The sequence below is a fragment of the Moschus berezovskii genome, chromosome 15 (genome assembly GCF_049115385.1).
Source record: "Moschus berezovskii isolate FMDL1 chromosome 15, NW_MosBer_1.0, whole genome shotgun sequence".
Lineage (NCBI taxonomy): Eukaryota > Metazoa > Chordata > Mammalia > Artiodactyla > Moschidae > Moschus > Moschus berezovskii.
In genome coordinates this window covers 77,585,209-77,729,387 of record NC_142474.1, presented here as the reverse complement: position 1 = coordinate 77,729,387, position 144,179 = coordinate 77,585,209, and the positions used below count along the sequence as shown (strand labels likewise).

Sequence of the window (144,179 nt, the reverse complement as noted above, 5' to 3'; positions counted from 1 at the left end):
TAGCATATGCATACTTTTTAGTCTGTACAATAACTAACTTTAAAATAATTTAAGTTGGAGTGAGTGAGTGAGTGAAGTCGCTCAGTCATGTCCAACTCTTTGCGACCCCGTGGACTGTAGCCCACCAGGCTCCTGCATCCATGGGATTCTCCAGGCAAGAATACTGAAGTGGGTTGCCATTTCCTTCTCCAGGAATTTAAGTTTAGATGATGTTATATTTCAACACAGCAGGAAAATCCTGGAGGGGTTGTTGAGATGATCATATGGATTTGGGGAACTGATGGTCTTCTACTTGATTCTGCTGATTCCTCCACCATCCTAGGAACTTCCTTGACTTCAGTGATGCTGCAGTTCCTGGTAATTCTCAATATCCTTTGTCAGTCTTTTCTTTTAGTATTAGAACTTTTAATGTAATAGAAAGAAATAAATTGACTTCAGATTAGATCTGTTTTGGAGAAGGGAATGGCAAACCACTTCAGAATTCTTGCTTTGAGAACCCCATGAACAGTATGAAAAGGCAAAAGTATAGGACACTGAAAAATGAACTCACCAGGTTGGTAGGTGCCCAATATGCTACTGGAGATCAGAGGAGAAATAACTCAAGAAAGAATGAAGGGATGGAGCCAAAATAAGTTTTGCCAAGAGACCACACTGGTCTTGGCAAATACCCTCTTCCAACAACACAAGAGAAGACTCTAGATACGGACATCACCAGATGGTCAATACTGAAATCAGAATGATGATATTCTCTGCAGCCAAAGATAGAGAAGCTCTATACAGTCAGCAAAAACAAGACCGGGAGCTGACTGTGGCTCAGATCATGAACTCCTTATTGCCAAATCCAGACTGAAATTGAAGAAAGTAGGGAAAATCGCTAGACCACTCAGTTCAGTTCAGTCCCTCAGTCGTGTCCAACTCTTTGAGACCCCATGGACTGCAGCACACCAGGCCTTCTTGTCCATCACCAACTCCTGGAGTTTACTCAAACTCATGTCCATTGAGTCGGTGATGCCATCCAACCATCTCATCCTCTGTCATCCCGTTATTCTCCTGCCATCAGTCTTTCCCAGCATCAACATCTTTTCAAATGAGTCTGCTCTTCACATCAGGTATGACCTAAATCAGGCACAGACCATTCAGGTATGACCTAAATAAAATCCTTTATGATTATACAATGGAAATGACAAATAGATTCAAGGGACTAGACCTGTTAGACAGAATGCCTGATGAACCATGGACGGAGGTTCGTGACATTGTACAGGAGCAGGAATCAAGACTCTCCCCAAGAAAAAGAAATGCAAAAAAGCAAAATGGCTGACTGAGGAGGCCTTACAAATAGCTGTGAAAAGAAGAGAAGCCAAAAGCAAAGGAGAAAAGGAAAGATATACCCACTTGAATGCAGAGTTACAAAGAATAGCAAGGAGAGATAAGAAAGCCTTCCTCAGGGATCAATGCAAAGAAATAGAGGAAAATAACAGAATAGGAAGGACTAGAGATCTCTTCAAGAAAATTAGAGATACCAAGGGAATATTTCATGCAAAGATGGGTTCGATAAAGGACAGAAATGGTATGGACCTAACGGAAGCAGAAGATATTAAGATAAGGTGACAAGAATACACAGAAGAACTGTACAAAAAAGATCTTCACGACCCAGATAATCATGATGGTGTGATCACTCACCTAGAGCCAGACAAACTGGAATGTGAAGTCAAGTGGCCCTGAGGAAGCACCACTATGAACAAAGCTAGTGGAGGTGATGGAATTCCAGTTGAGCTATTTCAAATCCTGAAAGATGATGCTGTGAAAGTGCTGCACTCAATATGCCAGCATATTTGGAAAGCCCTGCCATGGCCACAGGACTGGAAAAGGTCAGTCTTCATTCCAATCCCAAAGAAAGGCAATGCCAAAGAATGCTCAAACTACCACACAATTGCTCTCATCTCACACGCTAGTAAAATAATGCTCAAAATTCTCCAAGCCAGGCTTCAACAATACATGAACTGTGAATTTCCAGATGTTCAAACTGGTTTTAGAAAAGGCAGAGGAACCAGATATCAAATTGCCCACATCCGCTGGATCATGGAAAAAGCAAGAAAGTTCCAGAAAAACATCTATTTCTGCTTTATTGACTATGCCAAAGCCTTTGACTGTGTGGATCATAATAAACTGTAGAGCAGTCTGAAAGAGATGGGAATACCAGACCATCTGACCTGCCTCTTGAGAAATCTGTATGCAGGTCAAGAAGCAACAGTTAGAACTGTACATGGAACAACAGGCTGGTTCCAAATTAAGAGAGGAGTACATCGAGGCTGTATATTGTCACCCTGCTTATTTAACTTATATGCAGAGTACATCATGAGAAATGCTGGCCTGAAGAAGCACAAGCTGAAATCAAGATTGTAGAGAGAAATATCAATAACCTCAGGTATGCAGATGACACCACCCTTACGGCAGAAAGTGAAGAAGAACTGAAGAGCCTCTTGATGAAAGTGAAAGAGGAGAGTGAAAAAGTTGGCTTAAAGCTCAACATTCATAAAACTAAGATCATGGCATCTGGTCCCATCACTTCATGGCAAATAGATGGGGAAACAGTGGAAACAGTGGTAGACTTTATTTTTTTGGGCTCCAAAATGACTGCAGATGATGATTGCAGCCATGAAATTTAAAAACACTCCTTGGAAGAAAAGTTATGACCAACCTAGACAGCATTTTAAAAAGTAGAGACATTACTTTGCCAACAAAGGTCCATCTAGTCAATGCTTTGGTTTTTCCAGTAGTCATGTATGGATGTGAGAGTTGGACTATAAAGAAAGCTGAATGCAGAAGAATTGATGCTTTTGAACTGTGGATAAGACTCTTGAGAGTCAGTTGGACTGCAAGGAGATCCAACCAATTCATCCTAAAGGAAATCAGTCCTGAATATTCATTGGAAGAATTGATGCTGAAGCTGAAACTCCAATACTTTGGCCACCTGATGGGAAAATCTGACTCATTTGAAAAGACTCTAGTGCTGGGAAAGATTGACTGACTCAATGGACATGAGTTTGTGTAAAGTCCCAGAGTTGGTGATGGACAGTGAGGCCTGGTGTGCTGCAGTCCATGGGGTCGCAAAGAGTCAGACATGACTGAGAAGCTGAACTGAACAGACTAGATCTGCCATTCCCTTCTCCAGGGGATCTTCCTGACCCAGGGATCGAACCCAGGTCTCCCTCATTACAGGCAGATTCTACCATCTGAGCCACCAGGGAAGCCCTTTGTTGCTTTAACGTTTGTATTCTGCTGCTTTTGCTACAAGTCAAGAATGTTTCCTGTAGCCTGAAACATACAGTATAGCCCATTCTTGAGGCTCTGACCTTTAAAGGTATAGCATTTTCCCATCCAAACAGAGATTTAAAAGTTGCAGAAGAGAATAACATTTGTCTTGCTGGAGGTTTATAGGAACATTGTAACCTGACCTAGGTGGATAGCTACAAGAACAAAGAATTCCTACAAGAACAAAGGATTCCTACACCAAGAAGTCTGCAATAATCAACCATCACTCACCTTGACTTTAAAAAGGGCTTGCTGAAACCCTTTGGGAAATTTGGGGCTTTTGGAGGTCATGAGCCACCTGTTCTCCTTGCGTGGCCCTACAATAAAGCTTCCTCTGCTCTAAACTCCAATATTCTTGTATTGTTTGGCCTTACTGTGCATCAGTCACAGCACCTTGTATTCATTAACAGTAACAAAAACCAATTTAATAAAATTAGAATGTGTTGACTCCGAAAGCTTAGAATTTCAGGAGGTGGACTGAGCAAAATTCGATCTGAGACAGAACTATTCTCTCTGCTGTGCATGCTGGTGTTCTCCTCCAGCTCCTTGCTCTCTCAGCTCTGCTGTCATTTGTGTGAGCTCCAACCTCAGCTGGAGTGTCCCCATAAGGTAGCAAAACTGTCCACCAGCAGCTCCAGTCTTACATCCTGCTGAAATCCCAAACAAAGAGTGAATCTCTTCTCCGATTGGTCCAGTAAGAACCCTACTAGAACTCTCAGTGGACCTAGCTTTGACCTCTTCCCCTGCCAAAATTTCTATTTAATGTTTTAATCACACTGCCTTTTTTCCATTTGTTGGATTGGATCTTTCCTGCAAAATGCTGTTCTTTCCACCAGACTCTTCCCTTCCATCAGGGCCAATTTAGTTTCTTCCTCATCCTTCAGATCTCTGCTAAAATGCTATTTCATTTCCCTGATTCTGGAGCACACAATGTAAGTTTACATGTTGTGTAAGGAAAGGGTTAATCTTGCAGCTATACAGGGTAACTCTGTACTTATCTCCTACTATGTCTACAAGTCTGGTCAAGGGAAGAATGAAATATACTAGCTACAACTTTCTAATGTGCTGTTTAAAGTTTGAAATTCCCCTAGAGGCAACCCGTATTAGTTTGTCTATACTTTTTAGGGATGCACAGATTGACAGTTTGTGTCTGGTTTAGTAGGTAATCCAGCCTGGGTTTTTACAGAGCCAGTGCTATAAAATAGCCCTCAATTAATATGCAACTGGGCTGAGAGTTATCTTGCTGGTGTATAATCTGAAGATGAAGTGTGCCCTGTTCTGAGAAACTAAGCAATGACCTCGGGGAGTTATACCTAGATGTCTTAGACCCAAATATACCCTCTGTCCTACAGTATCATTTACTTGTATTAGAGACTTCCTTAAGTATATCCTGTGGAATCTTTTGAATCTTGTGATAATCTTCAATTATCTAAATGTGTGATAGTCACATATGTATTTTGTAATTATTCTATCAATCATTATTTATAAAGGATGAGATTATTGGATGGCATCACCAATCCAATGGACATGAACTTGGGCAAATTGTGGGAGATAGTGAGGGACAGGGAAGCCTGGCACGCTGCAGTCTATGGGGTCAGGAAGAGTTGGACATGACTTGGCAAGTGAACAACAACAAAATCAGGGTCCAACCAGGAAAGCAAAAACCACTCTGAATTCTTTAGAAGGGAAGTTAATGAAAGGATTTGGTGCACAGATGATAGAAGAGTTTGAGGAGTCAATCAGGGCATGGTGAGGTGGACCAGACATTAACAAAAACAAAGGAAGTTGGTATATCCCCCAGGCTAAAGTGACAGAGGGAGGAGGTGGTGCCACCAGGGCAGAGAGGCCAGGGTCAGACAATGGGAGCTGGAACCAGGGCAGGATGGTCAGTTGGCAACTGGACCCATGGGGGAGACAGACATAGCAATCACCTGGGATGCTGTCAAGGCAAAGAGGGAAAAGGAGAACTAGCCTGGTTTCTCCTCCTCTTACTATGAACAAAGCTGGTGGAGGTGATAGAATTCCAGGTGAGCTATTTCAAAACCTAAAAGATGATGCTGTTAAAGTGCTGCACTCAACATGTCAGTAAATATGGAAAACTCAGCAGTGGCCACAAGGCTGGAAAAGTCAGTTTTCATTCCAATCCCAAAGAAGGGTAGTGCCAAAGAATGTTCAAACTACCGCACAATTGTACTCATTTTGCTTGCTAGCAAGGTAATGCTCAAAATCCTTCAAGTTAGGCTTCAACAGCGTGTGAACCAAGAACTTCCAGATGTTCAAGTTGGATTTAGAAAAGGCAGAGGAACCTGAGATCAAATTGCCAACATTTATTGGATCACAGAAAAAACAGAGGAATTCTAGGGAAACATCTACTTCTGCTTCATTGACTGCACTAAAGCCTTTGTGTGGATCACAACAAACTGGAAAATTATTAAAGACATGGGAATACCAGACTACCTTACTTGCCTCCTGAGAAACGTGTATGCAGGTCAAGAAGCAACAATTAGAACTGGACATGGAATAACGAACTGGTTCAAAATTGGGAAAGGAGTATGTCAAGGCTGTATATTGTCACCCTGCTTATTTAACTTTTATGCAGAGAACATCATGTGAAATGCTGGGCTGGATGAAGTTCAAACTGGAATCAAGATTGCTGGGAGGAATATCAACAACCTCAGATAGGCAGATTACAACATCCTATGGCAAAAAGTAAAGAACTGAAGTGCCTCTTGATGAAAGTGAAAGAAGAGAATGAAAAAAAGCTGGCTTAAAACTCAACACACAAAAAAATAAGATCATGGCATCTGGTCCCATCACTTCATGGCAAATAGATGGGGAAAAATGGAAATAGTGAGAGACTTTATCTTCTTGCACTCCAAAATCACTGCAGATGGTGACTGTAGCCATGAAATTAAAAGACACTTGCTTCTTGGAAGAAAAGCTATGACAAACCTGCTGCTACTGCTAAGTCACTTCAGTCGTGTCTGACTCTGTGCGACCCCATAGACGGCAGCTGACCAGGCTCCGCCGTCCCTGGGATTCTCCAGGCAAGAACACTGGAGTGGGTTGCCATTTCCTTCTCCAATGTGTGAAAGTGAAAAGTGAAAGTGAAGTCGCTCAGTCGTGTTCGACTAGTAGTGACCCCACGGACTGCAGCCCACCAGGCTCCTCTGTCCACGCGATTTTCTAGGCAAGAGTACTGGAGTGGCTTGCCATTGCCTTCTCCGATGACAAACCTAGACAGCATATTAAAAAGCAGACACATTACTTTGCTGACAAAGGTCTATCTAGTCAAAGCTATGGTTTTTCCAGTTGTCATGTATGGATGTGAGAGTTGGACCATAAAGAAGGCTAAACACTGAAGAATCGATGCTTTCAAACTGTGGTGCTGGAGCATATTCTTCAGCATCCCTTGGACTGCAAGGAGATCAACCAGTCAATCCTAAAGGAAATCAACCTTGAATATTCATTGAAAGGACTGATGAAGCTGAACCCCAATACTCTGGCCACCTGAAGTGAAGAACTGACTCATTGGAAAAGACCCTGATGCTGGGAAAGATTGAGGGCAAGAGGAGAAGGGGATGACAGAAGATGAGATAGTTGGATGACATCATCTACTCAATGAACATGAGTTTGAGGAGACTCTGAGAGATAGTGAAGGGCAGGGAACCCTAGTGTGCTGCAGTTCATGGGGTCGCAAATAGTCAGATATTACTGAGCAGCTGAACAACTCCTCTCCTTCCTCTCCACTCCTATCTCTTACCAGCATCTGCCATTGTCCTAATCTACCTGGAAGCCAGATTATGCTGAAAACATGGAAAGACAATCTGAATGGGTCACAGTCCAGGGAGACACCACAGAAGAAGAGCAAGGAACAACCCCATGATTATCATTATCAGTCTCAGCAGATACACACTGAATGAGTAAAACCACACTGTGAACAGAACAAGTATCACTGGTTGATTCAAAATTCTGGTGGTACCAGCCTGGAAAGGTCTAGATCTATAAGAAAATGCGTGTGTTACATAGACCAGAGGTCCCTGCCCAGAGGAGAACCTGGAGAGACACAGTCAGTTGGCCTGGCTGCTGTCATTTAGGGATGATTCTGTTGCTGATCAATCCTCCTCCTGGCTAAGCCTTTCCTTAGCTTTGCAACACATTGCTTTAGCTGGGGGTGAATTACTGGTAAATCTTTATCAGTAATCCTCTGTCTATTGGCTATTTCATTTGTTCTGTGTTGACTTCAGAATTTACTTTTTATGAGGTGAGGAAATACTTATCTTACTTTCTACTCTCTTAGGAGGGAAACACACTGGAGCCTGTATGTCCCAATAACAAAGAACATAATAATCCCCCAAATGTAAAGAATACATGGATATTTCACCTCATCTTGTAAAAAACTAAACCTATGGAAATTAAATTGTCTCTTGTGTATTAGTTCTTCTTCAAAGTCTTTTTTGCTGAAGATACAGAAGAAAGACAATTATTCAAAATTCTAAATAAAACACATATACCACACAATACTCAACTATTTATCTAGGATAAAAAATCTTCAGTGACTTCTAGAATGTTAACAGAATATTAAGTTCTTCCTTATTGCCCAGATAAAATTCATGATATGGTAACAATTACCTAATGATCTAAGTATATTAGCATGAGCTTATTTGATTTTCACAAATGCCCATCTACCTTCATTTGTAAGTTTCCCCCAGGATCCATTGTTACATAAACACAATTTCAGGAAAAATATATACCTTAGGCAAATATTTGGAAAATAATAATGCAGTACAGATGACTATTTACTTGAAATTTATGCATTTTTGTAGAAACCTGAATTCTCTTTTCATACTGCTTCCTTAAAAACAGACTTTTGGCTGAGTGGTTCTCTTGGGCACCTTCATGCTTATAGTGAATCTGCCTAGTTGTGAATTCAATAAAAATTACTAAGCTAAGAGCACTGGGGTTGATTCATTTGTGCCAATTAGGCCTGACCATATCCTGAGCACGAGGTTGAATCCATCTTTCTCTCTCCCCTGTTCATAACTTTCAGTGACTGATAACACCAACTCAAGTTTGCAGAATCAGACACTGAAAGTGGGATATGTGAGCTTTCTCTTTTTAAGTGGCTGCTGAATTGGCTCTCACTGCTGTTCTTTCTTGTTCTTTGTAATTAAGAATGATTTAGACAAGTTTTCTCTGTTTTTTTTAAGGAGGAAGCATGTAATACAAATGAACCTCAAGCCATCACCATCTAAAATTGCAGACAAAAGCATGCCATTTACAGCAGATGCTACAGAGCTACCCAGATTTCCTTTAACTCTTGGAGTACCCATTGCTCAGCTACTGTGGTTGGTGGTTGCTTTTAGCTCAGAGTTACTCTCTCCTCCGGAAAATTGCCCTTGGTTGATTGCAGGCAACTTGTCAGTGAGCAAGGTGAAAAATCTGAGGTTTCTAATAGCTAGCCTCCTTCCTTCTGGGCAGGGCAAACTGTGCTACAATTCATCCTCCAGAGCTCTCCATGGAATCAGGCTTTCTCTTTTTTAGGTCCTCCTTCTTTTTTATCCTGCTCCCATCATCTCTTACAAGTTTCTCGGGAACACTCCCTCAATAAGACACATACAAGAGTCTTCAGCTCCCTGTTTCTAGGGAGCTCAGCCTAACACACTACTTTCATTAGCTAAGTTTTTAGACTCTAAAAATTTGATTAGGCTTTGTAGATCAAAAAAGTGAACACTGGTTCACTATCCGCTAGAATGACTATGACTAAGACTCCAATACTTTGGCCACTTCATGCGACGAGCTGACTCACTGGAAAAGACTCTGATGCTGGGAAGGATTGGGGGCCGGAGGAGAAGGGGATGATAGAGAATGAGATGGCTGGATGGCATCACCGACTCGATGGACATGAGTTTGAGTGAACTCCGGGAGTTGGTGATGGACAGGGAGGCCTGGCGTGGGGTCGCAAAGAGTTGGACATGACTGAGAGACTGAACTGAACTGAAGAATTAGCAATTATTTCTATTGCAAATGTGCACTGTTCATCTTTGTCTGATTATCAAAAACTAGACAAAATGTCTACAGGTTTAAGTCACTTTAGTTGACAGCCTGAAAGTGACTCTTTTACTCTTCTGATTGCCTAGGTTGGAATCCACATCCCCGAGCCTCCTTTTGTTTACTTTGCAGCCAAGATTGAAAGAATTTTAAAAACAAATCACTTATGGAGCATGAACCATGCAGAGGCACAAAACTAGAAACCTTATAGATGTTATTTCATTTGATTCTCAAAACAGTTTATTAAAGGGCATATTATTATCCTTTCTTCGTAGATGATGAAATTGAGGTTCAGAGACAATTTGTAACTTGATCCAAAGACATGAAACTAGTTAATAGCACAGTGAGTATTCAAACATACTGACTATAAAACCATACTCTTAACCAGTTCAGCCAAGTGTACATTTAAAGGTCAGTATAGAGGAAGGTGGGCTTCCCAGGTGGTGTTAGTTGTAAAGAATCCACCTGCCAATGCAGGTGACACAAAAGACACAGGTTCAAACCTTGGGTTGGGAATATCCCCTGGAGTAGAAAGTGGCAACCCATTCTAGTGTTCTTGCCTGGAAGATTTCACAGACAGTGGAGCCTGGCAGGCTACAGTGCATGGGCTGGCATAGACCTGGACATGCCCGAGTGACTGGGCACACAGAAGAGGGTACAGAGAACAATATCTCCCGCAATTTCAGCTCCTGTGTATACATTCCTCTAGCACATTCTGTTGGCGGCCACCTGGAATCCTGGGGTTTATTTTCCCAAGTTGTGCACCCAGCCCAGCTACTTCCTGCTTTCCAGCCAGTTTTTCACACGGTTACCCACCAATTCAATTCACTGGGCTGCCCTTGAGCACCGGAATAGCCTCACAGGCACTGCCGCTAGCCTGTAACTGACCGGCCTGGGAATGCAGAAGCCCGGCACCCTTCCCTGGCACTCCACAGCTCCCCAAGGGCTCCCTGGAAGCTGGGATTTCATCAGAAAGCTCCCCCATGCTTGACTTCTTTTCCCTTCCTGGCCTCCTTCCCTCATCTGGTCCCCCAGGAACCAGTTCCTTAACAAACCACTTGCATCTGAATTCTTGGCTCAGTGTTTCTTTTTAAACAAGTTTTATTTATTTTTTTTAGGGTATAGTTGCTTTACAATGTTGTATTAGTTTCTGCTGTACAGCAAAGTGAATCAGCTATATGTATAGATAGTCCCTTTTCTGGGGACTTCCTTCCCATTCATGAAGCATGAAGTAGAGTTTTCTGTGCCTGAAACAGGTTATCCGTGTTACACATACTAGTGTATATACGTCAATCCCAGTCACCCAGTCTGTTCCACCTCTCCTTTCTCTTCTCGGTGTTCTTTGTTCCTCTATGCCTGTCTCTCTATTTCTGCCTTGCCAGCAGGTTCAGCCATAACATTTTTCTAGATTCCACATATATGCCTTAATATACATTTGCTTTTCTCTTTCTGACTTACTTCACTTTGTATGACAATCTCTAGGTTCTGAGAGAATCTTAAGTTAATATACATACATATATATATTTATCTAGGAATAAAAGAGGCAAATACTACTGATAAAATCACTTTTGTATGCTGGACTTCAGGATCAACTTGTATTTTTTTTTTTATTTTGTTTTTTTTAATTGTAAATTAATGCATATCTTTTGTAAGAAAGAAAAAGAAAAAACGGATGAGCTACGTAAGACAATAACAACCAATGCATAATTCTAAAACCCAGAAAATTACTATTTTATGTGTTGCATATTTACAAGTCTGAGATCACTATTCATACTATTTATAATACTTTAATATTTTTAAGTTTTACAGATGGTCTTTCTAAGTCAGCAAAATGTCCTCTACAAAATATTTTATGCTTATATGGAATTCTATATGATAATTTGGTAAGAGTGGGGCCAAGCTCCCAGGTGATATTGATGCTGCTGATCAATGGACCACACTTTGAAGAGCACTCATGGCCTTATGGGACATCAAAGACCTTTGGCTTTGCTCTGTTTGAGTTTAGAGTTAAACTCAAAATAAACTAAGCCACTTGACTGTCCCCTCACACAAGTCCCATTCAAACATGTTGTTGAGTCATTTGAATGAGTATAAACACTTACTTCATACATATGAGAGAGGATGTGGCATTAACACATTCTCACAGTTTATGTTTGCAAACGGTTGAGGGTGATCACAGAATAGCACTATCTATGAAACTGGCATTGAGAAACTGTTGTATTCAACAGAGTGATAGCAGAGAATTAAAGACTCTGAAAATCTGTTGCAGACTCATTTTTCTTGTTCTTGAATGAAACCATGGGTAGGCATCTCCTTTTACATTCAAGAAAGAGAAAACCCTCCAGTTACTGTGGGAAATAAAATGTCATGTCCTCAAGAGCTAGCTCAAAGGAGCTTTCACTGACCAACTCAGGAATAATTTGAGCACCCAGATACATAATAACAGTACAGGATTATAACCTTTTGAGTGAAAAAGCAAAGCATGAGTTCAGACCGATTACATAATCAACATATAAACTAATGAGGAAGAAGAGAAAGCTCTGACCAGCAATACAAAACCAACTAATAAATGCAGAAAAGATAATAGGATTAGAAAATAATCTCATGGCAACCATCACTGTAACAATTATTCCAGGCAAAAGTCATCCATGAATGCTAAAATTAGTGGGTGAAAGTCATTGGAGTAACAGGAAATTTATGTAGTTTCAAAGGATATATCCATAAGATTCTTATTAAGTACAAAAGTAAAAAGAAGAACTCTACAGAGGAGGAACCAGGTAGATACCATCTTTAACCAAGGGATGCAAGTTGACCGAGTTTACAGCATCAACATCATGGACCTCATGATATGATGTACTGAAAAGAACACAATATAACTTCTGTGCTATTCCTGCCTAAGGTGCATCACTTAAATCTATTCTAGAGGAGATAAAAGACAAATCAAAATCAGTTAAGGACCATTTTACAAAATAACTAGCCTGTTTTCTTCTAATATACCAATGCCATCAAAAAAGAAAGAAAGAAAGAGAAACTGTTCTAAGCCAAAAGAAACCAAAGAGACGTGACAACTGAATATAGCCCATGATCTGGGACTTTTTTTCTATACAGGATCTTATTGGGACAAACAACAAAATATGAATAAGGCACTTATATTAAATAGTTAGTTGAAATATTAATTTCCTAATTTTGGCAATTACAGTGTGGCTATATAAACAATGTCCTTGTTATTCTGGGAAATACATATTGAAGTATTTGTAGGTAAAGGCATCATGTCTTCAACTGACAAACAGTTCAGAAAAAAAATCACACACACATATACACATCAAAAAAGGAGATAAAGCAATGTGATAAATAACATTTAGGTAGTCTGGGTGAAGAATATTCAGGAATTTTTGTAAAATTCTTGCAACTTTTCTCTAAACTGGCGTTAAATCAAAATGTTTAAATGAAAAAACAAACTCTCCCCAAAACTCATAAACAAAATTTAGTTCTGTCTAAGAGCAAATGTCGAGGCTCCCTATTATAAAACTTGTAAGTAACCAGCTCAAGCTGCCTCAGGGAAGGTGGGCCTGGCTAGCTACTTCACTCCCTCATCCTGCCTCCTCCCTGACTCTCCAGCTACTGTTCAAGGCTTTTCCACCTGTGGAAAGTGAGGGAGGGGACTGAAGGAAAGGGGCTTCATGGTGTACACATATTATGTATGTACACACACGTGTGTTTATGTATGTGTGGCTGACAGAGTTGTAGACTGGAATCGGTGTCCTCTGGTAAGGCAGATTCTAAAATAGACTCTGTCAATGGGGCTTTTTTGTAAACTTTTGGAGTTCCTGCCCAGCACCCACTGTATTTCTTGGTGCAGATAACGCCTCCACTAATTTTTTTACTTAGTAGAATGCTTCCAGCAATGGTTAGTTTTATGTCTTAATTATGAGAACCAGGTAACTTAATCAAACACTAATTGTAGGTGTTGCTGTAAAGGAACTGGGTAGATGCAGTTAATATCCACAGTTAGTTGACTTTATGTAACGATTATCTTCAGTAGTCTGGGTGAGTCTGATGCTATTGGTTGAAAGACCTTAAGAGCAGAATCGAGATTTTCCCAAGGAAGAAATTCCACAGTGAACTTCAGGGGTAACTCTTGCCCAAGACTATCCAGCCTGCTTTTCCTGATGACTGGCTGCCATGCCAGCCCCACAATCACGTAAGTCAACTCCTTGCACAAATCTCTTTATTTACATATCTACCTGTCTATTTCACCTATCCATCTACACTACCCCTTCTATTTCTCTGATAGAATCCTGACATACCTCTTTTCCAAGTACGAGTAAGGCCCCAGACCCAAATCTCAGTGGACATTTGTGAAGTTGCATGGTAGGTCCCTTATATCCACCCTCCCCTTTGCCCCATACATACTTGCCTTAAGAAAAAGTCACATACTTTTCTAGTCATATATATGTATCTAGTCCTTTTCTGTCATATATATGTTTTTATCTGGCATCTGGAAATTTTGTCCAGAGTATCAGCTACTGTATGAATACCACTTGAACTGCTTCTCAATTGCACAAGATGCTGGAGCAAATCCCCCTTGCTGGGGAAATGTTTATTTTGTAGCAAACAGAATTAAGGGAGGCCCCTTTAAATTTTTTGCTAGAGGACTCAGAGTCATAGATGTTGTCTTAGTTTTGGTCCTTCTAGAAGCAACCTCGGACAAGGATTTTAGTGTCAGTTTCTGGGAGGTAACCCAGTAAGGGCCAGAATGGGTGAGGGTGGGTGAGAGGACAGGAGGGGTGGCGCCCAGTGAAGGGCACGCTATCAAATTACCACTGTGGGCAACGCGATCCTCATCTCACTGGGGAACTCGAGCTGACAGTGAGAACGTGCACTTCAGAATAACCTCACCAGGATGATGAGGGAGCTGGGGTGCTGATACACTGCATCTGTTCGGTCACTGAGGGCTGCTTCCAAGGGAGTACTAATTCTAATGGACTTCAGCCCTATGGTACAAGTTTAAGTGTTAGAGGCATCTTATAGCATCTGGAAGTCACGCCTGAGAGTGCTATGATTCCAAAACAGAGGAGAAATGGGTGAAGTGTCAACAGTGTCTACTGGAGGCATCAGTGTTTATTTGAACCAAAGTATCTAATGCATATCATTTATGATGATGCGTGAGAAGAAAACTGCTTCCTTAATGTATTAAAAAGGGCTTCTCTTCCCTAATATTAAATAACTTTCATTCAGTTCCACTAAAAGGATATCTTTAAAAACATAATGATGCACATCTTGTAAGTTCTTTGATGATGACACTATGTTTATAACCAAAAATGCCATTTTTCTACTATATTCTTGAGGAAGACTGAGGAATTTATCCAGAATGACATGCAATTCATTGCAAAATAAAACATGACTTCTCTAGACAGCTCAGAATATTTATAGTTGTTAAAGCAAAGACAAATATTTTGTTACAATGCTTAATTTGTGAGTTGCTTTGACTTTGATGGGAATCTACTTTCTCCAACATTTGGTCCCTGGGCCTCAAAATGTTGTTTATTCTGAGATGCAACCGCTGTGATTTACGTCTTGAAGCTAGCTTCCACTGCTTGTGCTCTCTCTGTGATGTGCTTCTGAAAGGGCATCATGAAGTCATCAAAATCTACCTCATATGTGAACCTCTCCCGGCGCAGTTCCCTCATTCTGATCAGCTCTGCTGTTGTGGCTTCAGGACTCCAGATCTTAAACAAACAAGCACATCCAGAGTGAATGTTAGCATGGCAGCCAATAAACATGCCAATATCCAGACAACCTTCAATCTGGTCAATTTAAAACTATCCAGTTTACTTCTGGCAAGAGGAGAAGGGACGACAGATGATGAGATGGTTGGATGGCATCACTGACTCAATGGACATTAGTTTGAGCAAGCTCTGGGAGATGGTGAAGGACAGTGAAGCCTGGTGTGCTGCAGTCCATGGGGTCACAAAGAGTCGAACACAACTGAACAACTGAACAGCAACAAATTTATTTCTATTTTAACTTTTATCTCTTACATGACATTAGTGGTTACATGGGCATCACTGGGCATCACTGTTTCTGATGGTGACTATTTGAACAACTGAAATACCCTTCAGTTACCACTCTGATGGCCCTGAGGCCAGCTTCTGTTCATTCTCAGGATGTCAAAACCAGGAAGCAATGGAATTAATAGACAGTTTACTGCCTTTACATCTTGTGGGAAAGTCAAAATTATTCTCACAGTAGGGGGCAGAAGGAGTGGTGGTCTATTATTCAGCATGGTTTGATGAGCATTAGCAAGACCACTCTTGTTCTCCAAATATGTCTTCATCTCTTTAATTGTATATGTTTAAGGAAGCTATTTAATAAATCCAGTCTTGATTAGTATAAAACTCCCGAGTGAGATGGCAGTAGTGTGTACAAAGGGTTGGACTTTAAGAAGTACCCAGAGAAAGTATCTATAAAATTCAATGACTACATGGTTACAAGGAATGGCACTGACCAAAGACAACTTCAACTGTTCAAGGAAAATTAAGAAGTCAATACAGAAAATAAAAATATAAGATACTGGAAGTTATACAAATTGGACTTAGTTGTAAGCCGTCAGATCTAGAAAAAGGACAACTTCAAATAACAACTGTAAAAGATAAGCTTTGGACAGTTGTTTGGGTGGTCTGCATAAAAAGTATTTGAAAAAAAGGCATTAGGAGTTTATACCATGCTACGATCTTTCTAAAGTACTTACCCTCCGTGGGATAAATGTGATATCCACTTTCTTGGTATAACCACTGGTAATCAATGAATTGAGATAAACTACATTATCTTTACGCATCTTCTTGCCCTCCACTATGGCTGGTACAGTGTACATTGCTGAAAGTGTTTCCTGGAAACGAGCAAAAAACCGAAAAACAGCTATCAATTTCAAAAACCTGTGTATACTTTCTAATATTCTGAAGTTGAAAAAATGCTCCAATACAAATTATAATTGGAAATGGAATAGAATATTATTATAACTTTGGGTGGAGAGAGAACTCTTTTGCCTTGTTTAACTTAATTAGTATTGGTGACAGATCACAAAAGTTTTCAAGATCCATCCTTGATCTGTGGCCATTATTAATCAGAAGGATGTATTCCTACTAAAATGATAATGGTGCATGTATTAGGAGCTGTAACTGATCAATCTTCCTTTACCTCTGGCTATCATTACTCTCTTCCTCTATGCTCATTACTCTCTACCGTCTGCAGATCATCCCTTCAACTCTGTCTGCTTTCTATCACCTCTAACCCTTTCCAATTTGATAATGCTAAAACTTTTCCTTCCTGAACTTCATCCCCTATCCTGTTCAGCTAAAGATCTCGAGGGATCCATCTGTTTCCCTAAAAGAAGCTTCCAGCCTAGAAATGTACTTAGAGCTTCCTGCTAAGGACAAATTCTTGATGTCTGGGAAACCCCCATAAACAACCACCTTCTGCTGATAATTAAGAGGGACCCAAACCACTCCAGATTACCAGAAACAATTTGGCACCTTTAAAGCCTTCTAGAGTCATTTTGAAGAATTATCCAAGTTACATATCCTAGGGTTCATAATAATAAAAATTCCTTGGGAGTTGGGTGGTAAGGTGGGTAGTGAAAGATTATGAAATCAAAATGAATGAAAATCATGCTTTACGTCTTTTCTCAAAAACACTTCCCTTTTGGGACATCTCATCCAATCTGTATAATTCAGGTCTAAGTGTATACACTTCTAATATAAGTTCTTTTTTCAACACTCTAAGATCATGGCATCTGGTCCCATCACTTCATGGGAAATAGATGGAAAAACAGTGGAAACAGTGTCAGACTTTATTTTTGGGGGCTCCAAAATCACTGCAGATGCTGATTGCAGCCATGAAATTAAAAGACGCTTACTCCTTGGAAGGAAACTTATGACCAACCTTGATAGTATATTAAAAAGCAGAGACATTACTTTGCCAACCAAGGTCCGTCTAGTCAAGCCTATGGTTTTTCCCGTGGTCATGTATGGATGTGACAGTTGGAGTGTGAAGAAAGCTGATCGCCGAAGAATTGATGCTATTGAACTGTGGTGTTGGAGAAGACTCTTGAGAGTCCCTTGGACTGCAAGGAGATCCAACCAGTCCATTCTAAAGGAGATCAATTTTGGGTGTTCATTGGAAGGACTGATGCTAAAGCTGAAACTGCAATACTTTGGCCACCTCATGAGACGAGTTGACTCACTGGAAAAGACTCTGATGCTGGGAAAGGTTGGGGGCAGGAGGAGAAGGGGACGACCGAGAATGAGATGGCTGGATGGCATCACCGACTCTGTGGACATGAGTTTGAGTGTACTCCGGGAGTTAGTGATGGACAGGAAAGCCTGGTGTGCTGTGATTCATGGGGTCGCGGAGAGTCGGACACAACTGAGCGACTGAACTGAACTGAACTGAAGAGTATTTGGTTCAACCAACTTGTTTTTTGTGTGGATTCTGTTTGCAAGGAGAACTTTTTAGACTTTTAAGTAATAGGAAATTTCTTGCTAGGTATTTCTTTAGAACTATTGCCTATTGGTGCTGAAAACATGGACTGGATATTGTTTGCCCATGAACTGTAACAATAAGTAAATGGTGCTGCAGCCCCACCAGGTACTCATGAGGGGTCAATTGCTTTTCATACCTCTTCCTTCTTAATCTCGAGGCCTTCAGTCTTTGCTTTGGGTGGTGGCTTGCCTTTTGGTTTTTGATTTTCTGCTGGTTTGGGCAAGTTATCCAGCTTTTCTTTAATCAAATCAATTATTCTACTGTCAGCATAAGCTTTTGCAACATCCATGGCACTATGCCCTGTTTAAAACATAAATTTAGAGTTTCATTAAACAGATTAATAATAAACCATGTAGCAAAATCTCAGCTCAGCAGCTCTAAGCATACGGTACACTAAGGGTGATTACTGAAGCCAGTGATACGTATAAAGTCACAGACTGCTTCAGATATTCTCTAGAGTGGCCCCGGCTCTAAACTTTTATCATGTAAAGTGTCATTTACCACCGAAATCATTTCTTCTTGTTGATTGTTCTGAGCATGTTTGATGGGAAAGTGCGGTGGATTACAGTTTGAATATCTGAGTGCTAGCTCTTCCCACAGTGTGCGCATTCCTTCATGTGTGACAGTTTTATGCTTTCCTCCTTCCTGTGTCAGAAGGAGGTATATTCAGAAAGTCTGGGGAAGCTGGAAGTCACAAGTACTCTATGCAGATGTCTGGATAGTATGACCCTGTTACATCCTCAGGCAGGCCTGACAATACGACCTGTGACTCACAGGCAGCCTGACACAGCCAAAGCTATCAAAGCTCCTTCAGATCATAAAGAAGCAATGAGTTCCACTCTAAAAACACCTCCACTTATTCAGGCAGAAAACTTATGACATAAAGTAGGCTTACCATTTACTTCCTAGAAGGAGTCTTATTTCAGGAATTACTTTAGCTGTAGAAGGAATCTAAAGTCTACAGGGGCTTCAAACTATGCCAATTACTAGAAACGGACAGCTAAAACAATGTGATGACTCCATATGTGATCCGCATACTGGTGTCAGTCTACATGTTAATGGTATGGGCTCACAGCGAAGTCAGTATAGGAATTAAAGAGTAAATGTTTAGAAATTTTTATAGCAGTTTTATAGAATTTTTGTCATTTGAATCCAAAGATTTTAAAAAGTTTGGGTTTGTATTTTATAGGGTTCTTTTTCCTCTTCATTTTTCTAGTAAATCATTTTTCATTGTATTTTACAAAAGTCTCAGTCTATAATGAATTACCAACATAGAGAACTGATTCTTTAACACTAGTGATTTGAGAAGCACTAGGTATAAGACAAAGTTCCATAACATTTAACTCAGGTTAGTTTTTGCAACAGTAACTTAAGGGAAAATGTGGTCCTGCAAGAAGAGATTTAGAAGGCTTGGGAATCTAACATAAATCCTCCTTTTCTAGCCCTGATCATCTATAATGAAACTCATACCTTTCCTATTCTCCAACTGGAATTTAGCACCGATGTCAAGTAGGTATTTTACAGTATCCAGTCTACAGCTCTCAATGGCTCTACTTAAGGGAGTTGAGTTGTTGATTGAGAGGGCATCTATCACGGCTCCAGATTTAACAAGAAGCTCAACAATATCTTGTTGGCCAGCATGGCATGCAAAATGAAGTGGAGTCCACAGAAAGTTATCTGTTGCATTAACGTTAGCCCTGTAAAATGAGATAGATACACAAGCTAAAAATATGGGTTGATCCAAGCACTGGAGGCTAAAAATTCTAAGATTTCATAGGTTTATTAAGCTGTTCAACTGTAAACCAAGAAAGATTTGGGTCAAGTTAAACTCTGTGCCATAATTTTTCTTGAACTGTGTTCTGCATTATATGATAGTCAACTTTATTTGTGTATATATACATTTTGTTTCATTTAGAATCTGCTTGGATCCTAGGGGTTACAATTTTTGTTAGATGTTAAAATCAGGGAAAATTATAAAACTGGATCCAGTGAAGGTCAAAGTTGACAGGAAATAGAAAAGCTACATTATTTCATTTTATATCTATTTCCTCTGTATGTTATGAATTTTTAAATGCACCATCATTGTTAAAACTCTAAGCATTAAAATCTATCAAAAATTTTGTGTCAAAAATGGTACAAATGAACTTATTTACAAAACATAAACAGACTCATCAGTTCGGTTCAGTTGAGTCGCTCAGTCATGTCCGACTCTTTGCGACCCCATGAACCGCAGTACGCCAGGCCTCCCTGTCCATCACCAACTCCCGGAGTCCACCCAAACCCATGTCCATCGAGTCGGTGATGCCATCCAACCATCTCATCCTCTGTCGTCCTCTTCTCCTCCTGCCCTCAATCTTTCCCAGCATCAGGGTCTTTTCCAATGAGTCAACACTTCACATCAGGTGGCCAAAGGATTGGAGTTTCAGCTTCAACATCAGTCCTTCCAATGATCACCCAGGACTGATCTCCTTTAGGATGGACTGGTTGGATCTCCTTGCAGTCCAAGGGACTCTCAAGAGTCTTCTCCAACACCACAGTTCAAAAGCATCAATTCTTCGGCACTCAGTTTTCTTGATAGTCCAACTCTAACATCCATATATGACTACTGGAAAAACCATAGCCTTGACTAGACGGACCTTGGTTGGCAAAGTAATGTCTCTGCTTTTTAATATGCTGTCTAGGTTGGTCATAACTTTCCTTCCAAGGAGTAAGCGTCTTTTAATTTCATGGCTGCAGTCACCATCTGCAGTGATTTTGGAGCCCAGAAAAACAAAGTCAGCCACTGTTTCCATTGTTTCCCATCTATTTGCCATGAAGTGATGGGACCAGATGCCATGATCTTAGTTTTCTCAATGTTGAGGTTTAATCAACTTTTTCACTCTCCTCTTTTACTTTCATCAAGAGGCCCTTTAGTTCCTCTTCACTTTCTGCGATAAGGGTGGTGTCATCTGCATATCTGATGTTATTGATATTTCTCCCAGCAATCTTGATTCCAGTTTGTGCTTCCTCCAGCCCAGGGTTTCTCATGATGTATTCTGCATATAAGTTAAATAAGTAGGGTGACAATATACAGCCTTGACGTACTCCTCATAGACTCATAGACTTTGAAAACAAACCTCTGGTTGCCAAAGGAGAATGGATAAATTGGAAGTTTGGGATTGATATATATATACTACTATATATAAAATAGATAATAAGTAAGGACCTACTGTGTAGCATAGGGAACTCTACTCAATATTCTGTAATAATCTATATGGGTAAAGAATATGAAAAAGAATGGATACATGTGTGTGTATAACTGAATCACTTTTCTGCACACCTGAAACTAGCACAACACTGTAAATCAACTATGCTCCAATACAAAATAAAGATTAAATGAAAAAATAAAAAGCAAAAAAAAGAAAATTAATTCTTTCAATTTCATTAAAATCAATTTCCCATTCAGAAACTATAACAATAAAATAAAATTTTAGTCCCATTTAAAATTCACTGCCCCAAACTTCAAATTATCATTAGTTGCTTTATGTTACCACTTGATAATAAACACATTTAAATCTTTCTTTGACATTAAACATTATAGTAATAATAATATCTTTTATCAAGTCTGCAACTACTGGGCTACTAAGTGCTTTACATATTTTAACTCATTTAATCTTCAAGGAATTCTGTGAGCTGGGTTCCATTATAGCCCCATTATAAAAGTGAGAAAGCTGAGGCACAAAAAGGTTAAGAAGGTTACACCAGGTTATTCAGGAATGGTAAAAAGAAGGACCTAAACCAGAGAAATTGCTTCTGATTAAAAAGTTAAATAAAATGGCATGCTTTGTTATCTTAAGGATATTTACAAATGAACCAAGGCAAAGGGAATGAAACATGCCTAGTCATTTAGTCGTTACGTGCATGCTGAGTCGCTTCAGTCATATCTGACTCTTTGCAACCCTACAGACATTGCCTGCCAGGCTCCTCTGTCCATGGGATTCTCCAGGCAAGAGTGCTGGAGTGAGTTGCCATGCCCTCCTCCAGGGGATGTTCCCAACCCAGGGATTCAACCGAGTCTCTTATGTCTCCTGTACTGACAGGTGGGTCTTTTCCACTAGCGCTACCTGGGAAGCCCACTTAGTCTTAAGGCCGCCATCGAATTATTTGATTTGTTGTGATGCCCTCAAAAAAAAAAAAGCAGATTTAAAAATGACTCCATGTATAATGAATACATTCTAAAGATCTGCTCTACAATATTGTGATTGTAGTTAAAAATATTGCACTGTACACTTAAATTTGTTAAGAGGGTAGATCACAGGCTATTTTTGACCACAGTAAATATTTTTAATTTAAAATAAAATAAAAGGCACTCCACCACATCATCTAGGTAAAGCTCTGAGACCAAATTAAAATTGTTTTGGGAGGCCAGGATACCCGATCATAAGGCTTCTTCCACCCCAAGAGTGAAAACTACTCAGCTTTCACTTTGGCATTGCTGTACATGCTCTTAATGTTCCCATTAGCTTGGTTCACCCTATAAGGTCTATTTGTGGTGTAGACTTCAGGAATGAAGCCATTTCTTGCCACTATTTAAATTCTAGAGCTGAATGTTTCTTAGTCTTCCTTTCACTTCCTTGAAATGTGAAGGCTCCCAAAAATCTAAATTGCACTCAAACAAAAGACATACCCTTTTTCAAGAAGAAACTTGACTGCATCGATATTTCCAGTCGCACATGCAGTCATTAGTGGTGTCTTGTAGTAATTATCCTTCATATCCACAGGTATTCCTGATTCAAAAGCCTTTTTCAGAGAAGCCAGGTCTCCCGCTTTGGTGATAAAATTAATGTTTGAAAAGACCTTCCCTGGATCATCAATATACCAAGCAGAGTCATCCTGAATGGGATGCTCTGGGGGGTGATCTCTGTTAAAGCGGCTGCCATCAGTTACATTCTTGTAGGTTTCGATCATGTAATAGGGCGGCCCACCCTTGCTGCGGCGTGGAAACACGTGGTCGGGGATGATACAGACGGGGAGGGGTAAAACAAACTTGCCCATTCTGGCTCTTTTGGCCATCCCTTTTTTCTTTTTCTTAGGCCCATAGGATCCCAAGACATAAGACTTACTTAAATATCTGGTCCCTTTAAAGAACTCGTTAATATTGACCCCTCCACCCCGGAGTTTTTCGTGAAGTTGCGCTATAGCAGCCAGCTGCTCTGAGTTCACATAATCTTGCCTCTCTTCCAGGGTCAGCACAAAGTCCTCCTTGGTGACTGTCCCATCGCCCCTGTCCACAAACGAGAAGGCTTCCCGAAGGAAAGTCTCGTGTTCTATTGACCAATCGTGAAGTTTCAGGAACAAGCGCGGATTTGGATTTTTGACCCCTGGCCTGGCCAATTTATTAGCGATTTGCTCCGCCCGCCGTATTTCTTTGCTGGCTGCTTTGAAGCCACCTTCCTTAGCCAAGTTCCTGGGCGTTTTATGCTCCAGATTCTTCCATTTAAGGTCACATCCTAAAACAGGAAACAGCATGGTTATGAATGGTGCTGGGACATCTGCCTGGGTTTACAAATGACATGCGTCTGTTGTTGCTGTTGTTGTTTTTTAAATTTCCAGCGAATAATCAAAAGTTGGTCCCCAAATTATTTGTATATAGAGGTGAGCAGTTAGTTATTATAATTACAGAATTAATCTATGATTACTATGCTCAAGGTTATGTGGCAACCTGGTTGGAGGGGAGTTTGGGGGAGAATGGATGATACATTTATATGTATGGCTGAGTCCCTTTGCAGTCCATCTGAAACTTTGATAACATTGTTAATAGGCTATACTCTAATATAAAAGTGATTCCCTGTGGTTCAGTAGTATAGAATCTGCCTGCCAGGGAGAAGGAACAAGATGGCGGAGGAATAGGACGGCGAGACCACTCTCTCCCCCACAAATTCATCAAAAGAACATTTGAACGCGAGTAAAGTCCACAAAACAACTTCTGAATGCTGGCAGAGGATGTCAGGCACCCAGAAAAGCAGCCCATTGTCTTCGAAAGGAGGTAGGAAAAAACATAAAAGATAAAAAGCGAGACAAAAGAAGTAAGGATGGAGCTCCGTCCCGGGAAGGGAGGCTTTAAAAAGAGAGAAGTTTCCAAACACCAGGAAACACTCTCACTGGCGAATCTGTGGCGAGCCTTGGAAGCTCAGAGGGCCACATAACCCTCTTTTTTTTTTTTAAGATTTTTTAAAAACCCACAGATTATCCGCCAAACAGTAACTCCCAGCGGAGAAGCAGCGCAGACGCCTGCAGACGCCATTAGCAAGCGGGGGCTGGGCAGGGAGGAGCCGGCTGAACTGCTTAGAGAGAGGACTGGGCTTGAATGCCGCGAGAACAATTTGAGAGAACTGGGGAGAGCAAAGCAGACTGTGGGATAGCTTCCCCACGAAAAGGCGGAAAGCTCTAACCTATGATTCGGCCAGCCCCGCTCACAGAATAAAGGACTGAGCAGAGCAAGCTGGCTGCGGTCGGCGCATCCCCCATCCCCCGCCGAGACAGACAGGGAGCACAGCCGGAGCCGGAGCGGGCAACTGTGGCCCCAGAAAGGCATCTGATACAAACTGCACACAGGCTTGTTGCTAATCAGGACTTCTTGAGCTCGGCCGGTCGATATCCCCCTGAGAAGGTGCTCCGGTTGTACACCCAGAAAACTGAGTGGCGGGGACTGGGGAGGCGATAAGTCGCAGAGACCACGCTCGCCAAACACCTGGTCCCCTGAGCTGCTCGGACCGGGGAAGGCACAAAACACAGGCCCAACCAAGTCTGCGCCTTTGTGGAGTACCTGAGAACCTGAACTTGAGCCGCTCAGACCTGGGAAGTGCATACAACCCGGTGCCGGCCTCGGACAGTTCCCGGCAGAGCAACCTAGTGCCTGCGCAGTGTAGATTGGGACAGCATATGTGCTGTGAGCAGGGGCAAACCCAGTGTGGCCGAGACACTGCGAGCACTCCCCACAGACGCCAGAGATATTCGTCTGCAGCGTTCCTCCCTTCCCAGAACAGGACTGAACAACTGAGCCTTAAAAAGTGTCCACCCACCCCCTAGTATCAGGGTGGAAATTAGACACTGAAGAGACCAGCAAACAGAAGCTAAAACAGAGGGAACCACCTTGGAAATGACAGATAGAGATGTCTAGAGACTACTCCAAGAATAAGACCAAAAACCAGAGGCAAGAGGCCTAAGCCCGAATCCTGAGAACACCAGAGAACTCCTGACTCCAGGGAACATTAATCGATAGGAGCTCATCAAATGTCTCCATACCTACACTAAACCCAAGGGTCAACAAGTTCCAGAGCAAGACATACCACGCAAATTCTCCAGTAACACAGGAAACTAGCCCTGAACTTCAATATACAGGCTGCCCAAAGTCACTCCAAACCCACTGACATCTCATAACTCATTACTGGACACTTCATTGCACTCCAGAGAGAACAAATCCAGCTCCACCCACCAGAACACCGACACAAGCTTCCATAACCAGGGAACCTTGACAAGTCACCTGTCCAAACCCACACACAGCAAGGAAACTACATAATAAAGAGACATCCACAAACGGCCAGAAGAGGGAAAGGCCACCCCAAGCAAAGCATTATAAGCAAGATGAAGAAGCAGAGAAATACCCAACAAGTAAAGGAACAAGATAAATGCCCACCAACACAAACAAAAGAGGAAGATATAGGGAATCTACATGAAAAAGAATTTCGAATTTTGGTGGTGAAAATGATTCAAAATCTTGAAAGCAGAATGGAGTTACAGATAAATAACCTGGAGAAAAGGATTGAGAAGATGGAAGAAAGGTTTAATAAGGACTTAGAAGAAATAAAAAAGAGTCAATATACAATGAATAATACAATAGATGAGATCAGAAACACTCTGGAGGGAACAAACAGTAGAATAACAGAGGCAGAAGACAGGATAAGTGAGCTAGAAGATAGAATTGTAGAAATAAATGAAACAGAGAGGAAAAAAGAAAAACAAATTAAAAGAAATGAGAACAATATTAGAGACCTCTGGGACAATGTTAAACGCTCCAACATTCGAATCATAGGAGTCCCAGAAGAAGAAGACAAAAAGAAAGACCATGAAAGAATACTTGAGGAGATAATAGTTGAAAACTTCCCTAAAATAGGGAAAGAAATAATCACCCAAGTCCAAGAAACCCAGAGAGTCCCCAACAGGATAAACCCAAGGCGAAATACTCCAAGACACATATTAATCAAATTAACAAAGATCAAACACAAAGAACAAATATTAAAAGCAGCAAGGGAAAAAAAGCAAATAACACACAAGGGGATTCCCATAAAGATAATAGCCGATCTTTCAACAGAAACTCTTCAGGCCAGGAGGGAATGGCAAGACATACTTAAAGTGATGCAAGAAAATAACCTACAGCCCAGACTACTGTACCCAGCAAGGATATCATTCAAATATGAAGGAGAAATCAAAAGCTTTACAGACAAGCAAAAGCTGAGAGAATTCAGCATTACCAAACCAGCTCTCCAACAAATGCTAAAGGATCTTTTCTAGACAGGAAACACAGAAAAGGTGTATAAACTCGAACCCAAAGCAATAAAGAAAATGGCTACGGGATCGTACTTATCAATAATTACCTTAAACGTAAATGGGTTGAATGCCCCAACCAAAAGACAAAGGCTGGCTGAATGGATACAAAAACAAGACCCCCATATATGTTGTCTGCAAGAGACCCACCTCAAAACGAGGGACACATACAGACTGAAAGTGAAGGGCTGGAAAAAGATATTCCATGCAAATAGAGACCAAAAGAAAGCAGGAGTAGCAATACTCATATCAGATAAAATAGACTTTAAAACAAAGGCTGTGAAAAGAGACAAAGATGGAAACTACATAATGATCAAAGGATCAATCCAAGATGAAGATATAACAATTATAAATATTTATGCACCCAACATAGGAGCACCGCAATATGTAAGACAATTACTAACAAGTATGAAAGGGGAAATTAACAATAATGCAATAATAGTGGGAGATTTTAATACCCCACTTACATCTATGGATAGATCAACTAAACAGAAAATTAACAAGGAAACACAATCTTTAAATGATACAATAGACGAGTTAGACCTAATAGATATCTATAGGACATTTCACCCCAAAACAATGAATTTCACCTTTTTCTCAAGTGCACATGGAACCTTTTCCAGGATAGATCACATCCTGGGCCATAAATCTAGCCTTGGTAAATTCAAAAAAGTTGAAATCATTCCATGCATCTTTTCTGACCACAATGCAGTAAGATTAGATCTCAATTATGGGAGAAAAACTATTAAACATGCCAACATATGGAGGCTGAACAACACGCTGCTGAATAATGAACAAATCATAGAAGAAATCAAAAGAGAAATCAAAATATGCATAGAAATGAATGAAAATGAAAACACAACAACCCAAAACCTCTGGGACACTGTAAAAGCAGTGCTAAGGGGGAAGTTCATAGCAATACAGGCACACCTCAAGAAACAAGAAAAAAGTCAACTAAATAACCTAACTCTACATCTAAAGCAACTAGAAAAGGAAGAAATGAAGAACTCCAGGGTCAGTAGAAGGAAAGAAATCGTAAAAATTAGGGCAGAGATAAATGCAAAAGAAACAAAAGAGACCATAGCAAAAATCTACAAAGCCAAAAGCTGGTTCTTTGAGAAGGTAAATAAAATTGACAAACCACTAGCCAGACTTATCAAGAAACAAAGGGAGAAGAACCAAATCAATAAAATTAGAAATGAAAATGGAGAGATCACAACTGACAACACAGAAATACAAAGGATTATTAGAGAATACTATCAGCAATTATATGGCAATAAAATGAATAACTTGGAAGAAATGGACAAATTCCTAGAAAAGTACACCTTTCCAAAACTGAACCAGGAAGAAATAGAAAATCTGAATAGACCCATCACAAGCACGGAACTAGAGGCTGTAATCAGGAATCTTCCAGCAAACAAAAGCCCAGGTCCAGACGGCTTCACAGCCGAATTCTACCAAAAATTTAGAGAAGAGCTAACACCTATTCTACTCAAACTCTTCCAGAAAATTGCTGAGGAAGGGAAACTTCCAAACTCATTCTATGAGGCCACCATCACCCTAATCCCAAAACCTGGTAAAGAGCCCACAAAAAAAGAAAACTACAGGCCAATATCACTGATGAACATAGATGCAAAATTCCTTAACAAAATTCTAGCAATCAGAATCCAACAGCATATTAAGAAGATCATACATCATGACCAAGTGGGCTTTATCCCAGGAATGCAAGGATTCTTCAATATCCGCAAATCAATCAACGTAATACACCACATTAACAAACTGAAAAATAAAAATCATATGATTATCTCAATAGATGCAGAGAAAGCCTTCGACAAAATTCAACATCCATTTATGATAAAAACCCTCCAGAAAGTGGGAATAGAAGGGACATACCTCAACATAATAAAAGCTATATATGACAAACCCACAGCAAACATTATCCTCAATGGTGAAAAACTGAAAGCATTTCCCCTAAAGTCAGGAACAAGACAAGGGTGCCCACTCTCACCACTACTATTCAACATAGTTCTGGAAGTTTTGGCCACAGCAATCAGAGCAGAAAAAGACATAAAAGGAATCCAAATTGGAAAAGAAGAAGTAAAACTTTCACTATTTGCTGATGACATGATCCTCTATACAGAAAACCCTAGAGACTCTACCAGAAAACTGCTAGAGCTAATCAATGATTACAGTAACGTTGCAGGATATGAAATCAACACACAGAAATCCCTTGCATTCCTATACACTAATAATGAGAAAATAGAAAGAGAAATTAAGGAAACTATTCCATTCACTGTTGCAACGAAAAGAATTAAATACTTAGGAATATATCTACCTAAGGAAACAAAAGACTTGTACATAGAAAACTATAAAACACTACTGAAAGCAATCAAAGAGGACACTAATAGATGGAGAAATATACCATGTTCATGGATTGGAAGAATAAATATTGTAAAAATGAGTATACTACCCAAAGTAATTTATACATTCAATGCAATCCCTATCAAGCTACCAACGATATTTTTCACAGAACTAGAACAAATAATCTCACAATTTGTATGGAAATACAAAAAACCTCGAATAGCCACAGCAATCTTGAGGAAGAAAAATGGAACTGGGGGAATTAACCTGCCGGACTTCAGGCTCTACTACAAAGCCACAGTCATCAAGACAGTATGGTACTGGCATGAAGACAGAAATATAGATCAATGGAACAAAATAGAAAGCCCAGAGATAAATCCACGCACCTATGGACACCTCATCTTTGACAAAGGAGGCAAGAATATAAAATGGACAAAAGACAGTCTCTTTAACAAGTGGTGCTGGGAAAACTGGTCAGCCACTTGTAAAAGAATGAAACTAGAACACTTCCTAACACCATACACCAAAATAAACTCAAAATGGATCAGAGAGCTAAATGTAAGACCAGAAACTATAAAACTCCTAGAGGAGAATGTAGGCAAAACACTCTCTGACATAAATCACAGCAGGATCCTCCATGACCCACCTCCCAGAATATTGGAAATAAAAGCAAAAATAAACAAATGGGACCTAATTAAAATCAAAAGCTTCTGCACAGCAAAGGAAACTATAAGTAAGGTGAAAAGACAGCCTTCAGAATGGGAGAAAATAATAGCAAATGAAGCAACTGATAAAGGATTAATCTCCAAATTATACAAGCAGCTCCTGCAGCTCAATTCCAGAAAAATAAATGACCCAATCAAAAAATGGGCCAAAGAACTAAACAGACATTTCTCCAAAGAAGACATAAAGATGGCTAACAAACACATGAAAAAATGCTCAACATCCCTCATAATCAGAGAAATGCAAATCAAAACCACAATGAGATACCATTTCACACCAGTCAGAATGGCTGCTATCCAAAAGTCTACATGCAATAAATGCTGGAGAGGATGTGGAGAGAAGGGAACCCTCTTACACTGTTGGTGGGAATGCAAACTAGTACAGCCACTATGGAGAACAGTGTGGAGATTCCTCAAAAAATTGGAAATAGAACTGCCATATGATCCAGCAATCGCACTCCTGGGCATACACACCGAGGAAACCAGAATTGAAAGAGACACGTGTACTCCAATGTTCATTGCAGCACTGTTTATAATAGCCAGGACATGGAAGCAACCTAGATGTCCATCTGCAGACGAATGGATAAGAAAGCTTTGGTACATATACACAATGGAGTATTATCCAGCCATTAAAAAGAATACATTTGAATCAGTTCTAATGAGGTGGATGAAACTGGAGCCTATTATAGTGGAGCCTATTATACAGAGTGAAGTAAGCCAGAAAGAAAAACAGCAATACAGTATACTAACACATATATATGGAATTTAGAAAGATGCAAATGTTAACCCTGTATACGAGACAGCAAAAGAGACACAGATGTATAGAACAGTCTTTGGGACTCTATGGGAGAGGGTGAGGGTGGGATGATTTGGGAGAATGTCATTGAAACACGTATGTTGTCATATGTGAAACGAATCACTAGTTCAGGGTCAATGCATGTTATAGGATGCTCGGGGCTGACATGCGGGGATGACCCAGAGGGAGGATAAAGGGAGGAGGGAGGTCGGAGTGGGGTTCAGGAGGGGGAACTTATGTAAACCCGGGGCGAATTCATATCAATGTATGGCAAAACCAACCAATATAATATTGTAAAATAATTTGCCTCCAATAAAAAATAAATTAATTACCAAAAAAATAAAAAATAAAACCTGTGAAGGTGAGTTGAGAATCCCTCTGGATACCACTTTAAATATTTATTGGAAAATGCTCTTTACTTAACTAGTCCTTTATGTCACTAAATAGGACAAGAATGAAAAAAGAAAGGAAGATTTAATGGCAAACTATTTTTCTGCCTAATGTTTCACATTATGGTATTATGCCCCTCTGGCTATGGGCAGCACATTCTTATTGAATAAATTAAATTGTGTTCCTCTTTGATTTGAAAAAAAAAAAAAAGAATCTGCCTGCCAGTGCAGGAGATGCAAGGGACTTGGGTTGGATCCTTGGGTTGGGAAGATCTCCTGGAGAAGGAAATGTCAACCCATTCCAGTATTCTTGCCTGGAAAATTCCATGGACAGAGGAGCCTGGTGGGCTTTAGTCTGTGGGGTCACAAGAGTTGAACACGACTGAGCATACACACACTCAACTCATATATAAATTTAAAACTTTTAAAAAGTTTAATAAAAATTATTATTAACTTATATGCAGAGTACATCATGCAAAATGCTGGGCTGGAGGAAGCACAAGCTGGGATTAAAATTGCAGGGAGAAATATCAATAACCTCAGATATGCAGAAGACACCACCCTTAGGGCAGAAAGTGAAGATGAACTAAGAGCCTCTTGATGACAGTAAAAGGGGAGAGTGAAAAAGCTGGCTTAAAACTCAGTACTCAAAATACTAAGATCATGGCAACTGGGCCCATCACTTCATGGCAAATAGACTGGGAAACAATGGAAACAGTGACAGACTTTATTTTCTTGGGCTCCAAAATCACTGCTGATGGTGACTACAGCCATGAAATTAAAAGATGCTTATTCCTTGGAAGAAAAGCTATGACCAACCTAGACAGTATATTAAAAAGCAGAGATATTACTTTGCTGACAGAAGTCTGTCTAGTCAAAGCTATGGTTTTTCCATTAGTCATGTATGGATGTGAGAGTTGGACCATAAAGAAAGCTGAGCGCCAAAGAATTGATGCTTTTGAACTGTGGTGCTGGAGAAGACTTTTGAGAGTCCCTTGGACCACAAGGAGATCACACCAGTCAATCCTAAAGGAAACCAACCTTGAATATTCATTGGAAGGACTGATAAAACTGAAGCCCCAATACTTTGGCCACCTGAAACAAAGAGCCGACTCATTGGAAAAGAACCTGATGCTGGGGAAGATTGAAGGCAGGAGGAGAAGGGGACGACAGAGGATGAGATGGTTGGATGGCATCACCAAATCAAGGGACATGAGTTTGAGCAAGCTCTGGGAGATGGTGAAGGACCTGGAAGCCTGGTGTGCTGCAGTCCATGGGTCACAGAGTCAGACACGACTGAGTGACTGACTGAACAGCATTGTGAACACAAAAACTTAAAGCTATAATTTTTTCTTTCTGTGAGCTTCAGTTTGGTGAATTTTGAGGAAGATATTTTTCCAGTGAATAGTATCTATCCCCAACGGATTAAGAAATCAATCCCTGTAGATATTTGAAATAAATATCATATCAGAATACTTGCTGAAGACGCTTCATGCCAAGTAAGAAAGAGTAAAGATGACATTTAAATTTGGAAAGAACCTGGATTCAAACAGCTTAAGCAGGACTTTAGGCATCTAAGATGCTAACTGACTCTTGCTTCTTTTGAACGATTATGACTGTCAATCTGTGTAAAATCTTAAACTATGTTTTATCTGTATTCTCCTTGAAATTCATGTAATTTATATTGACCTGTTGTTTTGCAGTAAGGTCATATGAACAGCCTGTAAAAGTAATCTGCTCATCAAATCTGACAATATTCCAATGTAAGAGTTGTGCAATTAGGCATTAAAATTCATTTTCCTTTTTTAGTCTCTGACTTAAAATGATGAGACCAACATTATATGTAACCATTCTCCAAATAAATAAGCTTTTCTGAATGCATCAGGGAGTCTACTTAGTGGTATCAAGAAGGCTGTGTTGTCTGTAATAAGTGTCTTGAGACACTAAAAACCCATTATAAGTCAGACTATGAAGATATTCGTTCTAGTGTTTTGAATCTATAAGGCTCTTTTGTTGCCTTGCCAATATCACATAATCAAAAAAGATTCTCTAGCAATCAGTATCTCTAGCATCCAAAATGTAAAGGCAGCTGCATGTGAAAATATAACTAATCCCTCTCCAACACTTTATAATTTTATTCCTTATAAAAAAAAACATTAATCATTGGATGATTAATGATTTAAGCATTAATATTTCTGGCATTGTTAAAAATTAAAATTTTATATGGAGGCTTATTTACTAGGATAGGAAAACTCAAAAAGAGTACTTGGGACAAAATATTCTCTAATTTTTATATTGGACAGTTTGAAGAATAGTGTGACTTATTGGGAAAAGGACCTGAGGCTTGTCTCCACAGTATAATAACTCAATAGTTTAATTCCATAGTCATCTTGAGTATGGTACTTTCACTTAGCTTTTTCACTTACTCGGGATGTCTGGGGGTTTATCTGCCATCTTCCAGTTCACTCCTGTATTCACCTGAGCACCAAGGATCAAAGGGTTTTAAAGCTGCTTTATCTTGCCTTCTTCTGCTCCTAGTTTCCTCCCAGTTAGCAGTTCTGTGTGGAATAAAGACCCCCACACCCCAGCTTAAAGATATGAAGGCATCCCCCTGTCCTTTTGACACGTCTTCTCTTTATCGTTAGCAAACACAGATCTGTTCACGCTCTCTGTGATTCATGCTCCTCTGTCGCTGAGATATGTGACTTTTGGCTGACTGCTGTCAAAAGCCCCATGAGGAGATCCCTCCACGGGGGCTTCAGGAGAGCTAATCTAAACTCCCCTCCCTGGACATGGCCTCACACTGCCTAGAGGGAGGTGTAAATTACTCCAGGGACAAGATCAGCAACAAAAGTGGGTGTATTGAGGAAGTAGTTTCTTGTGGGAAAAGAATCCAGCCTTCGTATTGAAGGATAAAAGAAGCTACACCCAGGGAGTTTACTCAGAAATGAGCATTTCGTGGCTAAAGGTTTCCAGTTGCTCTGACTGCCTTAGATCCAAGATTCTAAAGGTGGGAGTATAACTGATAACACTCTTGTGTGGAACTAGGTCACCCACATAGCACTTGGTGAAGCAGCTGTACTTCCAAAGATGCTAGGGAACTCAAAACATTTTCAGACATTTGTTTCAGAAACAGTCTAGTCTTATGAGTCTGCCAGGAGGATCAATCTTTTCTGCATCACCAGGCAAGGCCTTTGGCAAGCTCTGGCCCTGCACGTCTCAATTTGCTTTCTCTGACTTTATCCCAGAAGGACATAAATGGTAGAGTATATATTGAGGGATGTTTGTCCCAATAAGAAAAGAGTCAGCATGTTAAAGTTGAAGAAGCTTGTCTCAATCTGGGCAGATCTCTAGTTTTCAGAAATACACAATGTAAAAAATGAAGTGTCAGAATAATCTGCTGGTGGTGAGAGATTTGGAAACAAGATTTGAAAACTGTCTCTTCAGAGACAATTGATGAGGGCAAAAATTGCATTTGGTACATTTTCTGTTATCTATTTTAGGGGGATGGGGAAAGAATGTGAGCTTTGCATAAGGTAAAAAAAAAAAATCAAAGTGAATCAGTTACTACACCATTAGTTATGCAGGCTTGTTAGTCTTATTTATAATAATGTTAGTGGTTATAGTATAGGCTCTCTTGTGTCCCAGTGACTTCAAAATTTCTGTGTCTGCATAGAAGACAGGAAAATGAAAGCACTTTTTCTGCTCTATTATAGAGCTGCTGAACTTTAAGTTTCTATTTCTCATGAACTGGAAAAAAATAACTTACCACCATAACATTCAGCAGCATGCAGTTCCCTCTCTAACAAAGTTAGTAACTTTGAATGTACGTTTAATTCAGTTCAGTTCAGTTGCTCAGTCGTGTTCGACTCTTTGCGACCCCATGGAATGCAGCATGCCAGGCCTCCCTGTCCATCACCAACTCCTGGAGTTTACTCAAACTCATGTCCATTGAGTTGGTGATGCCATCCAACCATCTCATCCTCTGTCAACACCCTTCTCCTCCCGCCTTCAATCTTTTCCAGCATCAGGGTCTTTTCAAATGAGTCAGTTCTTCGCATCAGGTGGCCAAAGTATTGCAGTTTCAGCTTCAACATCAGTCCTTCCAATGAATATTCAGGACTGATTTCCTTAAGGCATGTAATTAACACAAAATTAGTAAAAATATTTAAACTTAATTGGCTAATGTTGCTATTTAAAAAAATTTTAAATATTACTATTTTAAGGAATTGTTGCTGTTTAGTTGCTAAGTCATGTGTGACTCTTTTGTTACCCCATGGACTGTAGACCGCCATCAAGGTATTTTCCCAGCAATAATGCTGGAGGGGATGGCCATTTCCTTCTCCAGGGGGTCTGCCCAGTGCAGGTATTGAACCTGTGTCTCCTGCTTGACAGGTGGGCTCTTTACCACTGAGCCACGTAAGAAGCCTATTTTAAGGAATACATTAAGCTATGCATAACATAAAGGAGGCCCCAGTGGCTCAGTGGTAAAGAATCTGACTGCAATGCAGGAGGCACAGGAGACCCAGGTTCAATCTCTGAGTTGGGGAGATCCCCTGAAAGAGGAAATGGCAATCTATTCCAGTTATCACATGGACAGAGAAGCCTGGCAGGCTACAGTCCATAGAGTCTCAGAGTCAGACATGACTGAGTGACTTAGCACACACAACATACATAACATAGTTTATATTCTTAAATTAACAGCTATTTAAAATATACAGAAAAATCTAAAGTAATATATATTTTATACTTATATTTTATTTTTTATTTATATTTTATACATATATTTCAAATGTTCCATTAAAGTTTTCATTTTATTTAATGCTTCTCCCCCAAATATTTCCCCCATAATTTAAAATTACCCAAAATGTTATCTTTGCACTTGATAGTATATTTTCAAAAATAAAATAATTAAGAATTCGGACTAAAAGACATGGTTTCTAGTGTTTGTCCTATTTTAGATTGCTGCTGCTGCTGTTGCTAAGTCACTTCAGTCGTGTCTGACTCTGTGCGACCCCATCAACAACAGCCCACCAGGCACCTCTGTCCACGGGATTCTCCAGGCAAGAACACTGGAGTGGGTTGCCATTTCCTCCTCTGTTTTAGATTGATATTTACATTTTAAAAAATAAGCATCTTAGTAATTGGTTGACTCATAAATAATTCTCTTTAGATTTTTAATAATAATCTAAAAATACTTGAGAAATGAATTTTTATTACTTTCTAGGTCAGATTTATGATCTAATAGAAGGTAAATAAGAAAAAAATTAATTTTCTTTCTACATGTATATGTGAGATAAGCAACTGATGTTGACACGCTGAAATTCTCTGCTCATCTACAATGTGGGAAAATCATGAGGTCTTTAGACATGAAATTCGTAGACCATTTACCTCGCTGAGCTATATATTTACAGCAATCTGCAAAACCACCCATGGCAGCATAATGAAGTGGTGTGTTGCCATTCATTGCAATCAACCCCATGTCTCCATCGTACGCAAATAGAAGCTTCAATATCTGCAAAATAAATAGTGGATATTGTAGAGGAATAAGAATGTGTTTACTGGCTGAAAACTCAGACCTAGACCTGTGTTATCCAGAGTGTCAGTCTGAATTAAATTGAAATGAATTAAATAGAAAACAAATTTCTAAAGTTCAGTTCCTTACTTCCACTAGCCATAGTTTAAGGACTCAAAAACCACATGTGTACTGTAATTGTACCATACTGTACAGCCAGATACAGAACATTTCCATCACTGTCAGAAGTTCTAGAGCAGGGATCCTCAACCTCCAGGATCTAATGCCTGACGATCTGAGGTGGAGTTGATGTAACAATAATAGAAATAAAGTACACAATAAATGTGAAATGCCTGAATTATCATGAAACCACAGCCACCCCCTGCTCCCCCCACAAGTCTGGGGAAAAACTGTCTTCCATGAAACCGGTCCCTGGTGCCAAAAAGGTTGGGGACCATCTATCTAGAATATAGAAAACTCTATATTCAGCTGGGGCACTACCATTTTGGTAAATTTAGTGAACTTTAGAATGCATCAGACTGTGGCAAATCAGGGGAGCAAATTCTTTACCAGACAGATGTGATATCTACTGTCATGAATACTTTTATTGCAGGTAAGAGACCCAGCAACAAAAGTAAAGATAATGTTAGAACTCAGAAAAGAAATTTTAGATATAATTCAGAATTTAAAAGACTAGGATAGCATTGAGTTCTAGTTTGCTTCTGCAGTATCACTATATGTATGAGATATCTTTTGCTGATATATCCAGATAGTCAGAATACTTAAGAGTTAAAAACTTAGGTGAGTCATTAAAGTGAAGTCAAAGTAAAGTCGCTCAGTCGTGTCTGACTCTTTGCCTACCAGGGTTCTCCATCCATGGGATTTTCCAGGCAAGAATACTAGAATGGATTGCCATGAGTCATTAGATGTACTTAAACATCAAGGAGATGAGATTAGGCCTTGTTCTCCCCCAAATTAGATCATACTGTATTGTAAAAATTCTCATATGTAATGGAGTCATAAAATAGAGTAGTAGTATGTGGCAAAACTTTTCAGTTGTTATAACTGAAAAGATAAATGTGAAAGTGTTAGTCGCTCAGTTGTGTCTGACTCTTTGCAACCCCACGGGCTGTAGCCTGCTAGGCTCCTCTGTCCATGGAATTCTCCAGGCAAGATTCTAGTATTCTTGCCATTTCCTTCTACAGGGGATCTTCCCGACTCAGGGCTCAAACCCAGGTCTCCCACATTGCAGGCAGATTCTTTAGGGTCTGAGCCACTAGGGAAGCCCAGTTAAGAATATAGAAAAACATTATTAGTAATATTAAAGAAGTAAATTAACAAGCAATAAAACTGAATAAAGAGCTAAAATAAGCCTTGAAGGATAATATCTGGTATAAAATACAATTCTGGAATTATTTTGGAAAATCAAAACGCAGAAAAAAAATCTATCAGTGTAACTTACACTATATTTTAAGATGCTGAGGAAAAGGAGAATATTTTTAGCAACAAATTTTAAAGAACATAGTAGATTATTACATCAAAAAAGCCTCCTTTGGCAGCAAAGTGAGCAGCATGATGTCTGTCATTGTCAAATGCATTCACATTCCCTCCTCTTTCCAATATCCCGCGAACTAGTTCTGTCACTCCTTCTCTTGATGCTTCCATTAAAGCCGTACGACCTGTGGACTGAACATGAAACAGACCAGATGCTGTTTATCCCTGTTATACTAAATGACACACTCAGTATAAACATGGTCTAAATCCACTTGGTCTTAAGAGTCACACTGACATGTTCAGTTTTGTACAGTTTTATTGGTTTCATGTAACAAACAGGAAACACGAAGTCAGTAAAATGGGTCAGTGTCCAAAATGTAGAATTCTATAATCAGAGTCAAGGTCACACCAGATTTTCCTATGAGAACATCATGCTAAAAAGTGCAGTTTCTTGCCAAGAAAGTAGAGCAAAAAGGGAGAAGAGAGGGTAAAACATACGCTAAAATTAGGCTATAGGTGTTTTCTAATGAGAAGAAAATGTATTTTTATTGTCAGGAAATGACAATTAAAAGAAAATAAAATTATCCAAGTGAGGAGAGGGAGCAAAATAATTAAGGGAAACAGCAGAGCTACATATTTTCTTTAGTAGCTAAATTTTTATTAGGCATCAGGAATATCTTTTCTATTTGCGGTAATGATCTTTTAATATTGTACATAATAAAAACCAATATTTCAAACATAATTAGGAACCAGACCATAGAATCATGGCCATGCCATATAAAGATAATGAAAATCTATACTTTTAAAGCATTTTGAACAGAAAAGCAAAGTCTGTAAGCTAACAGGGTAATTTTACCACATTCAAGTGAAAAAATACAATAACAGGACTCTGTCACTGAGAAAAAGGAACATTTATAATCACAGAAATAGTCTTACTGTGTTGATAGCATTTGGATTGGCTCCTTTTTCCAAAAACGTCATGCACACATCCTTAACATCATGTGCTTCTTCACAAGCTCTAAGGAATATCGGCTTTCCTTCACAGGTACAATTGTTGACGTCTGCACCATGTTCCAAGGCAAGCAGTGCACACCGATAATGCCGCTTAGTAGGTAAAATGCAGTAAAACAAAATACCTGCAGAAAAATAGAATCCCCAAAGAACAGTTAACCAGCAGTCTCTCTACATTTGAATCAGATAGGAAGGAACAAAGAATAATTTTGAAATTCATAATTAGCTAGTTGAAGGTGAGATAGAGCAAAGGCATTTATGCCTTGGTTTTCTCTCTGAAATCAACTGAAACACCAAGACAGAGAAACCAAAAAGGAACCCAGCCTCTGCTAAGAGCTAGAAAACAGTCCTAACCAAAGTGTGACAGGCTCTTGTTTGAGAAGAATCTGGGTGCGGGAATGTGAGCCCCTGCTGACCCTGGGTATTTGGCGTCCTGCAACCTATACACCAGTGTCCTTCTTAGAACATGTAGGAGTGTGTGTGCCCGAGGGCTACTGATGGATCCCTGGACCCCCTTCGAAACTGCAGAGTGGCAAGGGAGATAGTACTGAATGATGAAATGTGTACACCAGCCATGTTTACAGGAAGCAGGCTGTCTGTACAGCTGCAGTGAGAAGAAAAAGTAGACAGCAATTTGTTCACTGCAGAGAGAAAAATGCTAACTCCTCATATCTGGTATCTGTGACATACAAACCCTCAACATAATCCATGTCAAAAATTTACTACAGACCAGGGGTACTGTTTATAAACCCTGGTCAGAGTTTTCTTAAGAAACTCAAGTAAACAGCAGACAAACTCCAAACTGACTTTGTAATGACTTCACTCTAAAAACAGACTTCATTCAAATAGGAACGGTAACCAACAAAAAACCAGCATATGACCTACGAAAAAAGATACTGAAAGAAAAGGAAAGGAAGCTGACAAACACTAGGCAATAATTATATATTCAAATAACTATACCACATGAAAATCACTGAGTGATCCATTACTGATAAAAATTTAAATATAACTTTTTCTGAAATAAAAATGTAAGGTAGACCAAACCAAAAAGATAAATAGAAGGAAAAGATGAATTTGAGCAAGTATATCTTAGAAAAGAAATGGTAGAGAAAAATAAAATGACTAAAGAAATGAAAGTCACATGGAAGCAGGAAAAAGGAGAGCAGACATTGCCAAAGGCATAGTCAGGGACATGGAGGAAAAACTTGAAAGAACTTGAAAAAAATCCAAGAGTTTAAATGGTCTAGAAAGGCAAATAATATTTAACATATATGTAACTGGTGTTCAATAAAAGACCAAATGGAACAGAAAAATGGAGAGATATAACGAAAGAAAACCCTCTTGATGTAAAAAGTTAGATCTAACAGAGTATACTGGATCTCAGGAAAAACTGATTAGGATTGTGATAATATGTGCCTAGATAAAACTAGATAAAGAAATTGTCTTGTGAGTAGCCAGTTAAAAATTCAAGCCATCTCTAAAGAGGAAATGTCAAGTTTGGCTGCAAGACTTTGGCACAGTAACATTCATTGTTAGAAAATAAGCAAAGGTGTTTTACAATGTCACTTGGGAAAGAAAACAGGGAGTTTTTAACAGTCAGTCAAGGAATTGTTCATATATAAACGAGATGAACATATAAGTTTAAAGATGCAAGAAATTAAAGTATATAGGCCCAAAGGAGTTAGCTAAACTACTCAATAACAAAAATGAGTCTAACAGGAGATCAACAGGGAATATGTGACTAAAAGACCCATGATAGACGCTGAATCCCTTCAGTCACTGAATCAAAGCTCAATCACTTTGGGAATTCTGGATACAGAAAAGGAAATTGTAGTTCACAATAATGTAGAAATAATAAGGAAATTTAACAAAACTTGTAGGGAAGAGAGGAAAGAAGAGAGTTTAAGCATTCAATTTTCGTGGTCTTTTATTGCTGGAGTTTTGAGATATTATTAAAAGCAGGTAAAAGGTATGAAAAGAATCATTGAAAGAACTAAAATGATTATAATTTACTAAAATTAGATACTGGATGGGAGGTGACAGGAAGAATTCTTGTACTAATCTCATCTTTCATAGAAAAATATCAGTGAATACTGTTTAGCGTGTTGATTTGATAAACAGAGGTTTCTGTATATGTAAAGCTGTCAAGTTAGCCATTAAAAGAACTAAAAACAGACTATTAATTTTAGAAAATATGAGAAGGAAGATATACACACATATAAAAAAACAAAGATCATGTGGACCATAGAGAAAATTATTTTTATACATATTTATCTGTGTATTTATATAAATTAAGTATATTACGCTTTTGTAGAATAAAATAAATGACAGTTCTGTGGAGCATCTAGATAAATGTAAATTGGATAAACTCTACCACTAAAATAAAAATACAATTTATGTGAAAATCAAAACTGAAATATTTTTATATAAACATGCATCTGAAATAGTTACTCAAACAGTTAAAAACAGAAAGATGGTCAAGGATATGTTGAAAATCAAAGACAGAGAAGTCATAGCAGGCAAGAGTGAGCCAAAACAACAACAGTGCAACAACTCCAGATTTTGTTGTTGTCACTATTGTTGTTTTGGTTCACTTTTGCCTGCTATGACTTCTCTGTCTTTGATTTTGCATTTTCAACATGTCCCTGACCATCTTTCAATTGTTAATTGTTTGAGTATGAGTAAATTTTCATTTCATGTGTTTTTATTTTAATGGTAGAGTCTATCCAATTCACATTTGTCTAGATGCTCCACAGAGCTGTCACTTGTTTTATACTATGAAAGCATCACTTGCACCATTCCCCCACCTCCCCCGTCCACAGAAACACGGTCTTCCACGAAACCAGTCCCTGGTGCCAAAAATATTGGGGACCACTACTGTATAAGGCTTTGAAAGCCTTCTGGTTTTTTTTTTTTAGAATAAAAACATTAAAAAATACATTTGACTCATGAGTGCATTACATAATTAAACAGTTGTTCCTTTTCTTTGTCCTCTTCTCTTGTTACAAGCAAGTCACTTATCAAATACCATGTCCACAGAGAGTTACGAAAGCAGATTCTGTTCCTCTCAGAAAACATTAATTAATGGTATAAAATGGGATTCATTTCTCTAATGTGGGACTGATGTTAAAGGCTTTGTACTTGAAGAAATTCTTTGGAACAACTGATTAAATCTACCAGTTTATATTAAGCCTGGTGGTAATTTTCTTAGTAATTTTCATGAGGCTGCATCACCTCCTGCCAGAACCTTGAGTTATTTGGTCAAGAAGCTCCCAGATCATGGTCTTAAGATGGGATTTGGGAGGGAAAGAGTGAGACAGTGCTCTCTCACCTGAATAATCACAAAAATGCCATATTTCTATGATTAAGTCATATTTCCAAATATATTTTAAAAACAACTAATACAAAGTTGGAGCTTATGTCAGAATCCACCTTAGTTCCTCAAGTTCCCAAATGCAACTACTTTCTACATAGACTGCTCTTGAGAGCAAAACCCTAGCTCAAGTATTACTTGGGATTCTAACATGTAAAATTCTAAATAGATTTTATATTTTACAATGTGATTATGATTATGGAAATATCAGTGTGTCATGTTGAAAGTTCTCCACATTAAAAAAAAAAAAAGATTAATTCTAATACTTCTTCTCAATGAGAAAGTTCTCAGAACTGGTTTTCCTAAGAAACATCTACACTATTTTCAACTTATGGGAAGATGTAAGAGTGAGAACCTAGCCTCTGACTACTACATGGCATGAGTAACTGCTTTCTAAAGTCTGAAAACAAACAATGCATTATATTGACTTCTAAAGTTCATAAGAAAAAATGCAAATTGAATTGCATTTACTAGATAGAATGCTAAGAATTTTTACCTTTTCCTTCGTTATCAACAATAGTCATATCGGCTTTTGCTTTGGCTAATATTTCCATGGACAACTCGTGGCCCAGTTCTGCAGCCCTCATAGTCGGAGTACAGCCCATTTTGTCTTGCACATCAGGGTGAGCACCAAGGCTCAGGAGAAAGCTGACCATGTCGATGTCATTGGAAACTGAGGCTAAGTGCAGAGCACTGTTTCCATTGACTGGGTCTGTGAAATTGATGAGTTCAGGATATCCGAGCCTGGTCAACTTCTCTATCTGCTTCTTGTCTTTGTTCCGAACACATTGAAGAACTTTGTAGATCTGCAGGTTCTCAAGTCTCTTATCTGCTAAAGCCATATTTGACCAGCTTCTTGCAAATGCCTTTGTGGGCCAAACCAAAAAAACATAGAACTCAGAGTTATTTTTTTCATCTTTACTTTGACCCAACAGTATTCAAAGTCTTCCCTAAGAAGAGATATTGTTTCTTATGAAACATTATTACCATAATTTATTGCAACTAATTTCATGAAAGCAGAAATTACACATAAGCACAAAAATACTCAGCTAGCATAATGTTAAAATATTTCAAAACAAATCTTCCATCATAAAGTAAACTAGGTATGCAGTTTTCTTATTATCTCATTTAATCATCCCTCCTGGACATAGCCTTAAAGTTTACCTTTACCATGAAGAAGGGTGAGGTCAACTAAACTGCCAAGCTTCCCACTACAAGGCTCTGTACCAGCACATCTCCCACAATGCAGAGAACACACAGATTTCAGCAGTTTAAAAATGCTGTAAAGACTGTAGAAATACGAGCTGCTCATTATAGACAGGAATCTCTTGAACTCTGTGAAATACCAAAGATGTGACGGGTGATTCCTGTTTTATCTTATGTGGGAATGAGGCAGGTTAATGACTGAGACACAAGTGTCAATTTTCATAAATAATCCCACCAAGTTGCAACGAGCCTTCCGATACATAATTTTACCTCTTATTGCTTATTCAATTCCAAAACACAATACTTTGAGTCAAGTAGTAGACCATGCTGTTGTTCTGCCGCTCAGTTGTGTCCGAATCTTTGCAACCCCATGGACTGCAGCACGCCAGACTTCCCAATCTTTCACCATGTCCTGCAGCTTGCTCAAACTCACGTCCATTGAGTCGGTGATGCCATCCAACCAACTTGTGCTTTGTCCTCGTCTTCTCCACCTGCCTTCAATCTTTCCCAGCATCAGGGTCTTTTCCAATGAGTCAACACTTCACATCAGGTGGCTAAAGTATTGGAGCTTCAGTTTCAGCATCAGTCCTTCCAATGAATATTCAGGACTGATCTCCTTTAGGATGGACTAGTTGAATCTCCTTGCAGTCCAAGGGACTCTCAAGAGTCCTCTCCAACACCACAGTTCATAAGCATAAAATCTTCAGCATTCAGCCTTCTTTGTGGTCCAATTCTCTCATCCATACATGTCTAATGGAAAAACCATAGCTTTGACTAGATGGACCTTTGTTGGCAAAGTAATGTCTCTGTTTTTTAATACACTGTCTAGGTTTGTCATAGCTTTTCTTCCGAGGAGCAAGCATCTTATAATTTCATGGCTGCAGTCACCATCTGCAGTGATTTTAGAGCTCAAGAAAATAAAATCTGTCACTGTTTCCATTGTTTCCCCATCTATTTGCCATGAAGTGATAGGACCAGATACCATGATTTTAGTTTTTTGAATGTTGAGTTTTAAGCCAGGTTCTTCACTCACCTCCTTCACCTTCATCAAGAGATTTTTTAGTTCCTCTTCACTTTCTGGCATAACGGTGGTGTCATCTGTATATCTGAGGTTATTAATATTTCTCCCTGCAATCTTGATTCCAGCTTGTGCTTCATCCAGCCCAGTATTTCGCATGATATACTCTGCATATAAATTAAATAAGCAGGGTGGCATTTCCTCATTTTGAACCAGTCTGTCATTCCATGTCCCGTTCTAACTATTGCTTCTTGACCTGCAAACAGGTTTTGCAGGAGGGAGGTAAGGTGGTCTGGTATTTCCATCTCTTTCAGAATTTTCCACAGTTGTGATCCACACAGTCAAAGGCTTTAACATAGTCAATGAAGCAGAAGTAGATATTTTTCTGTAATTCTCTTGCTTTATCTATGATCCATTGGATGCTGGCAATTTGATCTCTGGTTCCTCTGCCTTTTCTAAATCCAGCTTGTACATCTGAAATTTCTTGGTTCACGTGTGGTTGAAGCCTAGCTTGGAGGACTTTGAGCATGACCTTACTAAACCTGTGAAATGAGTGCAATTGTTAGGTATGAAATTAAAAGACACTGGCTCCTTGGAAGAAAAACTATGACCAACCTAGACAGCATATTATAAAGAAGAGACATTACTTTGCCACCAAAGGTCTCTACAGTCAAAGCTATGGCTTTTCCAGTAGTCATGTATGGATGTGAGAGTTGGACCATAAAGAAGGCCGAGCACTGAAGAACTCATGCTTTCAAACTAGGGTGTTGAAGAAGACTCTTGAGAATCCCTTGGACAGCAAGGAGATCAAACCAGTCAATCCTAAAGGAAATCAACTCTGAATATTCATTGGGAGAACTGATGCTGAAGCTCTAATACTCTGGCCACCTGATGTGAAGAGCCGACTCATTGGACAAGACCCTAATGCCGGGAAAGATAGAAGGCAGGTGGAGAAGGGGATGACAGAGGATGAGATGATTGAATGGCATCACCGACTCCCTGGACATGAGTTTAAACAAACTCTGGGAGGTGGTGAAGGACAGGGAAGCTTGGTGAGCTACAGTCTGTGGGGTTGCAAATAGTCAGACATGACTGAGCGACTTATACTTCACTTCAGTTCCTGCCCCTGGAACCTCTTGTTCCCTCTGCCTACAGTGTTCCTTGCTCAGAATTCCTGTTGGCTGGCATTCTCACCACTCAAATTACAGCCACAATGTTACATCATCCTTTTGGTTTATTTTCTTCACAATATTAAGTAAAATGTTTCTACATATAACATCGAGAGACCTGAAAATACAGATATATTCCATTTATGAACTAGGTGTCTCTCCCACTGGTAGCCAGTCTTCATAGTACAGAAGCTTTATATTTTGATTATCATTGTCTCTCCATCACCCAGAAGGTGACTTCTATGAGGCAGTCAATAAATATTTGCTCAATAAATGATGACTGAAGGTTAAAAACTTTAGTGGAAGAAACAAAAAAAAAAAAGCCTAAATTTCTGGTTTGAGCAACCTGCGTCTGAGATGGAGTACTCAGGATGGGATCCAGATTGGTTAGGGAGTATAGATGGCTAGGCTTTGAACATGCTGAGTTAAGACTTCAAAAGGGGATGGGAAACCTTATTCAGGCAGAGATCTGAGCCTGGTGCATGGGAATGATGAGGTTTTTGGCAGTCGCAGTCATCCCACGACCAGGTGAGGGCAAGGAGGCAGGTGTTCCAGTAAGAGACCACCACAGTCAGATTTGTGCTGGGTCCCTTCCTTTCTTCCTCGTCTTCTGCCTGCTGTTTATACTTTGTGCTTCCTCTTTTGCTATGGAAAACATCAGCTATCCATGGCATGTGGCTTTAATGCTGCTTGCTGTAGCCCCTCTGTTCCCTTCTAATCTGTTTACAATGTGTGATGGACTAGGAATTGAAGAGGCAGTTTGTTAGCAACATGTGTATAAATAGGCTCCCATTAAGTCCCAAGCTGCTTGATAACTCATTCTCTTGGCCTTTGTGGATTGGCTTGGTGACATTTATTTTCGCTGGCATTTATGGCTTGTTGCATTATTATTAGCCTTTTCTGGTTAGGTGCAGGGTTGTCTTACCTCATACATACATCACATACAGAATAGGATAAGATGCTCCTCTAAAGCTTATCGCTTACACTGAGTTGATGCAACCTCATTTGTGAGGACAGAGACATGCCTCAGGGTTGACTCTGAGTGCAATGCCCTACAGATCACTAGCAGCATATGACCTTGTTCAATTAAGATACAAGGATGAATTAAGCAGCCCATGGGTCAGTTTTATGGCTTGCATCTCTCAGCGAAAGCTTGGAGATGCTGAGGAGAGAGCAAATGCCTTGTGTAGTGTTCTTCACGAACAGCTGATAAGATTGACCCCCTTGGGGGAAACAGAAGTTCTGCCCTCTAGTCCTGGGTTGTTTGTAGATTGTATAGCGTCTCTGATCCTCAGGAGGGTCACAACATACACACACATCTCAGTATGTATGTATGGCCCTGGAGCATCTTGGCAAACCCGTATCTAAACATCCCTGTGGACAGTCTCAAAAGGTAGTGGAAAGAATGGAATGCCTCAAATTGAAGTTCATGTTTGGAGTCTGGATATTCTGAAATCATATGGAAATCTACAGGGTGTGTGCGTCCAGGTGCATTTTTCCCTTGTAGGGAGAGATCCACAGAGCTCATGTACTTCTCAAAGGAGCCTATGAGGCAAGAGTGGTTAGAAAGAGGAGAGGTACAGTGGAAAGAGTTCATGATTGGAAACCAGATCTGTTGCTCCCCCCACCCCCACCTTGTGTTTCCTCCTCCTCTGCAACATTATCTGTACAAAGGAGTTGAATAAACCTTGACAAGTCACCTACCTAGTTTGTGCCTTGGTCTCTTCATCTGTGAAATGGGGATAAGAATACTGCACATTTCACGGACTGCGTGAAGCAGAAATGAGATCAGCTTTGTAAAGAATTTAGCCAAGTCTCTCCACACAGGCTGGCCATGAATAAATCAAGCATCTGTGGGTTTCAGCTCATCCATAAGCCAAGGTTTACATTTCGGGTGTTCTTTACTGTCCCCTACAAATTTAAGTCTCAGAAAAATCTAGAAGGGAGGGAGGGTATGATGTAATTTCAAAAGAAAGTCCAGGTGACAGGGACGAAGGTGAGCTCACCTCTTAGTCGCCCCGAGGATCAGAAGCCAAGGAAGTTATCTTCCCGACGCGCCTCCTCTCGAGGGGCGGGTTTTGGCGAGGGTCCCAGACGCAACCCTGGGGTCCCCCAGCCCGCCTTGGGCGGCCAGTCGTGAATGGTGTCCCTTTGGGCAGAGCAGGCTAGCAGGCGCGCGGGGCAGCGGGGAAGCGAGTGTGTGCGTCCTTGGGCTCCGGACCCGCCTAGGGTGAGCGCGCGGCCGGGTCTCCCCAGGGGGCGGGGAAGGGCCGGCGGCCCGGCCGATTGTGAGGTCCCGCAGAGCTCCAGACGCCTGCTGCCACGGCAACGGCCAGGTGCGCGGGGCGGGGCGGCCGGGGCTCGTCTCCGCCCGCAGCCCCGCCCACGGGGTGGCCCGGTCCCGGAGCGGCGGCGCGACTAGGATGCGGGAGGGGCCCGGCGCTCACAGAGCGGGTGGCAGGGGCGCTGCGGCCCTTGCTGCCGTCTCCAGGAGGCCTCCCTCCGTCATCCTCTTCTCCCACCTCCTGCCCTCATTCAAAAAGTAATTTAATCAGAAAGGTAAAGCTCCTATAGTGTGTTAGTCGCTCAGTCGTGTCCGACACTTTGTGATCCCATGGACTGTGGCTCGCCAGGCTCCTCTGTCCATGGAGATCTCCAGGCAAGAATATTGTAGTGGATTGCCATTCCTTTCTCCAGAGGATCTTCCCGACTCAGGTTTTTATTTTTATGTATTTATTTATCTTTAATTAATTTATTTATTTTAATTGGAGGCTAATTACTTTACAATAAATGTAGTGGTTTTTGCCATACATTGACATGAATCAGCCATGAGCGTACATGTGTTCCCCATCCTGAACCCCCCTCCCACCTCCCTCCCCATCTCATCCCTCAGGGTCATCCCAGTGGTTTGGAATCCAGGTCTCCTGAACTGCAAGCAGATTCTTTACTGTCTGAGCTACAGGGAAGCCCCAAAGCTCATATAGTATTGATTAATTAAATTAGTTAATTAAACAGTAAAGATAAATGAAAATACAAGAAATTATACAATAAAATGAAAAGTGAATCTACCTGTCAGAGGAGACAGCTGCTGTAGATTCTTACAAATTTTCTTTCTCATGGATCCTAGAAATGTTCTTTTCATACTCTAAGAAATATATATATATAATATACATTAAAAGATTTATATACAAATGGGACAAAGTATATCATAGAGATAATTTTATTTCAGGGCCTACAAAGTTACCCTAATATCCCTACCCACCCCCAACCCCCCAACACATACACACTGTTTTGGAGGCAAATTCTGAAAGTTTTATTTGTTCATGTGACTATAAAACATATATGCTTTTTAAAATAGTATGTAATAGCTTCTGATTAAAAGCAATAGTTCCTTACCCCATCTATCTTCTAATTTACACTTTATTTAAACATATGATTGAGGACTATTCCATGAACACAAGAGAGCAATCAATTAATATATAACACATGGAAACTATGAAGAAAGAAACCATACCATGGCTAAAGAGAAAGCAGTCTGCCTCGATAGCCTGGGTTTTTTTCTGCTATATTGCATCTGCCCTCTTCTGACCTCAAAGGTAACCACTATTGTGAATTTTGTCCTGATCATCCCCTGGCTTTTTAAAAATGTGTTGGTTTATATGAAAACTTCCCTAAATAATATGTATTCAATATTGCATGTTTTTCAGAATTTATAAAAATGGTATAGAATAGTGTATTATTGTTTTGATGATTTTTTCAACATCTTATTTTTGAAATGTATATTATTTGATATGTCTAATTGTAGCTCCTTTATCTTAACAGCTGTAAACTCTTCCATTGTATCACCATTCTATTCCCCATCTAAATCTGTTCTACTATGTTGGGTATTCAGACTTTCTCCAGTATTTATTATTAAAAGCAATGATGTTATAATCATATTTGTACATGTCTTTAGATTCTCAGGTTCAAGAGTGTCTTTAAGGTATATACCTAAGAGTGAAATTTCTGGATCATAGGTCATTTATAATGTCAAGATAATGTCAACTTGTTTTCCAGGTGTGTATAACAATTTAGACTCTAGTTACAAGTATGCGTCTTAGCCAAAATTTGCTTTTGTTACACTTTTAACTTTTTGCCAGTCTATTTCATGATTTTATTTTGTATGCTCTGATTACTAATTGTTAGTCTAAAAGCTTGATTGCATGTATCTATTTATTGGAAAGCTACACTATTCACCCTCAAGCAGGCACCACACAACTCAGATTATTTTAATAGAATCAGTGTGCCATTTCTTTTATTACTGTTTCTTAATGTAGGGAAAGCCTCACATTTGGGTTTGGCTTGTTGATCTAGTGGGATTTGGCAGTGAAGAGGAAGTCACTCACTTGGGTCTCAGTTTGTAAAACCAGAATATTATGAGCTACCCTTTCAAGCCATAAAGGAAGTAGGCTTAACATGAATGATCTCGGGAATTCCCTGGCAGTCCAGTGGTTAGGACTCGTGATTTCGTTGCCAAGGGTGAAGGTTTGATCCCTGGCAGGGCACAAGCCACAAGCCACAAGATGTGGCCAAATATAAAAAACAAACAAACAAAACAAAAAACAATGAATGAGTTCATCTTGGCTCTGGTGGACAAATGTGACTGATTCTTGGGGAATGCTTCAGTAGATGAACAATTCAAACTCTCTATTACAGGTCATCAATGGATTTTTACCACGGAAGTATTCCTCATTTGGAGACAAAGTTGATGTTGATGTTCAGCTTTGGAGAAGGTTCCTAAAGTTATTTGAGGATTTGGTAGGTTTGGGAAGAGATACACCCAGAAGTCCAAGGGAACAGACTAGTCACATGTAAGCTATGCTGGGATTTATCAGAACTCCTGGTGCAAATATTGTGAGTAGAAGTTAGGCAAATGTTTGTTAGTTGATCGAGACCTTGGAGATAAGCAAATCAGTCTGACTCACTCTTATAAGATGGTTTCAGGGAACAATTTCCCCTGAAAGGGTAATCTCTGGGTTCAGTAAAAATTCTCTTTGATTTTATGAGCTGCTGCTGCTGCTGCTGCTAAGTCACTTCAGTCGTGTCCGACTCTGTGTGACCCCATAGATGGAAGCCCACCAGGCTCCCCCGTCCCTGGGATTCTCCAGGCAAGAACACTGGAGTGGGTTGCCATTTCCTTCTCCAATGTGTGAAAGTGAAAAGAGAAAGTGAAGTCGCTCAGTCGTGTCCGACCCCCAGCGACCCCATGGACTGCAGCCTACCAGGCTCCTCCATCCATGGGATTTTCTAGGCAAGAGTACTGGTAGCTGAAAAGTAGCTTGGTAATAGATAATCATGTTTGATTGTAACCTTTTTGTAGCCTAGGGAGGTTAGTTTGGCTGAACAGTATATTGATAAATACCAGCTTCCTCTGATGAGGCAGCAGGCATACAAGGGTAAAATTTTTAGAAATCCCACATGTTAGTAAATAGACAACCTTTCCCCTTCTTTCACCAGAGATCTTAAAAACACAGAAAAGTTCTTAACTTGAACTTAATTTTTTTCTATTTAGCCATTTGGCAGCAGAGTTGTCAGAACTTGGGCAACACAAAGAAAAAAATGGGAGGAAAGGGCATTAATAGAAAATAAACTAATGAATACTTGATAGAAAAGTTTATGGAGTTTTTACTGTTGGGTCAGAAAAGCCTTTCCTCTACCCTTCCAGGTCCTTCTGAGTGGTCTGAGAGTTAAATGACATGAGACAGATTAATAGGAGAAAATCAAACAAAAGTTCAGTAACATGTATACAGGAGAGAGACCCAAGAAACCGGAGCTAACTTGCCAACATGGCAGGAGCCCTCACCTTGAATACCATCTTCAGCCAAAGACAAAAGAGGTTGTTGGAGATAGGGGTTTGGGGCTTCAAAGGGGAGAGAAACAACTCAAGTGGAGATGAAAGAGCAAATATTTGGTAAGCAAAATGTTTGTTTGAAGAAACAAGATAAAGAACAGGCCCTTCATCAAATGATTCAGTCCGTGAAAAGAGTGAAAGTATTAGTCGCTCAGTCCTGTCCTACTCCTTGAGACCCCATGGACTGTAGCCCGCCAGGCTCCTCTGTCCATGGAATTCTCCAGGCAAGAATACTGGAGTGGGTTGCCATTTCCTTCTTTAGGGGATCTTCCCAACCCTGGTCTCCTGCATTGCAGACACATTCTTCAGCGTCTGAGCCAGAATGGGGAGGTCAAAAGAAAGATGCCCTGACTTTTGAGGCCTTGATTGCTTTTATCTCAAAATAATCTACCTGACAGAAAGATACTTGGGGTGGCAGATTTTGCTACCCTATGCCTGAAACCATGCCCCGTAGAGTTAACAGAAGGTGATAAACTAACAGAAATTCTTGAGCTTGTCTTACAAAACGAGATAATCTAAGCAAGAGCTTGTTAAAACCTCTTTGCTTGTAAATTGCCTTCATTAATTAAGATTGCTTTAGTTATTTTCCTTCCTTTTTATCTCTGATTGTATTCCTTCCCAGCTTCACACAGCCCACTTGCTTATAGAAACTTGGATCTGGCCCAGTGCTCAGCAGCTAGTTGGGATCATCAACCCTAAAACGGGCCCTGGGCAGGTGTCTGATGGTGGCTTATTGACCTCAGATGACGGGAAATCACCCTCACATGTCAAGTGGCTCCATTTTAAATATACAGAAACATGTAACCCAAACACACAGGCTCAGAACATCAATTACCTCACCTTTCCCCTTCTTCCAAAATCATACCCTGTGCCCTACTTCCTCCATAAATATTCCCAACCCCTCGCCTTCAAGGAGATGGATCTGAGACTAGTTCTCCTTTTTCTTCACATGGCTGCCTCGTGAATAAGCTCAGTTACAAACCTCTGTGTCTCAGCCTTTGGCTTGCTGAGGATCGAGCACACAGATCTAGTTTGGTAACACACCTCCATTCCCAACACAGACTGGGAGACAGACGGGTTCATGGGCTAAATTCTCTGTCCATAATCTAACTTGTGCTTCACTCTTTATCTGATATTAAATAAAACTTTATCTTTAAATTAAAACTATGTAATTTAGTACTTCTTACATAGTCCCAGGCTTTCTGCAAAATGCTTGATAAATAAAAGTGATTCTACTGGATTATCTCACACATCTTTATTAAAGCAGACCATAGAGTAGTCATTCCATAGATGCAATTATATCAATTAAATTAAATGTGAAAAATATTGAAATATGAATTAGTAATCTGTATGGCATGCCAGAGGGTGATAGAACATTTAATTGGAAATAAAATTTATTGAATCATTGCGGATCTTTTCTTAAGATGAAAACAAAGTAGAGTTTGTTGTTATTCTTATATTTTCACAAATATTTACAAATTTCATCTTTTATCACATTCATGTGTTAATATTTTTCCCCTCTAAAAATACTAAACCTCTCAGGGTACTTCTGTGTTGTGGGGAAGGTTATTTACTATTTTACACTGCAGATTTAAAATTTTTGTGTTATACAAGTAAATGATGTATTGATAACAGGTATTTAGTTGCTTCTTTCCAAAAGGGAAATGAAAACATGTCAAATAGCTTTGAAATGGAAAATAAATTAGTTGACAATGTAGAATTCTGTTTAATTCTTCTGGAACAAAGTCCCCCTAAACCTGAGCTCCTCTGCTGAGTTTATCATTAACCTCTGTCCAAAACTATTCACTTTCTTGCTGTGCCCCTGTTCCCCTTGGGACTGAGGAGAATTAAAGAAAAGAGAGGGTTGAAACTGAGCAGGACCCTGCAGGGCCCCCCTACAAAAGTCCCTTTTTGTCCCCCATTTCTTGTTTGTTGAAAGCAATAGCAACAAATTCCTCTAAGCTTTATTTAAGTTCCAAACAACAGTCTCAAGCAGTGAAGGAACACACAAACAAAAGAAAAGCAGTTAAGCAAGAAAAGTAGTGAGAGCTTAAGCAATATCTTAAACAACAATTTGACTGCAAAATAGAGTTCTATTTCTTCCTCAGGAGATAGACATAACAATACCAGGCCTTATCTTTGAATTGTTCTGCAGAAACTAAGACCCCTCCCCTCCCACCAAGGTGGATGATGGTGACTTCCTGCTGACCACAGACTGTTTGGCATCAGAAAGCTGATTATTAACATTCCTGAACATCACCTTGTTACCTCACCACCAACCAATCAGAAGAAAGTCCATGAACTGCCATGTGGTACATGTGTGTGTGCTCCACGAACTGCCCTGCCTGTGTGCTCAGTCATGTCTGACTCTTTGCAACCCTATGGACTGTAGCCCACCAGGCTCCTCTATTCATAGAAATTTCCAGGCAATAATATTGGAATGGGTTGCCATTTCCTACTCCAGGAAACCTTCCCAACCCAGAAACTGAACCCACATCTCTGGTGTCTCCTGCATTGGCAGACAGCTTCTTTACCACTGAGCCACTTGGGAAGTTGGGAGCTGCCACCCTCACTGTAAACATTGCCTTTGAAAAACTTTCCTTGAAAGTCATTGGTAAGTTTGTCTCTTTTGACCGTGAACTGCCCTTTCTCCTTTCTTGCTGCTACTGTTGTGCTGTACTCAGTCATGTCAGACTGTTTGCAACCCCATGGACTGAAGCCCTCCAGTCTCCTCTGTCCATGGAATTTTCTAGGCTATAATACTGGAGTGGGTTGCCATTCCTTCTCCAGGGGATCTTCTCAACCCAGGGACTGAACCTGCGTCTTGTCTCTTGCGTTGCAGAATTCTTTACCACTGTGCCACCTAGGAAGCCTTTTTCCTTGCTTCAGTTCAGTTCAGTTTGTAAGAATGGGTTAGCATAAGAACGGCCATCTTAGAGGCCGGAAAAACCATTTTTACGTGACTTGAGGGAAGAAGAACTAGATAAAACCTGGAAGACAAGTTAATCTTAAGTACCAAGAATGTGGGCGGTTGAGACACTGAAAATTAGGTAAACAGGTCTGATAAGCTTATCTCGTTAAGACACCAGAATAGAAATATGCACAGCTCTGTGTGTGTGTGTGTGTGTGGAAAACTGTGAGTTAGGTAATTTGGAAATTTCATGTTTTGAAAATGCTATATAACCCCTTGGCTCTGAGTGCTTGGGGTCCCTGTTGAAACCCGCTGCGTCGGGCAGATACTTGGACCCCAGCTAGCTGGAAATAAACCTTGCTGTGTGACTTGCATTATCGTGGGTGTCCTCTGTCAATTTGAGGAGTGGTCGACTCCTGACCCTAATAAGTTCAGTTGCTCAATCGTGTCCAGCTCTTTGCGACCCCATGGACTCTAGCATGCCGGTCTTCCCTGTCCATCACCAACTCCTGGAGTTTGCTCAAACTCATGTCCATTGAGTCGGTGATGCCATCCAACCATCTCATCCTCTGTTGTCCCCTTCTCCCCCCGCCTTCAATCTTTCCCAGCATCAGGGTCATTTCAGATGAGTCAGTTCTTCACATCGGGCGCCCAGAGTACTGGAGTTTCAGCTTCAGCATCAGTCCTTCCAATGAATATTCAGGACTGATTTCCTTTAGGATGGACTGGTTGGATCTCCCTGCAGTCCAAGGGACTCTCTTTCCTTGCTTGGTACCCTGCAAATAAGCACTATATTTTTCTTCACTACAACCTGGTGTCAGTAGATTGGCCTTGTTTTGTGCTGGCAAGTGGACCTGACCCAAGTTTGGTCTGTCAATGCTTCCAATAAGAATTTAGATTGATCCATGTACATTATAGCCATTAGCAAACAATCACTGAGTTGAAATATTCTCCTTTAGAATATGATCAGTTTGTGGATAAATATATTTATATCAGGATCTGTACTTTTCTCTGACATAAAGCCTAAGATCATATGTGGAAATGATCGTGAAGCTGAAGTAAACATCTCAACAATTCTCCTGATCCACAGTGAAGAAAGAAGAGCAAAAGGATGTTCCTTACCCCCTGACTGTATTGGGGATAAGAGATAATCCAGTGCAGTTGCCCACCAACAGTGCGCTTTGAGAGGAATTCAGGATGAAATAGAAGACAAGGCACTCTGTGCTTTGGATAAGCAGTCCTCTTAGTTTGATGTATATTTGAGGAAGAATGGTAATGAACCTAGATTCTTGCATCTTCCCATACATAGGAAAACACTAGAATCATTAACTCCACACATCTGTTCTTTGTGATTAGCAATAATCTTTCACCAAGATGTATGCTTGACTGCATGGGTTCCCCAGCCATGAATCACATATAAACTTGCTTTCTCCCTGTCTCTTTGGAGCAGTTTCTTTGGGACTAACTGAGTCATTTTCTCCTAGGTTATAGTCCTCAGTAGGATCCTTAATAAAACTTAAACTCACAACTTTTATGTTGTGCGTTTTAATTTGACACCAGCATATTTTCATTATTCATAGGCTACTAGTATGCTAAATTCTTAAAGAGATAGGAATACCCGACCACCTTACCTGTCTTCTGAGACGCCTATATGCAGCTCAAGAAGCAACAGTTAGAACCAGACATGGAACAACAGACTGGTTCCAAATCAGGAAAGGAGTACATCAAGGCTGTGTATTGTCACCCTGCTTATTTAACTTATGCAGAGTACATCATGCAAATGCCAGGCTGAATGAATCACATGCTGGAATCAATGCCAGGAGAAATGTCAACAACCTCAGATATGCAGATGACACCATTTTAATAGCAGAAAGAAAAGAGGAACAGAAAGCCTCTTGATGGAGGAGAAGAGAGTGAAAAAGCTGGCTTAAAACTCAGCATTCAAAAATGAAGATTGAGACATCTGGTCCCATCACTTCATGGCAAATAAATGGGGGAAATAATGGAAACAGTGACAGATTTTAATTTCTTGGGCTCCAAACTCAGTGCGTATAGTGACTGCAGCCACAAAATTAAGATGCTTGCTCCTTGGAAGAAAAGCTATGACAATCTAGACAACATGTTAAAAAGCAAAGACATAAAAAATAAAGGCAATGGTATAATTAAGGTAGAAATGAAGTAATATGTGTAGAAAAAATTATTTCCATATTCATTTTTGAGAAAAGTCATAGTAAAACAGAAGGATTATCTTATAGTACTAGGGTGGGAATATTAAGTTATTTAACTCCTCATTTGTGTTTATTAATGATTACTTAACATATAATCTAAATGACATATATACTAAGCTTTTCACATATATTTTATGTACATACATATATGTGCATATCGGGGACCAGCCTTGATATGGCCCAGGGTATCCTCGGGATGAACGGCGTCGGCGTCAGAGAGAGAGAGAGAAAGAGAGAGAGAGAGACAGGGGCTGATGATTCCTTGGTTTATGCAGGAGACCAATAAAACCCCAGCATGGGGTTTGCTCTGTTTACGTAGGCCGCAGGCGCCCTCTCGAATCACTGGAGGTACCCCACCAAGGCACCCCCTCGAGTGGGTCTTAGAAGCCCAGGCAGATAAGTAAACTCAGAGGGCCCAGCGCTCCAAGGATCTCAACCAGAAAAAGGAGAATAGAGAAAAGGACGGAAAAAGAGAAAGAACGACATGGGGAGACCAAGCTTCAGTGAGCAAGGCCCAAAACTTTATTTTCCAGTGCTGCTTTTATACCCTAAGTTGTGCACATAAAAAATAGAGAAAGAGAGGTATAGAGTCAAGCCAAAATCACGCGGGGTCAGCAGTCTTGACCCTTATCAGGATCAGGGCTCATTTTTGTATGTCTCGTGATTTACAAAAGTTTTGGGTGGTTTATATCATTTTCTGGCCAGGTGGCCTGCTAACAGTTTATGGCCCTCTCTCCTAACAATAGGTTAGTTAGCTAGTAAAAGGCTTATATTCTTTTAAGGTGACTTTCCTAAAGTCAGGTGCTAGACACATGACAAAGTTACATTCCTATAAGGCACAGGTGTAGTGAGCTACAAGAAAGGAATTTATTAACTTAAGATCTGATGTGGTTAAATCAAAGGCTACTACTTATATGTGATTAATGTATTTGTGATTAATATATTTCCAAGGATACAACAGATAGAGGAAACTTTGCAGCAAGCATTGATTCAACAATGAAATCTTTTTTAGTACTATTCTATTGATTTTAACTTCTTCAACAGATCCCTGTATTTTAGAATATTAGGCTTTCTGTCCTTGCATGGCTGGGAGGCTATAAACAGTCACACTCATCGTTGTAAGAGCCCGGACGAACTTGTCATGCAAGTTAGAAAGCTATCAGAGGGGCTTGGATTGGAACACTCCTATTAGGCCAAGGAGAACTTTTTAACTACAGCTCTGAATTAATGTTTTCAGAGAAAGGTGGTTGGGGGGAAGCCCCCGTAAGTATTAGAGGACTTGATAAGAGGCGTAAGATAGTAAGGCAGTCAGACTCCGGTTTTCTTTGGGGTAGATGCTCAGGTGAGTCCAGGGGGTTCCTCGAGTCCTGATTAGCCTTTGCCCGTCAGGCCTCTTCCCCAATTGACCTTTGCCACGGGTAGGATTTCCCTCGCTGGCTCCCAGCATGTGCATGTGTGTCCATATACATGTATATATACCTATGAAAACAAAATTGTGTTTCAGAATCTGTTAGTGCCTTTGTTCTGAAATTTTACCTGGAAGAAAATACAGCTCATATTGCTTTTTTTTTTTTTTATTGTCCACTGGTTTATTTTTCCAAATGAGCAATAGGCTATTTACAAATAAGCAGATCTCCAATGATGTATATTAAAATGACAAAACTATTACTGTTTGAAATCTAAATGAAAAAAAATTTATTAAAGCACATTTGTTCTGTGAGTCTAAAACAAACTTTCTGGTGTAATGACAGATTCATTTCACTACAGCTCATATTGTATCCTTGTAACAATAATAAGCATGTTGATATAAATAATAAAAATTTTTAACAGACATTAAAAACAAAACAAGAGGAAAAAAAAAGAAAGCAAAGATATCACTTTCTTGACAAATGTCCACATAGTCAAAGCTATGGTTTTTCCAGTAGTCATGTATGGATGTGAGAGTTGGACCATAAAGAAGACTGAGTGATGAAGAACTGATGCTTTCAAACTGTCGTGTTGGAGAAACACTTGAGAGTCCCTTGGACAGCAAGGAGATCAAACCAGTCAATCTTAAAGGAAATCAACCCTGAATGTTCATTGGAAGGACTGATGCTCAAGCTCTAATACTTTGGCCACCTGATGTGAAGAGTCAACTCATTGGAAATGACCCTGATGCTGGGAAAGATTGAGGACAGGAGGAGAAGAGGGTGACAGAGGATGAGATGGTTGGATGGCATCACTGACTCAATGGACACAAGTTTGAGCAAACTTTGGGAGATAGTGAAGGACAGAGAAGCCTGGCGTGTTGCAGTTCATGGTGTGGCAAAGAGTTGGACATGACTTAGCAACTGAACAAGAGCTGGTATTACTTAGATCCTATTGTTGGAGGGAAAGAAAATTTTCCTCATCCCTCTAAGTTCTTTTGGATGATCTAAGAATTAAATTGATATGATATAGATTAACAGTAGAATATAAATTTAATTTAATACCTATGGGAACTACACATACCTGAGAGGGTCAGAGAACCTCACATATATCAGAGGATCAGAAACAGAAGTGTAAAATGAGTTCGATATGCCATCCTGAGCTAAGGAATGGGATAAGGGCTTGGGGCTTCTGAGGACAGAAGGGTCTTCCACAGGATGATAAAAAAAAACACAGATGTTTGGTAGTCAAATTGCCCTGCTATAGCGATGTGGCCACTTAGATAGAGTATATCTGTAGTAATAACTCTTTCCTGGGAAGGAATCCCAGCTTAAATTCATCTAGGGAGTAGTTAAAGGAGGAACAGCAGTTTCTCTTAAACCCTCAGGATCTTGATTCCTTTTAGCTCAAAATAATCCTCATCCAAAAGTACACATTTTAGGGGAAGTTCATTCTGAACTTTTACACCATGTATTTGGTTATTTTTAAATTCACTGTATTGATCTTTTAGAATATATTAAATTTCTTGCATAAGTGTATTTTTATTATTTGTCTTATATTCCTATTAATTTTTGCTTAATGTATTTAGCTGCCATACTGTTTGTGTGTATAAATTTATGACATATCTGATGCCTAACTTTTGCCTTTTATTGTTAAATAATGTCTCTTCTTTTCTTAGATAGTGTTCATAACTTTTCCTTCTTCCTAGTTCAATATTTATTTCATTTTTGTTTGCTATACCTCAAGCTCTTATTTTTAAACTTTTATTATCAATGTATTTGATTTATTCTGCTATGTTATCTTTTTCTTTATTTTTCTGGTTTACTCAAATTCCTCCATGCTAACTTAGAAAATCTGATAGACTTTTCTATCTGATTAATAACCACCTTCCATTTTCAGTCACTAATAATCTATTTTTTTTTATTTTATAAAAATAATATAACTTTCCCCCACCTATCTCCATGTGTTCTGTTCACTTATGCTTCCCTTAATCTAAAATTTCACTTCCCCATTATACTTTTCCACCACTAGATGAGAGCTTGGGAATGATCTTATTAGATCCCTCCAAGCCCAACTGCAGCTCTTGAGTTGGCCAAGATAATTTAGAGTTTTAAATCTTAGACAGATGTATTATTGACAGTATGAATCTTCTATGTCAACACATATGACATAGTCCCAAGAAATCAATCTTTTCTCACTGAAAGGCCAGTTTCATGTTGTGCTTATGAGCTTGGGCACCAGAGTCTGGGCTTGTGTCTCAGCTTCCTTGCCTGCTAACCATGTATGATATTGTGATTTATAATAAGAAATATCTTTGGTCTTCATCCCCGTTTCTGGCACAGAGATCCTGAAACCACTGGAATTCCTAAATGATGAGAGAAACAAAGATGTCTTTTTGTTTTACTAATGAGGTGACTTTTGAACCCCACCTAAGGATGGGGACTGGTTTTCAGGAAAACCAACCTTGTGATTAGCAGGTTGGATCTTCTAGTCCCAACCCCCCACCTCCAGAGAGGGAAGAGGGGTTGGAGGATGAACCAATCACCAATGGCCAATTAGTTAATCAATCACAACTATGTAATAAAGGCTCCATAAAACCCCCAAAAGGATAAGATTTAGAGAGCTTCCAGGTAGAACCAGAAAGTTTCTACATGCCACTGTGCAGGTTTTCAGACTCCAGAACAACAATAACTCATTTGTCAGGACTCAGGACTTTGCCCTATGGATCTGTTCATCTGGCTATTGATTAATGTCCTTTACTATTGTTTGTGATAAACCAACAATGTAGTGAGCAGGCAGGCTTCCTGAGTCTTTTGAGCCATTCAAGCAAATTAACCAAATCCAAAGAAGAGATAATGGGAATCTCCAATGTACAGCAGTTTTGTCAGAAATCTAGGTGACAACCTTGACTTACTATTGGCATCTGAAGTGAAGGGCAGTCTTGTGGGAATGAGCCCTCTACCCTGATGCTAACATGAGTAGATAGTATCAGAATTGAGTTGAATTGTAGGACATCCACTGGATTCTCATGCTTTTTCTATGATCCAATGATGTTGGCAATTTGATCTGGTTCCTCTGCCTTTTCTAAATCCAGCTTGAACATCTGGAAGTTCTCAGTTCATGTACTGTTGAAGCCTCACTTTGAGGATTTTGAGCATTACTTAGCTAGCTTGTGAGATAAGTGCAACTGTGTGGTAGTTTGAAAATTCTTTGGCATTGTCTTTCTTTGGGATTGGAATGAAAACGGAGCTTTTCCAGTCCTGTGGCCACTGCTGGGTTTTCGAAATTCGCTGGCATATTGAGTGCAGCACTTTCACAGCATCACCTGTTAAGATTAGAAATAGCTCAGCTAGAATTCTTCCATCACCTCCCCTAGCTTTATTCATAGTGATGCTCCCTAAGGCCCACTTGACTTCACACTCCAGGATGTCTGACTCTAGGTGAGTGATCACACCATCGTGGTTATCTGGGTCATTAAGATCTTTTTTGTATAGTTCTTCTGTGTATTCTTGCCACCTCTTCTTAGTATCTTCTGCTTCCATTAGTTTGGGAAAGGAGCACATCAAGGCTGCAAATTGTCACCCTGCTTATTTAACTTATATGCGGAGTACATCATGAGAAACTCTGGGCTGGAATCAAGATTGCTGGGAGAAATATCAATAACCTCAGATATGCAGAAGACACCACCCTTAGGGCAGAAAGTGAAGAGAAACTAAAAAGCCTCTTGATGAAAGTTAAGAGGAGAGTGAAAAAGTTGGCTTAAAACTCAACATTCCGAAAACTAAGATCATGGCACCTGGTCCCATAACTTCATGACAAATAGATGGGGAAACAATGGAAACAGTGAGAGACTTTATTAAATATTTTGGGCTCCAAAATCACTGCAGATGGTGACTGCAGCCATGAAATTAAAAGATGCTTGCCCCTTGGAAAAAAAGTTATGACAAATCTAGACAGCATATTAAAAAGCAGAGACATTACTTTACCAATAAAGGTCCATCTGTCAAAGCTATGGTTTTTCCAGTAGTCACATGTGGATGTGAGAGTTGGACCATGAAGAAAGCTGAACACCGAAGAATTAATGCTTTTGAACTGGGGTGTTGGAGAAGACTCTTGCTAGTCCCTTGGACTGCAAGGAAATCAAACTAGTCAGTCCTAAAGGAAATCAGTCCTGAATATTCATTGGAAGGACTGATGCTGAAGTTAAAGCTCCAATACTTTGGCCACCTGATGCAAAGAACTGACTCATTAGAAAAGACCCTGATGCTGGGAAAGATTGAAGGCAGGGGGAGAAGGGGACAACAGAGGATGAGATGGTTGGATGGCGTCACTGACTCAATGGACATGAGTTTGAGCCAGCTCCAGGAGTTGGTGATGTACAGGAAAGTGTGGTGTGCTGCGTCCATGGGGTCACAGAGAGTCAGACGTGACTGAGTGACGGAACTGAGAACTGCCTGATGGTAGCAAAGTAACCCATCCCACCCCAACACACACACATGCACACACACATACACTTTGGAGTCAGAACCTTTACCATGTATGGTTAGTCAACTTAAATTTCTTTTCTGTGCCTCAGTGAAAAGCATAAAACGTTGTGGTGTGGTTTAAAGCATCCACTTGTTCTTTGACCCTCGCTTCAAAAAAAGTGGAGCTGAATTCCCCTCCCCTTTCACAGATCCAGGATTTGATCTTACTTGTAATGACTAGAATAAAGTGACTGTGACAGTATGTGACACCTAAGACGAGGTCATAAAAGACATTGTGGTTTCTGATACTCTCCTCTTCAGAACATTCCAATTGCTGTAGACAAAGTCAGCTACTCTGTTACAAGGACATTTGGGAAGCCTGGGGTAGGGCCTGTGTGACAAAGACCTGGGGCCTCCAGCCAGCAGCCCTGGTAAATGATCTAGGAAGTTGATCCTTCAGCTCCAATTAAAACTTCAGATGCCTGAAACCCTGCCTGCAGCTTCCAGGCTTTTTCCTCTGTTAAGATCATCCCCCAGCCGTATGCCTCATGGCCAGTTTTAATGGAGACTTTGCCATAAAATGCTGGATCTGTTCCTATCCCACCCCCAGTCATGCCACAGGAGGTATAAACAGGAGATTGTGGAGACAGAAATACTCTAAAGGAGGCAGAATTTGGGGAAATCAGAATTTGGTTTCTGAACACTTCCTCCATCCAAGTGGATCAGTCAAGATGGATAGAGGCCTGAACATAAAACTTTTGAAATTTGCATTTATGCTGGACCCTATGAATGATATCTGCTTCTCATAATCTGGACATTTCTAAAGGCCGGAGGCCCCATGCCTTATCTGAGCCAACGGCACTTGGCAGGATCAGAGGGGTAAGTAGAATCACCCACCCTCTCTTCATTCCCCAAGCTCTCAAAGGACAGTGAATAAGACCCCACAAGTTTCTCCATTTCCAAAGGGGAGAGATGTCTCAGATTAGCCAATGGGCAGAAGTAATGAGCTAGCCTGGAACAGTGGGACACACCACTTAAAGGGAGTGTGCATGATTTATGGGCTCCAAAGGGAAACACAGTTGAGATTTGGCTAAAAGGGCAGGGGGAGTGACTAGAGAAACATGTCCACCAGCTATGTTGAAACCATCACATCAATAATTACTAAAAAATCAGGTTCTCCTTACATGCCAAGCAGCTGGTGATCCTAGTAGAAGACAGCGTGGTACAGGTTTGTCCACCAGGAAACCATCAGTCACCATCACTTATCCAATCAGCTTCTCTTTTCTCCCTTTCCTTCCTTCCCACCATCACACACTAGTAATGGACAACGTGCTAATACTGATTACTTGGATTTCATTAACTACTCGTGACTGCTATCACAACAGAATTAGACAGAAATTCCCAGATTAAACTAGATTATTGAATAGAAAAACATTTAATTTTCCCATCACCAAGCAAGAATGCGGGCTTTGCAAACAATTTGCTTGTTTATGGAAAGGGTAAACATGCACCAGTGGTTTGACGTGACAATCAGGTTTATGCCTTGTGTTAGGTTTCACTGTTAGGAGATGCTGCAGCATCTTCCGGCCATGAGGGAGCAAGCTTCCGCACAAAAGCCAACCAGCTAAAATTAGCAGATAGAATTATAAGAGCTTGAAGCTTTAATGCACCTGAATTAACTTGAACTTGCCCTACTTCTGACTTCAAACAGATAATAATTGCCTATATTTTTAAGCCATGTTGAGGTGACAAAAATAACCTGATGCTCCACCCTGACAGCAACATTTGTCATGTTTATCAAATAAATCTTGATGTCTATCTTGCTGTGTAATGTAAATATGGTCTGAATATCCAGCCAGAAATTACAACTGGTTTGCAATATATAGTTGTTATGTGGCCTATATTTGTAGTCATTCTTTCTTAACTCTCTTTTACTATTCCATATATATGCAAAGTAAATCTACATTGTTTTGTTGGTTAGACAAAACATAGCAGAAATCAACTGTTAGGAAAATTAAAATGGAGGAAGTCTTGTTCAGGCTTGAGACCAGAAAGGAGAGCAGGCCTCTGACCTTGGTTCTGACCTGCTTGGACCCTGACTACATGCCTGCTCATGAGTGCACCAATTATTACCAGTAAGCTGAATAGCACTATAGGAAGTGAGTCTTGGAATTTTCTTGAGTCCTTGGAGATTTGTCCAATCCCTGGGGTCTGGAAAATCTCACCAGTCAGGAGATAAAACAAATAGCATTGTAAAAAAGATTAACATGAAACCAGCCTGGGATTATAAGTGGGAGCACCCATATTGCAATTTGAGACCTCTCTGTGGGGTGGATGCACTGCCTGAGACTCCTTCACAGCTGAGACTTGATTGCTGCTACATGGGACTTCGCAGCGCCGTTTGAATCTTGTTGTTAGTTGGCCCAGTTCTGTGATGTATGTGCTGTTACTTTCCTCTACTGTTTCTATTTTTCTTTTCTTTTAATGATTGTATATTGAAAGTAAGTTAGATAACTCTCTATTAAATATCGAAATTGTTTATTTATGTATCACAAGTGGTTTCTTTTGTTAACAAATCCTTCAAAACTGAAACAAAAATTAAAGCTTTCAGCAAGACATCAGCTCAGTTCAGTTCAGTTCAGTCGCTCAGTCATGTCCAACTCTCCGCGACCCCATGAATCACAGCATGCCAGGCCTCCCCATGTCCATCACCAACTCCCGGAGTTCACTCAAACTCATGTCCATAGAGTTGGTGATGCCATCCAGCCATCTCATTTTCTGTCGTCCCCTTCTTCTCCCGCCCCCAACCTTTCCCAGCATCAGAGTCTTTTCCAGTGAGTCAACTCGTCGCATGAGGTGGCCAAAGTATTGCAGTTTCAGCTTTAGCATCAGTCCTTCCAATGAACACCCAGGATTGATCTCCTTTAGAATGGACTGGTTGGATCTCCTTGCAGTCCAAGGGACTCTCAAGAGTCTTCTCCAACAGCACAGTTCAAAAGCATCAGTTCTTCGGCGATCAGCTTTCTTCACAGTCCAACTCTCACATCCATACATGACCACGGGAAAAACCATAGCCTTGACTAGACGGACCTTTGTTGACAAAGTAATGTCTCTGCTTTTTAATATACTATCTAGGTTGGTCATAACTTTCCTTCCAAGGAGGAAACATCTTTTAATTTCATGGCTGCAATCAGCATCCGCAGTGATTTTGGAGACATCAGCTCACTGTACCTTTATTTCAATTATGGGAAAATCCAAACCTTTCTCTCCTGTTTAATACGTCCCTAGGTAAGCAGATGAAATAAATGAGTACAATTCTAAGTTGATTTGTGTGACAGATCAGAGTACAGAGATGAACCTCCAAAAAATACAGGCATGACTTTTCTACAAATTAGGTCTCCATTAAAAAACAAACTTAAATGATTAACCTCAAGCTAATTAATTATTTTTATGAATTGCATCCTTAGCCAATGTTTCTTTTTACTGATGCAATAATTAAAATATAATACATATTCAAATAGGTAATTGAATTAGTTAAAAGAACATGCTCAGTTCAGCGAACACTTTTGAATAAATAGAATTCAAGTATTATATTTTCATGATTCATAACACTTTCTGTATCTTAGTTTTAAAGACTACCATGTCTGGTACTATAAGAAAATTAATTTAGAATTTATTTTGCACTATTCACAGGCTCATACACATGGGTTACAGTCTGTGTATGACCATGGGCTGAGAATTTGGTAACTACACTTGAGATGAGAAATTCTGTAGACACAGTCTGATTGGTTTTGCACACTTTCATATTTTCTACCTGTCCAACTTTGCCAGTAGGATCAATAATATTGCTTTTTTTCCTTTCTTTTAACCAAGCAGTAAAATGACTAATGCATTGGGAATGTTGTTTTCCTGTGCTAAGTTCTTAAAATAACTCATGTCCAGTACAAGGAAGATGTTTTAAAAAATGGTTTGGAAAAGAAACTTCGGTTTTTTTGTCTTGCTATTCTCAACATGTTAGTAATTTTAAAATGCCTTTTAGGAATGAATATGGATAATGGAGGTGGAGATTGCATCCAAATTCATTTAACTTTCATTGGTATTACAGAAATTCATTCTTCATTCATTTTTTTCTAACGGCTTTTGAATACTTGAACTATTTTAAACATAATTTTCTATTCAAAGGATTTAAAATTTTTATTTCATTAAAAATCATTATTAAGCACATATCTATTATATGCCAGGCACAGTTCTAGATGCTATAATTGCTTCTGCTATGGTTCTCCTGAGGCTTCCCTGAGAATGGAGCCCATGTACCAGGGGATAGCTAGGAGGTTACAACCCACCCACTCACCCATCAAACGGGTGCACACACGCATGCCTCTGTGGTGCTCTTCACACCCCAGAGCTGTCCTGCACCCAGGCTGAAGCTAGCTTTCAGCTACATTTCCAGATGCTTAGCTTCCTTCTTGGGCACCCTGCCCCTTTCCTTGGTCTCTTACAGGTTGCCTCTGAGAGCACACCCTCAATAAATTGCCTGAACAAGAATCCCTGGATCACACTCTGTTTCTAGGAAACCTGAAATAAGACATAAGACATCAAAGTGCTGAATACTAAGTATTTGCTACTCTTAGGCCAGTGATACCGTAGAGAGATATGTATTATTACTATTATTATTATTTATATATTCAGATAACTGGCTTCATTTATCAGATAACTAATGTGTAACATGGGTGTATTCATCCCATAGGTACACTGAGAAAAGCAAGCAATACAATCTCTTCAATGATTAATGATATCAAAGGAAGAAACAATTTTTATAGTTTTCTGAAAATAGATTTTGTCAAAGGCAAGAATTGTTAGCAAAAATCTTAAGATGCTTACTATATAGTAAACTGTTAGTAAGTTGGCCTGGGTGAGAAAGCTAACGTGAATTAATAGGCAGGAAAGACAAGTATTATTAAATGCTTCCTGTTTGAAGGCTTCTTATCAAAATATTCACTTCATCTTTGGAAAGCATCCTGTTAGTTCTTCATGTTAATACAGTAATTTACACATTAATTCTTATTAAATTATTAGAGTGAATTGGGGGAAATAAAAATAAACATTAAATATACATAAAAGGGTTAATTTGGGGAAGACACGTGTAAATAAGTATTTTAAAATAACTTCAAATGACTCTCAGTATAAGTTCAACTGCATTTTGTTTAATTTGTTTCATTAACTACTGTTTTCTAAAAGCACATTGCAAGTGGAGAGACTATATTATGAATTATAAGTGTTGTGTTGAATTTTATCTACAGCTGTATCTATCTATAAAAATGTCAGACTGCAGAACTTTCATTCTGAATCATACTTTACATTATTCATAAATGATTGACTGTGATACACTGTTCATAAAATTAAATGGTATGTTCAGACATGAGAGCAATTCAGAGTTACCTAGTGTAGGTGCCAAAAGAGTGAGATACTAGAGAAATCTACTACAATTTCTTCAGTTTTCACTTGAGGAAATTGCAAGCTAGAAAAGTTAAGTGATTTACTGAAAGTCCTAGAGGTAATTGGTGTCATATCCAGAACCAGAGGGCTTCCCAGGTGGCACTAGTGGTAAAGAACTCACCTGACAATGCAGGTGACTTAAGAGATGTGGGTTCGATCCCTGGGTTGGGAAGATCTCATGGAGGAGGGCGTGGTAATCCACTCCAGTATTCTTGCCTGGAGAATCCCATGGACAGAGAAGCCTGGTGGGCTGCCTTCCATAGGGTCGCAGAGTCAGATACAATGGAGTGACTTAGCATGCAAGCACGCTATAACCAGAACACAGAACAGTGTGTGGTAAACATACTCATTATAAGGTATAACTGCTGCAATTGTTGCTATTAATATTATTGAAAAAAGAATGGAAAATACATTAAATGAAATGGAGAATTGATAATTATGAACATAATTATTTCAAGTGGTTCATTTATCCACATAACTCAAGCAAGTCAATATTGTAGTTTCCTTTTAAATTAAATGAATATTTACTACTAGTTTTTCATAGCATAGAAATTAAAGCAGAAAAGTCTGTATTTATCTAGTTAATTCTTCTTATTTAAAACATTTAATTCACTTAGTTAAGTAGTATCTTTGGACCTGTCTCTGTTTCCCCTTAACAGTGCTGCTTCATGTCACTTCTTACTGGAGAGCTAGAAGCTTTAGGAGATAGAAAGTGGCAGTGTTGGGTGGAATATTATTTGGGTTGAGTTTGTTAAACAGAGTAGCAGTTGGCAAACTGTCAAATACATAAGAATCATCTGGAAGGCTTGTTAAAAATGCAGATTTTTGAAGTGCAAGGGCAGGAAACAAAATTAACAATTCAATTTAAAATAGCATAAAAAATTTATACATTTGGGAAAATTTTAACAGAAGAAAGTGCAAAACCTGTAACTGAAAAGTACAAAATATTGTTGACAGAAATTAAAAACCTAAATAAATGCTAAGAAAGCCCATGTTCGTGGTTGGAAGATTTAATATTGTTAATGTGGCGGTGCTGCTCGAACTGATTTACAGATTCAACTTGATCCTTATCAAAATCACAACTCTCTTTTTCTCAGAAATTGACAAACTCATCCAAAAATTCGTTTAGAAATGCAAGGGACACAGAATAGCCAAAATAATCTTGAACAAGAACAGAGCTGGAGAACTATTTTAAAACTTACTACAAAGCTACAGCAAACAAAAGAGTGTGATGTGTGTGAGTGTGCTCAGTCACTCGGTCACGTCTGACTCTTTGTGACCCCCTGGACTGTAGCCCACCAGGCTCCTTATAAGGATAGACAAATAGATCAATGGAATAAAATATGAAAGTCCAGAAGTAAACCAATACATCTATGGTGAAATTATCTTTTTAACAAGGTTACCAAAACACATCAAGGGAGACAGAATAGTCTTTTAGTAAATGATACTGGTACAGCTGGATATCTATACACAAAACAATGCATTCTGCCTCACATCTTATACATAAAGTTAATTCAAAATGGATCAAAGACCTAAATATAAGTGGTAAAACTATAAAACTTTCAGCAAAGGCTTCAGCTGTCACGGGAGCCCAGGAAACAGCCTAATCTGAAATGTGCAGCCTAGAACAGGGGAAGACAAGAAATGGAAGGGAGGGAAACTAGACTCAAGACTGACACGAGACCTTAAGGGAAGTGTAAATTTGTAATTTATCGTCACGAATGCCAAGGAATAACAAAAATAACAGAGTGAAGAAGTGCTCCCTGAAAAGGTATTAGCTTTCATGCATCCCAGCTGCCTGCCGTTAGAATCACTGAGAAGATTTCTAAAATCCTCTGCCAGGCTGCATCTCAGACTGACTACATCAGAATCTCTAAGGATGAGACTCAAGCATTAGTGTTTTTTAAAACTACTCGGGAGATTCCAACACACAGACAAGCTCAAGAAACACAACGTTAGGAAAAAGGATTGGGCAGACGATGTTATGTAGCTTTCTATTAGAAATGATAACAGAGGGCATCATTTTTCTATTAGTCTTATATTATTACAGTATCAAATAATTATAGCATGAGAAGAAAGGAAGGAAATAGTTCAGACGAGGAAATTTTATAAATGGGGTTATTTTAATGGTGAATATACTATTTTAGACAGACATCTAAAAGGAGAAGAAAATATTGAGCTGGCTGTCTTGACCAGAGTGGGCAATTCAAAGGGAGAATCTGATTAAGGGGAAGGAAAGTATCAACATTAGCTAAGGGAAATAAGAGAAGTTAAGGTAATAAATCCAGGACAAATGAGACAAATCAGCTGTTCACTGCAGAGAGCCACAAAGCAAGAAATGAGGCAGAACTGCAGAAAGGATTGCATTCTTTCCACCATAAAAGTGAGAGCATTCAAGAGTGGAAAAGAAAAACATAAGTAGGGCCCAGTCACCACGCATAGGGCACAGTGCTGTTTTTGTTGCCCAGGCAACAGGAACCTGGTCCTCATGTTAATGAGAGGAAAGCACATAATAAGGGAAAGCACATGCAAACACAGTAATAAATAATCAGAGTGGAATCACATCCGGTGCAGGGAGCTTCCTTTGGGGAAAGCTAGGTAAGAACTGCGGATAAGGCAATGGCAAGCCACTCCAGTATTCTTGCCTGGAAAATCCCATGGATGGAGGAGCCTGGTGGGCTGCAGTCCATGGGGTCGCTAGGGGTCGGACACAACTGAGCTACTTCACTTTCACTTTTCACTTTCACACATTGGAGAAGGAAATGGCAACCCACTCCAGTGTTCTTGCCTGGAAAATCCCATGGATGGAGGAGCCTGGTGGGCTGCAGTCCGTGGGGTCGCTAAGGGTCGGACACAACTGAGCTACTTCACTTTCACTTTTCACTTTCACACATTGGAGAAGGAAATGGCAACCCACTCCAGTGTTCTTGCCTGGAGAATCCCAGGGACGGGGGAGCCTGGTGGGCTGCCATCTATGGGGTCAGACAGAGTCGGACACGACTGAAGTGACTTAGCAGCAGCAGCAGCAGGTAAGAACTGGGGTGGGATTAAAGTGAGAGGTTGTGAAGGGGATGGATTTATGTGTGAAAGCAGGAGATCGAAACTTCTCTAGTGTCTGTTAATGAGGAGCTAAGTTGGTGGTTATGTCTTCTGGTGGTAATGTCTCCTGGTTGTATTGTCTCCTAGTGGTAATGTCTCCATGTTTTCTCTTGATGTACCTTGCAGTTCACCTGGGAATGGAGAAGCAAGTCAGCTGGGGCTTGGCTGCCTCTCCTCTCAGGAAGGGGAAACACTGAATTAATCAAATATATATATGTGTGTGTATAATAATTGCTTTACAGTGCTCTGTTGGTTTCTGCCAAACCTCACCATGAATCAGCCATAGATATACCTATGTCCTTTCCCCCTTGAACCTCCCTCCCTCCCTCCTCCCCATCCCAGCCCTCTAGACTGATACACAGTCCCAGTTTGAGTTCCTGGAGTCACACGGCAAATCCCCATTGGCTATGTATTTTATATACAGTAAGGTAAGTTCCCATGTTTCTCTCTGCATACATCCCAGCTTCTCCTTCCTCCCCACTTCCACTGTGTCCATAAAGCTGTTCTCTGTGTCTGTGTCCCCACTGCTGCTGTGCAAATAGATTTATCAGTACCAACTTTCTAGACTCCAATATATACATTTGTTTTTCTCTTTCCGATTTATTTCACTCTGTATAATAGGCTCTAGGTTCATCCACCTCATTAGAACTGACTCAGATTAATTCCTTTCTATGGCTAATACCATGACCAAGTGACTAACTCATTTTGAGTCTTCCCTGATGGATCAGATGGTAAAATATTTGCCTGCATTGCAGGAGACCTGGGTATCTCTGGATCAGGGAGATCCCCTGGAGAAGGCAATGGCTACCCACTCCAGCATTCTTACCTAGAGAATTCCACTGGCAGGCTACAGCCCATGGGATCACAAAGAGTTGAACACCATTTAGCAACTAACTTTTATGACTGAGTGAAATTCCATTGTATATATGTACCACAGCTTCTTTATTCATTTATCTGTAAATGGACATCCATGTTGCTTTCATGTCCTAGCTATTGTAAATAGTGCTACAATGAACATCAGGGTACACGTGTCTTTTTCAATTCTGGAAACACTGATTTTTGATGCAGGAAAAATCACAATTTACAAAGTTCAACCTACTCTCCTTGAAATGTGCTAATATTCATTTCTGTTGTTTTTCTCAGTTATCTTGCTTCCCTACATATTGAAAAATTCTACTTTTGTATTTAACATTTTAACATTTAAAACATTTTTAATATTGTGAAAGAATTATCTTTACAAATGGTCTCTGTTATTTGAAGGTACTTTCAAGTATTTTTCACATACTAGGAAAAAATTAAGATGATTTAAGTAGTTTCTTTTTCAATGATTAAAGCAGAAATCAAAATGCTTAATGTTTTAGAGCAACATTACTGAAACTTCCCTGCACTCAACAATTGCCTGGGGATTTAATACAGATTCTGCTAGTCTGAGGTGAGACCTAAGATTCTGCATTTCTAGCCAGCTCTGAGGTAATGCCATTGCTATTTGCAAGAACCTCTTGCTACTTTGAGCAGCAAGAATTTAATCCATTATGTTAGATGCCGGGAAATAGAAATGGTAATTTGGTGCTTAAATGCTGACCAAATATAATACTTTGGCTTTGTGCATTTTTCTCTTCATTTTGGAAACAATTTTTGTCATATTTGTTTTCTTCTTATAGATTACTCAAGTAATATGTATTATAAAATATTCAGTTATTCTTAATTATGTCGAATAGATTCATAGTGCTTTTCAGGTTTACTATATTCTTCTACTTTTCTGTATATTCATTATATTAAATTTTTAGAGCTTGATATTGAAACTCCAACTAAAAATATTAATTTATCCACTTAAAATTAATTGTAATATATAGTGGAACTATATGTAACCTTGTTCTGTATTTTCCAAGTCTCCTGTAAATGTGTTATACTTTAATAATTTAAAAAATAAAAAAGAAATAGAAGAAAATCACTAACTGTAAAAATGGATAGCATAAAAATGAAAAAAAAAAAAAAGGCTGTCTGAGGAGGCCTTACAAATAGCTGTGAAAAGAAGAGAAGCCAAAAGCAAAGGAGAAAAGGAAAGATATACCCATTTGAATCCAAAGTTCCAAAGAATAGCTAGGAGAGATAAGAAAGCCTTCCTCAGTGATCAATGCAGAGAAATAGAGGAAAACAATAGAATGGGAAAGACTACAGATCTCTTCAAGAAAATTAGAGATACCAAGGGAACATTTCATGCAAAGATGGGCTCAATAAAGGACAGATATGGTATGGACCTAACAGAAGCAGAAGATATTAAGAAGAGGTGGCAAGAATACACAGAAGAACTGTACAAAAAAGATCTTCATGACCCAGATAATCACGATGGTGTGATCACTCACCTAGAGCCAGAAAACCTGGAATGTGAAGTCAAGTGGGCCTTAGGAAGCATCACTACGAACAAAGCTAGTGGAGGTGATGGAATTCCACTTGAGCCTAAAAGATGATGCTGTGAAAGTGCTGCACTCAATATGTCAGCAAATTTGGAAAACTCAGCAGTGGCCACAGGACTGGAAAAGGTCAGTTTTCATTCCAATCCCAAAGAAAGGCAATGCCAAAGAATGCTCAAACTACCACACAATTGCACTCATCTCACACACTGATAAAGTCATGTTCAAAATTCTCCAAGCCAGGCTTCAGCAATACGTGAACCATGAACTTCCATATGTTCAAGCTGGCTTTAGAAAAGACAGAGGATCCAGAGATCAAATTGCCAACATCCACTGGATCATTGAAAAAGCAAGAGAGTTCCAGAAAAAACATCTACTTCTGCTTTATTGACTATGCCAAAGCCTTTGACTGTGTGGATCACAATACACTGTGGAAAATTCTGAAAGAGATGGGAATACCAGACCACCTGACCTGCCTTTGAGAAACCTGTATGCAGGTCAGGAAGCAACAGTTAGAACTGTACATGGAACAACAGACTGGTTCCAAATAGGAAAAGGAGTACGTCAAGGTTGTATATTGTCACCCTGCTTATTTAACTTATGTGCAGAGTACATCATGAGGAACGCTGGGCTGGAAGAAGCACAAGCTGGAATCAAGATTGCCGGGAGAAATATCAATAACCTCAGATATGCAGATGACACCACCCTTTTGGCAGAAAGTGAAGAACTGAAGAGCCTCTTGATGAAAGTGAAAGAGGAGAGTGAAAAAGTTGGCTTAAAGCTCAACCTTCAGAAAGCTAAGATCATGGCACCAAGTCCCATCACTTCATGGGAAATAGATGGGAAACCATGGAAACAGTGGCTGACTTTATTTTGGGGGGCTCCAAAATGACTGCAGATGGTGATTGCAGCCATGAAATTAAAAGACGCTTACTCCTTGGAAGGAAAGTTATGACCAACCTAGACAGCATATTAAAAAGCAGAGACATTACTTTCCCAACAAAGGTCCATCTAGTCAAGGCTATGGTTTTTGCAATGGTCATGTTTGGATGTGAGAGTTGGACCATAAAGAAAGCTGAGTGCCAAAAAACTGATGCTTTTGAACTGTGGTGTTGGAGAAGACTCTTGCGAGTCCCTTGGACAGCAAGGAGATCCAACTAGTCCATCCTAAAGAGATCAGTCCTGGGTGTTCATTGGAAGGACTGATGTTGAAGCTGAAACTCCAATACTTTGGCCACCTGATGCGAAGGGCTGACTCATTGGAAAAGACCCTGATGCTGGGAAAGACTGCGGGCAGGAGGAGAAGGGGATCACAGGGAATGAGATGGTTGGATGGCATCACCGACGCAATGGACATGGGTTTGGGTGGACTCTGGGAGTTGGTGATGGACAGGGAGGCCTGGCGTGCTGCAGTTCATGGGGTCGCAGAGTCAGACATGACTGAGCGACTGAACTGAAAAGTAAAAATATCTGTATTCATTCTCTACTCTTTTCTTCCGTTAATCTCTTTCCTCTGTGGAATATAAATTCTTTGGTAAAATAAACATTTTGTATGTATAAATAAAAATAAATGAGAGTAGTATAATGAGTACTTTGGTGTTTATTGAGAACTTTTAATTGTGTTTAGATACACACACATATGTACAAACTTCTCACATATAAAATATGAGAGAATCATATTATATGAAATTTTCTCCTGCTTGCTTTTTAAAAAATTTATCAACCTCTAATTGACATCTCTCTGTGTCAGTATTCATTTGATTTTGTGACTATTACATTCTATTGATTGACATTATTTCCATATTATTTACCTTTATACATTTAGGCCTATTTTTCTGCCCTTAAATATTACTTTTTAATACATTTTAAGTTTTGAGGGGAGGACAAATATAATTTTGTTGCTGTTTTGAGTGAAATCTTTATATAGGTCATTGTTAGCCCATTTAAATGTCTGCGTTTTGTGTGTGTTTATTTCCCTTTTAGACACCTTGCAAGTTTCTCATATACCTGTTACATATTTTTATTTCATTATTTTGAATTTTAATATAAAATCTTTGAATTTTCTCCAGTATTTGCTAATATTTTCTTTCTAGGATTCTTTAGATTATTTTGAATAATGGGGATTTGTGGAATTCTTGCCTTATTTTATGGGACACTCCTAACATTTTAGTATTAATATTTGCCATAGTTTCCCTGCAAACACTGTGTCAAATTTAGGAAGTCTCCTTTATCCAACTTTCCAATTTTGAATTTTTAAAATTGGGGGTGACTAATACATTCTATTGAATACTTTCCAACAATGATTAAGATGTTTTGCTCATTTATTCTTTAATCTAGTGATTTAGCATAAATACACTTCTTATTCTTTTGTTGTTGGCGGTGTTTTAAATTTTATTTTTGGTAATAGCCATCCTAATGGAACTGGGAAAGGACTGCAGTTTGAAGGAGGTGATCAGAGTAGGCTTTGGTGTGACAGTGGCATCTGAGACTTGACAAAGTTGAGGCAGAGTCTTGAGAGGCAAGCTTTCCAGGCAGAGCTGTGGGTCCTGAGGCAGAAACCCACCTGGGGTGTCTGAGGAAGATCAATGGGAAGCCAGCAGCAGCCTGAGCAGATGGGAGAGAGGAAGGGAGGAGGTAAGATGGGAGCCCTGGGGGTGTTTTGAACAGTCCTCTGTTCACGTCCTATTCTTACACTACTCCTGCATTCCTAAAATAAACCTTCCTCCATCACTTTGCATTGTTAATATTGCAAGTTGTTGCTATAGTGAATTTTAAAATGTTTTATTCATTATATTTGCATTGAGCTTAATATCTTCTTTATTATTGCTGCTTGTTAGGCATAATGCCAGTGGGTTTTATTTTCATGTTTTCTTTTTAATGTCATTGAATAGACTATAAATGCCAAAGAGATTACTTACTAATTAAAATTTGGATAAAAACACCCCATAAAACAAGCAAAGATTGCTGTCAAATTAGAGTCATGGGAGTATAATGGGTTAGATCTTTGACTATCTTCACTTTTTTTGATAACACTGGTTTGTTTACTCATGTCAGGGAACCGAGTGGTATGGAGTGTATGCAAAGTGGACCTGCGTCTTCCTTGGATGTCTGGTGGCCTGTGGGGCCAAGTTCTGCCCCAAGGTCATGGCCAAAGACAGGTGTGGGCAGGCATCCAGGACCCCTGGAAGCCCTGGGAGGAAGCACCTCTATGCGCAAGAGTTCAAGGGCCTGCAGAGTTGCTTTGTCTCCGTGGCCAAGAAGAGCCTGAATGGAGGCCGTTAGGAGTGCTGCACTTCACATCCATTTGCTGCCCCAGGACACAGAGCCCCTGGCCCAGTACTGATGGTTCCAAGGATCAAACATCTAAACCCACAAAAGCTCGTCCAGCTACAAGTCAGAAATGTGTTATGGCAGAGCTCAGGCAGAGGGGATGGGTTTCCTAGCATTGCATGTGTAAGGATTTGGGTTAGAATAAGCTACAATGCAGCAAAAGTAAAGACCACTCTAAGGCCATGGCCCAGGGGTGTGTGTGTGTGTGTGTGTGTATTTTTAGTAAAAGGAAGCAAAGAACTGGGTTAAAGTTTTAATCTCTAAAACCACTGAGAGTAATTCCTTCCTAGCCAATCCTCTGGACTCTGTCCAGCCTTCTGTCCTTACTCCATTCAAGTCAAGTCGAGTTTTCATATGTTGTCATCTGGCTTTTCCAACAGAAAGCATTGGATGGAGAAAAGAGTAGCAAAACCATTTTCATCTCAGAGTGGCTCCACCTTGGTGGTGGTTCAGAGCGATGACCAGCACAGTAGCATCACACACCCTGCAGTGTTTCCTGTGCTCATGTAGGAGCATTTTGCCCTTTGCAAAATAACCTCAGCGTGTACAGTAAAACCTACTGGTGCCCCAATCCACGTCCTCTCAGCAAACTCCCAGATTCACTGCAGCTGTAGTTCACACCCTCCACCCCCCACCCCCCACCCCCTCAATCATCTATATGTCTCCACTGGCATCTCTGCTTGGAGGCTTTTTAGGCACTAAAGGAGCTTGCTCTGCCTGCATGCCAGCCAGCACCGTGGATTTAATGTTCCCAGTAGCAACCTTCACCCAGTGAACTGGAGCTGGTGCAGACACCCCAGCTTCCCTGTCGCTCAGTGGGGCACACTTCCAGCAAAACTGAGACACCAGTAACAGGCTCATGCGCACACACTTACTGCCTTTCCTCCCCCATTTCAGTACCCCCTCTTGCTGCACTTCCTCCGTCACCTCCCAAATAAACTGCTCGTAGCCACATCCTTGCCTCAGGGTCAGCTTTTAGAGCAACTCAAACCAAAACAGGTCAAAAGCAGGAAAAGCTGAGGGCTCTCCCTAAATCACACAGAATTCAAAGCACCTAAAGTAATTTATGTGAAGATAAAAAGATCACTGGCAGATGGCATCGCTCTGCCAGAGATGGGAAGTTAAAATAAACAGCAACCAAATACCAAAAACGTGAATAGACAGAAAAACTCCCATCCGGATGTCGGTGTATTTGAAGCACAGAGAAAGTGGAATTTGGTCCTAGGCAAGGGCAACACCCCAGTGCCCTGGCTTCTTCCGCATCCCAACTGGCTTCCCTTTCCGGCTTCCCCTTGGCATGTGTGCCCCTTTCTCTGACTGTTGTCAGAGGGATGGGTATTTTCCTGTGTTCATTATTTCCAGAGCAGACAGATTTGCATTAGCCTCATGTAATTCTAAGCACTGGTGTCAGCAGCTTCTTGTGCCCCAGATCACATCCTCATGACTCGCATTTTTACAGCAACCAGCTTGGTGAAGGTGTCACCTGACAGACACTTGCATCAACCACAGCAACTGTCTCAGCCTTTCTGCCCCGCAGCTTCTCTTTTGCCATCTTTTAAGATGCTTTCTGGAAACCACTCAGCTGTCCTGAAGTGTGTACAATACTGAAAGTGCAAGGTCATGCACTACATTCTAGGGCAATTCTTGACCAATTGGACAAGAAAGATGGGTTGTTTCTTGTTTGTCCTGCTGGGCAATCTTGAGGTATATTCTGTTTTGAAAAACTTATTAGAGTGCCCCCTGGTGGACTGAGCCGCAATTGTCCAAGGTGGTGTTCGGCTTTTCAATACTTTGCTTTACCCTTTCCCAGCTCCCACTCCAATTCCCTAGGATGGAACTGCACAAAGTGCACTTCCTGCATACACATCCTGTCCAGCTCAGCTTTCAGGCAAGCCTTATTACTTCTTAGGTCCACATTCTAGAATGACTTTCCCGTTTCTCCTTTTCCAGTGTCTCCTCATACACCTTCCCAGCTCAGTTGCTCTCTGACACCATCATGATCCCATCTCGGCTTCCAATGAACAAAGGTGTAAACATCTGAAAACTAGACTTGCTCCTGATTCACTACTGGTAAGTAATTAACCGTTTGTAAAGAAATGAAGAAATGTTTAGGACTTTTAACTTCTGGATCTTCTTGTTAGATTCTGAGAACTTTCCTCATTCTTCACTTGATGGTTCTTTTCCATAAATTTCCACATTTCCTTGGGGTGTACAGTATTTATGTCAGTGGCTATAGATTTTGTGGGACTTGTGGATTCAGACAAATGCATATTGCTATTCACAGCTCTTGGATGAGCGATGTTGAGAATACAGAGCAGCTGAGATGCAATTGCTGAGATTAATCAAAGAAAGAAATAGGATAAACTTTGCACATAGTAAGAGCAAGTAATATGCAGAATTCTGTAAGTGTGGCAAGTCAAGTATTGACAGGGTGTCATGGTGGAGAGAGAAATCATCATCTGGTCAAAGCTAGAAGAAAGCTGACTTCACAAAGTTCTTCACTCAGGAAATAAAAGATGTTCCATGGTGGACTGCCAAGAGAACAGCAAAGCAATGGTCTATTTTGCAACAATGGCAAAAATGCTTGTGGTTGGTTGGCAAAGGCATCAAGAAGGAATATTTTTCTGTTTAATATTTAGACATTTTTGGTAGCTCTAAATTTCGAGCTCCAAAAGCATTTCAACAAGTATTGGCGCTATATCGTTGAACAGCATGTTTATCCTCTTCAAGGTTGAGCATTAGAGTTAAGAAGTCTATCTTTTCTGAGGTTACAATGTCATAATACATGATTTATTAAGGCACTATAACTCTCCATGCCTCTTGTATATTTTGGCTTGTTTATGAAAATTTCATTGTTGTGATGTGTAGTTGGCAGTTTGAATGACCTAGAAAGAACAAGACATTAAAAATAATGATTACACAATTCGTGCCATCCCTAATTAACTGTGTTTAATTTTCTAAGAGCTACAGATGTTACAGTACTTATTACAGTCTGTTCAAATATTATTTATGTCACACAAACAGATGTTTGTTAGCTTGAAATATATAAGCAAATTCTATGTATTTCTTTAAGTTAAAAGACAGATATCAAGCTATATTATTCATTCTCTTGTGTAAATAAAATGAGGAGCTAAACTACTTGAGGTCTTTAATGCCTTCTCAACTCAGAGTGTGGTCTTTAGTCCAGCAGCATCAGCATCACCTATTAGCTTTTGGGAATGCAAAATCTTGGGCCCCACCCTGGAACTACTGACTGAAAATTTGGATTTTATTAAGATGTTCAGTGATTCACGAATGCTTTGAGGTTTGGGAAACCTTGACCTACTTTTCTCTAGAGCTATAATTCTTCAAGGAGATCAAACCAGTCAATCCTAAAGGAAATCAACCCTGAATATTCATTGGAAGGAGTGTTGCTAAAGCGGAAGTTCCAATACTTTGACAACCTAATGTGAAGAGCTGATTCATTGGAAAGATAGAGGGTAGGAGGAAAAGGGAGTGGCAGAGGATGAGATGGTTGGATAGCATCACCGACTTAATGGATGGATTTGCGCAAACTCTGGGAGACAGTGGAGGACAGGGGAGCCTGGTGTGCTACAGTCCATAAAGTCACAAGAGTCGGACATGACTTAGCAACTGAACAATGACAACAGCGATAATTCTGCAAGTTTTAAGAGCTAACTTTGGCCTTAAATTCAATGATATCTGACACATGAGATGCTCTCAGACCATCTGGTGACCAGTGGTACTTGGGTTTTACAATATATATTTTTTGAAATATTAATTTCTAGTGTACTTTTAAAACAATTATTTATTTTTTTCCATAGAATGTCTTCCTCCTACACTGAGAGGATTGGCTTATAAATCTCAGAATATATGAGCAATCTATAGTAATTAAAAATAGAGAAAAATTTAAGAAAAGTCTCTCAAGGAAAGCTTTCTTAGAAATTCTCAGATATAGGGTTTCTGAGAAACATCTGAATTCTGAATACATTTTCTATTACTAGGTTAAAGCATTTTGTTCTATGAACAACATTTAAGCGCACAGGTAATTTTCAAAATGCAAAGTGAAATGAGATAGCATTTTCTACTTAACAAGTTGGAAAAAAATTTGCCAAGATTAAAAAGGTTGCTAATATTCAACAATCATAAGTAGGTACACAATGACCTGAAAAGATGTGTATTTTTTAAATGGAGCAATCAAGTTTCAGTCCAATATGTGTAGCCAGACACCATTCTATAATTTAAATTTTATATACAATATATACACATTTCAGAATAAGCATAAGAAAAAGTTGGAAAGAACAATATCAAGCTCTTAACAATGGTTAGTTACCTCAAGGGCAGGGAATTCAAGAACAGACATTTGAACACATATATGATGCAATTGGTGATGGGGGAAACACTCGATTAGCTATCCAAGGGAATAAAAATCCATGTTGGAGAAGGCTGTTAAAACTTTTATTTTATTTTCTTAATTTTTAATTTATTTTTATTTTATATTGGGGTGGTTGATATAAAGTTCTGTTAATTTCAGGTGTACAGTAAAGTGATTCAGTTATACATATATATGTGTGTCTATCTGTTCTTTTTCAGATCTCTTCCCATATAGGTTATTACAGAATACTGAGTGAGTTCCCTGTGCTACACAGTAGATCCTTGTTGATTTTTTATTTTATATGTAGTGAAGAAAGCTGATCGCCGAAGAATCGATGCTTTTGAACTGTGGTGTTGGAGAAGACTCTTGAGAGTCCCTTATACTGCAAGGAGACCCAACCAGTCTATTCTAAAGGAGATCAATCCTGGATGTTCATTGGAGGGACTGATGCTAAAGCTGAAACTGCAATACTTTGGCCACCTCATGCGACGAGTTGACTCACTGGAAAAGACTCTGATGCTGGGAAAGGTTGAGGGCGGGAGGAGAAGGGGACGACCGAGAATGAGATGGCTGGATGGCATCACCGACTCTGTGGACATGAGTTTGTGTGAACTCCGGGAGTTGGTGATGGACAGGGAGGCCTGGCGTGCTGTGATTCATGGGGTCGCGGAGAGTCGGACGCGACTGAGCGACTGAACTGAACTGAACTGAGAGTATATAAGCATTGGAAAGATTGATGCTAAAGCTGAAACTCCAATACTTTGGCCACCTCATGGGACGAGTTGACTCACTGGAAAAGAGTCTGATGCTGGGAGGGATTGGGGGTGGGAGGAGAAGGGGACGACAGAGAATGAGATGGCTGGATGGCATCACCGACTCGATGGACATGAGTTTGAGTGAACTCCGGGAGTTGGTGATGGACAGGGAGGCCTGGCGTGCTGTGATTCATGGGGTCGCAAAGAGTCAGACACGACTGAGCGACTGAACTGAACTGAGAGTATATAAGAAGTGTGAAAAAGTGAAAGTGGCAGTAACTCCATAATGTATGACTCTATGCAACCCCGGGGGATTATAGCTCACTAGGGCTCCTCTGTTCATGGAATTCTCCAGGCGAGAATACTGGAATGAGTAGCCATTTGCTTTTCCAGGGGATCTCCCTGACCCCAGAATCAAACCTGGGGCTACTACATTGCAGGCAGATTCTTTACCATATGAGCCACCAGAGAATCAAGGAATATGTTAACCCCAAGCTCGTAATTTATCCCTCCCCTCATCCCTTTCTCCTTTGGTAACCGTAAGTTTGTATTTGAAGACTGTGAGTTGGTTTCTGTTTTATAACATCTGTTCACTTGTATCTCCTTTGTCAATGGACCTTTAGGTAAAACATTATTTTTTTTAATTTATTTTTTAATTGAAGGATAATTGCTTTACAGAATTTTGTTACTTTCTGTCAAACCTCAACATGAATCAGTCATAGGTATACATATATCTCGGAGAAGGCAATGGCAAGCCACTCCAGTACTCTTGCCTGGAAAATCCCATGGATGGAGGAGCCTGGTAGGCTGCAGTCCGTGGGGTCGCTAAGGGTCGGACACGACTGAGCGACTTCACTTTCACTTTTCACTTTCACACATAGGAGAAGGAAATGGCAACCCACTCCAGTGTTCTTGCCTGGAGTGTACCAGGGACGGGGGAGCCTGGTGGGCTTCCGTCTATGGGGTCACACAGAGTCAGACACAACTGAAGTGACTTAGCAGCAGCAGCAGCATACATATATCTCCTCCCTTTTGAACCTCCCTCCCATCTCCCTCCCCAACCCACCCCTCTAGGTTGATACAGAGCCCCTGTTTGAGTTTCCTGAGCCAAATTCCCTTTGGCTCTCTAGTTTACGTTTGGGAATGTAAGTTTCCATGTCACTCTCTCCATACATCTCACCCTCTCCTCCCCTCTCCCATGTCCATAAGTCTGTTCTCTATGTCTGATTTTCCATTGCTGCCCTGTAAATAAATTCTTCAGTACTATTTTTCTAGATTCTGTATATATACATTAGAATATGATATTAATCTTTTTCTTTCTGACTTACTTCACTCTGTATAATAGGCTCTAGGTTCATTCACCTCATCAGAACTGACTCAAATGCGTTCCTTTTAATGGCTAATATTCCATTGAGTATTTGTACCACAGCTTCTTTATCCATTCATCTTGTTGATGGACAAGATCTAGGTTACTTCCATGTTCTAACTGCTGTAAATAGTGCTGCAATAAAAAAATGGCATATATGTATCTTTTTCAATTTTCGTTTCCTCAGGATATATGCCTAGGAGTGGGATTGCTGGGTTGTATGGTGCTTTTATTCCTAACTTTTTAAAGGAATCTCTATACCATCTTCCATAGTGGCTGTATTATATATATTTCCCCAAACAGTGCAAGATTATTCCCTTTTCTCCACACCCTCTCCAGCATTTATTGTTTGTAGAGTTTTTGATAATGGTCTTTCTGACTGGTGTGAGGTGATACCTCATTGTAGTTTTGATTCGCATTTCTTTAATAATGAGTGATGTTGAACATTTTTCATGTGTTTGTTAGCCATCTGTATGTCTTTTTGGAGAAATGTCTGTTTATGTCTTTTTCAAATTTTATGGTTGGGTTGTTTGTTTTTCTGGTATTGAGTTGTATGAGCTGCTTGTATATTTTGGAAACTAATCCTTTGTCAGTTGTTTCATTTGCTATTTTCTCCCATTCTGAGGGTTGTCTTTTTTTTCGCCTTGCTTATAGTTTCCTTTGCTGTGCAAAAGCTTTTAAGTTTAATCAGGTCCCACTTGTTTACTTTTGTTTTTATTTCCATTAATCTAGGAGGTGGGTCATAGACAATCTTGGTTTGATTTATGTCAGTGAGTGTTCTGCCTCTGTTTTCCTCTAAGAGTTTTATACTTTCTGGTCTTACATTTAAATCTCTAATCAATTTTGAATTTGTGTATGGTGTTAGGAAGTGTTCTAATTTCATTCTTTTACACGTAGCTGTCCAGTTTTCCCAGCACCGTTTCTTGAAGAGGCTGTCTTTGCCCCATTGTATATTCTTGCTTCCTTTGTCAAAAATAAGGTATCCATAAGTGTGTGGGTTTATTTCTGGACTTTCTATCTTGTTCCATTGGTCTATATTTCTGTTTTTGTGCCAGTATCCTACTGTCTTGATGACTGTAGCTTTGTAGTATAATCTGAACTCATGAAGGTTGATTCCTCCAGCTCCATTCTTCTTTCTCAAGACTGCTTTGGCTATTTGGGGTCTTTTGTGTTTCCATATGAATTGTGAATTTTTTTGTTCTAGTTCTGTGAAAAATGCCACTTGTAATTTCATAGGGATCACATTGAATCTGCAGATTGTGTTTGGTAGTATAGTCATTTCACAATATTGATGCTTTCTACCCAGGAACATGGGATATCTCTCCATCTATTTATGTCATCTTTGATTTCTTTCATCAGTGTCTTATAATTTTCTTTATACAGTTCTTTTGTCTCCTTAGATAGGTTTATTCCTAGATATTTAATTCTTTTTGTTGTATTGGTGAATGGGATTGATTCCTTAATTTCTCTTTCTGAATTTTCATTGTTCGTATATAGAAATACAAGTGATTTATATGAATTGATTTTGTGTCCTGCAGCATTGCTAAATTCACTGATTAGCTATAGTAATTTTCTGATAGTATCTAGGATTTTCCATGTACAGTATCATGTCATCTGCAAACAGTGAGAACTTTACTTCTTTTCTGATCTGGATTCCTTTTATTTCTTTATCTTCTCTGATTGCTGTAGCTAGTACTTCCAGAACTATGTTGAATAATAGTGGTGAAAGTGGACACCCTTGTCTAGTTCCTGATCTTAGGAGGAATGCTTTCACTTTTTCACCATTGAGAATAATGTTTGCTGTAGGCTTATCATATATGGCCCTTTCTATGGTGAGGTAGGTTACTTCTATGCCCATTTGTTGAAGAGTTTTAATCATAAATGGGTGTTGAATTTTGTCAAAGGCTTTTTCTGCATCTGTAGATATTATTATCATATGGTTTTTATCTTTCAATTTGTTAATATGGTATATAACATGGATTGACTTGCATATATTGAAGAATCCTTGCATCTTAGAATAAACCCAATTTGATGATGGTGTATGAGATCTTTAATGTGCTGTTGAATTCTGCTTGCTAAAATTTTGTTGAGGAATTTTGCATCTGTGTTCATCAGTGATATCGGCCTGTAGTTTTCTTTTCTGTGTTGTCTTTGGTTTTGGTATCAGGGTGATGGTGGCCTCATAGGATGAGTTTGGACGTGTTCTACCCTCTTCAGTGTTTTGGAAGAGTTTTAGAAAGATAGGCATTAGCTCTTTTCTAAATGATAGAATTCTCCTGTGAAGCCATCTGGTCCTGAGCTTTTGTTTTTTGGGAGATGTTTGATCACAGCTTCAATTTCAGTGCCTGTAATTGGGTTGTCCATAATTTCTATTTCTTCCTGGTTCAGTCTTGGAAGGTTGAACTTTTCTAAGAGTCTGTCCATTTCTTCCAGGTTATCCATTTTATTGCCATATAGTTGTTCATAATAGTCTCTCATATCCTTTGTATTTCTGCCTTGTCTGTTGTAACTTCTCCTTTTTCATTTCTAATTTTGTTGATTTGATTCTTCTCTCTTTTTTTCTTGATGAGTCTGGCTAAAGGTTTGTCAATTTTGTTTATCTTCTCAAAGAACCAGCTTTTAGTTTTATTAATCTTTACTACTGTTTCTTTAATTTATTTTTCATTTATTTCCACTGTGATATTTATGATTTATTTCCTTCTGCTAATTTTGGAGAGTTTTTGTTCTTCTTTTTTCCAGTTGTTTTAGGTGTAAAGTTAGGTTGTCTATTCGATGTTTTCATTTTTCTTGAGGTAGGATTGTATTGCTATAAACTTCCTTCTTAGAACTGCTTCTGTTGCATCCCATAGTTGTCATGTTTTCATTTTCATTTATTTCTAGAAATTCTTTGATTTCCCTTTTGATTTCTTCAGTAACCTGTTGATTATTTAGAAACGTATTGGTTAATCTCCATTGTTTGTGTTTTTTACAGTTCTTTTCTTGTAATTAGTATCTAGTCTCATAGCGTTGTGGTCAGAAACAATGCTTGATACAATTTCAATTTTCTTAAATTTACTGAGGTTTGATTTGTGACCCAAGATGTGGTCTATCCTGGAGAATGTTTCATTTGCATTTAAGAAGAAGGTGTATTCTTCTGCATTTGGATGGAATGTCCTGAAGATATCAGTGAAATCCATCTCATCTAACGTATCATTTAATACTTATGTTTCCTTATTAATTTTCTGTTTTGATGATCTGTCCATTGGTGTGAGTTGGGTGTTAGTCTCCTAATATTATTGTGTTACTGTCAATTTCTCCTTTTATGTCTGTTAGTGTCTGTCTTATGTATTGAGATCTCCTATCTTGGGTGCATAGATATTGGCAATTGTTATGTCTTCCTCTTATATTGATCCCTTGATCATTATGCAGTGTCCTTCCTTATCTCTTGTAATATTCTTTATTTTAAGGTCTATTTTGTCTGATATGAGGATTGCTACTCCAGCTTTCTTTTGCTTCCCATTTGCATGAAATATATTTTTTCCATCCTCTCACTTTCAGTCTATATGTGTCTTTAGGTCTGAAGTGGGTGTCTTGTAGACAGCATATATGTGGGTCTTGTTTTTATATCCATTCAGCCAATGTGTTTCTTTTGGTTGGAGCATTTAATCCATTTATAGATTTATATGTTCCTATTGCCATTTTGTTAATTGTTTGAGGTTTGATTTTGTAATTAGAGATTTATATGTTCCTATTGCCATTTAAAGTAATTATAGATTATAGTAATTATAGATTTATATGTTCCTATTGCCATTTTGTTAATTGCTTGAGGTTTGATTTTGTAGATTGTTTTTCTTCTCTTGTATTTCTTGACTATATAAGTCCCTTTAACATTTGTTGCAAAGCTGGTTTGGTGGTACTGAATTCTCTTAACTTTTGCTGGTCTGAAAAGCTTTTGATTTCTCCATCAATTTTGAATGAGATCCTTGCCGGGTAGAGTAATCTTGATTGTAGATTTTTCCCTTTCAGTACTTTAAATACATCCTGCCATTCTCTTCTGGCCAGCAGAGTTTCTGCTGAAAGATCAGCTGTTAAACATATGGGGATTGCCTTGTATGTTACTTGTTGCTTCTCCCTTGCTGTTTTTAATAGTCTTTCTTTGTGTTTAACCTTTGTTAGTTTGATTAGTATGTGTCTTTGGCATGTTTCTCCTTGGGTTTATCCTGTGTGGGTCTCTTTGCACCTCTTGGACTTGATCATCTATTTTCTTTTCCATGTTAGGGAAATTTTAAACTATAATCTCTTCAAAAAATTTCTCATACCCTTTCTTTTCCTCTTCTTCTTCTGGGACCCCTATAATTCAAATGTTGGTGTGTTTGATATTGGCTTAGAGGTTTCTGAGACTACCCTCAGTTCTTTTCATTCTTTTTACTTTGTTCTGCTCTCTGGAAGTTATTTCCACCATTTTATCTTCCAGTTCACTGATTTGCTCTTCTGCTTCAGATATTCTGCTATTGATTCCTTCTAGAGTATTTTTGGCAAGCCACTCCAGTACTCTTGCCTAGAAAATCCCATGGATGGAGGAGCCTGGTAGGCTGCAGTCCGTGGGGTCGCTAAGGGTCGGACACGACTGAGCGACTTCACTTTCACTTTTCACTTTCACACATTGGAGAAGGAAATGGCAACCCACTCCAATGTTCTTGCCTGGAGAATCCCAGGGATGGGGGAGCCTGGTGGGCTTCCATCTATGGGGTCACACAGAGTCAGACACGACTGAAGTGACTTAGCAGCAGCAGCAGAGTATTTTTAATTTCAGTATTCTTCTGTTTGTCTCTGTATGTTTATTCTTTAATTCTTCTATGTCTTTGTTAATTGATTCTTGCATTTTCTCCATTTTGTTTTCAAGGTTTTGATCATCTTTACTATCATTATTCTGAATTGTTTTTTCAGGTAGTTTGCCTATTTCCTCTTCATTTATTTAGACTTCTGGGTTTCTAGCTAATTCCTTCATTTGTGCAGTATTTCTCTGCCTTTTCATTATTATTTTTTTTAAAGTTCATTGTGTTTGAGGTCTCCTTTTCACAAGCTTCAAGGTTGAATTCTTTCTTCCTTTTGGTTTCTGTCCCCCTATGGTTGGTGCAGTGGTTTGTTTAAGCTTTGTATTCAGTTCAGTTCAGTTCAGTCACTCAGTCGTGTCCGACTCTTTGCAACCCCATGAATCACAGCACGCCAGGCCTCCCTGTCTATCACCAACTCCCAGAGTTCACTCAAACTCATGTCCATCGAGTCGGTGATGCCATCCAGCCATCTCATTCTCTGTTGTCCCCGTCTCCTCCCACCCTCAATCCCTCCCAGCATCAGAGTCTTTTCCAGTGAGTCAACTCTTCACGTGAGGTGGCCAAAGTATTGGAGTTTCAGCTTTAGCATCAGTCCTTCCAATGAACACCCAGGATTGATCTCCTTTAGAATGGACTGGTTGGATCATATAGGGTGTGATTTATGTTGAGGTTTTTTCCCCCCTCTGATGGGCAAGGCTGAGTGAGGAGGTAATCCTGTCTGCTGATTATTGGGTTTGTATTTTTGTTTTGTTTGTTGTTTGGATGAGGCGACCTGCACAGGGTGCTACTGGTGGTTGAGTGATGCCAGGTCTTGTATTCAAGTGGCTTCCTTTGTGTGAGTTCTCACTATTTGATACTCCCTATGGTTAGATCTCTGGTATTCTAGGGTCTTGAAGTCAGTGTTCCCACTCCACAGGCTCAGGGCTTGATCTCTGTTCAAGAAGGAAGATTCCACAAGTGGTTTGCTATGGCTTTAAGTGAGATTAAAACTCATACCCAAAATGAGAAACCAAAGATGAACCCCAAACAAATAGCAGTTATAAAATCAGGCAAATAATAATTAAAATAATGGAATATATACATATATATCAATAAGCAAAATCAAAACAGTCCAACAAAATTAAAGTACAATAGACTGACCCAGTAAATAAAGGAAACCAAAAATTATATCTACCGGTTTGGAACAAAACTAACTAAAACACAAACTGGAAAACAAAACTAAAGCAAGATGGCAACTGGGGAATAAAACAATGAAAACACAACTAGCAAATATGTTGAGAGGAAAGGAAAGAAAGAAAAGAAAGGAAAAATAGATATGCAAAGTTAAATAGAGGTAAATAAAGAAGATTTATATACATTAAAGATTAAGTGCAAGCGGAAAATAACAGTAGGAAAAACAAAGGAATAATTGTAGAAAAATTAATAATAAGTTTTTAAAAATTAATAAAAAAAGAGGAAAGAGGAAAAAAAAGGAAAATGCCACAGAACTGCAAAAGCCCAATGTAGAGGCAGAGGTTTATAATAACAGGAAAAAATATGATTTAAAAAACCCTCAAAACTTAATTAGATTTCATAGTGCCAATAAAATCAACAAATACAAGGGAACAGGGAAAAATAAAAAGGGAAAAAAGATCCAAAAGAAGCTACAGAACAAGTCAAATCATAAGAATAATAAATGTTTTTCTTAAGTCATTGCTGTCAGGAATCCGTTCCCTTGCCTGGAGTCACAGTCCACCTCACCTCTCTAGGATGCCCTCCAACACTGTGCTGGTCTCTGGACCTGCTGTGAGGGCAGCTCAGATTCTAATCTGGTCATACTCCTGTGTGTTCTTCCCTCCAATGTCCACAGCTATCAGAACCAGTTCATTTTCTTTTGTGGGAGCTCTCAATGACCTTTTATATATTCTGTGCAACACAGAGTCTGCCTAGTTGATCGTGTGGATTTAATCTGCAGCTTGTGCAGCTGTTGGGAAGGTTTTGGGTCTTCTTCCTTAGCCACACTACCCCTGGGTTTCAATTGTGGTTTTATTTCCACCTCTGCATGTGGGTCATTCAATGGGGTTTGCTCCTGAAGCTGCCCTGGAGGACTTGGGTTTGCCCCAGTGAGGGCCAGTTGTGGAGGTGGTGCAGCTGCTTGCGTCACAGGGTTTCTGGCAGCACCAGGTACTCAGGGGAGTTGGCGACTAAGGCAACAGGAAATACAGTGTTCTAGAAGGTTATGGCAACCAGTATTGGCCAATACACTCCAGTATTCTTGCCTGGAGAACCTCCCAACAGAGAAGACTTCAAGCCACAGTCCACAGGGTTGCAAAAAGTTGGAAATGACCTAAGCGACCATGGATGCATAGACACAAGGCTTTTTTTTTTTTTTTTGCTGTGGCAGCTCTTCCCCAGTGAGGGTTGAGTGTGAAGGTGGTGCAGCTGCTTGGGTCATGGGGACTCTGGTTGTGCCAAGTGTGCAGGGACATGGACTGCCTCAGCCACTGGAGTTATGACCCTGTCGAAGTCTTTTTTCAAGCCTCTGGAAGCTGGTGATCAGAAGGCCTCTTTGCCTAGTCTTTCTCTGTAGCTCTGCCCATTCAGGCATTTAGAAGGCTCCTTTGCCTGGGGTCCTGCTGGGGGTCCTCCTCTGTAGATTGGTATATCAGACACTTAAAGGGGCACCCTGGGTGGGGTCCTACTCTGTAGGTCAGTGCATCAGGCATTTGATGGGCCAGCCTCTCTATTGTTCAGCTGCCGATACTGGCGCATGGGGAGAGAGGCTATGGTGATGGCTCCACTCCCTACGTGTGACTCAGCAGTATCGCCTTGCTTCCATGGCTGCCTGACTTTCCTCCTCAGGCATTTCCCTCCTCAGCCTCCTCCCTCATGTCCCCTTGTTCCATCTCTCCACAGTCAACAGCAGCCCTTGCCCTGGGATTGTTCCACAATCCCCAAACTCCAGCTCCCAGCCACTTCACCTACTAGGAAACCTGTGTCCTTGTTCTGGGTATGTATGGCTGCGGCAAGGACTGTCTCAATCTCATTTCATTTAGGCTGCCACTGATCAGCTGTTTCACTCTCAGCCTTAAATGTTTCTCCTCTGACTCAGGAAATTGCCCTGATGTGGGGATCAGACCCTTGCTTCAGTTCCCTCACCTGCCGAGGGCAGGTCCAGTCCTAGTAACACTCCTGTTTTCCCCCCTAGTTCCTTCATCCTGTCGAGTTTCGCGTGATTCTATATATTCTTTTCTGCTGGTCAGGTCCTCCTGCTCTCGGCTGGTGTTCTGCAAGCACTTCTGTGTCTGAAGGTGTGTTCCTGATGTATCCGTGGAGATGTACTCCATGTCCATGTCCACCTCTCCTCCACCACCTCTTTCTTGACCCCATTGTTTTAAATATAGTGTACTTGTAGGATCTTTCTTACTGGACATCAAGGAAAGCTGCTTTAGTTATTGTGACAAAGAGATCACTTTGGGGTGATGTCATTTATTCTTTTCCAACATTAAATATTTCTTTTTTCGTTTGTTTGTTTTGTGTTTGGTACTTGTTTGGAACCCAAATACAGTCATATATATCTACACACTAAATAAAGCGAAGCGTGCACTGGCATGTTTAAAACTGTGACTCTCTTCAATAAAACAAAATGGGAAAATCTAATTAACACTTCTAATAGATAATGAAAAAAGTTAGTTGCTCAGTCATGTCCAGCTCTTTGCAACCCCATGGACTGTAGCCCACCAACCTCCTCTACCCATGAAAATCTCCAGGCAAGAACACTGGAGTGGGCTGCCATTCCCTTCTCCAGGGGATCTTCCCAATCTAGGGATCAAACCCAGGTCCCCCACATTGTGGGGGCAGATTCTTACTGTCTCAGCCACCAGGGAAGCCTCAGTTCTAATAGAGAATATTTATCCCCTATGGAAAGATAATTACTTTGATGCAGTTATTTAATGCAGTAAAATATTTTAATTGACTAAAATTTAGGGTAGCCCTAGCAAAGCCAGGTACCATTTCCATTACTGCAATCCAAAATTGAACATATGGATGAAAGTTTACAATGTGAATAAATTCCAGTTTGACCTAAAACTACTTAAGCATTTAATTTCTAAGGCATTTATTTTCAAGATAAATGCCTTAGAAGTTCTAGAGGCTGCAGATTCCAGGACCTGACTCTTGAAGAGCCTGTGGTTTAATGGGAGGAGACAGGGGTATAAATATAGCCACAATATAAAATTAGTGCTATGTTTAGGGGTATGAACAAAACAATATGAACTCATAGTGACGGAGATTTATTTTCTCTGGGGTTACTGGGAAAACCTTCTCTTAAATGGAGGTATTTAAATTTAAATTTAATTTTTTGTTTGTTTTACTTTGAACCTAGTTTGGAGTGTACCAAGTGGAAAAGAAGAAAGAAAATGAATAAATAAATGTCCAACCCATGACAAACGGCAAAGGTAAAGTCAGGGGGGAATTAACATCACTGTGTAAAAACTAGAAACAAGATACAAATCATATATCGTTCTTCAATGTCAAGTTACTGACAGGCCACATGATATCTATTTGGCTTGTTTCAAATGTATTTTCAAATAGAAGTAATAAGACAAACTGTATCTCAACTAACTCTTCTGGATGAGGAATCTAGCCCTTCAAATCTGTTGTAGAAGGAACAAAGGAGTCTGCGTCGGTAACAATTCTGTTGATGTGTTATGTGTGTCTGTAGATAGTGAGCACCAGGCCAAAACATGTTTATGGTCAGATACGTTAAACAGTTCCCAATTGTATATTTTTTTCTAAAATAGGTAAGTAAATATTGAAAAACAAATAAACAAGCACAATGCATTTTATAACTACAAGAGATTCTGAGTGCTGGCCAATAGGATCCCTGGGGAATGATATTGAGGGATGAGGCAACAAAGATAACCCTGGTACAAATGCTCTGAGGGGCTTTATGCACAACCATGGGTCTGTTTTCATGCAGGTGCCCTGTTACGGGCTCTCCCCTTCTTCTCTGCCTTGACTGCAGAACCCCTGGTAGCTTCTTCCATTAGACAAGACTTCTTGGCCCATTCCTTGCTTCTCGATGAAACTAGACCAGAATCAGGTGTCTCCACCAACCACCATACCCTCTTGACTCCTCAATTTCATAACTGTGCTACCTACCTGCAGCTGCCTCTTTTATCCTTTATTTTTTTGCCATTTGCATTAATACAAAGAGTTACATAATTTCATTTCCCAGTGAACCCATCAAGTTAAGGAAAATGAAATACAGGTATGACTAGAAAATTCAGACAGTTCAAAAAGAGATGAAATGAAAAATGAATTTCTCTCCTTCCCCTACAAATCTCTTTCCCCAAAGGGTAAATGTTGCTATTAACTTCTTATGATTCCTTCCAGGTAAACTAATGGATAAATGTGCAATATTCTCTGACTGGAGTTAGTCCTGTGATTGATTTTATTTTTCAAGGCAACAATCAGGACCACTAAAATTCTCAAGTTTATTTGCAGTTTGCAAAGTACTTTCTTTGGATAGTTTTAAGTTCCTCTCTGTTTTTGATTCTCTATTCTCAAATTGTAACATTGTGTTTCTTCCTTTGCTAATTAGGTTCATCAAGAAGTTACCTGCTGAGTTCATTCCTATTTTGCCCCTATTTACTTGCTTTTCGATTGACTCATCCACTTATTATTTTTTTCTGTTTTCTAGATAAGAATTTTCCTTTTATCTTGTTTTCTGCCTTTTCTTAAATTTATTTTGTTATTATTTTCTACCTTTTGGTCTTTAGGAGTTAATTCTTCTATTTTGTTACTTCCTATGGACTTCCCAGGTGATGCTAATGGTAAAGTACCCACCTGCCAATGCAAAAGACATCAGCGACATGGGCTCAGTTCCTGAGTTGAGAAGATCCCCTGGAGGAGGGCATGGAAACCCACTCCACAATTCTTGCTTGGAGAATCCCATAGACCGAGGAGCCTGGTGGGCTGCAGTCCACAGGGTCTCAAAGAGTCAGACACAACTGAAGCAACTTAGCACACACACATGTAGTATGTAAGGCTGTGTATTTTTCTCTGCTTTTAAGTTTTAATGTTAATTGTTTTCATTATTAAAAACTTCCTAAATACTCTGCATTTACAATTTTGATCACTTCTATGATTCCAGATGTAAAACGCACAGAAAATTAAAATCTCCTAGATTGTTGCCGTTTTTCACCTTGATTTCAGTTATTAATTTTTACTTTGGCTTCATGTGTGTGTGCATGTTTAGAATGTTGTCTGTTCTATTTCTACTTTTTCTTTTAATACATGGGAAAAAATTTGGCACTGTGAGTGATTAAAATAAAGTATAGCATTTACTATATTTTTTCACTTTTGCTTTGATTATTTTGTTCAGAACTTCAAATTCTTAGGTATTTACATCCATTTTGTTTCCTAGCATTTCTTACAGTTCATGATTAATTTTTTTGTTATGATAGTTACTATTTAACATTTTTACTATCTTATTATTTAAAATTTTGCTATAAATTAAGCTTCTGTGTTTTGTACTTTTTAAGCTTCTCTTCCCTGAATCTGAACTTCTCCATTATTAGTATCACATCTTCAACTTTCTGTTAATTTTTTGATATGGACTTGTTCATCCTTTAAAAATTTACCCTTTCAGTCCTTCTTTACATTATTTGCATTTTATTCAAACATGTTTGTTGCTGTTTACCCTACCTGTCATTTTTCATTTTAATTTTAATATATGTATTGACATTTTAAAAGAAAATTATGTTTAGATTTAACTCTATCATCTTGACATCTTTTCTGCTTTCAATACTGTGAATCCCATGGAATTTAAATTTGCAAACTAATATTCATTTTACAGATTTTTTAAGATTTAGACTCTACTTTTCAAAATTATTTAGCTACTTCTTTGCCAGTAGTACACAATCAGTCTTCCGGCAGCCTAAGGTATTGGACGAAAACACACTACACAGGAGTACCTATGAAAACATATTCAAGCCAATGAGTTCTCCTGAAACTAAAGACCCACGTGAGTTTGAGCAAGATCTAGCATGAAAAAATGCCTGCAGAAAAACAATAAAAACAAAACCAAAAATGTCTAAGATATTCAAAAAAACCTGCAATCTCAACATGAGTTAGAGCTGCCCCAATGTAGTGACTAGGAATAATGGGTTACCACCTGAAAGTTTAAAACTAGATGGGTCTTATGGTCTCAGCAGGCTGGTGTGGGTCTAGTAGGCAGCACTGCTGACCTTGGGGGGCCCCAAGGCACCCTTTTGTGTTTGAGAGCTGGCTGGCTTTAGCCTGGTCTAGCATGGCCTCAGTTGCACACGTGCTCTCATCTTCCAACAGTCTGACCAGAGCTTATTCCCAAGGTTCTGGTAGGACTCCAAGAGAGCAAAGTGCAAGCTCCCTTCACATGCAGCTGGCAACTAGCTCAGTCTCACTTCTGACAAGTTCTCTTGACCTAACCAAGAGTAAGGCCAGCCCAGATTCAAGAAGCAGGAAAAGAGATGCAGCCACTTTCTGATGGGAGGAGCTGTAAAGTTGAGTGCAAAGAGCCTGAAGGATTAAAGGAATGAAATGCTTTAGCAACTGATATGTTGCTAGGAATTTAACTCATTTGCAGTCAGGTCTTCTACTTTATGTACCCTAGGCTTTCTCAGAGACTTGAGCATTCTTCAGTGAAAGGAAGACTGTTACATCACTTTAAAAATGGGGATTTGCTGTATGACTCAGGTAACTCAAACAGGGGTTCTGTGACAATCTAGAAGGGCGGGATGGGGAGGGAGATGGAGGGAGGTTTGGGACGGAGGGAATGAGTTTATCGATGGCTGATTCTTGTTGATGTATGACAGAAAACCACAAAATTCTGTAAAGCAAATATCCTTAAATTAAAAAAAAATCAGTGTCAAAAAAAAAGGGACAAAATCTATTGTGCAGCAATTCATTTGGGGCATTTTATAATGTGTTGTCTATGCCCTGATGTCAGCATTTCCACTGAGTTTGTCTTAAGTCTAGGAATACTAAAAATGGTTACATAGCAACTTATGAACTTTGCAAGAACCTATACTTTTCAGATTAAAAAAAATTGGAGAAAATTAATATTTGCTCATATATTGGTGTTTATAATCCCTGGTGGCTCAGACAGTAAAGAACTCCCTGCAATGTGGCAGATCTGGGTATGATCCCTGGGTTGAGAAGATCCCCTGGAGAAGGAAATGGCAACCCACTCCAGTATTCTTGCCTGGAAAATTCAATGGACAGAGGAGCCTGGTGAGCTATAGTCCATGGGGTTGCAAAGAGTCGGACATTACTGAGTGACTGACACACACAGTACAACTTATCAATGAATTTTACATAGCTACTGATAGATTTTCTTACCATAAATATGCCTGTTTCTCAAAATTGTTCTTTGAATGGTTCATTTGCATATCTAAGATTTTGTGAGCATATAAACAGTCTCAGGATTCCATGGAAGTTATGTCTATATTATTTCTTTCAATCATAGGATAAGCCCCCTGCAGTTAAATAAAACTAGCTATAAATAAAGAGCATATCCTTTGGGAATAAAAAGTCTTTCCAAATATATTTTTCTAAATTTGTCAGACCTATTTCAGAACATGAATCTTATTTTAAAAGATATCTGTGATTTGCATTTATTAATTTCTCAAGGTTAACAATGACTTGAAATTATAGTGTTTCATAGTGACGTTAATTAGTAAAACTGCTAGAGATCAAAACTTGAGATTGAAAAAATAATCCAGAATGTTTACATCATTTTTTCTTATTCAGCAAACCCTTCACATGTACGGTGAAACGGGGAATTCTGGCAATCTTTAAATACATTAAGAATGCTGTGTGTGTTATTTGCTCAGTTGTGTCTGACTCTTTGCGACTCTGTGGACGGGGGCCCACCAAGCTCCTCTGTTCATAGGATTTCCTAGGCAAGAATACTGGAGTGGGTTGCTATTTCCTTCTCTGGATCTTCCCAACCCAGGGGTTGAACCTGGGTCTCCCACATTGCGGGCAGATTCTTTACCATCTGAACCATCAGGGAAGCCCAAATAAGGATTGCAGGTGCATGCATGCTAGATGGCTTCAGTTGTTTCTGACTCTTTGTGACTCTATGACTGTAGCCTGCCAGGACTCTCCAGGCAAGAATACTGGAAAATCACAGACCATGCCCTCCTCCAAGGGATCTTCCTGACTCAGGGACTGAACCTGAGTCTCCTGCATTGACACTTTACCACTAGTGCCACCTGGGAGGCCCCAAGCAACTGAGGCACCTCCTACAAGCAGGAGTAGGACCAGTGACCTAAGGATGCCCACATGCATCAGATCTACAGTTCTCCACTCTACCAGCTGAGTTATTGAAGGGCACTTAAGAGTACTACTTGCTGGAATTTTCAGCCCTGAGTTATATACTGGGATGGGGCTTCCCAGGTGGCACTAATGGTAAAGAACCCGCCTGCCAATGCAGGAGACATAAGAGACGCGGGTTCGATCCCTGGGTCAGAAAGATCCGCTGGAGGAGGGTAGGGCAACCCACTCCAATATTCTTGCCTGGAGAATCCCCATGGACTGAGGATCCTGGAGAGCTACAGTCCATAGGGTTGCACAGAGTTGAACATGACTGAAGCAACTTATCACACATGCACACATATACTGGGATAATTATCACAAACAATAAAAATGAGAAAAATTATTTTAGTATATCTTTTTTTCTCAAAATGATATTATAAAATGGGAATTTTGAAACAAGTTATGTGCACTGTATTATTAAAACAAAATTTAGGAGAGTTTTTTGGCAGTCCAATGGTTAAAACTCAGCACTTTCACTGCTGAGGCCCAGGTTCAATCCCTGGTCAGAGAACGAAGATCCCCCAAGTACCATAGCTCAGCCAAAAAAACAAAGAAACAACAGCAAAAAAACTCTGCTTTAATTTATACACTATTCTATATATTCTATATAAATTGATTTAGAAACTAAATATAAATATCAAATCTGCAGAACTCTTTTCATTGTGGAAAAGTGAAATGCTGTGCCCATTAAGTAATGACTCCACTCCCATGTCCCTGGCAACCACCATTCTACTTTTTGTCGCTATGAACTTGATAGTTCCAGATACCTCATGTAAGTAGAATTACACATTACTTGTCCTTTGTGACTGGTTTATTTCACATAAAATGATATCCTTAAGGTTCATCTATATTGTAGCATGTGTCAGAACTTCTATCCTTTTTAAAGAACTGAATAATATTCTATGGTGTAGATATACCACATTTTGTTTATCCATTCATCTGTCAGAGGACACTTGGGTTGTGTGTATCCTTCAGCTACTATAAGTAATGCTATAGATGTACAAATATCTCTTTGAGACTCTGCTTTCAATTCTTTATATATATATGTGTGTATATATATATATATATACACCCCAAACTGGAATTACTTGGCCATATAATAATTCCATTTTTAATTCTATAAGGAATTCCCATACTGTTTTCTATAGAGCCTGTATCATTTTGCATTTCCACCAACAGTGCGCAACAGGTCCAGTTTCTCCACATCCTCACTAACATTTGTTATTTTCTGAGTTTTAATAGTAGCCATCCTAATGAGAGTGAGATGTATCTCATTGTGGTTTTGATTTTCATCTCCTCAATAATTAGTGATGTTGAGGCTCTTTTCAGGTGCTTATTGACAATTTGTATATCTTCTTTGGAGAAATGTCTATTCACGTCTTTTGGCTATTTGCTTTATTGTTGAGTTATAGTTCTTTAAATATTTTGGATATTCAGTTCAGTTCAGTTCAGTCGCTCAGTCGTGTCTGACTCTCCGCGACCCCATGAACCCTTTATAATTATAACATGATTTATAAATATATTCTTGCATCTCATGAGCTGTTTTTTTCAACCTGTTCAGTGTTCCTTGATGCATGGAAATTTTTAATTTTGACATAGTTTGGTTTCTTTTTTAAAAAAAAAAATTCCTGTGCTTTTGGTGCTATATTCAAGAATTATTGCCAAATAATCCATTTACTTTTAGCCAAGTCTGTCTTCTAAGGCACAAAGATTACTTACAATGCAAATCAACTAATCCAGGTAAACTGGATTAGTTTACTCATTAAAAACACAGGCTATTAAAAATGAGTAAAATTAAAATTGGCAAACAGGTTTTATTGAAATTTTAACTTTTGAAAAGTAGTACATTTTATTTGTTTAATTATTTGATTACTTTTACTGAAGCTTTGAATTCATGTCTAGTTCATGGATCTTTTCAAATTGAGACCTAATGGAAACCCTTTGAAGTCTACGTATTGCGTATCTTTGTTCTGACAAGCCACCTCCTACAGTGAGTGGCAAGCAGCATCTATTCAATAAACCTTACAGTAGCAAAATAGCCCATGTATGGCTATTGATATTATTTATACCATGTTTTCATTTTGTGAATGAACAAATTGAGATCCTGCAGAAAAAGTAACCTGTGTTCAAAAGAAGTGACTTGCCAGCAGATACAATAAAAATGCACAGGTTTAGAAGTCTGGACAGTCTGTCTGAATTAATTAATAATTACGGGTAATTGATGCCTGTGGGATGCAGGTGTGCATATGATGTCATCCTTTAATTGTAAGCAGGTAGTGTGGTGGGACATGGAGATAAACTTTGGGTCTGTAAGAAAGACCCAAAAACTCTTATTCTAAGAGTTTTCCCCTCAATTCTATAAGTGTTCTGAAAACTGCCACCTTGTCTCCTGGGGGCTCCCACTTTGCATGTGTCCCCTAAGTATTTGCAATGCATTTTGAGAAATGCTTAGAGATCCTCTATGTCAACTGCCATCTTGGCTGACCACATTTTATATTTCTAACTCATTTTATTCTGTAAAATTTGCAGTTATTTTAGACTGAAAGAGGCTTCTGTCATTGGGGTCGCATCCTCTTTTTTTTCAGAAGGAAGAATAGAGGCCTAGGAAAGCAGTGACTTGACACAATAAACTGCCAGTAGGGGTGTGGTTAAGATCCTAATTAGACTCTCAGATCTAAAAGTTTATATTTGCTAGAAATGTCAGCAGAAACAGAAAAGGGATAACAGTTTCACATTCCAGGGCTTAGGTTTCCTCCTTGTCTGGTAGCTTCTGGGAGCTTCTCTCCCTCAGCCATCCACAAAGCCAGAAACACCTTTGGCTTCTAACACTCAAACCTTCCCAGACCTGCTCACAAAGCCGTGGGATGCCGGCTGATTTCCTCCTCAGCCCTCAATGGGCTCGCCCCACTGTAACCAGAAGTGGGAGAGCTGGACCCCTTTTCCAAGCTTTTCCACTTTACCTTTTTATCTTTGGTAAAAGTTGCATCATTCAGTAAAAATTAGCATAGCTCACTTCTCCAAGTGTTGCTGTCTCTGGAGTCAAAATTGACAAGGTTGACAAGGTTGCTAATTTTGCAAAATGCTCAAATTCATCTGACTTTCCAAGTAGGGGACTGGAAACATCCACAGGAAAATTAGTGAACTTCTGTGAGAATCAATCTGGGGTTGAATTAAATTTTTGATGTACTGTGAATTCAGGTCAGTGTATTAGAATTATATTTTAATAGTTACGGGTGTGCTAATATAATGCTATTCTTCAGTGCAAATTGGCAACACTCCCAGACTTTGGGAAACTTTGAAGGAAAGAATTTCAAAATCCTATGTAGCAGATACATTTAAGAAGTCAGAAAAGACATTTTAAGAATCTTCTATTAAAGTACACAATAAACCCTAGATTTATCCTATGAGTTATGATCTTAAATGGTGTGTTTGCCCTGAAAAGAACAATATTGTTCAGTGGTGTGAGTAGCAAGTAGAAAATTCATAATGAGAGAAGCTCCTCTTTCTTCTTAGAATTTGTGACGTCATTGTTTTCTATTGACGTCATTGTACTTCTTGACTATTTTCAAGATTGCTTCTTAGAGCAAAAATAAGACAAAGAGATGGGAGATATGAGGACTCAGATTTCTATTGGATATCATTATAAGAGGCTGCCTTGTACCTCTTAACTGCACAAGCAGAAGTTACAAAACCATCTTTCAAGGATATTGTAGAAGGTATTTTTTAATTGGACAAAAAGTGCACTCAATGACTTTCAAGTTCTATTTGAATTTTAAGACTACTACAACATTCTATAAAATAAAGTCAAAAGGAGACATAGTTGAATTGCTGTTAAATAACATGCCTTAGAAATGAATTCTCATTAACAGCATTTAGAATTTAGCAGAACTAAATTTAATTTACTGAAACTCACATAGAGGCTAAGGGATGTCACAAAGGGAGCTATGACATCCCTTTTGGATGCCAAAATTCCTTTTGGCTTCCACTGCAGGAACCTGGCAGGGTTTGCAAATCCAGTGCCCTGTAAGTCTAGCAAGTTTCCTGATGGCAGCTGTAAGAGGCACATGGTGATGGCAGACCTCAAGAGGTATGTACTCAAAATGTAAAGCACTTCTGGTTTCCTTTCCTATCAAATCATTACCATTGACCCTTGAGAGATAAGAGAACTCTAGGGCAAATGGCAAAGACTACATGAGCAATTTTGTGTGGTACAACTGAAGTCCATTCCCCATGAATGTTAGCACAACAGAATGTAGAAGCTCCCTAGGTGTTGAAAGATTGTGCATGGACCTTTTATACATGTAGTTGAGTGAGTTAAGATTTAAAAACAAAAAGAAACATACTGTGTACCTCTTCCATGATGTTTGCATGACAATTAAATTTTCTTAGAATTAAAAAAACTGTTATCACAAAACAATGCTTCTATCATTGTCAATCCCTTGCAAGTTGTTAAGGGTGAGAGTTTGACAGTTAAAGAAGTGGTCTGGCTGTGCAGCCCACATCCCACAAGATAAGTCACCTCCTTCACATCTGTGTGTAAAGTTGGAACTACATAATGGAGAATTATTTAAGAATTTCATAATAAAACCTGCTCAACAAAATGTATCAGTTTCTTCTGGGGAGCAGTTATTGTGTCCTTGAACAAATACCATGGCTGAAATGGATAAAATTATACTAAAGCTAACTTGTTTTCTAAAAGTTTAAGTATTTGTATTTAATAAATATATTAAATATTATATTGTCATATATATATTACAAGTTGTTTGCTTTAAACATATTTATCATATACATGGGGATCCCAGGTGGCACTAATGGTAAAAAGCCTGCCTGCCAATGCAGGAGACATTAGAGGTGCAGATTTAATTCCTGGATTGGGAAGATTCCCTGGAGGAGGGCATGGCAACCCACTCCAGTATTCTTGCCTGGAGAATTCCAAGGACAGAGGAGCCTGGCAGGCTACAGTCCAGCATCTCAAAGAATTGGACACGATTGAAGTGACTTAGAATGCACACCCACTCACCGTATATATAGTGAATATATATTTATATGTTAAATATATACAAGATATATAGTGATGTAATCACCATAGTCAAGCCAGTTAAGATATTCATCACTTCACCCAGTTACCATTTTTTCTTTGTTGTGGTGACAACACTTAAGCTCTACTAGAAATTTAAATAGTTATCGTCCATGAGGCTAAGCTTATTAGTTGTCCTTATTGAATACAATTTTGTTACTTTTTGGTGAGAAGAGCATTTAAGTGTTAGTTTACATATAGACTAACATAACTTTTCAGTTTTTGAGGGAGAAACACTTCTTAAAAGTTAACATGTCAGAAGTCTCAGTGAAGAGGAGGTATGAGGACAAGGGCTTGGTTTTAAGAAGGTGTGATCACAGCTGCTAAAATTAAATTAATTTACCAGCGTCTTCTGCAAACCAATCAGGTATTCTAGAAAAAAATGTATCTGTCTACTATAAAATACTTGGATTTATACCATAAAAACCCAAACACAAGGCACCGTTTATCTAACCATTTATCTGGAAAAAAGTCGGGACAAAACTTATCCATCTGCTTCCACTGGACCAAAGCAGTGGAATAAACAAGGAACCAGGAAATTCCAAATAAGTCCAGTTTCAAAGTTTAAAGTGTTATTAAGAGATCGTCCTGAAATGTTTCACCTTGCAATCTCTAGTGTGCAGAGGACACTAAACCAAAATGAGAGTAAATCTACATTCTGCCATTTCATATGCTCACACATTGATTTTGATCCAAGGACCATTTTAGTTGTATTTTTAAATTACTTTTTTTTTTTTTTGGTAATTAATCTATTTTTTATTGGAGGCAAATTATTTTACAATATTGTATTGGTTGGTTTTGCCATACATTGACATGAATTCACCCCGGGTTTACATAAGTTCCCCCTCCTGAACCCCCCTCCCACCTCCCTCCTCCCTTTATCCTCCCTCTGGGTCATCCCCGCATGCCTGCCCCGAGCATCCTATAACATGCATCGACCCTGAACTAGTGATTCGTTTCACATATGACAACATACGTGTTTCAATGCCATTCTCCCAAATCATCCCACCCTCACCCTCTCCCTCAGAGTCCCAAAGACTGTTCTATACATCTGTGTCTCTTTTGCTATCTCATATACAGGGTTATCATTTCCATCTTTCTAAATTCCATATATATGCGTTAGTATACTGTATTGGTATTTTTCTTTCTGGCTTACTTCACTCTGTATAATAGGCTCCAGTTTCATCCACCTCATTAGAACTGATTCAAGTGCATTCTTTTTAATGGCTGAATAATACTCCATCGTGTATATGTACCAAAGCTTTCTTACCCATTCGTCTGCAGATGGACATCTAGGTTGCTTCCATGTCCTGGCTATTATAAACAGTGCTGCAATGAACATTGGAGTACATGTGTCTCTTTCAATTCTGGTTTCCTCGGTGTGTATGCCCAGGAGTGTGATTGCTGGATCATATGGCAGATCTGTTTCCAGTTTTTTGAGGAATCTCCACACTGTTCTCCATAGTGGCTGTACTAGTTTGCATTCCCACCAACAGTGTAAGAGGGTTCCTTTCTCTCCACATCCTTTCCAGCATTTATTGCATGTAGACTTTTGGATAGCAGCCATTCTGACTGGTGTGAAATGGTATCTCATTGTGGTTTTGATTTGCATCTCTCTGATTATGAGGGATGTTGAGCATTTTTTCACGTGTTTGTTAGCTATGTTTATGTCTTCTTTGGAGAAATGTCTTTTAAAAATTTTATTATCTTTTATATACCTATGGCTGATTCATGTTGATACATGGCAAAAACCATCACAATATTGTAATTATCCTCCAATTAAAATAATTAATTCAATAAAAATTTATTGTCTTTTTATTGAAGTATAATTGATTTACATTGTGTTAATTATTGCTGTACAGCAAAGCGATTCAGTTATAATATATACTTTCTTTTTTTCATATTCTTTTCCATTATGTTTTATCATAGGATACTGAATGTAGGTCCCTGTGCTGTACAGTAAGACCTGGTTGTCTATCCATCCTGTATATAAGCTTGCATCTAGCCCCAGACCCCCTCTCAGTCCTTGCCTCTGCCCCTCCTCCCTTGGCAATCACCAGTTTGTTCTCTATGTCTGTGATTCTGTTTCATAGAAAAGTTCATTTGTAATGCATTTTATATTCCACATGTAAGTAATAGCATACGTATTTCTATTTCTCTTTTTTCCTGGGCTGTGCAGCTTGTGGGATCTTAGTTCTCTGACCAGGGATCAAATCTGGGACCTAGGCAGTGAAAGCATGGAGTCTTAACCACTGGGCTGCCAGGGAATTCTTCTCTCTTTCTGACTTATTATGATCATCTCTAGGTCCATTCAAGGACTGTTCTGAAAATACACTGTCCTCTCAGGAACAACTACTGATTATCTTTGCCACCAGTCAAAGAATATGCTCTGCCCTTTATTGCTACTCTGTATAAAATACGTAACCAATGAGAACACACTGTATAGCACAGGGAACTCTACTTAATGCACTGTGGTCACTTGAATGGGAAGGGAATTCAAAAGGGAGGGGCTATATGTGTATGTACGGTTGATTCATTTTGCTGTACAGTAGAAGTTAACACAACATTGTAAAGCAATTATTTATTGTTGTTTTTAGTCACTAAGTTGTGTTCAACTCTTTTGAGACCCCGTGGACTGTAGCCCATCAGACTCCTCTGTCCATGGGATTTTCCAGGGATCTTCCTGACCCAGGGATTGAACCTGCGTCTCCTGCACTTCAGGCAAAATCTTTACCACTAAGCCAGCTGGGGACTGCAAGGAGATCAAACCAGTCAATCCTAAAGTAAATCAACCCTGAATATTCATCAGAAGGACTGATGCTGAAGCTGAAGCTCCAATACTTTGGCCCCCTGATGTGAAGAGTCGACTCAATGGAAAAGACCCTGATGCTGGAGGAGAAGGGGACAACAGAGGATGAGATGGTTGGATGGCATCACCCACTCGATGGACAGGAGTTGGTGATGGAGAGGGAAGTCTGGCATGCTGCAGTCCCTGGGGTTGCAAAGATTCGGAAACAGCTGTGTGACTAAACTGAACCGAGCCACCAGGGAAGCAACTATACTCCAATAAATAGTAATTAAAAAAATAAAGGCAATAAACAACTCATAGATTGAAAGAGTATCCATTTATTCAAATTTCTCTTCTACCAAGCCTTTTAGCCCAATTGCTAAAAAAGATTGAAATGGGAGTTTTAACTGTTTTTGACCTGTGCCTAACCCATGCTTAGGAGAGAAAATATCACAGGTAGGGCTCCCTAATTTACTGAGTAAATGGGATGTTTAGCAGAAAACAAAAATTGTAGTCTCTACAGATGCTACCAACTCCATTTTTGAAACATGGAAGGTAGTGATAAAAAACATCTGCTTCTTTTTCTCTTCTCACCTCAAACATACATGTGTCACTTCATTTGCAAAAGGGAGAATTAAGTTGAACAATGCTACCAACTCCATTTTTGAAACATGGAAGGTAGTGATAAAAAGCATCTGCTTCTTTTTCTCTTCTCACCTCAAACATACATGTGTCACTTCATTCGCAAAAGGGAGAATTAAGTTGAACATTCTATGTTCTTACCTCAAAAAATACTTCTCAGCTGGTGGGGGTGGCATGTGGCGAGTCTTCCCGGGTGTCTCCTCCACCGCCGAGGGCTCTTCACTCCACTCTCCTAGAGTGAGAAGGCCCCTTCTTTTGGGGCTGGAAAATGGGCAGGAGGCATCCTGGAGCTGACTGTCTCTACACTGCCTAGGAACGGCTTCCCAGCAGCGTTGCTAGAATCCAGTACTCAGGCTCTTCTCATGTTGAGGTCATAGTTTTATTAATTTCCCCTTTGAAAATATAGAAAAGGACAGAGATGAAAATACTTGTAGCTGCTATTAAATAAACAGCATAAATGATAACAAAAATGGCCAAAGCAAGTGTAAGATCCACAACAAAAATGATCAGTTCTGCCAACATGTCTGCATTTCTCCTTGTTCACAGAAGATATTTAAACAGTGCTGTAATTCATGGGGTCACAAAGAGTCGGACACTACTGAGAGACTGAACTGAACTGAACTGAACTGAAAGGCATGCACTTAGGTCTTATAAGATGTGAGCAGGAAAAAAGACATTTCTAAACATGCCAAAGTGTGTTGTAATTCCCCAAGGATCTACCAAGAGGGCTGTATAATGAAACTTCTGATTTCCCAACTGATACACAACAGTGGCTAAAGGTAAAGGAAGAGATACTGCTTCACCATGAATATGCTAATAGAGAGAGGCACAAGAATTTATTTCATCCCCTGTGTAACTGATTCACTTGGATTGTAATTTCCAAAGATGGGAACATACTAATATGCATTTATAACATGCAAGGCTGCTATAGAAATTTGATATTTTTCTTGGGAAATTGAACTGTACCAGTCTAGTGTAAAAGGAAAATAAAGCCATTTTCAAACATGCAAAAATTCAGAACGTCTACCTCTCTTGAATGTGTTTGGGGAAAAAATTACTAGACTATATATTCCAATAAAAGATCTTCATTACTGAAAGAGGAAAATTTGGTACATAAAAAATTGTGAATTTAACCAATGGAGCAATGAAATTAAATCCCAGAATGCTAGCTTATCAGCAAACATACAAGGTAATAAGTTCAAATTAGAAAGGGAAGTTAGTGAGCAGCCAGAGATAGCCTTTAAGGAAACAGTCACTTTCCTATATTAAATAGTATAATTAAAAAATGGGATGACCTAAAAACAAAATGACCAGAATATTTCTCAGTTAACAAGGTAAATGAAAGGTAATAAGAGAATCCAAGAAGTACATAAGGTTGAATAGTATAGCCATAGTACTAAAATGAAGCAAACTAAACCAAAGCATGATTCCAAATAAGTCATGGGATATAAAAATCCAGACCCCATGGACTGTAGTCCACCAGGCTCCATTGTCCATGGCATTCTCCAGGCAAGAATACTGTAGTGGGTAACCTTTCCTTTCTCCAGGGGATCTTCCCAACACAGGGATTGAACCCAGGTCTCCTGCACTGCAGGCAGATTCTTTATCATTTGAGCTACCTGGGAATACCTATTTGTCTTTAATATTTGGAAAATTCTGCTTTAAGTAGCATTGAGTCAGAGTGTAGAATTGCATTTCCAAAAGGTTCAACCACAGTCCTTGATTTTACAATGAATATTTTCAAATTCATTACTTTACTTCTTTCCATCTCTCTCAGTATGTTTCCTAACTTTTTCCAGCTTTTAAATTGTCAAAAAACTCAGACTATATAAAGTGCAGAAGTATTGATTTCCACATCTTGCATATGGAATTTAAAGGTTACTGTCCAATAGTTGTGTAAGAAATAAGTATTAGGTATAGTTTTCAAAATAATAAAGATGGTCAATGGGAAAGCTAAGAATACAAATTTAATAGGACTTGTATTAATAAAATAGAATGGATAGTAAAAGGTGTTAAATTCTCAATTTTCATGGTAGTAAGTCAAAGATACTGTTTTAAATTGCTTATAAATAACAAGCTAGATTTAAAGTATATTACTTAGACCTATGCTGTCCAATACAGTGGTCACTTGTCATATGCAGCTGTTGAACATCTAAAGTGTTGCCAGTGTGAACTTATACATTCTCTAAGTAGGAAATAGACTTAACATGAAAAAATTTAAATATTTCATTTATATTGACTACATGTGAAATAATATTTTGAGTTATGGGATTAAGTAAAATATGTCATTAAAATTATTTTATCTATTTCCTTATTGTAGCACTGTTTATAATAGCCAGGACATGGAAGCAACCTAGATGTCCATCTGCAGACGAATGGATAAGAAAGCTTTGGTACATATACACAATGGAGTATTACTCAGCCATTAAAAAGAATGCATTTGAATCAGTTCTAATGAGGTGGATGAAACTGGAGCCTATTATACAGAGTGAAGTAAGCCAGAAAGAAAAACACCAATACAGTATACTAATGCATATATATGGAATTTAGAAAGATGGAAATGATAACCCTGTATACGAGACAGTAAAAGAGACAGAAATGTATAGAATAGTCTTTGGGACTCTGAGGGAGAGGGTGAGGGTGGGATGATTTGGGAGAATGGCATTGAAACATGTATGTTGTCATATGTGAAACGAATCACCAGTTCAGGGTTGTTGCATGATACAGGATGCTCGGGGCTGGCATGCGGGGATGACCCAGAGGGAGGATAAAGGGAGGAGGGAGGTGGGAGGGGGGTTCAGGAAGGGGAACTCATGTACACCTGGGGCGGATTCATGTCAATGTATGGCAAAACCAACCAATATAATATTGTAAAATAATTAGCCTCCAATAAAAAATAAAAAACAAACAAACAACAACAAAAAACACTCATCTAGAATTTTAGAGCTAAAACCAGGAGAACCAAAACCAAAAAATGTTAAGAATAGTTCCATCTGGAGAGTAGGACAAGAGTGGAGAGAAAGTCTTCGTGTTTTTATTTCTGCCTTTTGTATAGTCTGAATTTTTAATATGAAGTTCATCTGCTATTCTTTAAATGAACATTTAATTAAATATAAATAAAAGATAGGTGCAATAGATTATGATACATTTTTTTTTCTTTTATAATTGAGATTTTATTGGTTGTTTTGAGGATCACTACACAGACATTTCAATTTGTACACAATTCTTCACATACGTACCAGAAATCTAAAAAGATCACATAGTTGTGATTCTTAACAGTTATCCCAGTGACTTTCCAGCTTAAAATTTGGAGCAAACTTTCCTTAACAGGATAGCAAGTACCAATATCTTCAAGTATTGATATGCTGTTATATCATAAGTCCCACTGATTCACAATTTAATATCATATACACTACATACTCAAACTGTCAATCGTTCACAGCACATTAGCCAAGTTACTAGGAAAACTGGACTACCACGACCAAAGATGTTACAGCGTGCACAAAATTCTGACCAGGAGAGCCAAGGTCAAAAACTGGTTTGCTGTGGGAAATAATTCTACCAAAACAATATGGGAAGAGATCGATTTGACTCACTGGAAAAGAGTCTGATGCTGGGAGGGATTGGGGGTGGGAGGAGACGGGGACGACAGAGAATGAGATGGCTGGATGGCATCACCGACTCGATGGACATGAGTCTGAGTGAACTCCGGGAGTTGGTGATGGACAGGGAGGCCTGGCGTGCTGATTCATGGGGTTGCAAGGAGTAGGACATGACTGAGCGACTGAACTGAACTGAAGACATTAAAAGCACACCTGACTCCAAATTGCCATTTAGTATGCTTTTATATTATAGGATATAAAAGCTACCCCCCCCCCATCTATGGAACGTTAAGCTGACACCTAAGACAATCAAAGCCTCTTGTAACCAATATTCCACTATTTTCTGGTTGTACAAAAAAATAAACACCCAGCAAATGATTTCATCTCTTAATAAAAAGCATTTACACTTAAAAAATGGGATGAGGTGGGATTCCCTCATTTTTAAAAATGTTTTTAGAACTACCAAAAAACTTGCATTTACAAAATAGTTGATAAATATTCCTTTGGATTGTATAAGAAGGGAAACAGGGACCACTGGCAGGACTGGGTGTGTGGTATTAATCAGACTTGGCTTCTTTCTCTTCTTCATCAGAGGCTGGGCTATTCTCGGTTTTAGTCTCTGCATTTTCTGCAGGTGAGTCTCTTTAGTCTCTTGGTTGTCCACTTCCGCCTGTTGTCCCTTTGCTCCTCTTTTTCCTTTTGTTTGCACTTCTTTGTCTGAAGATTCACCCTTTCCAAAAAAGGTGGCGACCTTTTCTGGCTTAGTTTCCACTCTTGTAGAAGCTGGTTTGCTGACAGCCTCCCCGACTCCCCTTGGGCTCCTCCTTTGCAGCCCCCTCGGCAGAGCTGACCTTCTCCTGGGCACCATGGTGGCGGGCAGGCAGAGCCGGGCACCTGAGGGCTGTGCGGCAGAGAGCCTTCAGCGGAGCTGAGTAGCCTGGCTGCGGCCACTCCTCCACTCAGACTATGGTACATTTTTAAAGAAAGGATTAGGTGGGTGTTTGAGAGACAGAAATCAAAAGCACAAAGTGAGGTGAGTGAAGCAGATTAAAACGTGGATAAAATTCAGCTTTCAATATATAAGAAAAGAAGGAAAAGGCAGTAGGTAATTGTACTTGGGAAGGGAGGTTAAGATTGTAAAATGTATCATATTGACCAATAGGGCACAATTCAGTTTAAAACTCAATTTTAGGGATCACTGGATAGTTTTCTACAGATTATATCAAGTAATAATGTAAAATAATTAGTAGACGGTGGCATTGTGATGGCACATTCAAATGTAGTTAGCTTTATGCTTAAGTAATACACACATGCTCCAGTTTAGCAAAGATAGACTTGCTTGTAATGGGTCACTTCACTAAAGAAGCTTGTCCTTAAAGAACCAACAAGGAATTTCAGAGCTGAATATCTTTAAATATTATCTTGAAAATTCAACACCCCAATTTTGCAGAGCTTCTAGAGAAGTAACATCAGGGGAAGAATGTGGATTTTCTATTATAATTTTGTCGGGGGAGTTTGTAATTTCCTCAGTTCTGTCTCATTGCAACAAAAATTTGAAGCAGTGGACCAGCGTTACAGCTCTCCCATGGACCAGTGTTACAGCTCCGTGTTACAGCTCAGTTTTATTTAGAAAGTAAAGGAAAATACATCCTCAAGGCATGAGGGAATGCCAACCCAAAAGACTAGAAGAGAAGAGAGGTTTTGGCTCCTCTTTTTATATGTATTTTCTCCTCCCCTGGGCCTGCCCTATGTAGTGAGGAGTGCTGTTTGTTTTACCTCACTGTTTGAGGTCCTCACTCCAGTCCTCGGACCTTCTTTTGTTCTATTTTTGCAGGCTTTTCCCTTCATTGTCTTTTAGCTGCCCCCATTCTGGACTCCTTTTTCCTATTCTAACTACCTAACGTCCCCTTCCCCCCCCCCACCCCCCGCCAAGAGATGTGAGGCCTAGTTCTTTAGGAATAGGGGCATTGGGGACTCTCTGGCTACTTCCTGCTGAACTGGGATGGGGAGGGGCATTGAGCCTCCCCTCTTGCTGGTCTCAGGCCTCAGAGTCCTTATAGTGGTGTCCATCTAAGGGTGAGTGATATTTTCTGTGGTCGGTTGTAGTTCTATATATCCTTGTTGCATTGCCACTGCATGCTGTAGCTTGTTGACCTGGACAGAGACAAAATGGGTTAGACAATTGATAATACATGGAGCATCAATATTGTGATGACAGGGACTAGCAGAGGCATTAGCCAACTCCAAATTTCCATCACCAGGAATATTCCCCAAAGAGAGATTGTAGCCACCCAGAGAACTCTGCAGTTCATTCTTTGAGCTCTTGTAGGATCTGAATGTTTTTCTTGAGGACCGTGAGACTTTCTTTAACTTAGCTGGAGGTATTTATCCAGAAACAACACGTCTCATTTAAGATGGCTAAAGTCCCTCCTTGTTCAGGGATCAGGAGATCCATCCCCTGTCTGTTTTGGAGTACAACGCCTGCCAAGCTGTGTTGGCTCTTTAGAGCTTTTCTGAGAAATCTTATCCCCATAAACTTAATTTTGAGGGTGTTCATTAGAATGGCACTTATTTGTCATTCTGAATAGATATCTGAGATCTCCCAGGGGCTCACAGATATATTGTGTCCTCTTCTGTTTTCTTCCATGGCTTGACTTGTGAGCAGTGAATCCAGGAGTCATGTCTTGGTACCTTGACTGCTATGGGAGTAGAAAGTATTACAGAGTAGGGGCCTTTTCATTTGGGCTGGAGATGAGCAGTTGGGGATCCATCTTTCCAGACTTTAATTAGGACTTGAGTCCCTGGAGCATATAGTGGTGACTCTTTAGAATCTCTTGGGCCCTGGTTGACACCTCACAAGTGTATATCCTTTTGGAATTGCTCAATGACCATGGTATAAGACCAGAGTGTCTGAACCTCTGGATCTAGGAAGAGGTCATTGACATAAACAAAAGGCCTCCCATATAGCATCTCATAAGGACTAAGACCATCCTGTTTCTTAGGGGCAATACGGGTGAGGAGGAGAGCTATTGGTAAAGCTTCCTTCCATTCCAGGGAGGTCTCCTGGGTTATCTTCTTTATCGCTGACTTTAAGAATTGGTTGGCTGTTTCTACTTTTCCTGAAGACTGAGGCCTCCATGCCCAATGCTTTAGAGATCTGTTGGGTGACCTTAGAATTAAATGATGTCTCATTGTCACTTTGTAATGACCTGGGCAGACCAAATCTCAGAATGATTTCAGGGAGCAGTTTTTTTTTTTTTTTAACCACCTCTTCTGTTTTCCCAGTCCAGGTGGGAAAGCCTTCAATCCATCCTGTGAATGTATCTATCATGACTAATAGATATTTATACCCTTGAGAAACTGGCATCTGGGTGAAGTCCATCTGCCAGTCCTTTCCTGGGTAGGCCCCCTGTCATTGGATGGGCTGGGCCAGCTGGGGTCTTCGTGCTCCTTGAGGATTGTTTAATTGGCAAGTGGGACAAGAGGAGACCACTTGCCTTATAGTCGTTTGGAGGCCTGTTCCTCTGAAGGACCTTTCTAGTAATCTTTGGAGGGTCCTTTCCCCTAAATGAGGATATTCAGTAGTCTCCAATTTTGAGACCATAGAGGCTAAGCCTTTGCCACCAGGTACGTCAGACCAAATAGCTGAGCTCATAGCCCTGACTCGAGCTTTAGAGCTGGGAAAAGGAAAAAGAGTAGCTATTTACACTGACTCCAAGTATGCCTTTCTGGTTCTACAGGCACATGCTGCTATTTGGAAAGAAAGGGGCCACTTGACCACCCGAGGGTCTCCTAAATGAGTGGTGGCACGTAAGGAGGTTCCACCAACTTCTATTGGAGGTTCCCAGGCAGAAAAAGGAGTCATTCTTTTTGGAACCATCCCATATGATCTTGAAAGCCCTCACTCTTTGCTTTAAGAGTCTCACCTTCAGTATATGAGGGAGTTTCTGGCAAATTAGTCTGTGGGACTAAGGTGGCAACCCCTATTAGGTCATTGTTCTGTAATGCTGCTCTCTTAGCTGCCTGATCAGCTGCTTGGTTCCCTCTGGCCACTTCTGTGCTCCCTTGTTGGTGTCTTTACAGTGGAGACTGAAACCTCAGCGGCCAGATGGACTACCTCCAAGAGCTTAAGGATTTGATCACCATATTTGATTGGGGATCCTCTGGAGATCTTGAACCATTTGCCAGGTTCCGCCCTTTTTCTTTACAGGGAGGATCGAGATGTTACATGGTGAATTGGTGGGGACTAATAGCCCATAGGCAAGGAATTTATTTATTAGAAGCTGTAGTTCTTCCTGGGCTTTTCTTCTGAGGGGATATTGTTTCTGGTTAGGAAACTGAGTGGGATCTTGGAGGACAATGATGACCGGTTCAGCTTGGTGGGCTCATCCAGGAGTTAATTTTGTCCCACACCTGGGGGTTAATTTTGTCCTCCCATAGTTTTTGGTCCCTTTCTATTGGAGAGGGTGTAATGCATTCTTCAGCGGTAACCAGAAGCTGTAGGGCTCTAGGGGATGAAAAGTTTCCCATCACAAGGGTGGTCTCCAGATTAGTGAGTATATCTCTTCCCAATAACGGAATAGGACACTAAGGGACCACCAGAAACTGCTGGGAAATTATTCGTCCATCCAAGAAACAAAGAAGTGCTTGGGTAAATCCTTTAGTAATTGTTTTTCCTGTAGCACCCAAAATGGTACAGGTTCGGGAGAAGAAAGCTCTGGAGTAGGAGGTCAGGACAGAGCAGGTAGCCCCTGTGTCAGCCAAGAAATTCTCGGACCTACCTACCATATCCAGTTGTACCCTTGGCTACAGCTCCGTGGTTATCTGTGACAGGCGGGCTGGCTGGAGTGGTCTGCTTAAGTCCTGTTGAACCATCATGAGGGAAGGCTTGGCGCTTGACCTTGAGACTCTTGGGTCCCAAGGGCAGCGTGCGGCAGAATATCCCAACAGATGTCATTTGTAGCAAGCCGTTTTAGGAGACTTGTCATGGTTTGGACAGTCTTTGGTCCAATGGCCCACCTGTCTACAGATTAGGCATTTACCTCGTGCCTTGTCCTTCAAGGACTCAGGGTTTGCCATAGGGCTTCCCTGGATGGCAGCCAGTATCTGGGCATGCCTTGTCTCTTTCCTTTTCTCTCTTTCCTGGGCCTTGGCCTCCCTCACCTGTTCTCTGTTATAAAAGGTATTGGTGGCTGTCTGGACCATCTCATCTAAAGAGGCAGCAGGGTCCTGCTGCTGTAGCTGTTGTAACTTTATCCTGATGTCTGATGCACATTGGGACAGGAATTTGTCCTTTAAAATCACCTATCCCTCATAAGAGAAGAGTCTAAATCCAGACTGTTAAATTTTTGGAGGGCCTCTTTTAGCCTTTCCAGAAAGGCAATGGAGTTCTCTTTGGGCTCCTGAGTTATTGATGAGACCTGGGCATAGCTGATTACTTTTTGCTGGGCTGCTTTCAGTTCTGCCTTCACACAGATCAGAAAATGATCCCTTTCCATGATGTGCTCAGGGTCATTATAATTCTAATTAGGATCTGAGGAGGGGACTGCAGTTTCCTCTACTGGGTATCACTTGACATGTGAAGTCCCATAGCATACCTTCAGGCTTCCTTTAAGACCCTAGCATGCTCAGGGTCAGATAAAATTTGACTAAATATGTCCATGATGTCTTCCACATCAAGTCAAAGGCCAAGGTAATGTGTTGAAATGTATCTACATATTTGCCTGGATCATCTGTATAGCTTCCCAGGTCTTGTTTGATCTTAGTTCTAAGAGGGAGAAGGGCTTATGGACCAGGGTTAGTCCAAATTCTCCTCCAGTTTTGACTAAGGGACATACTCAAGTTGGCTTTTGTGGGCGGGGTGCTCCCGGATATGGGGGCACGTTTGGATGTAAGGAAAGAGCACCAGGCAACTAGAGAGCCTTGGGAGGTGAGCCTTCATGGGGGGAGGGTTCTTTCTTTTGGTTGTCTGTGCCTAGTAGGCTCACTTTTAGGGCATACAACAATCCCATACTTAAGACAGAGTTTCTTCATATCTCTTAGTCAGAAGAAAATTTGGACATAGAGGATCTCTGTCCATTTCCCTTATCTTTTGCAGAATAAATCTAGCTGCAAGATGGTATTGTAATTCAAACTCCCATCTTCAGGCCAGTGTTGCTTGTGTCCCAGAGGATATCATAGCCACACAGTGAAACAAAAGAATTTTAAGCAACTGCTCCTTATAGTTAGAGGATTGAACAGCTTCCAGTTATCAAGGATGCATCTCGAGGGCACTTGTCAGGAAGTGGATTGGTTATTTCCATCTGAAAGACAGTGATGACACGGAGGAAAAGAAAAAGAAAAAAACTAATAGGTCTCCTTCAGTTTCTGTGGGTGGACTTCCTTAGGGGTGAGCCTTTTTGAAGTTTATCCTACCCAGTACTGTTACAACCTGAGAGCCAAGTATCCCCGGGTCAGGGTGTAGATCCCCAGGCAAGCTGAGTCATGACAGCCTCCTGGAGATTGAATCCCCGAGCAGGTTAAGGCATGTCCACCTCCTGAAACCGCTGGACTGGCAGATCCCTGAGCAGGTTGAGGCATGACAACTTTTCGAGGACCAGATCCTTAGGCAGGTAGAGGCAGGTTGACCTCCTACAACCCTGGACTGGAGTTGGGCATTCCCAAGGTCTCCAGCATAACCAGTGTTGGGTAGGATTAAAGGGTTGTAATTTTAACTCATTGCCAGTTTGTTCATCGCAGATGGGAATAGACATGATGTAAAGCAACCCACACCTGTGCCCCAAAACTGGCAACCTGGTGAAGCAGCCATAAACCTTATCCGCTTACTGCTCTAAGGGAGTATAAGTCACTGATTTCCTCCCCTAGTCCTCCATAAGAGTGGGTTAGGGTGTCTCCAATGGTAAGCATTTTACTGTCATAGACCCACTTTAGGTAATAGCAGAAGTAATGACAAAGGAGTGTATTATCTGGTTCTGTTAGGGGCTTTAAGAGTATTTTAATAAAAAGGGGAGTGGAGCAATGTTGCCTACAATAGGGTCCTGGTTGTCGAGTTAGTAAGTGGCTTACGAACAAATTGATAAGAGACAACAGACCAGATGTTCCATAAAATGGAGTGGACATTTGATCCAGGGGTATGTTTGTAATTTTAGGAGAAGGCTGGTAAGGCTTTGGGCCCAAGTGACCTTCAGGGCTAATTCCCAAAGTGGGAAACATTATCCCTGAAAGCCTAACTGCCCTTGAAGGGATGCCAGCAGATGGACTTCTAGCAGGCATTGTGTGCCTGTCACCTGCCCTAGCGGGTTCACTGAGAGATGCTGTTGTAGGAAACATGGAAGATGAAGGCCTGAATATCAAGAGGGATTGGGTATTATACAGTATTTCCCTACCAAGGACCAGCTGTTTTCTGGTTGTCCCTCCAGATTGTAGAGGTGACACTGTGGGCCTGGATGGGGTTCAGGAAAAGAGCATGAAATAGGAGGGAACGGAGCAGGGCACAACTTTTGAAAGAATGATATAGCCCAAGTGAAAGTGAAAGTGAAGTCGCTCACTCGTGTCCAGCTCTTTGCGACCTCATGGACTGTAGCCTACATTGCTCTTCCGTCCATGGGATTTTCTAGGCAAGAGTACTAGAGTGGGTTGCCATTTCCTTCTCCAAGGGTATAACATAAACTGATTAAAATCAAGTGGGTCCAAAATGATCCCCAATATGCAAGCTAAATCATACACCCAGAGGTGTCAGCAGGACAGTTCCAAGGCACCGTCAAAAGACAGAGGAGGAGTGGGTGGTTCCCCAATTGTTGGAATGATCCTTTCACTCATTAGCATAAGAAATCATCTTACTCGAAAAAACTAACCACATTCCGTGGCCACTGCACTCTCCTCTGTGATGGCCCACACCCTGTGGAGTGTGCTTCTCTTTGAGTCTGAAAAAATCCACCTCTTACCTATCGCTGTGTCTCTAACTGAATTTTTGCAATAAGACATCAGAGCCTGAGCTTCATTAGGTCCTGAAGCCAGGCACCATGGGTTTTGGCCAGGTTCAAGTCCCAGGAGAGAGAAGCTGAAGGACAGGAGGAAAAAGCAGTGGGAAAAACGTGCCAAGGAATCCCCTTAATAACCTGCTGGAAAACCTGCTAAATACCTGACCTGTGCTCACAGTTTTTATTGGCCTGATCCTTGGCATGAAGAAGATTCAGGACAGAAGAACCCCCACCTGCCTGGGCAAAGCTACTGGGGCCCAGCAGACAGTGGAGCCTTTGGGACACACTGAGGAGTAGCCCCTGCCAGAGTCCCTCATTTGCACCCACTGCCACTCACCTGTTCGCAGAGGGTTCAAGGAAACAAGAAACAAGAGATTGTAAAGGAATCAAGATTTTGTTAGTCATGTGTCCTTCCAGCCATAGGAGCAAGGACCTCCTACCTTAACCGGAGGTCTTCTGGAATCTTAGACTGAGCCGTGTGAGCTTTCTGCTGTTTGTTTTTTTGCTGTCCCGGTTTCCAGTCTGCTGGGCTTCTTGTCACTTCCCCTGCTCTGGGTTTTCTTGGGTTTAGCTTCTACCTTGGAAGCTTTTGCCAAGTTGGGCTCCTGCTGTGCTTGGCCTCCTCCTTGTGGGGGCCGAGCTGAGGTTGTTAAAACCAGGTTAAATCCGAGAAACAGCACCATAGACATTTGGGGAGTTTGTGATTTCCTCAGTTTTGTCTCATTGTTACAAAAATTTGAAGCGACTAACTAGTGTTATGGCCCTCGAATGGACCAGTGTTACAGCTCCGTGGTACAGCTCAGTTCTATTTAGAAAGTAAAGGAAAATACATCCTCAAGGCATGAGGGAATGCCAATTCAAAAGACTAGAAGAGAAGAGAGGTTTAGGCTCCTCTTTTTGTATATGTTTTCTCCTCCCCTGGGCCTGCCCTATGTAAATTGGGCTAGCGAGGAGTGCTGTTTGTTTTTCCTCACTGTTTGAGGTCCTCACTCTAGTCCTCGGACCTTCTTTTGTTCTATTTTTGCAGGCTTTTCCCTTCCTTGTCTTTTAGCCACCCCTATTCTGGACTTCTTTTTCCTATTCTAACTACCTAACAATTGCAATTAAAGAAAATGTAGTAATATTAAATTTAAAAACAGTATTTAATAAAATATGCGACGAGTTGACTTACTGGAAAAGACTCTGATGCTGGGAAAGGTTGGGGGCGGAAGGAGAAGGGGACGACGGAGAATGAGATGGCTGGATGGCATCACTGACTCTGTGGACATGAGTTTGAGTGTACTTCGGGAGTTGGTGATGGACAGGGAGGCCTGGCATGCTGTGATTCATGGGGTCGCAGAGAGTCGGACACGACTGAGCGACTGAACTGAACTGAACTGCTATTAAAAATTTCTAGGATACATAATTATGTAAAATCAATTTTAGTATCGATAATATTATCAGTTCAGTCTTTCTTTATGATGGAGAATATGTTTTCAGAGGTCACTTTGAGGAGGAAACTTCTCCATTTCATTAAGAATTTGTTCCATCAAAAATGTTTGTAAATTTTTCTAAAGGGTGGGCAGAAATGCAGATTGATTCAGAATTGTCCTTTTGAATCACTGTCTTTAAATTTTCTCCATAGTGTGATTTTACAAAAGAGAGAAATATATTCCATTATTTTTAGTTGTCTTTAATTTCTCATTAGAGCATCATTTTTTTGGCTATTGTATTTGTATACCCTGGCATATGCTAACAGATTAAATTTCCTGTCTTTGAGGTATTGTGATCTATTGGTAAACTTTTCCAAAAGTAATTTATTTTAAGTAATATGTTTTGATAGAAAAAGGAAAATGTGAGATTAGGGCATTAGAGAACATTAACAGATTCACATAAAAGAAGGAATATGGAAAGGGCTGGGGTCAGAGAAGATTACAGCAAACCTCACCAGGTCTGTCGGCTTAAAACTCGGCATGCCTGGTGAGTGTGAGGTCAACTGGGATTGTGGCCTTTTCGTGTCCCTCAGTGTAAAAACTGATGATTTTAAATGTAGATGACTTCTGGCTCAAGATTAAAAGGATCAGAAGAATTCTTGTCACCAGACACAAAGATTTTGGGGTCTTATCCTAGAGAAGATTTATGTAAAAATCATTAGATATAGAATGAGTTAGAGCAGAGAACAGTGCTTCAATATATAAAGAGGCTTGCTGACATGCATTTTTATTGATAGATAGGTTCTTTCTTTATGCATATCAGATCTTAGTTTTGATGGTCAAAAATCACATTCAATGCTTCATTCCAAGATATTCTTAAGATACATTTCCAGTTATTTAAGACACATTTTAAACCAGCTGCAATAAAGGCTTCAGTTGATTTAAAACTGCTGCAGCATCTCCTAGAGCTAAATCAGACACTTAATATCTCTACCTTTCAGATCATCAAACCTTATAAGACTTCCTATAAATCTCTGCACTGCTACTCTGTAATGACTTGGGCCGAAGCATTCTGAATTAAATGATGCTATGACTTGATTTATGTACATCTGGACTTTCAACCAAATTGCTTCCTGGCACTCTATCAATCTTCATAAAGCCTTGGTAACGTACTTGAAAAGAACTGCAATGCAGTGAGTTAAAATTGAGGCCTGGGCTTTTGCCAGTGTTACAAGATAAGCCTCATGACCTGGCCCATGTGGTGTAGCTGCTGATGGAGGAGAAATTCTTCTCTGGGTTCAGCAGCTCCCCACCCCCCCACCGCCCCTGACCCTCTCACATTAACCACCACAACCTGAAATGAATTTTTTCCAATGTGCCCCTTCTGGGAAAGGTTGAGAGGAACTTAGATGCTTGGACTTCTTTACTATTTCTTTTATGATGTTAAATTGAGGCTGATGGAGCATGCTCCCACTTTTACCCTATTAATTTATCCAGATAGGAGCCTCTCCTAAGCCCAATATAATATAATACAATAAGTCTAAGGATTGTTTTATTGTTCCCAATATTAGGTGACCCACCCTGGGTTTGATTCCTGGGTTGGGAAGATCCCCTGGAGGAGGGCATGGCAACCCACCCCTGTATTCTTTCCTGGAGATTCCACATGGACAGAGGAGCCTGGCAGGTCATGGGGTCACAGAGTTGGAGGACTGAGTGACTAAGCACAGCACAGGAGAGCAAGCTCATGTGCAAGCTGGTGGCTACGGCAGTACTCACCACCTTTCCCTCATAGCACCACTCTCTAAGGGGAAGAAATCATCCAGTCCCATTGCCATCAGGCTTGACCATGTGACTTGCTTTGGCTAATGAAATGTGTTCAGAAATGCCAGATGCCATCTCTGAGCAGAAGCTTCAAGCAAGATTGTGTGGTTTCACCCTCATCCTTTCCCCATGTTATGTCCCAGATGGAAGCTGCTCCTTCAGCCTGAGTGGGTTCTGGATGGAACAGTCATAGCCAACCCATGATTGGTGGGTAAAATGAGCACGAAAGAAAATTCTCTTGTGGTAAACTACTAAGATTTAGGGGTAAAGCGTGTCTTTTGTTACTGTAGCATAACTTAGCCTATGCTTCCTGACACAATCAGCATCCTTTATAGAAACTGCAAGTACTGTCTGAGCATGAATAAACTAAAAAAAGATCAGCAAAGTCACTTTCTTTGGCTGATGAGAGTGATAATCTCATTTCTCAAAATCTCTGCACTCCCTCTTGTGTGTGTGTGCGTGTGCATGCTCAATTGTGTCAGACTCTGTGTGACCCCATGGACTGTAGCCCACCAGGTTCTTCTGTCCACAGGATTTCCCAGACAAGGATACTGGAATGGGTTGTCATTTCCTCCTCCAGGGGATCTTCCTGACTTAGGGATCGAACTTGCGTCTCCTTCAGCTTCTGTATTTACAGGCAGATACTTTACCATTGAGCCACCTGGGAAGCCCATCCCCCTTACGAATCCTTTGGAAAACACTGGGCACACTGTGTTCAGGAACGCAAAATGCCTATACTTGAAGGGATCTGGTAATCTCCCTCTTTCTTACCAGGTTGTAGACAGATCTGGAGTCCTGAAGTCTGGAGATCTCTTTCTGTTTCATCACTGATAACAGCACTAAGAAATACACAAAAGACTTCTTGGGGAAGAGGGTAAGTCTGAAGAGTATACTGCCTCAGTTTATGGTGGAGCCTGGAGAGATGAGCATAGGTAAAAAATTCCAAACAGCACACGAGCCTAGTGAAGAGAATTATCTGTGGGAGGCCAACTAGACTGATGCAGTCTACCTGGCGTTTAGAGTCAAGGGGACTGTCATTCTACCAAGTCTGGGATCATACAAATCAAAACAGAATGTCATTCAGGGAAAACTATCAAGTCACAAATCATTAAGACTTTTGGTCTGAATTTAACTCTAACTTTAATAGCTTATGATATAAACTTTAATGCCCTTTTTAATTGCTAAAAATGACTGCATGAGTCTTTTAACCTGCCTGGGTCTTCACTGCAAGTAAGCCACTTTCTGGCTGTAGGTCCTTGGAAAGTTATGTAACTTTTCTGTACTTCAATTCTTTCTGTTGGGACAGGAGGGAAATAATAGTACTGATTTCATATAAGTATTGCAAATGAGGCAAGAGAGGTAAAATGATGGAAAAGCGCCTTAGATACTCAATTAACATAATCATAATTGGCTATCTTGCCTATCTCAGATTTCCAAGATGATCAGGTGCCTAGGGAGAACTTTGCAAACTTGATGAAGTATTAGTTTTCTTGTCTCTTATTTCTCACTTGGTTGTACAACACAACTTACTCTTTGATTGTGAGCCTTTGAGGGGTAGCAGTAATTTAGGCTGCTTCATGGATTCATTCAATAAGGACAAATTTTCTTAAGAGACCGTTGGAGTCAGAAACGATTTGTCTCCACAAATCAGCCTTAAAATGTATGTCAAATGTGGTAAAATTTCCACAATTTGGTTGATTATTTTTGTCAAAATTTCATCCCAAGGTGACTTTCTTTCCACACCTGGATCTCTTCAAACCATGAAGACTGATTTCACAAAGTGAACTCTAAAATGATAAAGAAAAAAAAAAATCCATACTCCATGTACAAAACAATGCTTTCACGGTTCTTTGCTCTCTATCCATCCCCTTTCCTTTAGCATGGCCAATGCACCTTTTAAAATTTATTCCAAATTTCATTTTATTGAAAACTGTCTTCATTTTACTTTAGGAAATTAAATAACTATTTCATTCTAATTTATTTTCCCAAAAATAATTCTACTAAAAGTGGTAGAAATCAGATGCACTCTGAGATTTCCACAGTTCTGTTTTTAAAGACCTTTATCCTAGAGAGCATTTACCCTTCTGGTTGTGGGTTAGGATGTCTTTTCAAGCAATCATGGACAAACTGGTTAAGATATATAAGATATCTATCATATAGATATCGTTCCTTGCAACATTCATATGGAAATGACTTATTGCTGTTCCAGTCACTCAGTCATGTCTGACTCTTTGAGACCTCCTGGACTGCAGCATGCCAGGCTTCCCTGACCATCACCAACTCCTGGAGTTTGCTCAAACTCATGTCCATCAAGTCTGTGATGCCAACTAACCATCTCATCCTCTGTCATCCCCTTCTCCTCCTGCCTTCAATTTTTTCCAGCATTACAGTCTTTTCCAATGAGTCAGTTCTTCACATTGGGTGGCCGAAGCATTGGAGTTTCAGCTTCAGCATCAGTCCTTCCAATGAATAATTAGGACTGATTTCCTTTAGGATTCACAGATTTGATCTCCTTGCAGACCAAAGGACCGTCAAGAGTCTTCTCCAACACCACAGTTTAAAATCAATGGAAGCAACCTAGATGTCCATCTGCAGACGAATGGATAAGAAAGCTTTGGTACATATACACAATGGAGTATTATTCAGCCATTAAAAAGAATACATTTGAATCAGTTCTAATGAGGTGGATGAAACTGGAGCCTATTATACAGAGTGAAGTAAGCCAGAAAGAAAAACACCAATACAGTATACTAACACATATATATGGAATTTAGAAAGATGCAAATGATAACCCTGTATACGAGACAGCAAAAGAGACACAGATGTATAGAACAGTCTTTGGGACTCTATGGGAGAGGGTGAGGGTGGGATGATTTGGGAGAATGGCATAGAAACACGTATGTTGTCATATGTGAAATGAATCACTAGTTCAGGGTCGATGCATGTTATAGGATGCTCGGGGCTGGCATGCGGGGATGACCCAGAGGGAGGATAAAGGGAGGAGGGAGGTGGGAGGGGGGTTCAGGAGGGGGAACTTATGTAAACCCGGGGCAAATTCATATCAATGTATGGCAAAACCAACCAATATAATATTGTAAAATAATTTGCCTCCAATAAAAAATAAATTAATTACAAAAAAAATAAAATAAAATCAATAAATTCTTCGGCACTCAGTTTTCTTTGTAATCCAACTCTCACATCCATACATGACTACTGGAAAAGTCATGGTTTTGAATATACAAACTTTTGTCAGCAAAGTAATGTCTCTGCTTTTTTAATATGCTCTCTAGTTTGGTCATCACTTTCCTTCCAAGGAGTAAGCGTCTTTGAATTTCATGGCTGCAGTCAGCATCTGCAGTGATTCTGATCGCCAAAGAATTGATGCTTTGAACTGTGGTGTTGGAGAAGACTCTTGAGAGTCCCTTGTACCGCAAGGAGATCCAACCAGTCCATTCTAAGGGAGATCGATCCTGGGTGTTCATTGGAAGGACTGATGCTGAGGCTGAAACTGCAATACTTTGGCCACCTCATGCGACGAGTTGACTCACTGGAAAAGACTCTGATGCTGGGAAAGGTTGGGGGCGGGAGGAGAAGGGGACGACCGAGAATGAGATGGCTGGATGGTATCACCTACTCTGTGGACATGAGTTTGAGTGAACTCAGGGAGTTGGTGATGGATAGGGAGGCCTGGCGTGCTGTGATTCATGGGGTCGCGGAGAGTCGGACACGACTGAGCGACTGAACTGAACTGAACTGAGCTAGTTTGGTCATAGCTTTTCATCCAAGGAGCAAGGGTCTTTTAATTTCATGGCTGCAGTCACCATCTGCAGTGATTTTGAAACTCAAGAAAATAAAGTCTCTCACTATTTCCATTGTTTCCCCATCTATTTGCCATGAAGTGATGGGACCAGATGCCATGATCTAATTTTTTTGAATGCTGAGTTTTAAGCCAGAGTTTTCACTCTTCTTTTTCACTTTCATCAAGAGGCTCTTTAGTTCTTCGTTTTCTGCCATAAGGGTGGTGTCATCTGCATATCTGAGGTCATTGATATTTCTCCTGGCAATCTTGATTCTGGCTTGTGCTTCACCCAGCCTGGCATTTCTCATGATGTACTCTGCATATGTTAAATAAGCGGAGTGACAATATACAGACTTGATGTATTCCTTTCCCAATTTGGAGCCAGTCCTTTGTTCCATCTCCAAATCTAACTGTTGCTCCTTGACCTGCATATAGATTTCTCAGGAGGCAGGTCAGGTGGTCTGGTATTCCCATCTCTTGAGGCTTTGTCATAGTCAATGAAGCAGAAGTCGATATTTTTCTGGAATTCTCTTGCTTTTTCTATAATCCCATGGATATTGGCAATTTGGTCTCTCATTCCTCTGCCTTTTCAAACTCCAACTTGAACATTTGGAAGTTCTCAATTCATGTACTGTTGAAGCCTGGTTTGGAGAATTTTGAGCAATACGTAGCTAGTGTTTGAGATGAGTGCAACTGTGTGGTAGAATTAGTTAGAATAACTAGTTAGAATATTCTTTGGCATTGCCTTTCTTTGGGATTGGAATGAAAATGGAGCTTTTCCAGTCCTGTGGCCACTGCTGAGTTTTCCAAATTTGCTGGCATATTGAGTGCAGCACTTTCACAGCATCATCATTTAGGATTTGAAATAGCTCAACTGGAATCCCATCACCTCCACTAGCTTTGTTTGTAGTGATACTTCCTAAGGTCCACTTTGACTTCGGACTCTAGGATGTTTGGCTCTAGGTGAATGACCACACAATCGTGGTTATCTCGCTCATGAAGATCTTTTTTGTATAGTTCTGTGTATTCTTGCCACCTCTTCTTTATCTCTTCTGCTTCTGTTAGGTCCATACCATTTCTGTCCTTTATTGTGCCCATCTTTGCATGAAATGTTCCCTTGGTATCTCTAATTTTCTTGAAGAGATCTCTAGTCTTTCCCATTCTATTGTTTTCCTGTATTTTTTGCACTGATCCCTGAGGAAGGCTTTCCTATTTCTCCTTGCTATTCTTTGGAACTCTGTATTCAAACGGGTATATCTTTCCTTTTCTCCTTTTCCTTTAGCTTCTCTTCTTTTCTTAGCTATTTGTAAGGCCTCCTCAGACAACTATTTTGCCTTTTTGCATTTTTTTCCCCTTGGGGACTGTCGCTCTTTAGGGCACAAAAATTGAGCACTTCAACTCAATGAGATAATGCCAGTGATGGCTGAAGTTGGAACAAAGGAGAGAAAAGAATAACATTGCCTTCTCTTTGACAATTCAGAAGCGTTTTCTGTCTTGTCCTGTTTTGCCTTCTGTTTTTTGTCTTCCTCTTTGGGTTTTGGAGAAGGAAATGGCAACCCACTCCAGTATTCTTGCCTGGAGAATCCCATGGATGGAGTAGTCTGGTAGACTACAGTCCACGGGGTCTTAAAGAGTCGGACAGGACTGAGCGACTTCACTTTCACTTTCACGTTGGCTTTTCCAGAGCATTACACACAGCAATAGCGCCATCTATTGGCCAATTTTGAGAGTAAAGTGAAAGTTGCTCAGTAGCATTTGACTCTTTGGGACCCCATGGACTGTAGCCTTCCAGGCTCTTCTGTCCTTGGAATTCTCCGGGCAAGAATACTGCAGTGGGTTGCCAGGCCCTTCTCTAGGGATATTCCCGACCCAGGGATCGAACCGAGGTCTCCCACCTTGCAGGCTGATTCTTTACCGTTTGAGATACTCAGAAATCTGCCTATTGGCCTATTTTGATTGTTGATTTTATGTAGTGAAGGTTTTTGGCAACTACTCATTACCTGACAGGTGTGGAAGAACAAAGCTCATGGTTTCACTTTGAACAACACCCTACTCATTTTTTCTAAGCAACTTCATTGCAGTTTTACAGTTAACTCAGTAACTCACCGATATTAAAAAGAAATGCCAAGATTAACTCCCATACTCTCTTTTCTTTAAAACAACAGCAAGTTGTGTAAGTACCATAAATAGCAAGTTCCTATTAGCTTTTATGTTACAGTGTACTGTGAATAAATAAGCCACCTTAGTGGGATATAAGGTTCACTTTTTCATAACACTAGCTAATTAACTAACCTAATTCAGTTTTATTCCCTTATCCTCAAGTGTTTCTGCTTGCAGGAATAGACATAATAAACTGAAATTTATGAGTTCATATTAGCTTCTTGTTTAAATGGAGCTAGAGAGTGCACTTGGTACATGTATACAGTAGAATCTTGGAGGAACTTTGTAAATATGTTACTCATTTAAAGACCCTACTGGAAGAAAGCATGGAAACTGTTTTCCTACTATTTTTGCTAATTGTGAAACTGATTGACCAGATGAAATATAAGTCAAAGATTCTTTGGAAGTTCAGTGTAAAGATCTCTGGACCAAGACAGACTTCTAAAGAAGTCATTAAAGTGAACGGTAACAATCTCACCACAACTTCCTGATGTTGGGTTACTTAAAAATAGTGACTTACATGCAAAAAGGAATTGATGAATACTTGAAAAACAGAGGAAGAAGGAAGCAGGTAAGAACTTTGTCATGTGCATATAGATCAAGCTCAAAGCAAAGCCAGAAACAGAGATCCATGTGTGTGTGAAGTACTGCAGACTTAAAAAAAATATTCACAAGCTAAAAGTCGAGAGTTATGCTTAATCAGCAAGAATTTTTAGGACTTCAAGCCCAGGAGGCAGCATTTCAAGTAATCCTAAGAGAACTACTTAGAAGAGGCAAGGGGGAAGCCAGGTTATATGGAAGTTTCACAACACAGGGCAGGAAGTCTGAATGTCAAAAGGTTGTTGTTAATTAAAGGAAAACCAGATATCAAGTAAGGAAGTTAGTGCTTTCCTATAAATGTGAAGAGGTCTTCCCTGGTGGTCCAGTGGTAAAGAATTCATCTGCCAATGCAGGAGACATGGGTTTGATTTCTGAGTTGGGATGATATCCTGGAAAAGGAAATGGTAACCTACTCCAGTATTCTTGCCTGGGAAATCCTAGGACAGAGGAGCCTGGCAGGCTACAGTCCATGGGGTGCAAAAGAGTCGGACATAACTTAGCAACTAAACAACAACAATGTATGGGAAAATTCAAGAGTCTGGGCTCACTGAAATCATTCCTTTGATATGCGCCTCACCTACTGGGGCTAGTGTCCTGTGTTTTCACATTCTGGTTTTCCTCCAGGTTCACCATAAGGAGTGGCTACAGTCTGATGGCTATTAGATGATAGGTATTCTTTTCTTCTTGTGTTCGCTCAGAGCTCACCAGTTCAGCATTGGTGGTGGCTGCAATTGCTCATGAATGTGACATTCTTTATCTACTGATATGGCAGGAAATACTCCATTTCTTAGTACTAAGGGCATACTCTTCAGGAAGAAAAAAGCTTGTGATGAAGGAGGCAAAGCAGGGTAGCAAGGATATAGTCTTAGGGAAGTGCTAGCCTCTGCCCAACCCACAGGTGGGAGTATAAGCCACATCACAGATTTGAATTCCTGTGTCAGATAATCCTTAGCTCTAAGTTCATCCCTGGTTGCTTAGGAGGAAGATATAAATTTTCCTGGCAAGGCAGCCCTTATACACGCTGGGTAACTCTCTAGAGGAGCAACTGGTAGCCACTAACTTGCGTTGTTCGCAGCAGCTGAGATGGGCACCCCGGCTCACCTGGGGCTTCTGGGTGGGCTCTGAAGTGTGCTTCCACAGGGTGCCCTTCTAATCACTCTGTCCTCATAATAAGCTGTGCTCTTGGCAAATATTGAGCAACATGCTGTTAGTCTTAGATGCTCACCATCCTGACTTGTTTTCATCCCATGCTTGCTTCTCCTGTCAATCTTCTCCTGCCTCCTTTGCCTTCGTATGGTCCATGGGCAGCCGCCTTCTGCCTTCCACTGCAGGATCACCTAAATCTACTCTCAAATCCTAGACCTTCCTCTTCTTTCTTCTTCCCCTTCACTCAACTGTTCCTTGTTCATACCCTTTCTCGAATATCTAGATATAATCTATTATCAGTAAGTTATATTTAAAGAATAATATTGAGCCAGTCTTTTAATCCATTGCAAGCTGTTTTCTAAATCTAAAAAAAATCCCTTCAACCTAAGTGATTAATTAGAGGGTTTTTATGTTCTATCAAAAGTCATAAGCAGGGGCCTCAAAACTGTAAGCCTTGAACCAAATTTAAAATTCCAGGCTAAGAGGCAAGTTAATATAGAAAAATGGCCCTTAAGCCTAGAATCATATAACTTATCCCAGTTTTAAAATAGATATAAGAAAATTTATCCAAACTAGCTCTCTATATTAATCAATGTGTCAGCAGCAACCAAATAGAATACTCGAAAAAGAATAGTTTCATGAGGCGGGATGCCTCCAAAATTTGTGGGTAGGGGAAACATGAAAAAGAATAAAGTTGGCTGCAGTCAAAATGATGAAAAATGTGAGCAGTCCACAGAACACAGGAGCGAGTCCTACTAAAATGACTTTCTTTCTGACAACAAGTCTCAAGCTGGTACCTAACTAATATTGTTTTGAATAGAGACAACTATTTGGCAGATATTGTAGAATAAGGAAGGAATGTTCTGGGGCAAACTGTGGTTCTAATTAAATCTATTTCCTCTTTGTCACGTGTTTTTCTTTGTGCAGATTTCGTAGTTTGGGGCAAATATATGATCACAGTCTAAGGTTTGAGATTGTAGCTCTTCTTTGAATTTACCTTTTTAAAAATAGAGATACAATTCACTTCATAAAATTCACCCTTTTAAAGTTTACAGTTCAGCATCTTTTTGTATATACATGATGTTATGTAACCATCTAATTCCAGAATATTTACCATTTCAAAAAAAAAAAAAAAAAAAACCTTTATACCTATTACCAGTCATTCCCCATTTCTTCCTCCCACAGTCCCTGAAAACCAATAATATACTGTCTCTATATTATTCTGGGCATTTCCTAAAAATGGAGTCATACAATATGCTGTCTTTTATGTCTGGCTTATTTCACTTAGCATGATGTTTTCAAGGATCATCCATGTTGTAGCATGTATCGGTACTTTATTTTTATTGTCAGATAATACTTCAGTGTGTGAATATATCTTGTTTTATTCATCCATTCATCTTCTGATGGACATTTGAATTGTTCCCATTTTTTGAATAATGATTCTAAGGACTTCCATGTGCAATCCTGAGTGCATATGTTTTTGATTTTTGGGGGTACTCTTTTTTCTTTATAGACAAAATATTTTCCCCTCTGTTTATCATTCTTCTTTTTCTGATGTGTTTCAAGAGAGAAGGAAAAATAAAACTTATTTTACCTTTCCTTTATTAATCAAAAATACTCTTATCTAAACCACTGAAATGAAAACCAAAGTCTGAAGAGTTTACATAAATCACTCTGGGGCAGCAGATGGTTAACAATAGAGTTGAGAATAGAAGTCTCTTTGCCTCTAACAGAGGACTTTATTTCCATTTTCCCTATGTTTCTCTAAGATCTTGGTTCATTTTTAAAATTGATATTTATTTTATATTGGGGTATAGTTGATATAAAATGTGTTAGTTTCAGGTGTACAGGAAAGCAGTTCAGTTATACATATACATACATATACCCACTGTTTTTAGATTCTTTTCCCATGTATAGGCCATTACAGAGTATTGGCCACCTTCAATACTTTGACCACCTGATGAGAAGAGATGACTCATTGGAAAAAACCCTGATGCTGGGAAAGATTGAGGGCAGGAGGAGAATGGAACGACAGAGGGTGAGATGGTTGGATGGCATCACTGACTCAACAGACATGAGTTTGTGCAAACTCCCAGAAATAGTGAAGGATGGGGAAGCCTGGTGTGCTGTGGTCCTTGGGGTTGCAAAGAGTCGGATGCAACTGAGTGACTGGAAAACAACAGGGCATCGAGTAGAGTCTCCTGTGCTAAATGCAGCTGTGCTGTGCTGGACTTAGTCGCTCACTCATGTCTGACTCTTTGTGACGCCATTAACTGTGGCCCACCAGGCTCCTTGTCAGTGGGGATTCTCCAGGCCAGAATACTGGAGTGGGTTGCCACGTCCTCCTCCAGAGGATCTTCCCAACCCAGAGACTGAACCCAGGTCCCCCACATTGCAGGCAGATTCTTTACCATCTGAGCCACCAGAGAAGCCGATGCTATACAGTAGGTCCTTATTTATTTTTCATTCATTTCCCCCCGAAATCCTTTAGTTAGCTATCATTTCATAACAAAATACCTCCATTCCTAGTGATACAAAATATCAACCATTTCTCATTTCTCATGCATCTTCAGGCCCACTGCGGAGTTTTGCTGATCTGAGCAGGGCCCTCATTCATCTTGGTTCGCTGTCAGTCTTCTCGGTGGGGTGTTGACGGTTGCTGCGCTCTGGCACACCTGGGGTGTTGGATAGGGTGACTCATTCCTGCTTCCTGTAGCCTCTCACCCTTCAGCCAGCCAGCTGGGATTGTTCTCAAGACAAAGACAAGGTTCCAAAAGCGAGGAAAACGACACAAGTTCTCTGAGACTCAGATCTGTGATGCCCTCACTTCCCCCACACGATATTGGTCCAAGCAAGTGCGAGGTCAGGCCCAGATTCAAGGTGGGGAAGAAAGATTCCACTCCCAGTGGGAAGACCTGAGGCTCACATTGCAATTGTGTGGATCCACCAGGGGTGAAAAATCGGGCCATTTTTCAATCAATCTACCATAGTGCTTGTACTAAGAAATATCTTGCAATAATCAAATGAAAGCTGTCAAGGAACAAAGAGTATCTAGACTGGATATAGCATTCTTGCCAGATTAAAGCCTGTTCGGGGATTTCTATGAACACCTGACTGTAGATAGACTAACCTGCATGGTGTTTTCAAATCTCCCCCACATTCTCCTGGTCTTCATCATTGTTTTGATGGTGATGGTTATACAGAATGGACTTGCTGACCCTAAAATTCCTCCCATGCTTTAAGCAGCAACTTTGGACTCTCAGAATCCAGAGCATTCCACTTTTAACACATTCTATGTAATAAACAGTGTCAGACTTTATTTTTTTGGGCTCCAAAATCACTGGGGATACTGATTGCAGCCAGGAAATTAAAAGACGCTTACTCCTTGGAAGGAAAGTTATGACCTACCTTGACAGTATATTAAAAAGCAGAGACGTTACTTTGCCAACAAAGGTCCGTCTAGTCAAGGCAATGGTTTTTCCCGTGGTCATGTATGGATGTGAGAGTTGGACTGTGAAGAAAGCTGATTGCTGAAGAATTGATGCTTTTGAACTGCGGTGCTGGAGAAGACTCTTGAGAGTCCCTTGTACCGCAAGGAGATCCAACCAGTCCATTCTAAAGGAGATCAATCCTAAGTGTTTATTGGAAGAACTGATGCTAAAGCTGAAACTCCAATACTTTGGCCACCTCATGCGACGAGTTGACTCACTGGAAAAGACTCTGATGCTGGGAAAGGTTGGGGGCAGGAGGAGAAAAGGACGACAGAGAATGAGATGGCTGGATGGCATCACCGACTCGATGGACATGAGTTTGAGTGAACTCTGGGAGTTGGTGATGGACAGGGAGGCCTGGCATGCTGTGATTCATTGGGTCAGAAAGAGTCGGACACGACTGAGCGACTGAACTGAACTGAACTGATAATAAATTTACTCACCTGTCCACCATAACCTCCTGCCCCACTGGACTGAAATTTCTTTGAGAACAAAGCTATTGCTTAATGCAACTTTGTGTCATACAGCCAAACCTCCAGCACACAGAAGCAGCCTAATAAATGGGTGGAATGAATAAAGGAAGCCCTAGCTGCCTTCTTTAGCACATTGAGGACTTTTTCCTATTATTTGTTTTATGAATTATATTTATCACTCACTTCATTCTTCTCCATTTGCAATATATTGGGCAATATGTGTATATATATATACACATGCACAAGCACACATATATCTTTCAGTTCAGTTCAGTCACTCGATCGTGTCCAACTCCTTGTGACCCCAAAGACTCTAGCACACCAGGCTTTCCTTTCCATCACCAACTCCTGGAGAGTACTCAAACTTATGTCCATCAAGCCGGTGATGCTATCCAACCATCTTATCCTCTGTTGTTCCCTTCTTCCACCTTCATTCTTTCCCAGCATCAGGATCTTTTCATATGAGTCAGTTCTTATGATCAGGTGGCCAAAGTACTGGAGTTTCAGCTTCAGTATCAGTCTTCCAGTATATTCAACACTGATCTCCTTTAGGATGGACTGGTTGGATCTCCGTGCAGTCCAAGGGACTCTCAAGAGTCTTCTCCAACACCACAGTTCAAAAGCATCAGTTCTTTGGCACTCAGCTTTTTTTATAGTCCAATTCTCACATCCATACATGACTACTGGAAAACCAAAGCTTTGACAAGACTGACCTTTGTGGGCAAAGTAATATCTCTGCTTTTTAATACAGTGTCTAGGTTGGTCATAGTTTTTATCCCAAGTAGTAAGTGTATTTTAATTTCATGGCTGCAGTCACCATCTGCAGTGATTTTGGAGCCACCCAAAATAAAATCTGTCACTGTTTCCACTATTTCCCCATTTATTTGCCATGAAGTGATGGCAAAAAATGCCATGATCTTAGTTTTCAGATTGTTGAGTTTTAAACCACTTTTTCACCCTCTTTCACTTTCATCAAGAGGCTCTTTAGTTCCTCTTCACTTTCTGCCATAAGGGTGGTATCATCCACATATCTGAGGTTATTGATATTTCTCCTGCAATCTTGATTCCAGCTTGTGCTTCATCCAGCCTGGCATTTTTTATGATGTACTCTGCATAGAAGTTAAATAAGCCAGGTGACAATATACAGACTTGACGTACTCCTTTCCAGATTTGGAACCAATCTGTTGTTCCATGTCTGGTTCCAACTGTTGCTCCTTAACCTGCATACAGATTTCTCAGGAGGCAGGTCAGGTGGTCTGGTATTCCCATCTTTTTCAGAATTTTCCAGAGTTTCTTGTGATCCACACAGTCAAAGGCTTTGGCATAGTAAATAAAGCAGAAGTAGATGTTTTCCTGGAGCTCTCTTGCTTTTCCGATGATCTAATGGATATTGACAATTTGATCTCTGGTTCCTCTGCCTTTTCTAAAGCTAGCTTGAACATCTGCAAGTTCACAGTTCACGTACTGTTGAAGCCTGGCTTGAAGAATTTTGAGCATTACTTTGCTAGCGTGTGAGATGAGTGCAATTGTGCAGTAGTTTGAGCATTCTTTGGCATTGCCTTTCTTTGAGATTGAAATGAAAATGGAGCTTTTCCAATCCTATGGCCACTGCTTAGTTTTCCAAATTTGTTGGTATATTGAGTGCAACACTTTCATAGCATCATCTTTTAGGATTTGAAATAGCTCAACTGGAATTCCATCACCTGCACTAGCTTTGTTTGTAGTGATGCTTCCTAAGGCCCACTTGACTTCACATTCCAGGCTGTCTGGCTCTAGGTGAGTGATCACACCATCATCATTATCTGGGTCATGAAGATCTTTTTAGTATAGTTCTTCTGAATATTGTTGACACCTCTTCCTATTATCTTCTGCTACTGTTAGGTCCATACTATTTCTGTCCTTTATTGTGCTCATCTTTGCATGAATGTTCCCTTGGTATCTCTGATTTTCACATATTGTTTGGCTGTATAAATATATATATACACATTTTTTTATATATTTAAGCATTTCATTGCTGTTTGGCTTCATTAGCTACCTAAATAATGAATAATGCTCTTTCCTTAACTCTAATTCTTAATTTATATTTCACTTTTTCTAAAAAGAATAAAGTAACCATTTTATAGTAACAGTGTTCTAGAAATCAGAAGTTTTACAGTTATTTTAGTAATTATGTTAAATAGGGAAGCAAAACTGGAGATCTGATTGTCAGAGAACTTCTTTTAGAAGGAGTTTGTATGGTATTTTTTTATAAGGAGCACCACAGAATACACTAGGTGTCATCTACAAGCATAGCTTAGTAGAATAAGAAGCAGCATGTTTCACATGGCTTCCCTGGTGACTCAGATGACAAAGAATCCACATGCAATCCAGATGAACTGGGTTCAGGAAGATCCCTTGGAGAAGGAAATGACAACCCACTCCAGTATTCTGGCCTGGAGCATCTCATGGACAGGGGAGGCTGGCAAGCTACAGTCCATAGGGACGCAAAGAATCGGTTATGACTGAGTGACTAAGCACACATACATACACGTGTTTCATGTGGCCATTTCTCATACTGACCTTCAGTTAAACCCAAAGTGTTAAAGTGATTCTATTCTTTTCAGCCAAAGATGGAGAAGCTCTATACAGTCAGCAAAAACAAGACCAGGAGCTGACTGTGGCTCAGATCATGAACTCCTTATTGCAAAATTCAGATGTAAATAGAAGAAAGTAGGGAAAACCACTAGACCATTCAGGTATGACCTAAATCAAATCCCTTACAATTATACGGTGGAAGTAACAAATAGATCCAAGGGACTATATCTGATAGACAGAGTGCCTGATGAACTATGGATAGAGGTTTGTGACATTGTACAGGAGACAGGGATCAAGACCATCCTCAAGAAAAAGAAATGCAAAAAGGCAAAATGGTTGTCTGAGAAGGCCTTACAAATAGCTGAGTAAAGAAGAGAAGCTAAAGGAAAAGGAGAAAAGGAAAGATATATCCATTTGAATGCAGAGTTCCAAAGAATAGTAAGAAGAGATAAGAAAGCCTTCCTCAGCAATCCATGCAAAGAAATAGAGGAAAACAACAGAATAGGAAAGACTAGAGATCTCTTCAAGAAAATTAGACATACCAAAGGAACAGTTCATGCAAAGATGGGCAAAATAAAAAACAGAAAAGTTTGGACCTAACAGAAGCAGAAGATATTAAGAAGAGGCAGCAAGAATATACAGAATAACTGTACAAAAAAAGATCTTCATGATCCAGATAACATGAAGGTGTGATCACTCACCTAGAGCCAGACATCCTGGAATGTGAAGTCAAGTGGGCCTTAGGCAGCATCACTACAAACAAAGCTAGTGGAGGTGATGGAATTCCAGTTGAGCTATTTTAAATCTTGTAAGATGATGCTGTGAAAGTGCTACAGTCAACATTCCAGCACATTTGGAAAACTCAGTAGTGGCCACAGGAGTGGAAAAGGTCAGCTTTCACTCCAATCCTAAAGAAAGGCAATGCCAAAGAATCTTCAAACTACCACACAATTGCATTCATCTCACCCTTAGCAAAGTAATGCTCAAAATCCTTCAAGCCAGGCTTCAATAGTACGTGAACTGTGAACTTCCAGATATTCAAGCTGACTTTAGAAAAGGCAGAGGAACCAGAGATCAAATTGCCAATATCCACTGGATCATTGAAAATGCAAGAGAATTTCAGAAAAATATCTACTTCTGCTTTATTGACTATGCCAAAGCCTTTGACTGTGTGGATTGCAACCAACTGTGGAAAATTCTGAAAGAGATGGGAATACCAGACCACCAGACCTGCCTTCTGAGAAGTCTGTATGCAGGTCAAGGAGCAACTTTGGAACCAGACGTGGAACAACAGACTGGTTCCAAATCTGGAAAGGAATATGTAAAGGCTGTATATTGTTACCTGGCTTATTTAAATTCTATGCAGAGTACATCATGAAAAGTGCCGGGCTGGATGAAACATAAGCTGGAATCAAGATTGTGGGAGAAATATCAATAACCTCAGCTATGTGGATGACACCACCCTTATGGCAGAAAGTAAAGAACTCAAGAGCCTCTTGATGAAAGTGAAAGAGGAGAGTGAAAATTTGGCTTAAAACTCAATATTCAAAAAACTAAGATCATGGCATTTTGTGCCATCACTTCATGGCAAATAAATGGGGAAATAGTGGAAACAGCGACAGACTTTATATTTTGGGGGCTCCAAAATCACTGCAGATGGTGACTTCAGCCATGAAATTAAAAGATGCTTGCTCCTTGGAAGAAAAGCTATAACAAACCTAGACAGCATATTAAACAGCAGACATACTTTGCCCACAAAGGTCTGTCTAGTCAAAGCTTTGGTTTTCTAGTAGTCAGGTATGGATGTGAGAGTTGGACTAAAAAGAAAGCTGAGCACCACAGAATTGATGCTTTTGAACTGTGGTGTTGGAGAAGACTCTTGAGAGTCCCTTGGACTGCAAGAGAATCCAACCAGTCCATCCTGAAGGAAATCAGTCCTGAATTTCATTGGAAAGACTGATGCTGAAGCTGAAACTCCAGTCCTTTGGCCACCTGATGCAAAGAACTGACTCATTTGAAAAGACCTCGATGCTGGGAAAGATTGAAGGCAGGAGGAGAAGGGGATGACAGAGGATGAGATGGTTAGATGGCATCACCGACCCAATGGACATAAGTTTGAGTAAGCTCTGGGAGTTGGTGATGGACAGGGAAGCCTGGTGTGCTACAGTTCATGGGATTGCAAGGGGTTGGACACGACTGAGTGACTGAAATGAACTGAACTGCACTGATCAAAATAGAGGTTAATCAAGGTTTTTCTATGGAGTGCCAAGCTAAAGCGGACTAGGAAGGCTTGTCTCTGGAGTATACAGGTCAACACAACAAAAAGTTTTGTGAATGAAGGCTAACAAGGAATTGTCAAGTTCCTGGAAATTTTGCCCTCAAGTGTTTACAAACTTATTTGCAATCTGAAGTTTCCAAGATCAACAGATTCAACACTGAACTATAAAATGTGCCAGAAATAAAGGTTTTCAACACTGACTAAAATCAATGAAGTTCAGATACAAATTACTAGGAGATAATAGTGACATATTTCTATAATAATGAACTTTATGTTAGAGGGTTCACAACAGAATACAAGAAAAATAAGGATATATTTCCAAAGAATGTTTGACCAGGTATTTTTTCCCATGTATAAATTATGTATTCTTTATGAGTAAAATTTTTTCTTATACTCAAATTTCTTCATGCTTCTCCTAATTCAGTGATGCAGTCCATTAATCCGTGTTGAATGAATCAATCTGTGAAGACATTGGAAGGTAGGATTATGCTAAAGTGGGGACACTGTTTGTGATAGAGATCCGTGGAAGCAGAAAAGATGGGCGTGTTGGCTATTTTTTGTCTCCCATCCTTCCTCAGCCTTCTTTCTTCTGCTTTGTGCCCAGGAGGCTGATCATTCTGGTTGCATTAGCTGCTTCTCTGTCATTTGTTGCCCCTTGGATTTGGCTAATGGGAAGCTCTGCCAGAGATCACGGTGAAAAAACAGCTCAGAGGACTTCTTTCCTACTCCCTGATGGTTTTGGTTTCTCAGTCCTGGTAACGGCTGAATCCATCAATAATTATCACATCCACCTGGCAGTCCCTCTTCCATGGCTTCATCAGCAACATCACCACTGCCCCACATCCTTTCAAACCTGTGAGTGACAGAACTTCCTACCATTACCAGTCTCCTCATGCCTCACCCTTCCTCACTGGTTCTCTTAACGCTGCCCACAATTCTGTGAATAGTCCGCTCATTGAATCATCTGAACAAAGTGCTCATTCCTGCTAGGACTCTGACTAAAAAAGAGTAGGCGATGTTACATTTGATTAGGAATCTGCAACAGATGATCTGTAAGCAGTAGGTTGGGTATTATGTAACCTAGTTGTCCATTTAGAAAGTGAAGGTGCATCTCAGAATATTGACTTGGCCACTAAAGAGGTGCAATGTGAGAGAGGCAAGACTCAGGTATTAAAAGGTAAAGTACGTGTGTGTGTGTGTGTGTCTGTGTGTGTGTGAGAGAGAGAGAATCAGATTAGATGAAGGGGCAAGAAAATCTGTATATTTGTTTTCTCACAAAACTTGTACGAGTAAGCCACTGTACTTTATTTACGTAGATATCAGGAGAAGAAACCATATGAACCACTTTTTTAACTTCTGTAATCAATGACAAGGGATTAAATGGTAAATACTCATTGAGAATTAACTGGCAAGAATATTATGACACCCCAGTGTGAGAAGACATCTAATCCACATGTAATAAACACCACGCCCTTCTAAGCCTCAGTTTCCTTATCAGGATAGTGCTAATTCCACTGGATTTTTAGCTTCAAGTAAATGAGATAATGCATGTGATTGCCCTTCCCCCAGCCTTCATGATTTTGATTTACTAGTGACTGGTCAAACTGTACACAGAACATAGCAGGAGGAGGCAAGGCTCCCACATAGTGACATTGAGGAGAAGAGGTCAACTAGACTAAGTAACATTTCATTGTTACTTAATGTTTCATAGGTAACATTTCAAAGTGAGAAAGCGTTTTTACAAGAGGACATGGACAAAAGTACAGGCATAGAGAGGGAGAATGTACAATGTTTTGTTTCAGACTGACCACCACCTATGATCCTTCTTGAGAAATTGTAGGAAAAATATCTAGGGATGATGGCTAAAGCCAAACTGTGGGTGGTGACCTTGAAAGCAAGACAAAAAACTAGGATTTTCATCATTAAATGCTATGAAGTCATGAAAGGTTCTTAAGTTCTTAAGAAAATCAAAAGTATATGGAACTGGGGGAATTAACCTGCCGGACTTCAGGCTCTACTACAAAGCCACAGTCATCAAGACAGTATGGTACTGGCATAAAGACAGAAATATAGATCAATGGAACAAAATAGAAAGCCCAGAGATAAATCCACGCACCTATGGACACCTCATCTTTGACAAAGGAGGCAAGAATATAAAATGGAGAAAAGACAGTCTCTTTAACAAGTGGTGCTGGGAAAACTGGTCAGCCACTTGTAAAAGAATGAAACTAGAACACTTCCTAACACCATACACAAAAATAAACTCAAAATGGATTAGAGAGCTAAATGTAAGACCAGAAACTATAAAACTCCTAGAGGAGAACGTAGGCAAAACACTCTCCGACATAAATCACAGCAGGATCCTCCATGACCCACCTCCCAGAATATTGGAAATAAAAGCAAAAATAAACAAATGGGACCTAATTAAAATCAAAAGCTTCTGCACAGCAAAGGAAACTTTAAGCAAGGTAAAAAGACAGCCTTCAGAATGGGAGAAAATAATAGCAAATGAAGCAACTGATAAAGGATTAATCTCCAAAATATACAAGCAGCTCCTGCAGCTCAATTCCAGAAAAATAAGTGACCCAATCAAAAAATGGGCCAAAGAACTAAACAGACATTTCTCCAAAGAAGACATAAAGATGGCTAAAAAACACATGAAAAAATGCTCAACATCCCTCATAATTAGAGAGATGCAAATCAAAACCACAATGAGATACCATTTCACACCTGTCAGAATGGCTGCTATCCAAAAGTCTACATGCAATAAATGCTGGAGAGGATGTGGAGAGAAAGGAACCCTCTTACACTGTTGGTGGGAATGCAAACTAGTACAGCCACTATGGAGAACAGTGTGGAGATTCCTCAAAAAACTGGAAATAGAACTGCCATATGATCCAGCAATCGCACTCCTGGGCATACACACCGAGGAAACCAGAATTGAAAGAGACACATGTACTCCAATGTTCATTGCAGCACTGTTTATAATAGCCAGGACATGGAAGCAACCTAGATGTCCATCTGCAGACGAATGGATAAGAAAGCTTTGGTACATATACACAATGGAGTATTATTCAGCCATTAAAAAGAATACATTTGAATCAGTTCTAATGAGGTGGATGAAACTGGAGCCTATTATACAAAGTGAAGTAAGCCAGAAAGAAAAACACCAATACAGCATACTAACGCATATATATGGAATTTAGAAAGATGCAAATGATAACCCTGTATACGAGACAGCAAAAGAGACACAGATGTATAGATCAGTCTTTGGGACTCTGTGGGAGAGGGTGAGGGTGGGATGATTTGGGAGAATGTCATTGAAACACGTATGTTGTCATATGTGAAATGAATCACTAGTTCAGGGTCAATGCATGTTATAGGATGCTCGGGGCAGGCATGCGGGGATGACCCAGAGGGAGGATAAAGGGAGGAGGGAGGTGGGAGGGGGGTTCAGGAGGGGGAACTTATGTAAACCCGGGGCGAATTCATGTCAATATATGGCAAAATCAACCAATATAATATTGTAAAATAATTTGCCTCCAATAAAAAATAAATTAATTACAAAAAAAAAATGAAAATCAAAGGTACCACCATGTTGAATCTAAGTAGGAAGTCAGATGTGAAGATGGCTCACAGGGACCCTACATATTTTTTTTAGTGCCAAAATATTTACTGAATGTTTTCAAATCTTTCAAAACTGTTACTGAAAGCAAACAAACGCAGTGAAGCTGATAACAAATTAGACACCGAAAACTAACATCTGGACAGGTACAGAGGCATGTAGGAGATAAGGGACTATCTATGAGCATTAACTGTGATTAAAGCACTATCTCATTTGACATAAGATCTGCATAACTTATATGCCCAGTATGTCATGTGAAATGCCAGGTTGGATAAAGCACAAGCCAGAATCAAGATTACCAGGAGAAATTTCAATAAACTCAGATATGCAGATGACACCACCCTTATGGCAGAAAGTGAAGAGGAAATAAAGAGCCTCTTGATGAAAGTGAAAGAGAAGAGTGAAAAAGCTGGCTTAAAACTCAACCTTCAGAAAACGAAGATCATGGCATCCTATCCCACCACACCTTGGCAATTAGATGGGGAAACAATGGAAACAGTGACAGACTTTATTATTTTGGGTTCCAAAATCACTGTAGATGGTGACTGTAGCCATGAAATTAGAAGACGCTTGCCTCTTGGAATAAAAGCTATAACAAACCTAGACAGCATATTAAAAAGCAGAGACACCACTTTGCCAAAAAAAGTCCATCTAGTCAAAGCTTTGGTTTATTCCAGTAGTCATGTATGGATGTGAGAGAAGGCTGAACACCAAAGAATTGATGCTTTTGGACTGTGGTGTTGGAGAAGACTCTTGAGAGTCCCTTGGACTACAAGGAGATCCAACCAGTCCATCCTAAAGGAAATCAGTCCTGAATATACTGGAAGACTGATATGAAGCTGACACTCCAGTACTATGGCCACCTTATGATCATAAGAACTGACTCATAAGAAAAGACCCTGATGCTGGGAAAGATTGAAGGTGGGAGGAGAAGGGGACAACAGAGGATGAGATGGTTGGATGTCATCACCGACTCAATGGAAATGAGTCTGAGTAAACTCTGGGAGATGGTGAAGGACAGGGAAGCCTGGCGTGCTGCCGTTCATGGGGTCGCAAAGATTCGGACACAACTGAGCCACTGACCAACAACAAAAACATTTGATTCCATTCGGTAAGTTTTCCCAGACCTGTGAATGAAGGCCAAAAGAAAAAGATTGTGTGATCCAGTGATCCATTAATATCAGGCTAGCCCATTAACCATCAAGCCTACCCAAGGGTCATCTGACTGTCTTTGGAAATACAATTGTGACTAATAATTCAATAAGGACCAGATTAAGAATTCTGTAAAGTTGGAGGCTTATTTGTAGAAAACTGTAAAGGCATGATGTAAAAATCAAATGGCTATATCTTCAAAACATAATTTAAAAGTTAAAAAGGGAAATGCACACCCTGGCATCATTTATGTAAATAAAACACACATATATTCTCTTCTGGTTATTGTTCAGGGTGTAAAACATGGAATGAAAAGAAACTCACCATTGAGTGTTTTTACCTTTAGAGAGGAGCTTAGGGAATGGGACCCAGGGGGTTTCTAATTGAAAGGGACTATGTAATGTTTTATTTGGTTTTGAAGGCAAATACAAGGAAATATCAACTGTCGCTAATTCTGAATGATGATCATATGGGTGCTTTCCTAGTTTTAAGTCATATTGGATATCCTTTCATTTCTAAAATTAAAAGGTCAAATAACAAAAATAAACTCAAATATTTGGAAGTGGGAGCAGATGAGAAAGACCATCAGAGAGAAGCAGAGACTGAGACAGCCACTGAATCAAGCTGATGCTTGTACAGTGAAGAGGAATCAGGATGCTTTGGAGGTCTGTGCCCTGGTCCCCTTGCACTCACTGTCTTCTGCTGCAGTGTCACCTGCAAACAGCTCACAATGGTCCTCTCCCCTGGAGACCTGTCTCACCCTGCAGTCTCTGAGCTGTGCTGTCATATGATTCTCATGGCCAGTGTGAATGGCTGACATGTCAATTGGTATGATCATGGACATTTTTATCTCAACATGGTATTAAGTCTTCCAGAATTTGGGATAATTTCTATCAGCTTTTTCTGAGGAAACCTAACCCAGTGAGGCTTTTTGGGGGAGTGGGGAGGGATATTGGATTAAGAGTAGTTCAAAATGACTAAAAATAAATCCTAAACCCAAGAAAGAATATCCCCCTCTCTTTGCCATATGTCCCTATATGATCTCAATCGGCTGAGGTCCTTAATATGAAACAAATACACCCATTCTACAATCAGAAAAGTAATCAAAAAATTGTAGAATGCCATGAACCAGGAGATGTCAGGACACTGCGGTGCTTAGTCGCTCAGTCGTGTCAGACTCTGCAACCCCATGGACTGCAGCCCTCCAGGCTTCTCTGTCCATGGGATTCTCCAGGCAAAAATACAAGTGGGTTGCCATGCCCTTCTCTAGAGGATCTTCCCAACCTAGGAATCGAACCCAGGTCTCCTGCTTTGCAGGCAGATTCTTTACCATCTGAGCTACTAGGGAAGCCCACTAAATGGTGTGAATTCACTCTCCTTAAAATGAGAGTGTGATCCAGGGACAGAAGATTTGACATCTGAAAATGAGTGGGATCCTACATGGAAGAAAAGCAGATTGCACCTCACAGTGAAGAAGGCTCACTTTCCAGACACCCTCTGCTGCCTAGACTATGCTTCCCAAGGCACCTGAGCCCCAGGCTCCGCATCTTGCTGATTGGAAAATCACAGTAGCAACCATTTGGACAATAGAAATCCTTGCTTCCACCCAGATTCATGATACTAATACATGGTTTAGAGAACTAGACAGAATTGGATGGGATTCCCAGTTTCACAGTCAAATTGCCACTGAGGGCTGTGGGTAAATTATGTAAATCTCTCTGGCTTTCTATTTTTTTGCATGTAAAGGGGGATTACTGAAGTTTTCATTGAAATCAGGCATTGTATGAGTCCGTGTTAGACACACAGTCAAGGGCAGTGCCTTTTCTCTGAGCTAACGTGGGTTTGGGTCTGGCCTTGACAGCAACACCTACTGCTCTGTCTGTCCAGAGCCTACCTTCATGCCAAAAGTAATGGGCTCTACTGAGTGCATAGGGGTTGTACTCAGTGTATGGTGGGGCTGTGCTGAGTCCGTGGGGGGCTGTGCTCCCCAGTAGAGAACGCTGTCCTTCCACACTCATGTGAGTTCTAGCTTTGCAGGTGCTGCCGGCAGCCTTCACTCTCCCAGAAACGCAGCATTGCTAGGAACCGAGGCTGAAGTCAGGCTGCGCGCATGTGTGCCTGCTAAG

General features: G+C 40.0%; 1 protein-coding gene, 1 long non-coding RNA gene and 1 pseudogene across 2 annotated transcripts; 1 reads left to right on the top strand and 2 right to left on the bottom strand.

Moving 5' to 3' along the window:
• Positions 1-14,621: 14,621 nt before the first annotated feature.
• Positions 14,622-43,009, bottom strand: ANKEF1 (ankyrin repeat and EF-hand domain containing 1). The gene is made up of 9 exons (XM_055426717.2): positions 42,645-43,009; positions 38,701-38,900; positions 37,807-37,956; positions 36,147-36,270; positions 22,571-23,393; positions 19,375-19,601; positions 18,041-18,204; positions 16,115-16,252; positions 14,622-15,092 (listed from the first exon to the last, which is right to left on the bottom strand). Exons 1-9 carry the CDS (start codon positions 42,988-42,990, stop codon positions 14,934-14,936), a joined length of 2,331 nt encoding a protein of 776 aa, XP_055282692.2. The 5' UTR covers positions 42,991-43,009; the 3' UTR covers positions 14,622-14,933.
• A 35,754-nt stretch (positions 43,010-78,763) lies between these two features.
• Positions 78,764-94,089, top strand: LOC148775489 (uncharacterized). The gene is made up of 4 exons (XR_016039245.1): positions 78,764-78,849; positions 81,373-81,406; positions 92,453-92,525; positions 93,894-94,089. It is a non-coding gene; the product is annotated as an uncharacterized LOC148775489 (long non-coding RNA).
• Positions 94,090-110,100: 16,011 nt separating this feature from the next.
• Positions 110,101-114,500, bottom strand: LOC129556246 (non-histone chromosomal protein HMG-14 pseudogene; annotated as a pseudogene).
• Positions 114,501-144,179: the final 29,679 nt, after the last annotated feature.

Bases quoted from the DNA above. Each gene is read 5' to 3' on its own strand.
- ANKEF1 (XM_055426717.2), bottom strand. From the start codon at position 42,990: ATGGCTTTAGCAGATAAGAGACTTGAGAACCTGCAGATCTACAAAGTT. The intron at 38,901-42,644 runs GTAAAAATTCTT...ATTTTTCTGCAG, and splicing joins TGTTGATAACGAAGGAAAAG to GTATTTTGTTTTACTGCATT. The intron at 36,271-37,806 runs GTAATAATCTAC...TTTATTTTGCAG, and splicing joins CCAAAGGAGGCTTTTTTGAT to ATATTGAAGCTTCTATTTGC.